Here is a 144,179-nt window from a genome sequence, read left to right on the forward strand (position 1 = left end):
GGGGAAGGTCTGCTAAGGAGAAAGAGCTCTTTCTGGGATTCCTCCTGCTCCTCCTCTGGCTTTTCCTGAGGGCTGCTCTCTGGTTGATTGTGTTGACTGGATATTCGTTTGGCTGAGTATAACAGTATCTCTCTGTTTCAGTCCTACTTATGGGTCTGGTCTCCTTTTTTCCTTATTGGCCTCCTTGGCTGATGGGGGGTGGTTGGGTGATAGTGACTGTTATAGTTTAGCTCTGGTTACAGGCTAAATGTAGGCACATACATATAAATTTATAAGTAAATATATGTATACACACATATATAAAAGACATAGTGAGAGTTTGATTTTTTTTCACCAGTAGTTATATATTTATATTATAAAGAACAGTTGATGTTGAGAAAAGCATAAAGTTGTTCTTCTGAAGAGAGGAAAAGGTTTTATCATGAAAATGATTTTTTTTGAATTTTTTTTTTTTGGAGTTACAGAGTTGTTAGGGATACTAATTAGCAACTTGCTATGTATTTATTAGTTCAAGCAGGATTTGGTTAAAAGGTCAAAAGCACATTTACACTTGAAAACTTAGTTTAGACCCCTAAAAGTACCATAATCACTACTGACCACTTTGGTTCAACCATCTTCGGATACTCTTCTACGATTTTCTGTAGCAGTAATAAGACTGAATGTTACTCAGTAATAACTCGGCAAGTAATTGTATGTTGGTTATGTTATACTTTGGGAGAGATTTTATGTTATAGGAAGGAGGATCAAAGTTGAAAAACCAGAGCAGGATGATCTCTTGTAGTCATTGAAACCTAATGTTTCACAGGGGATGTATATTGAGATAGAGCAGATGGGAACATTTCTAGAAACATCTGTTGTCCATCGTTCTTCTGCACAGCAACTCAGATGCTGTTTACAACTTGTATGTAAATCATGCTGACAATTTGTTCAGTGTCTTTCCTGCTGTGACTGAGATTGTTTTGGTCATACTATCTATCAGATATAGAAGATATTGTGGTCCTGCAAGAGTGGCTCCAACTGTTCTGCTGGCCAGTGAACAATGGTAGTCATTAAACCAGTGAAAAATTTTCTCTACCTGGACTTTATCTCTATCTTACAGAAGGAATTGTTACCTCTGTCCCTGATTGTGTGTGGAAATTAACATTAGGTACTAGATGTTATGCAGACTAGAAAAATGTTAAATTGCTTTCTATGATAGTTTTTAGCTTTTTTCCTTTTTTTTTTTTTTTGGTGACATTGGCAGATATTTCTCTGCCCTTGTGTTTTAAAATTACTTTCATCTCAAGGATGTGACATACAAGGGGGAAACTATGCATCTATTATTGTATAAATGCCAGGCTGCTTAGTGTGCAAATGCTGATATATAAAATCTTTATGTTCATAGGAATTTGATTTATACCCCATATCAGGCTTGAATCTATGTCTTTCTAATTTTGTACCCTAAATGAATCAAAAACATTTTGTTTACATTCTGTTAAGGGTGGGGGAGGAAAGAATGTCTGATACTTCTTTAATTCATAATCTTCTCCAAATAATGAAATAAACCATGGGATTTTAATAGATTAATAAAACCAGTTATACACTGTTTAAAAGTATCCTTTATTGTGAAGAAAAAAATATTTGTGTAGAAAGGTGTCCTATATAAAGACACTGGAATAGTACAGATATGTTATAAGGTGGGTAGTTTCTTATGTGGCAATTAAGAAAATGTTGCAGCTTAGCTATGATTGATTTTAGTATACCAGATATTAACGGACTGGTGGTGGGACTCCCACGGTTGAATGTTAATGAATACAAGTTCCATACCATGGGTAAAATCAGAGAAAGACATTGTATAATGATCTTTGAGTGCTTCCTGAGAAGTAGTGAATATACACCTAAATTTAGGTAACACTTTATCATAGAATCATTTTGGTTGGACAAGACCTTTAAGGTCATTACTCCCAACCATTATCCTAACACTACCAAGCCCACCACTAAACCATGTCACTAAGCACCACATTTATATGTCTTTTGAACACCTCCAGGGCCAGTGACTCCACCACTTCCCTGGGCAGCCTGTTCCAATGTTTGACCACTCTTTCAGTAAAGAAATTTTTCCTAATATCCAATCTAAATCTCCCCTGGCTCAACTTGAAACTGTTGCTTCTCATCTTGTCATTAGTTACTTGGGAGAAGAGACTGACATTGGTCTCACTACAGGCAGTTGTAGAGAGTGATCAGGTCTCCCCTCGGCCTCCTCTTCTCCAGACTAAACAACCCCAGTTCCCTCAACTGCTCCTCGTAAGACCTGTTCTCCAGGCTCCTCACTGGGTTAGTTGCCCTTCTCTGGACATGCTCCAGCACCTCAATGTCTTTTCTACACTGTGGTGTCCAAAACTGGATGCAGTACTCAAGATGTGGTCTCACCAGTGCTGAGTACAGGGGCACAATCGCTTCCCATCATTAATTTATAATGTATAAATATTCTGAGTAACTTAGAAGAACCTATAGAATTAGAAGACCAGAAAAACATTACATAACTGCATAGAAACCAGTGTCTGTATATTGTTAATGGATCTAATCATCTGAGTTCTTCGTTTCAGGTGAATGTATTTCATGTTATTCTGTGTCGTTACCTAGATGACTGCAATGAATGAACTCTCTTTATAATTCAGTTCAATTTCTGTAAATTAAACTATACTTTGGCTAGTTACAATGCTTCCCACTCAATGATATGAACACAAAATAGAAGTTTCTTATGTTGTCAGCAACAAAGACATTCGGAAGGCCAGACAAAATGATCAGAATGGTAACACAGTCCCTAAAACTTCACCCCAACATCTCTACATAATTCCCGCTTATTGGATCATAATATGTTTTAGAAATATGCCCTGTGCTTATATAAAAACTTTATTTACCTTTGTTAATTTTTTTAAAGTTAAAAATTGACTGGTTTTAGTCCAAATTTCACTAGGTGTATATTCCTGTATTTTTTTCTATTACTAAAAATACATTTATTATTATCAACATCAGTTGTACTATTTCTAAATAAATTTTAAACTGTTCTTAATTCATTTTAATAAGAAAGGTAGAAAATAATGATTGAATGCTTATTCTGAAGTGCCACTGTATCATTGCTTTCTACTGTGATTATAAAGGATTTAAAATATCTCTATAGTTATTTTACAAACCAGAAATCAATAATGATTTGGATTCCAGGTTGCAAGCAAGTTAGAGATGAAAAATCAAACAATTTATACTTTGTGACAGGTTTTTCCATAAATTTATCCCTATACTAGAATATTTCACCATCTTCAATTATAATATATATCTGTGATAAGAAAGAGAATATGAATAGCTCTTGAGATGGGAGATTAATGCAGCATTATGCAGCTGACTGATCTATGGCATGTGCCTTATCAGGAAACAGGTATGAGGTCTGTACTCTGCAGACTTTTCTGAAATTAAGAAACCATGATTTCCTATGCTTCCAGCTGCAATTGGACATAACATTTAAATTACAATAGTCATAATCACAATATTTAAATTGCAGAGGAAATTGAAAATAAACTACAGAGCAGTGAACCCACGGACTTATGGTTCATTAGAGCTATGTAAATCATTTTTATTAAATGGTACAGAATCTCAGGTACTAAAACCACTATTCCATTGAAGAAGGTACGAAGTGCAGTAGGCATGTAACACTTCAGGCATTTTCGTGCTGTTAAATTAGTACACTAGCTATGTCTGGGAAGATAAAAAGAACAACATAAAAACAAAAATATGAGTTTATTGGTGTGTGCTTCTGTTTCATGAATGACCCTGAATGATTTTCTGATTAATTCCTTTAATGTTTTATTTTCTGTCCCAAAAGGTTTAGTTCGGTCACTCTTTTGTCTATTGCCACTAATCTGACCTCTTCAAATGACAGTCCTAAAGTATTTTTTACTGTCCTTTTAAGATGCCAACAAGTATTCTACATGTGGACAATTTTTAAGCTATTGTGGGTTCTGTCACTTGTGTTAGGATGTGAATATGTTGAAAGAGTAAAGCATGAAACAAGGAGCTCTACCAAAAGTGTTTTATTCATTTCTGTATTCTGGTCCATGGGTGCCCAACCAATACTATCAACTGCATATCCAACAGCTATAATCCCAGTTGTAAATGGGACAATGTGGACTAAGTAAAACATTGTGATAGTTATCTACCTTCAAATTTTTGTTAACATTTTAATATAAAATGTTACTGTTCCTTAGCCTCTTTTTGTATAATTCTTCTAACCACACAAACTTGTGTAAGTGATAATGTAAAAGTAAGGATTTAATAGTGAATAATGCACATCAGAGGTTATGGATGTTTTTGACAAGCTATTTTTAAAATATACATTAGATGTATTCTTTCTCTCTCTGGTGCTACTTAAGATGTAATCGCAGATATTGAGTGTTCTGTTTTAAACATATTTCTTTTCTGTTACTTTAAATTTATCTCTAATTTCCCAGGTTTACAATTCCAAGGGAAATATCATTGCTAGTATTTTATATCAAGTTGCTGCTGTTTATACTATATTTGTTTGAGTCTGAACATCTTCATTTTTTAAGAATAAACAACCATCACATGCACAATTAAGAAAGTTGAAGAAACTCTTATCTTATGCTAATTTTGGTTGTGTGAAATACTAAGTTTAAATGTGTACATTAGTAATGCAAATGTTTTACACCACTCTTAACATTCTGGCACGTTAATTTCAGTTCAAAGTTACTTTATTTTCTCAGCAATGGTACGTATCTTGAAATTTGCCTAGCTTTTTAAAACATTCACGTGCACTTATCCTCATGTTTCTGCTGTTTTCTTCAACGCTTCTGTCATCTGCATTCAGGCAAACCGCTACAATATACCTTGTATGCTTATTCATACTCCTATTTAATCAGTCATCTGTAAGGGAAGACTGGTGATCAAAATCTTCAGAGGACAAGCTCTCAAAGAGGAAACCAGTATCAATTAAAAATTGAAATTTTTTAGTTTCCTCTCTGGTTTATTATGCTGATATGAACTTCCTGTAGAGATTTGTCTTTTTTGTTGGAAAGATCTGACATAAATCTGTCTGTCATTTTAAAAGGCATACAGCTACTTGGTATCTGCACAGAAGTTTAGAAGTGCATGTAACTTTTATTTGAGAATCATTGGATAAAATGCATAAAAACACTGGGATCAGGGACTAAAATCTATGATGTCCCTAGGCAAGCATCCTCAGCAGTGAGTTAAAAAATAAAATTATTTTTTTTCAAACCACATAAATCTTACATTTCTATCTGCACCGTGATCAAGTTTCACCAGGCAGGGAAGAGAAGGGATCTGACTGTTCCAAAACTCAGTCAAGTCTGGTCTTGTTTCCTAGACAAGCACTGCAATCACAAAAAGGTTGTCTGTTTATCCTCCTCACTTTTAGAAGGCAATGTGATGTTCCAGATCCCATGTGAATACAGGGATTGCTTGTTAAAGCCTGACATAGGTTTCTGTTCAAGCTTATCTGTTTGCCTGATAGTCCTTGTAGGCAACAGTGTGCCATGGTACAACGTAACAGTACTAAATTTTCTTCAGAGCACCTAAGCTTTTATATAGCCAATGAGAAATGGTAAACATATTCCAATTAGACACTGAATCACTCCTTAGGCATATGTCTACTGGCACTGCCTATACACAGAGCTAGAGGCTCCTAGTTTAACAGATCTGAACTACCATGATGAAGCCATGTGTGAAGCCTATGGTTTAAGTACGACAACCCCTGGGTTAGGCAGCTAAATAGATGTCTTGACATGGCTGGTTTGCAGATAGCAATATTGCTAATTATTTTGAAGTGAGTTTTCTATTCCAGATTTAAGAATTTTTTTTGTACTTCTGCTTTTATGACAACTTTATTTTTAAATATATTTTGAGAAAATTGACTCAGTGTTGAGAGCTTGCTATAGTTCTAAGATATACAGTTGCTACTTCTTTATAACAAGGAAGTGAATTGAATTAAAAGCTCAAAAATCAACTAAATTCTGTCTTGGATGTTTCAAATGATGTATTTCAACAATTGTATCTAAATATTGTCCAGTCCTATGGGAATATCTATGCTACCCCCTCAGGGAGACCAAAAGGCTCTGGTAAATACTCAGTTTGGTGTGCACTTGTGGAGCAGGTCAGTCCTCAGGCTGTTTCCAAAATGAACATATGGATCATAAAAGGGAATAATACAAAGCATGAAGCTTAATCTGCATGGCTTCCTAGGCCTCTTAATTTCCTGCCATATTGAAAATATTTTTTTCTAGAAACTGAAAAAAAAGGAAAATTAAAAATGAGAGTATTATTGATTTTCATGGAAAGTAGTGAGATACAATAGGGATATTCTTCCAGATTTCACATACAGATGCTTGTGAAATAGACTTTATTCATGCAGACCATAGAAGGTGTATCATAGGGATAAATGGAATGAAAATACCTTATTTTCATACATAATCTTTCTTACAGATGTCTAACAGTCTTTTTCAAATAACCTACAGGATGGGAAAGCCCTTAGAGAAGTTGGAGCAGAGACGAGCAATTTGCAACGGGTGTTTTGTTGGGACAAAGCTGCTCTGAAAGGTTAGAGGCTGAAGGCTATTAGTGTAGAAAGAACTATACAGTAAACTTCTTAGCGTTGTACCTGTGTGATCTGTTTCTTTGTTTTACTCACAGGGTATATGTATTGAAAATATGGCACTTTCATTCTTGCCTTCTTGTCTCACCTTATATTCACCGTTTTCTTCCCACGATTTTTGGCCGGATTATAGAAGTGCAATGAAAACTTTCTTTTTTTTTTCACCTCAAAAGGCAGGGCGGTTCAATAGAGGAAACTTTCAGACCTACTAATGCTGATGGAAGATAGAATGTCACCAAGCTTCTATAAATATGAGAATAATGTTAGGACTGTACTGCTACAGAACAGTTCCAAATAATTAGTTGGCAACATACATTGTTTCATGAAATTATAAAATACATTCCAGCTCATTTTGGCTCTTCTGGGATTAAGAATCAAAGACTACAAAGGAACAAGCAGTTTGGCCTTTGTTAACAGCATTGACATTGCTGGCATGGTGATTTGCAAAAAAGTTAATTTTATGGCTAGTCTAAATTATCAGAAGCCTCTATGAAATTCAGATATCTTTACTTATTTTAGCCATGTGATGAGTTTTGTTTTACAGTAACAGCTTTATATCTTCGTAGAAACAGTCTGTATTTAAATAAAATAATGCTTTCCTATCTTATAACAATATGAATTCTTCCGTTTGTTTAAAATCCTGAGGTAAATTTTTTGTAGTCTATATGTTTGAAATACAGCATTAGTGCTCTAGATTAGAGGTTAGGTCTTGGGCCTGCAAAAATGCATTCAGTTAATAAGGCATAATCAAAAATAGTAATAAAAATTTTGTTTGCATGGAGTTATTTTTATGTAAATGCTTATAAGTTAAGTATAAATGTCAATTAAACTTTGATTTTGTTCTTACATTCCCTTTCTCAAACATGCTTGCTCTTTAATTTTTTTATCACACACATTTTTCTCCTGTCCTTCTTCACATAAATGCTAGTCAAAATAATAGAGTAAAATTTTGTTATGCAAAATGAATTTGGTCTTTTAACAGATTGCTTATGTCTATGGAGAGATTTTTCACTTCTTTTTTCAGATTGTAGGCCCATGGGTCTTTACTAAACTCTTAAAATTTTGTTTTAAAAATTATTTTAAATAGCATTCATAGAGAAGTCAGGGTAATTTTATACTCTGAAGCTGTAATTTCGTATACTTTGAGGATACTAGTATTAGTTTGTCATGTTCATGATTCATTTCTTCAACGTAGCCTCTGTCAAGGATACTTGTAGGGTGTGAAACATTGCTTGCTTTTTCATTCTTTTATCTTTTGCCCCATCTCTTTATAGTTCTCACTATAATTTGTGAATGCCCTTTAGTAATTTGATTCTATGTCTGGCATAGTAAAACTAGGCTGTAAAAGGAAAAGTACCATAGGGAAAAATGTGTACTTCTTGAAGACTGATGAAATAGGTTACATTTATTTTTTTAAATTTATATTTCACAGCCAGTCTACACTAAAGATTCAGAATATATTCCAGACTTGATTTTGGTATATTATTTCATTTTTTTTTTCTCTATGGTCCTTTACATTTTAAAATATTATTACCATAATACTTTTTAGTGTTTAAAGAATTGGTCTTGCAGCTAAATTTGAACCCAGAGTGCTTCTTATCCTGCAAACGACATATGCCTGGACTTGAATATGATAGGTCTGAATCTGTTTTCTACATTAGTCCATCTCCATTACCTTCAGATTACTTCATATTTCTGCTGTGGCATTAAATTCTTCTCTGTAATGATGCTCATTACTTTGAAACAATTTATAGGAATATCTTTTTCAGTAACATGTTTTTAATTTCAGTAATGCATTTGTCCCTAGATATGAGTGTCAAAATATTTATTTCAGTTTGTTTTACTGTCCCTGTGAAGAAAATAAAAGCACTTGGGAAATCATTAAAAGTAGCCAGACATTTGTTATAACTAGGTGAACAACTTCTCTTCCCAGAAGTTTTGGAGGAATAGGGATATTTTAGACAAATTGTAGGGCATAACAAACATAGGGCTAGTTCTTAAGCAAAAGAGGTAGTAAACAGAAAACTGAGGTAATCTGTTGGTGTTGATGACAACAATAACCAGATTCAAAAAGTTATTACTTTTCCTGCTGTGGAAAATAAATGGAAAAAAAAGAAAAAAAAATGGAAAGAAAAGTAGTATTGATTTAGAGGCTTAAGTCTATTCCTACATTTAGCAGATTCTGCAACATAACTGCTGTCTTCCTATTTCTATTTGATCAGAGGGTTTTTCCTCTGAAAAGTTTGAAAAAAGGGATTCTCCAAATGATCCCCGATCAGATGTTGTCACAGCCATTCCTATGTGCAGTGGAAACAATGTCATGCAGACCTTGCTCTGATTAAACAGGGTTTTTTTTTTCAGAAGTAGCTCTGAAGGTGAGATGCAGAAGTCAAAATGGATGGAAATTCAGGGGCTGATAAGTGCTGTGAGTCTTATTGATAAATACATTAGAGTAAGAAGAACACTGTCAAAGTTCTCTAGAAACAGGATTTTTCCTGTTGCTTTCTCGATTAGGAAGTAAATTCCTGCTGTCAGGGGTCATGAAAATTGAGTGAACCCTCCCACCAACTAAGCCACAAAGTTAAAAGCTCACTTGATAAAGATAACTTTCTTGTCATATTTTACTTAGGAAACCATACTTGTTATTTCTTAAAAGAACGTATAAGGTAGAAGCATGCTCTTTGTGAAATAAATATATTCAGTTTAGTTAATGTAGAAATCATTGTAAGGTATGAGTTATTTGAATAGGTCCTGTTTATCTGTATTCTGTTTAGAACGGTTTCAAATTAATTTTTGGTGGGAGAGCTCTATCATCAGAAGTCTTTAATTTTCTAAAGCAACTAAAATTAAGCGATCAATGTTTGCCTTCTACCTTTCGGTTCCATTGTAGCTTTTGAACTCATGAACAGTTACAACCAAATTCCTCAAAGATGCAGAAGTCTTAGAATTAACTTCATATGAGTTAGAAAGTTGGAAGATAAATAGAAGAGAGGCACCCATACATGACCTCAAGAACAATGCTTGGTGTCTTTTCATCAGGAAAGAAAATATGGGTACTGTGACAAAAATTAGTGGAAAAAAGGTGGAAGAAATAAGGGAATTATGAGTAGAAGGTCTTTGCAAAATGAGGAAGATAACCATAGGTATGTTTGTCATCTCTAGGAGAAAAAGTTTCATTATTTCATTTGCCCTTGGAACAGCTTGTTTATTGTTAGGAAAAAACCCCGACATACTGGAGCTGCTTTGAAATGTGAAGTCTGTCACAATGAAGCTTTAATAACACAGCTAACTTCCTTTTCATGTGAATGATTTTGTGATACTGTGCCTCCAACCAAGATATTCAGCAGTGATTAGTGATGTTACAATTGTTATTATTTTAATAGCCAATACAAACACTGTAAAAGCATGACTTAATTTTCATTTAAAATGTACGATTCTTCTTTTTGAGGGTGAAGCAGGGTGAAGTCAGAGGAAGAAGAATAGAGGAAATGGAGAGATTACAGGTAGAATACTTCTTCCTTTCAGTCATTGTGAGATAATTTATAGGATTGATTACTGTGAAATGAACCATGTTCTGCTGTTATGTTCATTCTACAATTTTCTTGTTTAGCAATTAGGATTCTTTAATTGGTGAATTATTCCCAGGACATATTGTTGTACATTACCTACAGCTACATTTAAGACTTATCCTTAAAAGTTTTCTGATTATTTAATAAAAGAATAGATAATTAAATAGTTCTCAGACTTTCAGCTTAAGTACTTAATAGTGTAAACTAAAAAAAAATACAATCTTGGAGTACTCTTTACAACATAATTGGGAAGAGCAAACAAATTATCTGAGATTTCAATAAATAAAAAAAGAACAAAGGACTGAAAACTTCACTAGGATCATCATAGTAAGTCACTTTATTACCAATCAGTCCATAAAGCTGTATAATACCTTTCATAAATCCCATCAAGAAAAAGCCTAAAACCATATCAGAAGTACTACATTAGCAAATGAAGTGCAGTACAAACAGTACAAGTTTTTTTTTCTTACGAGTACTGGAGGTCTAAGGTTCATAATTACTGTTTTCTAGTGCAGTGCTTTTGTGTCTCTAACAATAAATAATGTGGTAGATTGTTAAAATATACTACTGGGGCCCAGTCTCACCTACCTAGCTTCTCTGAGTGTGATGAAAAGGGCTTGCAGAACTTCAATATTTCTATAGCTTGTGTTTTGTATGTAGTTCTATATTGTATTTCTGTGTATACTCAAATGTTAATACAGAGAGAAGCAAAATGCTGTATGAATAGGTATGAAGGGAAATGAAAAAGTGTAAGAAGCTTAGATTGCTTGTGCTTTTATTAGCTATATAGACTTTGGTCATAATTATGAAGTCAAACTATTCCATGTATATGCTAGTGAAGAAGGCTTATTCATTCATGAGATATTTAAGGAAACTCTGAATATCTCAGTTTTTTTCCCACTCTGATGATTGTGTTTGTTTTAGCTTTCTAATAATTTAATTTTAGTTGTACATTTGCTGGATGTGTGTAATGGGAATAAATGTACTTTCATCAACAATCTGGTTTTCTAAATAATTGCTGGAGAAAAGGCTTCCTTTGGAAGATAGTTTTGAATGGATGACTATGCCCTGAATGCTTGTAAGGGAAGTGCTTTGGCCAACCCAGGTGTGCTTTTATTAGGGGAATATTGCCTCTGTTCTTTCCTTTAGAAAAGGAACCATAGAAAGGAAGCCATGTAGGATGTGCTGTGTTCAAAAGTGTTTGACAAGAAGGCTTATAACTGTATTCACTAGTCAGTCACCTATTTTGCCTTTAGAGGCACAGGAAGAAGGTTCCTACCCATCCATTAGAAAGGACTCTCAAACTATGACACAGTATTACTGTATTTTGCAAAGTAGTATTGCAAAAGGAGTTCCTTCTGGGAACAACAGGACTGCTGAATGCATACCTGGGTTTTTCAGCCTCTCATAGTATCAACCAGCAGAGCCTGGACTTTGGGATAGGTGTGAACCTTAGGCTTCCAATACTTCAGTCTCAAATTTCTCGCAATATTAAGACATATATATCACAGCAGACAAAGTCTGGTAATGCAGGACGGACAGTGTCCCAGCTCTTAGAAGATAGGTACCTAAGGAGGCTGAGCAAAGACTACAGGCTAATTTACAACCTGAAAGTTTTGCAGAAGGCGTGGGGCTGTGAAACTGAAAAAGGGTTTGAAGACCTACAGTTCCTGAAGATTACATCCCTCATTTGGGGATTTCCAATGGGAAGGTATAAGTGGTGTGCTGTTCCTTTGCATTGGACACTGTCTTATTTTTTCTTGTATAATTTTCATGATGCTGAAATAAATCAAGATATGAGATGTCAAATGAAAAAAAAAATCAAAGGACTTGTGTGATCTTTCAGGTATGTTAGATTCCTACCCAAAGGTGGAGGAGCCAATATAAAAGTTCTAAACTGTCTTCCAGAGGGGTATCATTCTCTCCACAAACAACCTCCTAACTTATGCATCTACTTTTGCCGTTCCATCTGAAAATAAAGTCACTGAAACTAAAGCTGTATGAAGCCTTATTGTCCTTTCTACCACATTAATGCATTTGTGTGATTGTAGACTTTGTTATTTAAGACTTTTAGACAGAGAAAGCTAAACAATTATGCAAAATTCAACTGAGAACCTTGAAAAACACGTATTTGTTTAAAGATTTCCATCTTATGTGTTTACCAGCTATATTTTTCAGTCTATACTCTCTTTTTCATAACTACGTCACTGATGAGTTCTGTAGTAGAGTCTGTAGATCTGAAAGAAGCCTTTATAAGCTGCCACATTATACATAACAAATTAGTAAAAAATGACTTCATCTTCTTTCTTGGAAAGCTGGAGTCTGAATATTCCTGAACTATAATAAAATAATAGACTTTATATAACTGGGAAATGTTTCTCAACATTTTAGTTTTGGCTTGCTCTTACTAAATAACTAGAATTTGTAAGATTGTGCTTTTGGTTGCTTCTATTTTTTTCATATTCATTGTTCTCTGTGAGTCTCAAATATCTGCGTTTTTTTTTCCCCGCTCAAAATACTCTATCGTATCATCTCTTCACAGAAACTAATTTAGTGCCAGATTTGAGACTGGACAAAATGTTACAGTACATTATTATGAATAAAGGAAATTATTTTAAAATTAATAAACTATGCTACCTTGTAGTACAAATATTCACCATCTATAAGGACGCTATATAGCTCTCCTTTATTACACATAATCACTGACATCTCTCTGCTGTGCCTTACAGTGTGCAGTGTAACAGCTTATTCTATAGTCAGGAAAGTATTTAATACTCTTCCATCTTATAAATGTATTCTATATATATCTTATTAAAATGCAGTAACCACTGCAGAAATGTTGTATATATCTTATTACAATAGTTTAATGATTATTGCTATATTAATAAAAGTACATAAAGATATCATTTTAATATACAACCCTAGTATCTTACATACACAGTACAACTATTGTAATGAGAGTTTTTCTGAGTCTGGATTTATTTGGGAGAGTCAGAAATTTAATGTGGTTAGGATGATGCTTAGGGTGGAGGATACTATGAATAAGGATGTGATTGTGTTTATTGCTCTTCTCTGGGTTTATACCAGATTTTAAAGATTGGAAGTCAGTTGTATTTAGTATACTAGAAGAGCAAGATCCTCATCAGTAAATAGTCATATAGAGGAATAATCAGATGACGTCTACGAAGTGTCAGTATCATGTTGCTGCTTCGAATCCAAAGTGGTGATTTGATGTGAAATGGAATTTGATTAGTCGGAGAAGGCAGATGGATAGAAATGATGAGCCGATGATTACGTGGAGTCCGTGGAATCCTGTGGCGATGAAGAAGGTAGAGCCTTAGACACTGTCAGTGATTGAGAATGGTGCTTCGTAGTATCCTATTGCTTGAAGTGCTGTGAAGTAAAGTGCTAGTATTACTGTTAGGGTTAGTGCATGGATTGCTTGTTGGCGGTTGGCCTCTGTAATACTGTGGTGAGCTCATGTTACGGTTACACCTGAGGCTAGGAGGATTGCTGTGTTTAGTAGAGGGACTTCTATAGGGTTGAGGAGTTTAATTCCTGTTGGTGGTCATTGACCTCCTAGTTCTGGGGTGGGGGCTAGGCTGGAGTGGAAGAATGCTCAAAAGAATCCTAAAAAGAAGAATGCTTCGGATGTGATGAATAAGATTATTCCGTACCGTAAGCCCTTTTGGACTGTGGGGGGTGTGGTGGCCTTGGAATGTGCTTTCTCGTACAATGTCTCGTCATCATTGTAGTATGACTAGGAGTATGGAGAGTAGGCCTATGGCTAGGAGTTGTGAAGAGTTATAATGAAATCACATGATTAGTCCTGAGGTGGTGAGGAGGGCAGCTGCTGCCCCGAAGATTGGTCATGGGCTTGGGTCTACTATGTGGTAGGAGTGTGCTTGGTGGGCCATTAGGTGTTTTCTTGTAAGTATAGATTTAGTAGGAGTACGAAGATGTAGGCTTGGATTATAGATACTGCTACTTCTAAGATAGTGAGTAGGAGAAGGATTAACGTCGTTAGGATTGATACGGTCGGTATGATGGGTAGTATGGCAGTTGTGGCCGTTAAAATGAGCTGGATGAGTAGGTGCCCGGCTGTGAGGTTTGCTGTGAGGCGGACGCCTAGGGCTAGGGCAAATGAGTAGGCTGGCGGTTTCGATTAGGATTAGGGCGGGGATTAGTGGAGCTGGTGTGCCCTCTGGTCGATAAATACAGCAGACATACATTTTTATGTAATGTGAAGTATAGTTTGAAAGAATTTGTATTATCCAACAAAACCGAAAAATTTTATAAAGAAAGATGCATTCTATACTCTAGGTAAATATACTTCACATCTAGATCAATCAATCGGTGAGAACATTTCCTAGAATCATAGAACTGTTTAGGTTGGAAAAGACCTCTAAGATCATCAGCTCCAACCATAAACGTAACACTGCCAAGTCCACCACTGAACCATGGCCCTAAGCACCACATCTACACATCTTTTAAATACCTCCAGGGATGCTGACTCCACCACTTCCCTGGGCAGCCTGTTCCAATGTTTAACCACTCTTTCAGTAAAGAAATTTTTCCTACTGTCCAATCTAAACCTCCTCTGGTGCAACTTGAGGCTATTTCCTCTTGTCCTATCACTTGGGAGAAGAGACCAACCTCCACCTCACTACAACCTCCTTTCAGGTAGTTGTAGAGAGCGGTAAGGTCTCCCCTCAGCCTCCTCTTCTCCAGGCTAAACAACTCCAGTTCCCTCAGCTGCTCCTCACAAGACCCTTCACCAGCTTTGTTGCCCTTCTCTGGACACGCTCCAGAACCTCAATGTCTTTCTTGTAATGAAGGGCCCAAAACTTCACAGAGGATTCGAGGTGTGGCCTCACCAGTGCCAAGTACAGGGGCACAATCACCTCCCTACTCCTGCTGGCCACACTATTGCTGATACAGGCCAGGATGCTGTTGCCTTTCTTGGCCACTTGGGCACACTGCTGGGTCACGTTCAGCCGGCTGTCAACCAGCACCCCCAGATCCTTTTCTGCCAGGCAGTTTTCCAGCCACTCCTCCCCAAGCCTGTAGCGCTGCATGGGTTTGTTATGACCCAAGTGCGGGAATCAGCACTTGGCCTTGTTAAACATCATAGCATTGGCCTCAGCACATCGATCCAGCCTGTCCGTATCCCTCTGCTGAGCCTTCCTACCCTTGAGCAGATCAATATTCCCACCCAACTAGGCATTGCTTGCAAACTCACTGACGGTGCAGTGGGATAATAAGTTGCTCAATGAGAATGAAAAATCAGTAATAGTAATAACTCATATAACATTTTTCACATATGGATCTTGTCTCTCTTTACACAATATCCTTAGTTTTATGGGAACCATCTGACCAGGAATAAATAATCCACTTTGAATTCACTTTTTGTAGATTACAGTGCAGATTCATCTTTATGATAAATTGTTTTGCTTGAGTAATGTGTATCATATTTCTTTCTAGACAGTGAAGGCTATATATTAATATGTACAACTGTTGAATACTGATCTTTGTCAAAGATGCTGCAGAGCTTGTTTCATTACTCCTCTTCAAAAATATAGTTTTAATTTAGAGATAAACTACAAAGGAAATTATCCATCTTTAACAAACAGGCAGATAATTTACAATGAATAGTGAGAGTCGGTAATTATATTAAAGTTTCCAACAGTGTTATATGTGATTTAATAGCTCTCCATGTTATAGATAATAATAGCTAGCAAAGAGGTGCCATTTTCGATAGACCGAAGCTATCATCAAAGTAATTACTGCATGATTGTAAATAGGGCACTACCAATTCACTTCAATAAGTACACAAACTCCTAGCTTAAGTGATATAGTCTGTGATTAGATATACTTGCTTATATGGTCCCTCAGAATTTCATTTTTTCATTAACTTTTGATAGCACATTTTTATACAGCTGTAACAATAAAATAATTTTCATTGGGGATGCCAAAAAAGTCTAAGCAGAGAACTTATTAGACGTAATATCTCAGACTAAGAAAACTGTATAGCATGCATCCTTCCTTAAAGTGTTTTAAAAGATCTGCCAGCTCCGTTGTGCTCCCTTGTCCCAAAGGACAGTTTCCCAGTGGGTCCCATTGACTAGCTCCTCGAAGAGATGGAATTTTTCTTTACTAAAATTCAGGGTCCTGACTTTACTCTTTGCCTGACCCATATCCCTCAGTACTGTGAACTCCACCAGTGCATAATCACTGCAGCCCAGGCTGTCTCCAATCTTGATGTCACTGATTAGCTTACTTGTGTTGGTGATCATCAGGTCCAGTGTTGCATCCCCTCCGGTAGGACTGTTTATTACCTGGCTTAAGAAGTTATCCTCAATGCATTCCAGGAGTCTTCTGCATTGCCTACAACTCACCATGCTGCTTATCCAGCAGATGTCAGAGTGGGTGAACACCCCCAGCAGGATGAGAGCCTGCGAGTGCAATGCCTCCTGTAGCTGGAGTGAGAAGGCTTTGTCCATAGGCTCCCCTTGATTGGGTGGCCTATAGTAGACACCAACCACAAGTTTCCCTTTGTTGCCTCAGTCTCCAGTTCTTACCCATAAGCTCTCAACCTGCTCGTTGCTATTCTTCAGAGACAGCTCTTCACAGTCTATCCATTTCTTGATGTAGAAGGCAATGCTTCTCCCCCTCCTTCCTTTCCTGTCCCTTCCGAATAGCCTGTAGCCATCAATAGCTGCACTCCAGTCACAGGATTTGTCCTGTAGAGGCAGCTGGGATGTCAGCCATGTCACCTTCTTCGAGGAACACTCTCTACCTCCTTTGATGTATTTCACTAGTGCTACCCTGTTAGTTCCTATTACCTCAGGACGCCTTGGTTCATCTCCATAAGACTTCAAGTGTGCTGCAGCGTACCCAGAATGTCTCAGAGCAACAGGCTGAGGTCCTTGCTAGCACCCTGTCCCTCTAACCTTGGCATGTCGTCCCACAGCATGTCACAGGCAACCCTGATATTGTCCCCCTTCAAGTCTAGATTAAAGCTCTCTCAATGAGCCCCGCTAATGCATGAGCAAAAACTTTCTTCCCCCCCTTGAGAAAGGCGAATCCCATAATGGGATATGCAGTACCCAGAAATGTTTCATAGACATGAAGGAATTGGTAACAATCTGACTTCATAAAATGTAAAGACCTATTACTAAAAACTTTCTAGGTTTTGACAATAAAAGGAAACATGAAACATGGAATGTGAAAAGTGGACAAATAGGATAGGACAGGACGAGACTATTTCAGTTGGAAGGGACCTACAATGATCATGTAGTCCAACTGCCTGAGCAATTCAGTGCTGACCTAAAGTTAAAGCATGTTAAGGGCACTGTCCAAATGCCTCTTAAACACTGACAGGCTTGGAGCATCGACCACCTCTCTAGGAAGCCTGTTCCAGTGTTTGACCACCCTCTCGGTAAAGAAATGCTTCTAATATCCAGTCTGAACCTCCCCTGGTGCATGAACTGTTCCCTTATGTCCTATCACTGAACACCAGGGAGAATTGCTCAGCACCTTCCTCTCCTGTTCCCCTCCTCAGGAAGATGTAGAGAGAAATGAAGTCACCCCTCAGCCTCCATTTCTCCCAACTAGGCAATGTAAAGTCTCTAGTAGAGAGAGACACTCACCCTGCCCACAAATTTTGATGATTGGTGGCAATTTTTACAGATAATGTGCTGTAGTTTAGCAGTTTGAATAGCCAAGATAACAGATAACCTTTGTGAAGCAGTAACTTTGGCCTTGGACAGCCTTTCCTCTTGAAAATGGCTGCTGAGAAGGCTTTGGCACTTGTTCAGTAATCACATAATTACCATAACTTTGGTAGCTGCTATACATCCAAGACCTGCTGTACCAGCAACACCAGGTGATTTTTGCACATAGACAGTGAATTCACTTCCGTGTTAAGTTTTGGAACATACATAGAAGAGAATACACACAGAGGATTAATAAGCAACATTTTGGCCTGACTTCAGATTTCATACTTCTACAGGTTGACAGAATATAAAGAGGTATTGAAAAGCACTTACAGGTAATCGAGAGCTATGTGATAGCACTGCAGAGATTGAGTCAGTGAATGTTTGATTTTCTATCTAAAATACTAATTTTGTGATAATAACGAGGAAACTGTAATCTTCCCACTCATATATTCTGAAATTTGTAAACTATATGAAATATATTTTTGGCAGACAAGAGGTAGTATAAACTCTATACTTAGACAGTTGCAGAAACTACCCTAGAATATAATACATGGAATCTAATTTTAAAGAGATGCTGAGATGATCCTAAGTAAGGTACAAGCTTAGCCTACTTTTTCTATCACATTTTACTTAGAATGCTTTGTGCTAGCTAATCAACTGATATTAGTCATTCAGGTACCATGAAACACATACAAGCCTTAGGGGCAGTACTGTTACATTTATCTTATTTTGACAGAACTGGTGCAGAACCACCTTAAGAAATCTGTATACCTACGGGGTGTATAATGTCACCTGGAGCTACCCCATGAACATATGGCAGACATGTTCAATTCTGTGAGCTTCCTCCTTCTCTATTTGCTGCTGTAGGGAGTGTAGAATGGAGGCTGGAAGAGGAGAAATTATGACAATAAATCTAAAACAAATGTCTCTGGAAGGGTGGAAGAGCACAGAGAACTCCTCCGTTTGTGTTGGGACTGTCATATTTATACCCTATCTCCTAAATGAAAACCTAGTGGCTTTTTTTTTTTTCCCCGCATGGAATGTGATCATTAAGCTGCTCCATATTGTTATCTCTTAGTTTCCTCACTTGATGTCTTCTCATGAAGAGCAGGCATTTGAGAGGGCTTGTATTTGCTCAATGAGGCTGATAGCAAAAGGTTTTCACTACCTGGATAATCCATTTAGTATTTTAATGCATTTTATTTTGACAGCTTTCCCCTCCCTATATATTAAATGGGCTGAAGTGTATGGAATCCACTCCTGAACTACAGTGTGTCAAACCAGAAAACCTAGCTTGAAATAATGCACATGAAAATTTGATTTTAGTGGTGGTTTCGCATTTGGCTTGTTGTCTGTTTGCTTCATTTAAGCATCGTTCACAATTACAACACACAAGTATGCAATGTTTCCCAGGCTTTTGCCAGACTGAAAACTGCAACCTTGTTCATATCAATTCTAGGTTGATTTTATTCTGTTTAGATCCTATCAAGATATTAAGTGATGTAATCTTCATAGGATAGAACTGTGTTCTGACCCCTTGTGAGGGCTGCATGTACATCCTCTATTCTTCTATTATAATTTGGTTTTCCTAAATGTGTTTATTCATAGACACATATGTATTTGAATAGATTTGCCATCTTTTTCAATAGCATTGGAAAACTGAAGATGAATTAATCTGGAGATTGGTTTTAACATTCTTTGTCCTTCTAAATGGGCCTGGAAAATCAGATGTCAAGGACTTTAAGTACTTTCCTTTGTTCTGTAATGTCCTTCTCTTATGTATTATTTCGTTGGTGAGAATAATGTCCACATATTGTAGTCAATTGTGAGCCAACAGACATCTTCAGACTGCCATGGACTGCTAAATCAAACCTATGCATCTTCTATTTTTTCTGAAGATCTAGAAATTTTTTTTTACAGGGATAGAAGAATCTTGATGAAGAAGAAAATTCAGGGCCTAGTTCACAAGAGGGAAACTCAAGTAGAAGTATTTCAGAGGAGTTGACTTCTCTTGCAGCAGGTTGATACTACTAGCTTCAGCAGAATGAATCCTGATATACAATAATGTAAGGGCAAGCAAAATCACATCCTAAGTCTTCAGATATAATCAGCTGATAAAGATATACTCTGGCACACTTAGCTTGAAGCAATTAAAGAACTGGAAACTAAAGTCTCAAATTGCTAAAAAGATTGAGTGTATTTAACAGGGAAATTAAGATTAATACTCAACTAATGTGTAGCAATCAGATGAAAATTCAAAGCTCCTTTGGCTGTTCTAATTAGATATATTGTTCATACTAAGATTAATGCTTCAAGGAAATATTTAGATACTGCTAATTTTAACGTACTGGATTTAAGTGAAAAACTGAAGGTTCTTTGTCATGTAGTAATCTCATGGCTGTTCTTGGATCTACACTGCATATAAAGGAGTGCTGTGGTTTAGTGAAGACCTACAGTCAGTGGAGCAGAAAGGAAAAGGTATTAGACCAGAAAAAGTAGCCTTTAAAGGAATTGTGGCATCAGCACAGAAAGCAAAATATTATATATAGAACACTATTTGAATTTTTCTTGTATGTGTATATATACAAACATATATAAAAAAGATATATTATGCATATATTATACATATAAAAACAGATTTTAAAAATAAAGTATAGCTTTTTATTACATGATAATTAAAATAAATTAAGTCCCAAGCTAACACATACTACTTATCTACATGTCAAAATGAGAATTGTCCTTACCTTACAAGGGGTAATGACTGTTTTCTAGTGCTTGATACAGACACATTCATCATTCAAAAACTTCTCCAGCCTATTCTGGTGAACCTTGCACTAAGTCAGAGCACCCTAATCATGTCTGCCACCTTCTATACTGTCATTCAAATCTCCCTGGTTTCTTTATGCTTAGACATTTCTGCAAACTTTTGTCAAATCTATATGTGGAGAGAAAAATGAAATATTCAAAATTATGAAAAACATATATCAAGCTCGTGACTCATTTTAAGATTCTTCTTGAGAAGCCAGCTTCTCCTAGTGAGTCACGTTCTGACTATTACACGTACGTCAAACACCTACTAGATATTATCATTTTGAACTACTAGCTCACATCCTGAGTTCATCTGAGCAATGTTAATATGACTGTTCTCAGATAAAATCTTGCTGTTACCAAATATTCCCTCCAACAGAAGCAAAGCACATGCTTCTATTGCTTCCTTTGCAATTGCTCTATTGATCCTCATCTTTTTTCTGATCCAATTAGGAAAAAAATATATTTTCGCTAGGTTGCTGAGATTAATTTACTCACTTTTTGGTCAATTCCTCAATAGTCTAAGAAGTGCCAGAGTTGTCATAACATTGCAGAAACTCAGGACATGCACAGGAGAACCTTGTTAAGAAGAAAACCTCTGGTTTTGGTGTCAGCAAGCTACTGAATTGAACCATATGTACTGTTTAGCCATGTCCCTATTTACTAGGCTGCGATTTCAATACCGTTCTATAAATAAACATTTGTGGTGTGGTTCAGGCTTCTTGTTTGTTCAACCTGTGAGTTTAAAAGTCTGTCATAAACACACCTCTGACTTCATTAGACAAAAGAAACCCACCCACCAACTAATTCACTACTTTGCCTTTCTGTCATGATAACATGCGAAGATATCTAAATTTACATCTTGCCTAAGTTCATTACCACTGTCATTCTCCCAAAGGGTTAATATCTCCACAATCTCATTTAGCAAAAAAAAAAAAAGCGTCTTCATCTCCAGCTGTGCAATGATAATGCACCATAATGTACATCAAAGTATAGAGTCTACATTAAAAAAAAAAAACAAACACAAAAAATCCCAAACTGGTTCTTACTGTTTTCCAGAGCTCTGATTTCCATTTGCATCTGACCACCTTGTCCAGAGTGAAATTAAAAGCAGAGGTGTTGAAGGAGAAGGCTGCAGTGAAGGAGAAAGAGGAGCAGAAGCTAGTCCTATTCAAAAACAAGAGTATACTTATAGGGTTTCAGATCTTGTGTAATCTTGGATAGCAATAGTGTTTAAATAGAAGCGGTGGTAAAGTATTTAAGAGAATACTTTGACTGCATGTGGGATCTGGAGCTGTGTGCTATAACGCACCAAGTTAAGGAACAGACACGCTCTTGGCCCAGTTATTCATTCTTAGCTCCAGCTCTCTGCATTCAAAATGATATGACAAAGAATGCATCAAAACAATTGGGTTCATTACCAACCGTGTACAACTGCCTGATGCGGTTGTTTAGTGCAAACATCAAATTGCTAGCTTCTACTTATATGATTGTGCTGTTAACAGACAGTAACTAAATACAAATTGTTATTTTTTTTTTTTTTTAAGATAGCGGTGACTGTGGAGAGAAAATGGAAAAGGTAGCTAATAAAAGTTTGGGCTGTCTCAGAAGTCAGTCAGGTGTCAGTGCTTATCATCCGCACGGCTGTTGTTTAGCACTTTATTGCCAAGTTTAAAACAGCTATTAATTCTTTATTTTGTACTTTCCAGAGACATGTTTCAGGTTATTAAGTTGGAAGTTGGTCAATTTTGAAGAGGCTGCTTGCATGCCTGGTCACATTAAGAGGTAGGCATTTTCCAAACGTAAACAGGAAAGCTGAGAAAGTTAACAACAGAATAAATGTATAATGAGCTGAGAAAATTCAAAGGACATGATTGATCAGGATTTTCTCTAGGAGCCTTGACTAAGATGTTGTTAGCTGAAAATGGGCTAGGACAATTCTGAGACCTGATCCCTGAAGAGATACTGAAGGAGGTTGCAAGTTATCACCATTATTTTTTCAACTTAGGTAAAATGCATGCACAAATTGGCACATGCACAGGAAGTTGCTACAACTAAAAGAAACACCATCACCATATGGTAATTATCCATTACTTCTAGCCTTAAATAGGTAAGTGCAGCTTTATCCATCTCTCCTGAAAGGCTGCTCACATTTGGAAAAGCAGGATGGTTTAAAAACAAGGGCTGGAGAGTGTCTATATTTAGCCTGCACTCAGGGCTAAAACATAACAGTTTATCACCCAACCACCCCTCAGTCACGGAGGAGAATTGGGGAAAAAGGAGATCAGACTCATGGTTAAAAGTGAGAACATATTTTAATGAAACACCACCAACAGAAACATACAGAGTTATACTCAGCTAAATGGATATCCAGTCATTACAATCAACCAGAGCACACTCCTCAGAAAAAGCCAGAGGAGGAATAGGAGGAACACCCACAGGAGTTTCTTCTCCTCAATAAACCTTCCCCCTTTATAATGCCCATGACATTATGGGATGGGCTACACCTGTAGCTCACTCAGGTCAGCTGCCCTGGCTGACTCGAAACTGCTAATGGCCTGTCTGGCATGGCTGGGCTGTGATTCTGTCCCATGAAAATCTGGACAGACAGACAGGACTCACATCTGGAACCTAAACAGTTTGAAGACAACTAAGTTAGACTTGGTCAGTTTAATTACTGAGTTACCTATGTTTCATACTTGTATAGGATGTATTTGTATCAAGAGTGATCAATGACTTTTTATTCAGTAAAAACACAAGAGCAGTCAAGAAAGATGGAGCATTTTCAGTTGTAAACAAAACTGATGTTTTGTTTAACTAGAGTAGAAAAGCACCCAAATATCTATTCCAAATATTGGCAACTGTCAATATTGCAACATATATTTGGTTTGGTTTGGTTTGAACTAAAAACCAAACTAACTACAGTTTAGGGTCTTAGAACATGTATTTTATGCATTAATAATGAGGACACAAATTTCTCATTCCTGGCTGGAAATGCTGTTCCTCCTCACCCCACACACTTGCAACTCAGCCACCACGTGCCCTGCTCTGTTGAACAAGAGTAACAAAAAACCTTGAACCCTACCCAATGACAGATGTGTATGTATGGCCTCTGGTCACCAATGTTCCTTGTCCATCTGTTTGGGTGGCATTGTATTTAATCACAAGTTAAGCAAAGCCTTCCACAAGAGCATTGTGTTTTGGCAAATATAAGTTTGGAAGAAACATTTCATATTAACAATTTATATTTTCCTCTATGCTAGCATTGCATGTTAGTAGATTCCTGCTACATTTGATCACATCTGTTCAGTTCTTAGCCAAATTCTATTAAATAACCAAGAAAAAAAAGGAAAACATTTTATAGACAGTCAAGCCTTGCACAACAACATGCATAGCAGTGGGTGTCTAAGAAAGCCAGAATTCAAGTTTTGACTTTAATGAAGAACTCCTCCCTCACAAGGTGATGCCATTTACTTTATAGGGCAAACCCTCACACATTGCCAGGAAAAAAAAAAAAGAACTGTGAAAAATGTGTGAGATGAGATAAATAATTAGCATGAAAGTAAGGAGCAGTTCTTAGGGTATAGCATCTGCAGAAATATGGTGTGAAACACCCTTTCAAAAGGGTTAAAGGAAATAAGGATCAGTGCTTTTCAGAGAAAACTCTTGGCTATTTTTCCTCAACTAAGAATTTTGGCAACAAAGGATATTTTAAAAAAAAAAATCTCAAGTGTTTATCTGAAAAAAATTGCTACGATTTCATTTTTTCTTGTTAAAATCCAAGGTATCTTCATGGAAATGTACTTACTCTCCTTCAAAATCTGCTTGGAGGAAAATGAGATCAGTTTCAATGCTATAAATGTTATGATGGCAGAAGCTGGATTGGCTAAATCAGGTGTTCTATTGCCATGCTTTAGAAAATCTTTTATCAAATATGAGATGCTATACAAAATTGCATTTTGTTTTGGCATGAAAAATAAGTGTTCCGTAGCCTTCTGCAACAGCTGATCCAGCTTCCTTGGAGAAAGTATTTGGCCTTCTTTTAAGGCCTGTGAATGCCATAAAAAGAGTGTCTCGCATTTAATGAGAAAAGGAATAAGGCTTCAGGAAAGCTTTGAACACCATTGTATTTTCATATCTTGTATCTGAAAAAACAATACAGGACTTTTATACAGTAAGTGAATCTTCCCAATGGTTTTCCGTGGGAAAAATGAATAGTCATAGCCTCAGGCATCAGACTGACCAAGAATGCCTCTCAGAGTCTTAAGCAGGAAGCCATTACCAGTTGAAAAAGAACTAAAACAATGCTGAGACCAACCCAGAAGAGATTCTAGAGAGCACAGTGTGTTGTTATGCTTACAGTCTGCATAAAATATATTGAGAAGTTCTTAATAGAATTTCTCTGAAAGATGCAGTATGGGGTGGACATGAGACCTTTTGTAATAAAGATAATGTTATTTTAATATGAAGAGAACATTTTTTTTAAAAAAAATTCATTCTTACAGATAATTCATTAGTATGCAAAATCACTTAACAAACGTCTGAAGTTTGTCCTTTTTCTAAATCTATCCTTTCTAAATCTTCCTAGTGTTTTATGAACTACATTGAAAATGCTACTATAGGACATCTAGTACTTGAGTATTCTTTAAATAGAAGACTTAAAATAATACAATTGAAACAACAATTATGCCAGCAATCTAATTTTTTATGTGGAATCAATTAATGCCATAGTTATGTGACTGAGCCCAGACATTAAGGTGGAAGTAGTTTGACAGCATTGTTGCATAATATGCCTCTGCTTAAAATATTGGTCCAGTTGAAAAAAAAATATTCGGGGGGATAAGGGGGAATGAAATACCCACAAATCAAAACAGGAGAATTTGAAGCCCATTTTTAAAAGCCTCTTGGTTTCCAAATATAACATTATTTTATGTTGTGATTTTACTTTTCTTTGCTTGGTTTAATCAATTGGCACATCAATTACACTGAAAAAGTCTAGAAATATTTCACCATGTCCTGATTTGTTATGATAAGCTAATAAAAAGTATAATAAGGGTGCTTGGATAAGCACGTTTTTGTCTTGATGTAACTCAGTCTTTTACTACTTGAAACAGTACTGAAGTAAAATGTTGTGGTTGTGAGGTTGCACACTTGGGGATGAAAATTAATTTTCAATGGTTAATTTTGTATTGGTAATTTTTTTTTTCTAGATAAGAGATTTCAAGTATTCTCAAAGTTCCTATGCCGTTTCCTATACCTCTCTTAGTGCTATAATAGTTTGTATGTCTTGTGTGTGTAGACACACAACATGTTTCTTGCAGTACTGGATCTTTGTAAAATCAATATATTTAGTGATATGCTGAAATGTGAGTTAGAAATGCTTTAATATAGAGAGATGATCAGAGCTCTCTATCAGAGAGCGCTGATATACCCATATTGTGGAAATGTTATGACATATACTATTACTTTTGAAATAATTTCTCAGATTCCTGTATACTTTTATAACATGCTATGCAAGAACGTCATAGGGAGTTAATATGAGAATCAGGATTTCAGTTTGATACAAGTTCTTAGCAATATCATAATACTCAACATTTAAGCAACTTTCTTTTTTTTCGTGTTGTAAAAGTATTGTTGCTTATTGAATATTTAGCTTTCTATTTAAGTGTACTCAAGAAAATATAACTGAAATATGCTGAACTTTGCATATTCAGCAAAACAGATGATATTTTGCACAGGGCTCCTCTGAAAGGTGGAAATATTTGGGCATATAGAATGTAATGTAGAGAGTTGTATCTTGAGTCTCTCCTTAGTGGCCTAGGTGATAGTTTTGAAGTATATACATGTTAATAAAAGCACTAACAAAGAAGATCACAATATGGACTGCGGGAGCTGCGTGAGGACACTGACACGATCAATGTGATCTAACAAGTGAACCTTTATTTCTGTGTTTCCAGTGCAATTTATAACCCTCGACCACATCCAATAAATACTGATTGGCTTCATCGCAAATAACGGCCCATAGTCCAACCTGATTGGCCACATTGCGAGTCATGTTCAAGTCACGTTCACAAATGTTCACACCCATCTTCTTCAAGAAATTCAAACTGCATCATTAATGGCGGCTGTCTCTTCTCCTGCACCTGTAAGATGTTCATGCCCCCTGCACTGGAAGTTGTTTATACAACTTTATGTTCAGTTCTGGTTCGTCCCAGCTCAGATTCTCTGGAAAGGCGGGATTGTTCACATGTCCCTTGTTTCGTAGATATCCTTCCACAATGGACCATGTTTGTATAACTCTTGCCATCTTTCATAGGTCTTCTCGTTAAGATAACAGTAACCTGTAAACTAATATATTAAAATAAATTATTAAATGTGGTGTGCTGTCAACATACACGTAACGTATACATATACATCTGATTCTCAAAGAAATTATGAAGTACTAACAGTAACATTTTCCCTGAAATATAGTAATGCCAGGCAGAGATACGGGTCATCTTCAGTCAGTTTTCTGAGAGTAATAAGTAAAGACTCGCTATGCGGCTTCTTGCTGTTTTTATGATTCAGGGCAGGGTCAAAGACTTTGGAGTTCTATTGTCTTTTCCCTAATACTGTTTTTCTCCTTATCCATCTAGGACAGATGCCATTAAACTAATGGTGCTTCTTTTTTTTTGAATTATACCAGGATATAGTAGTAGAATCTACTACGACTTATTTTCAAACTCAGTCCCCCTCATGCCCAGAACACAGATTGACTTATGACCAGCTCTGCTGAAGACGAGAATCCACACTCCACTGTTTTTCTTTTTATAGCTCTGTGACTGTTCTTCTGTATTGAGGAATAAATGAGGGAATGGTAGACTTTCAGAATGAATAAACAAGTTGATTTTTACCTTCTACATACTTGTTTCTCAGAAGCAAAGTATTTCAATAGGTTTTATTTATTTATATATGTTTATCTTTGCATGTTCTCTCCACTTCCTTGACTGTGCATGAGAAAACCCACTATAGTTATGAAAGAGATGACAAACTCAGAAATCATAAAGAGGGTGGTCCTGATTAACTCAAATCGGATGCTGCTGAAATTACAGGAAATTTGTCTCATGATATAAAATCCTCTTAGGACTCTACTTTCTTTAACATCAGCACTGGAGTATCAAGGCACCAAGAGGGACTAGGTTCTAAAAACATGTAATTAGAGTGTGAATGACTTTTCTGCTTAATACAACTGAACTGAACCTCTCAATTCTTTGAGGTACATCCTCTGTTAACACGGAATGAATAAAGCCAAACTGATTATCTTTGCAAATAATACAGCAATATTTCATTGTTACGTAATTTTAATATTGTCCTGTAATAACACAAAAATCAAGGAAACTTATTGTGCAGCTTGCACTATTTTTAAATAAGAGTGAATTGATGTTAATTCATTTGGGTGCTAGACAAAAACTAGAGTGCTTCTCTCTCCTGTCTGACATTTTCCTTTTAAATATAAATTGCTTTTCCCTTAATACCTTATGTAAGATAATTGTTTGTGCATTAAATGGCTTAGAAATTTATAAAGAGCTGACAGTGATCAGGAGTTATTTTCAGTGGGCTTACACAGACTGTATCTGCATATATGAATGTTGATTACTATTGCTTTTACTTATATTAATTAAATTAATGGATGTAATCATACAAACGTTTTGTTTTCATTGAAATGGACAGAGATGACAAAGCTGAAATTTAACTATTCAGATTGTATTTCCTTGTAGCTTTGTGGGTTGTTTTGCTTTTTCTTACAAAACATTTGAGGAAGGTTTCCCCTGTAACAGGTCTTCAAAGTTAGTCTCAAATCTGGTTTTAGGCATCTTCAATAAAGCTTACTGCCATTCATATTAATAGTGTTAAGGCATACATGAGAAATAAATGAGCCTTGTTTTTTTGTAGCACATGCTGTACCTGATGCTGAAAGAATTAGCATTCTTCTGTAACAATGAATAATCTATCAGGTTTATTGCTCTGGTATTTGCAGATTTGAACTTTGAAAGCAGGTACTTTGAGGGTTGTTTGCTTCCTGCCTTAGCTAAAACATACCCTTTCATTTCGCAAGCATGTTTTATACCTGTAAGAATGTTATGTCCTGAACCAACTGCAGAAGGCTACAAGACTTTATGTAAGCAATTTCACATCAGCTTTTTGATGTAGTTCTGACAGTTCTTAAGAGTAGAGGGAAGGCCTATGATATTACTCAAGACATGCCTGTGAAGAAAATGACAACAATATGTCATAGTCTTATTTGGGTATTTCTATAATGTGCTATTGGCAAGGAAAATATATGGCAAAATTGGTAAATATAATTTAATAATACTGTCAATTTATTATTCAACCATGCTTTTACCCTATGCACCTGAATATTAAGGAAATATGTAGAATTTGCTTTTATCTCTCTGTTGATATTAAGGCTTTCCTTTTTTAATGTTTTACTATTTAAAGGATTGGGTTATTTTTTTTTTAATGCTGCTGTACGACAGAAAAGCATTCTGGAGTTGTATTGGGCAGTTTAATAGAAGATTCTGCTTTTTAGGAAACAATAATCTGGTAGAGCCTTATTTACAAGAAAGAAACAAACAAAATAATTTTCCCTGCATTTGAAATAAACTCCAGTTATTAAGAATGCTAAAACTACAACAGGATCTTGGACCACTCATGTTTGAAATATCTACCTATGAAATGGTTTATTACACGTTACAAGACAAGAAAATTTGAACTTCTAAGAAAAATGTGATGACCTTTATCACATAGTAATTGACAAGCTCAAAACCCACATTAGTTAACACTATTAAGTTTGCAAAGGCAACTCAGGAAATGTCATTATTGAGGTTATGTATTGGGTTTGTGTGACAAAATTTTGGTAGTGATGGGTGCTAAAGGGATGGCTTCTGTGAGAAGCTGCTAGAAGCTTCTCCTATGTCTGATATAGCCAATGCCAGGTGGCTCCAAGATGGACCTGCCACTAGCCAAGGCCAAGCCCATCAGCAACAGTGGTAGCACCTCTGGGACAACATATTTAAGAAAGTGAAAAAGTTGCTGCACAACAGCAATTGTGGCAGGAGAGAGCAGTGAGAACATATGAGAGAGACAACTCTGCAGACAGCAAGGTCAGTGAAGAAGGAGAGGGAGGAGATGCTCCAGGTGCCGGAGAAGAGATTCTCCTGTGGCCTGGCATGGAGACCATGGTAAGGCAGGCGTGTCCCATGGAGGTGCACAATGGAGCAGATATCCACCTGCACCCCACAGAGGACCCCACACCAGAGCAGGTGGATGCACCTGAAGGAGGCTGTGACCCTGTGGGAAGCCCACACTGGAGCAGGGTCCTGGCAGGACCTGTGGAGAGAGGATCCCACGCTGGAGCAGGTTTTCTGGCAGGACTTGTGACCCCGTGGGGGACCGACCCTGGAGCAGCCTGTTCCTGAACGACTGCACCCTGTGGAAGGCACCTACGCTGGAGTAGTTTGTGAAGAACTGTAGCCTGTGGCAAGGACTCATGCTGAAGAAGTTCATGAAGGACTGTTTCCTGTGAGAGCGACCTTACGCTGGATCAGGGGAAGAGTGTGAGGAGCCCTCCCCCTGGGGAGGAAGGAGCAACAGAAACAGCGTGTGATGAACTGACACCAATCCCTGTTCCCTGTCTCCCTGCGCTACTGGGAGGGAAGAGGTAGAGAAAATTGGGAGTGAAGTTAAGTCCAGGAAGAAGTGAGGGGGGCAGGAAGGTGGTTTAAGGTTTGGTTTTGTTTCTCATTACCCTACTCTGATTTTGATTGGTAATAAATTAAATTAATTTCTACAAGTTGAGTCTGTTTTGCCTGTGATGATTGCTGAGTGATCTCCCTGTCCTTATCTCAACCCACGAGCCTTTCATTATGCTTTCTCTCCCCTGTCCAGCTGAGAAAGGTGAGTGATAAAGCGGCTTTGGTGGGCACCTGGCATCCAGCCAGGATCAACCCACCACAGACTGTGCTTGTTTCTTTATTTTATGTGTGTTATAAGTTAATTTTAATCATGTGATTTTTTTTTTTTCTGGTTTCTCCTTTACTAAATGAAATCTGGCATGCCCTGCGTGAGTAACTATTGTCCTTGTTCAATGGATGGCCATACATTTCATTTGCCCTGGTCTATTCAAAGGGTACTATCAAGTATTACTTTTTTCTGGCATCCCTACTGCGCTCACCACTATAGAAGCTGAGAGTTTCACAAACAATTTAGTCAGAAATAACCTCATGGCCTAAATTTATTTATGTATTTTATGAATAAGAATATGAGAAATAACTACTAAAGTAAGAAAATGCTTTCCAGCTGAGATATGTAGCTCTGAATTCTTGGTATTATGGACTGATGGTTCTGCATACCAGGAACATTTTTCCACAAGTTTGGAGCTCAGAAATTCAAAACTATACAGATTATGATTGCCAATACTTATTTTAAGACTCTGTAGTAAAAGTAGAAATAGAAAACAGCTTCTCTGGGAAGAGCGCAGTCTTTGTTGGAATATTTGAATTGCAAAATGCCAATCTCTGTATCAAACGAGGCAAATCTCTACACAGTATAGCCATTATACAGTAGCCTCCAATCATTCCCAAAACATGTCTAGCCAGTGTGTAACTGAGGAAAATAGAGCAACATGAACTAACATAGCGGAGAATGTAGTATATGGAAATTTGCAATAATGAATAAGGTTTCTTGCTCTTTCTCTCAACAGTGCACTAGTATAGAAGAAGGCCAGATGAGTCCTTAGCTACAAAGGACAAAGTTTTTTACAAGAACTGGTTTTCTGATGTTATAATTAAAGGTTAGGAGAGAACCTTCATGCTTTTCTTTTTTTCTGTCTTGCAGCTTCATTTATATCAAGGCTGCCCAGGTCACTGTTTTGAGATGACAGTGCAGGAAGTTTTATATATCTTTGGCATAAATGTGCATAGTAGTTGTCTACAGTTTCTCTGCTGGGAGTGCCATCTAGAAAGGTTATTGTGACATTTCCAAAATCGTCTCTTGTTAATATGAATGAAAAGTTTTTGTTTCCCATGTCATGCATATGTATTGTGTACAAGTGTATGTATATTTATCTAGAACATACATACATACACATCCAGAAAACAGCCAAAATCACAAACGTTCATTATTTCTGTGATTCTTGTAATGATGAAATTAATAGAATCAGAGAACCCTAGAGTGATTTGGGTTGGAAGGGACCTTAAAGATCACCTAGTTCCAGCCCCCCTGCTATAAGCAGGAACACCTTTCACCAGACCAGGTTGCTCAAAGCCCCATCCAACCTGGCCTTGAACACTGCCAGAGATGGGCCAGCCGCAACTTCTCCAGGCAACCTGTTCCAGTCTCTCATCACCCTCACAGTGAAGAATTTCTTCCTAATATCTAATCAAAATCTACCCTCTTTCAGTTTGAAACTGTTCCCCCTCGTCCTATCGCTACACACCCTGGTGAAGAGTCCCTCCTCACCTTTCCTGTAGGCCCCCTTTAAGTACTGGAAGGCTCCTGTAAGGCCTCCCCAGAGCCTTCTCTTCTCCAGGCTGAACAACCCCATCTCTCTCAGCCTGCTCTCATAAGGGAGGTGCTCCAGTCCTCTGATCATCTTCACAACCCTCCTCACACTCACTCCAACAGGTCCATCCCACTCGTGAGGTGGGGTCTCATCAGAGTGGAGTAGAGGGGGAGAATCACCTCGCTCGACTTCCTAGTCATGCTCCTTTTGATGCAGCCCAGGATATGGTTGGCAGATTCAGAAAGGAGATGCATACTACAGGTGTGCATTTGTATGGAGACGTTCTTTATGCAGCCTTGCTAAATACACCAAAGTTCCTCTCTAAGTTAATGTTTGTCAACATTGTCATGACTGCCAAAATTTTTCAGGAGTTATTGATCAATTAATTTATTGGATTTGCTGTACTTTTTTTGACTGTACACCTGCAAGTCACACTGCTTTTTCATTCTATAGTCTGTTTGCAACATAAAAGATACTTTCTAAGTTTAACTGTCGGCTTTCCTCTGACATTCTAATTATTATATAATTAGAATTTGTTCTGTTTCCCTCAAAAAGACAGATATAAGAGAAGCTTTCTGAAAGTTTCTACACATAGTACCTGAACATTTCAAAGTACATTTAGAAAATGTTTTCCTTCCATTGCTCAATCAATAATCAAAATATTGTTTTGCAAACAATGGGAATGTTCAGTAGTATTTTGCCAAATAAATGTTCAAAATGTTATCTGATCTCTGGTTTGTAGCCAACAAGTCAAAGAAAGATTATTTGTCATATTTCTTTTCAAAAATACTTTTATTTTTATTTTTAATTGCTTACTGATGTTGACATTAACTTAAAGACAAGGAAGTTTTCTCAAAAGTTAAATGTTTGGTTTGAATATTTTTTTGGAAAAAAAAAAAGAGAAAATTGCATTCAGAAAAAACATTAGTTTAAAAACTGTCATTTTTGATGTCATAGTTGACTATATGCTTTTAAAATTAAAACAAAAATAGCTTTAAAGAAGAGAAAACAAAAGAAAAAATTTTAAAATTTAATTCTATCTGACTTATTCTATTTATTGTTTCCCATGCTATTATTACTGTATTTTGCATCTTCAGTTATGTGGAAAGTGACTTTTCTGCCAGTTCAACCATGTTAGAACAGAGTTTGAAAAACTGGAGAAAAACATAGAGAATCCCATGACATTTTGTTGGGAAAAAAATTATATTCACATGTCTCCTTATATTTGCTATTTATGTAATGTTCTTGGACGTAATAGCTAACACTGTTGAACAAGCAAAATTGTTTTATCTTGAACATCTATTTGCTCATCTTGCTGTGAACAGATTATTGTTGGGTGATTTCTGTGCCGTTCAAGTGAGCTTGATAATGATAACAGAGTTTTTGAAGGCTTCTGGTATCTTCTGTAGTCAGATCTTTAGTTCAGTTATCTGACAAAAAGGAAAGAAGCCTAAACTTTTTTTTTTTTATATGCTTATATCAGATATATGTGACTGACTATTTTCTTAAATAGTTCATAGCTTTTTCTTTTAATTAGTTAGTGATGGAGCAAAAGAAAGTATTTGCTTTTTCCCAAGTGTTGGTTAAACCTAGAGGAACATTATCAAATAATTTGACTTCTGTTAAAATTAAGGCAAACCAATGTGAAACAACTTGAAGCAATGATTTGGTTTAATTGTCTCCACCATTCGTGATTAGCTTAGTCAGGAGCTCTGTAGCCCTTAACAGGTATTTTTGTAGTTACTCCAGTAGAAGCAAATTATAAGAAAAGGTTTGAAGGAGAATGATGAAGCAATTTCAGTTATTTTTCTTCCAAATTTTTGTGATAGGTAGCATAAGAAGAATTTGAAAAAAAAAAACCAGGAAATCTGATTCAAGGGCAATAGAGTCACACTGGAAAATGAGAGCAGAATGCAGGGTAGACTTTTGAGAGAGAGTAATATGATCGATAAATAGTTTGGCCTGGGAATATTATTACATGTGTTCGAGGGACAAATGGTGGAAATGTGACACCTTGTAATAGTGAATGAGTGAAAAGCATCTGCATATACAGATCTGGCAGCTGGTGGATACTGACCTGATGATGTGAAATATGAGGATTTTGTTGATTTAGGTGCTTGGTTTATTCCCTGTATTTTTTTAGTCTGCTTAGACAGTTCTTGCCGTCAACCTTTTCCCTGAAGGTCCTATGAAATATTATTTTTGTTGTTGTTACCATAAGATCTTGTACACACATTTTTTCACCAATTTCTTGTTTAAAAAAAAAAGTAATATCAATTTGTTGCAACAGACTCTAAGAACTCATGGTTTCCTGGGGGTCCAGTGGCTGCAATAGTTTAGATAAGTTTCTGATTTTTTAAACATTCACAAGATCTGTCTTGTAAGACATTTATAGGTTCCATCTGAAATGCAGTATTAGTGTATTTTCCCTTTGTTTAGTGTGGTCCTGTGGCATTTTTGCCATAAGAATGTAAAGAAAATTAATTTGGTCTAAACAATATAAGGGTTTTGTTTACTTCATGTTACATTTGGTAAGTTTCATACAATTTCATGTGGCTAGGCTCAGCAGGTACTACTTGGGATGTGTATCCTATTTTACATTTTCTCCACTTTAAATTGTCTGGGAGTTTCACTTTCCAATTCCTCACTATTGTGAGGGTGTAAGAAAGACACTAGGACAGTGCCCTCAATGCCTTTCTTCTCCGTTTCCATGACAACTGATACTTATGGCTGTTATCTTTTACTATATGGCCTTACATTTGTCTGAGCTGTTATGACTCATCTGCGGCATGTAAGAACATGGAGAAAATTGTGGACTATTCTGTGACTGTGTGTAATATTAAATTGCTTAAATGATCCAGCTCCTAAAGTAATTAGATATGACAATGAATTATGACTTCCTCAATGTTTTTTTCTGATTTGCCTGCACAGGTGACTGCATGTTCCTATGCCCGTTTCCACTAGGCTGAGATATTTGAACAGTAAAATGGTATATATTTGTACAGTGAAATACTATTCGCACAGTAACATCTATAGTGCTGAAATGGATTTTCTTTTTTCCTTTTCCTAAAATGTACTGGGAAGTAAAACTCGAAGTATATGGCAAGGGGTATAACAAATTTTCATTTGTACTATTTATATAATAATTTTAGTAGTATGTTTATATATTGTTATATACTTCCACAGTGTATACTACTATTTTATTTAATAATGCATACAGGATTAAACTTTAAACATTAAGTTCAGATTATGCTGAACAAATATAAAATAACTTCCTTAAACATGGTGATAGACAAATAATTCCACATAATTATATTCAGAAGTAAGTACTGTAATGAAAATCAAAATAATAAGAGACTTATTTTACATTTGCTGATACGTTTAAGCAATGAGGGAGCTGTTTGTGTTTACTTTTTCTTTCTGGAAACACAGATTTTACTGACTTCTATGTAAAAATGTTGGCTGGACCTGTTAACCAAAACCTTGTTTTTAACAATGACATAAAAAAGCAGCTGTATTACAGCCTATTTTATCTTATGTCTTAATAGATACTCAGTTAAGTATGTAGGGTGCCACTGATCTCAATGTTACTGCAGACAGAAAACAGTATTGGAAGATTGCCTTTTGGCTATTTATGTATTTAATGGATGAATTTTGTTTGTTGAGTTACATGCTACTGAAGGACAAATGGAGATTAGGAAGGAAGAAAAAGTTAGATCCATTTCACTAGATAATCATAAAGAAGATCAACTGGTTTTATGGCCTGTAAGACTTCTACAAAGCTTTGTAATGCTGATTATCTAGGATCTTTCTTAATATTCTCAGAATTATTTTCTATTAAGGAATATAAAAATTTCTTAGTTAATGAAAGTATTATTGAGTGAAATGAAGAAAAATCCATAATCTTCACCGTTTCTTAATAGATCAGTTAATTTAACTTGATATAAAGTCCATAAAAATTTGGTCTCCATTGCACCAAAATAGCTTGCATAATGGCACTATGTTCAGCTTTCAACTTCATTGAGTTTAATCACTCCATTAAGGAGAAGAAGTATCTGATCAAATAGGAATGCAGCACTGCACTTTCAAAGGACTAATATAGTTTCAGTGTCTGTTGATTTTATGCCAGTAAGAAGTTTAGAAAGAAAGAGGAGGGATTATCCTTCAGATATATTTCTTCCACAAGAAGTAAATACAGACCCTATAATATTTTGCTTTTGCTCAGAAATTATTTCAGCTTAGTGTTTCAAAATTGCAGTACTCGTTTACTAAATAGATTTGTGTAATCTAAAGATTGAAAGAAAAAAAGAGACATCTTAAAATGTCTTGGGATACCTACTTTGTTTTGTAATAGCTGAAGTATGATTTCTGTTACAGTTGGCTAGTTTCTCAGGTTTCTTTTTACTAGACTTTTCCAAGCTATCAGAAAACTCAGTAAATTTGGTGTGGGGCCTGCTAATTTTACCGACACTTTGTCAGCCTTCAGCCTGACAGCTCCAAAGGAGATTAGGTTACCCTTATATGGTTGCAATACAACATACAGTGGTTTGTCAGCAAATGATTTGTCTTCAGAAAAGGATGGTGCTTAAAAATGATTGTTTAAACATCTTTTTACACTTTATCCATTGCAGTTACAGATCACTTCTGATGATGCAATTATGATTAAAAATGGAGACCTATAGAACAAATAAACTCAGTTTTTGAAACAAATTCTTTGTGTTTGGATGGATTAGTTGTGCTAGTATGTTTTTAGAATAAGGTAATTAAAATTGAGATAAAACAGTAGTTCATCTTTCTAGAATAGAATGTCATTAGTTCAGCTCAAAAATAAAACAAAATTTCTCTTAAACATGACAACTGTAAGAAGTAGCACTTTTGAGCAAGCAAATAGGTCTATAAGTTGATCCTCTGTGAGCACAAGCACTTCAGATTGCATTAAACGTATGAAGAGCACTGCAGCATAAAAGTACTAGCAGTTGGCTGTGCTGTCATCAGAGAAATTTCATGTTCTCTTCAAGCCTGAAATTGATGGCCAGAACAGTCAGGCAAGCATCAACATAATTGTAAAACCTGGTTTATTTCTTAAAAATAAATACAAAAATATAAATATAAAACATTAGCAGATAGAATTTGATGAAATGAAGTTGCACAAACTTTTTTCTTTAAAACAGCTGCATATTACACTTATTAACACCACGTGTACATTTTGTTTTAATGTACAGAACAGAACATACTGGATTTTTTCTTCTTTGCCATCTTAAAAGCTGTACTTGCAAGGATAGGACATGTACCTAACAGAAGCGGTTTGTAAATGAGGTTGCTTAAGGGATTATCACCCTGTTCAAATTTCTGAAGGTAAGGTACTGTTTATTTTGCTTACTAAAATGGACAACACTGACTTTCCACAGCTTTGGCTCTTGGAAGGTGATTAAATAAAATGTTGTATATATTCCAATTGGCAACCTACTAGAAAGAATGAATGACATTAATCAACAAATTAAAAACAAATTTTAAAAGGAAACCATTGTGCTGAGTGGTAGGAAATTTTTCCCGAATGTTAAATACTGTTGAGTGCAGGTGTCTGTAAAATTACTTCCGCTCAAGGAAACAAAAATGTATCCTACTGTAGGTTAAGAAGTGTCTTTGTCACTTTCTCCTCCACCATACATTTCAGCTAGCTTATTAAACCGAGGGCCCCATTCTCGGAGGTAATCATAGTTTTGGTCTCCTTCAGTAGTGCCCGACTCTAAGGAGCTCAAGGATTCAGCTATTGAATCATTTCCTTCATAGGCATAGGTTGCAAGCGAGTCATACGGCGGTGCAGAAGGATCAGTATCGTGCTCTTTTAGCCTTTGGTTAATGAAGTCTCGGACATCTGTGTTATCTGGTGCTGAAGGAGTCCTCCGTGGTACAAATAATGTTTCAGGGATAATGTCTCGTCGAAGCTTCTTATCTTCGATAGCTGCAGGATTCCTCAGTGTGCCAATATCAAAGGCTTGGGTGTCTTCCTCTCCACCGCCTTCATCATTATAACTCACAATATTGTCTCTGATGTCCTCTTTAGAGAGGATCAAAGGCTCCTTCTTCCGTTGCCGCTTTAGAGCAGCAAACAGCACCACTATAACTTAAAGAGAGAAACAAAGAATGGGCACAGATGTTTATTTAACAGTTTCTTAGTAGCAAATCCACCAGATACAAGAGCTTTATTTCAGATATATTTTAGCAATTAATTTCTGTCTGATAAATGGATAAACATCTGTATCAGTATTACAATAGCACAGTAAGGTCTGTATCAAAATGTGCTATTTTGCACACACAATTGTGTGCTCTGCTTTACAGAATCATGAGCTTGCCTACATGCTGGTTCTGTAACTTTAATGAGTTTTAAAATAGCTAGGTATATTCTGAAGATCTTTTCCCTCTTTTATACTCAAAGTATTCTGTTAAAAAATGGTTTTGAGGTGAATTATAAGTCATTAGTGATATTCTGAAAACTGCAAAATGGGGGTTTTACAAAATTCACTTTTTTTTTTTTTAATTACAGCACAGAAATCTCTGAATAGACAGTGCTTTATTATAGTGAATAATACTATTTACTGCCATATTCTGTATGACATGTATACTGCATGTTGACTTTAGGTAGTTATTTAAATAAAAAAGTTCCCTCAAAAAATTTAAAATGAAAGACATGAAAGTGATTTTTGATTGTGTTGTTTCTCCTCTCTGATCTTCTTCTTTGGACAGTGTAACAAAAGGAAAAAAATGAGCTGCTGTTTGCACACTGGTAGTTTTAACAGTCTGGGACTTTAACTCTTATTCACAATGTCCAATTTCCAGACAAATGGGTTTTCCCTTTTTTGTTTGTTTGTTTTAAGTTACAATTGAATTATTGTTGCAAAACCCATGATCATTTATTTTACTAACCTGCATAATTTTGTAAAATGAGTTAGGCGTGAAGCGTTTGCTCATAGAGGGAAAGATGCATTTATTTTTCTTACCTAGCAGGATAATGATGCAGAGGAGAATGGCAACCAGTGCCCCTGTGCTGAGCCCAGCAGGGAGGAGCAAGGCCTCAGCATTGCAGGACTGCATGTTCCCCCGGCTGTCGCAGGCACAAACTCGAATGGTCAGCGTGCCAGTGCTGCTCTGGATCGGGTAGTCATTGTCTGATATCACCACTGGTAGAAGGTAAGTACTTATTTCATGTCGACTAAAGCCATTCCTTCTTGTCAAAATTCTGGCAGTGTTATCTAGATTGATTAAAATATACTGTTGTAGAGTATATGAATATAAAATGTATCATTTATAGTAAATACAAACCATCATATTTTACATTACTGGTAGCATCTTGAAACTGTTCCTGATAGCATAGTGGTATCTCTCTTTTTCTAATGACATTCCCATTTGATTAGAGAGCTATTTATAATTTTTTATGTACATCTGGCCTGCTTCTCTGTGCTTCTGCACCACCTTCAAGTGTGATTTGAAAAGAGGATTTCTCAAAGCTTAAAATGTTTTATAGATTAATGCATGCAGTGTGTGACACAGTTCCAGTTCAGGGCTGAAGCCCTGAAATGAAGTGGCCAACTGAGAAAAAAATAACCTTCCACTTCATGCTGTTCAACAAGCACTCTGTTCTGAAAGATTCTTTCTATGGATCTTCTGTGACAACACCCACAGGAATGCTATCTGTAAACTCAGTGTGAGATTTTCCACACCAGAACACTTTCAACATACTGTAGAGCAATGAATTATGTACCTTAGCACATGGAGTAGAATTTTTGGTTAAAAATTGTCTTAGGAATTCAGAAAATGTGAAAGATGGTAAGTATTTCCACACAGTTTTGACAAGTGAATTTACTAAACTATATTTGTAGCAGACAAATCTTAGTTGCCTGTATACCTCAACATAAAAGCTGTTGACTGAGTGGCCAGAGGGAAGGAAAGGAAGGGAGGGAATGAATTACAGGGGGAGACTATTTCTTTTGTTGTTAGGGCTATAACACTGGAGTGTGTTGTAACTTTCTAGTCCAAAAGAGAGAAAATACAGATTCAGTCTCTGTTAGGAGGAAAATTTAATTTCCATCATACTTGTGGGTCTCTTGAGGTAAGTGGTTAGCTATCTTGCCAGCTAACTTCAGGCTGAATTAAAATAACCCATGTGCAAAAAGAAAGAAAATAATTACAGATAAAGAAATAGCAAGGTCTATACCTCTATACACTCAGGACGTAGCCACCAGGATATAACCTTCTTTAAAATGTTAATTTTTTTTTTTTTTTCATAGTCTCCATGAACACAAATTTTCCTTTATTGCATCCCTTCATTGGTTTTGGGTATTTGTTCGCTATTTCTTTTCACTCAACATCTAAAACTATGTGTCTGACATACCTCTGCTGCTGGGGATTTTAAAAGGTACCCAAACAATTTGATTTTAGTTTTTCACTTTCCCTACTGTTAGAATTTTTTTTCTATCTAACTTAAAATTCTTCATGTTGTTTGCAGCCTATTACTTCCTGAAATCTTCATCAGGGAAAGAGGATTATTCCCATTGCCTTCATGCCTTTAACACATTTGAAAGCTGGTACCATGTCTCCCCTCATTTATTTCTTCTGTAGCCTAGAGCTCTCTCAGTTAGTCATATTGATAATGAAAGCCAAAATGGGTGCATAATCCCCCTTCCCCAACTGAATCTTTCAAAAAGTTCTTCTGATAAAAAAAGATTGATAAAGGATCAAAAGAAAAGCCAAAGTGGCTATACACTCAGAACCATTACTTTCATTAATGGTCAGAAAGAAGCAAAACAGATGACCAGGGGAATCAGAACTATGTTACAGTAAGCTAAAACTAAAAATCTGAACTTGTCAGGTGAATCCATTTTTCAGACATTTTTTTCTGCTTCAGTCAAGCATTTCATCTGGCTACCCACCCCAACCAACACTTTTACCGATTTACTTTATAATTTGTTTTATCACATTTTTGCCATGCTAATTTTTTCCTCCCTTACACAGATAAAAATGTAGAAGTCCTAAACCACAAACATTCAGTTAAAATTATTGTTCTTGCTAGCAGCAGCCCAATGGCTTTGCTACATATTGACAGACATCAAAAGCTAATATATTTCAGGAATGTATGCCAGACAGCAAAGATAAAAATCCTTCCCTGGAACAGGCATGAATTTTACCTTCATTATCCTGCACCGTGAAGTTAGGGTTAACAGCAGCTAAACTGAAGAAAAACTTTTGTCCACCAAGAGGGTCATCTTTGTCTACTGCACTTATGGTTTGAATAAGCTGCAGGGAAAAAGCAAGCAAACAAACAACAAAAAAACCCAAATACACCTAGGTTTTTGATACAGTTGTCTGATTAAGAAGACTAGTTGTTAAGACAACTTCATATTCAAACTATACATATATTGACTTAATCTGTAGAAGATATTTAACTGCATAAATGTTAAACAATCATATCATGTAAGTTTTTCCAACAAGAGCATCCATTCATGTTTCGTGTGTTGGTACACATACATGTATAAAATGTCCAGCTTCTATGTTAATTCTTCTCTATTTCTTTTTTTCAATACATATTCAAATCAACACCTAAGACAGGAATGCAGAAGTTGTTTTTATCTTTTTGTGATAAAAATGGTATTTTATCAAATAGATGTTTCTGATAGGAAAGTTAATATTTCAAATTAAATTTCAAAATAAAAACATATGTTTCTAAAATAAGATTTTCCTATTTATAACAAAATACCCCACTAAGACTCCTGAGATGAAAAATGCCAGTTAGATTATATATATCTTTCAACTCTTGTAAAACATTGTAGCATACTGTACAGAGTGGGATGAGAATCTGGTGTCACAGTTCTCAAAATTGCATCAAGTCAGTTCAGTATTTGGATTGACTGCTTTCTGCAATGCCTACAAAAAAGGTCTGAGTATTTTGTGGGGAAGTAATGGCAAGGCCTTTATCAACATTTGTTTATCTGTTAGGTAAATGAATGTGTTCCTTTTTTGCACTGAAGTTTCTATACCTAAGGACGGCAAAATGTCATTTCCCAGGCAAAATACAATTTTTGACATACCTAGTTCTTTCTTTCAGAGTGGGTTCTTTTATACCATAGCAATAAAAACTGTACCTGTGGCTGAATTTTTGTGCACGCATGTATGAATGTTCAGTTATGTTCTCATTTTTAACATCCAAAAATAGGATAATCTTTAGCCTAGATAATTTTTATTCTTCATTACCCATTTATCATTTTAGATCGCAGTGTTTTTTTCAAGTATGGAATCGCATCTGATTTTTGACACTACTACTTCCTTGTGACTTGTTAAATGCTGTTTGTTTTTCCTCTTTCAGTTCTTCCAAATACAGCTGTTTCACTTCGTATCACAGCTTTTGTCAGGACTGATCATCTTTAATATCAACAATTACAATGTACTCCTGTTTGCCTTAACAAATGCTTCTCTCTTGTCCATCCAGAATACAGCAAAAAATTTCTTCATGAGACAATGACTGAATTTCTTTACAGCAGCTTGCTTGCTTTCTCAACTGGAGTTTTGCCTTTCTCTAAATTTGTTTTCTCACATAAACCTCCAATGACTGGTGAACAAAAGAGGTAATACAAGCATAGAATATTATTTGTTTTTAAAGAATGAAACTTTCAATTATTTAGTGAGTAATTAGGAAATAAATATTTAGAGATTTTTGCAAAATTAAGTCAAGAAAACACTAGTCCATTTTACTTCACAATTGGAGATCACAAATGCAGTCAGTTGTTGGTGTTAGGCTGATGAAAATCTACTTCTCCAATTCTGAGAGTCCATACTCATAGTTTAAAAGGAGTATGTAGAATTTTTTATAGCCTAAAATCTTTTACAATTTACAGGGACTATTAACCTACTACAGCACTACTGACCAGTGTCCATTAACAGAACCACAGACAGCAAGAAAAGATCTCCTATTAATTCCCCCCATTCATCAATTGCTGTAGCAACTAAAGTTCTCTGGGAACTTCTCTGTTCATATGCTGATCATGTCTAACCTTATGATATACTTTACAAGCAAATTCAGCTAATTTGCTTACATTAGGAACAGAAAAACCTTGCTTGTGGGTTTTTTTGTTGCAAGCATCATTTAGATATCAAAATGTAAGCATGATTCAAAAATTCCAGCAAACATTTGGCTAAATCTTATGCAGTTTCAAGTTACTTGCTGATGTTTCTTTAAAAGGCAAAGCTTGAAAGATTATCTTAGTGAAACAATGTGTTTAGATACATTGTCACATTTACAGCATATCAATAATTAAGTTGTAAAATACATCACAAAAAAAAAAGTATTTTTGCTTTGCTATTCTCACTGAGAACCTAAACTTTAAAATTTTTTTTTTTTTTTCTTTGCAAATGAGGATATTACTGGAAATTCACACTGGAAGTGCATTACTAGCTCCTTTCAAATGAGGCCATGTACACATTCCAATAGAGCAAATACTCCTCATCTTCTGTGTGAGCCTGGAAAGTTCTCCGTGCAGTATCACTGGTGCCCTCCAGTTCCTTCTGTATGTCATCACAAAGAACATGCTGTTCGCCAGATTGATTGCTCAGTGTGGATCAAGTTTATTTGGAGTAGGCCTTTGGTCTTTGGAGGGAGCAGCATCTTCCTGTTAACTTTTTGAAGGACTGCATGATCTCTTGTGCTCTTCCAAGGTCTATACACGAAGCAAGATTCAGACAACATACAAATGAGCAAGGGAGAAAGCAGATTTCTCCTGCATTGCTGCGAAGAATGAAAGCACAAATGTAGGCCATAGCCAATGATATAGGTTGTTTTGGTGAGTTCTTTGCTTGCCTACTCCATACCTCTTGCAGACAATTATGGCAGCATCACAGTTTTGGATGTCCTAAATAGGACACATTTGACTTCCTGATGACTTGAGCAAAAAGAGCTATTGCAACTTCTGTTTGAGAGTAGGCTGAGGTCTGGAATCCCTCTTAGCTGCATAGCTCTGTTGTACTTGTTTCCTCCACTGTCCTCTATTTCACCAGTTGTGATCACAATGAATGTGAGGAGACACTGAGAATCCCAGTGTGGCACAAGGAATTTTGCTTTCACAATTTTTTCAGACTAGCCACTTGGACTTTAATGGTTCTGCCTCTACCTTTTGGTCCCTAGTGCAAGCAGTTGCAACATGTGACAGAAAGCGTTTCCTAAGACTGATACACTATATTATCTTCCATACTTTTAGTGTATTGTGCTTGCTGCTCCGTGTCTTATTCCTCCAGCATGCCAGTCCCAGACATCTTGGGGCACCTTATGGAACTCATGAAAGTGGATCTTCGCTCAAATTTTTAAATTATTTTCACAAATCTAACCACTTTAAGCAGACTGTACCACTGTCTGACAGGCAAATCCAATGACTCTACAATCTTTATCTGGTTATTATCCAGCCATTTGTAGTCACAGAACTGATAGGAGTAACTAAGATTGTAACTAACCATAGGAGCTGTGTTGCACAAGCTTTTCCTTTTGCACAGTTGTTGGGCAGCCACTTGCTATACTATCTGTGTTTTAACAAACCTGGACTCTTTCTTGAAGATTGAAGGACCGATAAAGCCTTCAGTATACTAGTTTTTAGACATTCCTTGCTTGCTCTGAACCTCTGAGCAGTACTTCATGGCAGGGTAACTACTCAGTCTCTTAAATATTTGCAAATCCAACTGAAGAAAAAAGAAACATTTCTTACTGGGTACACCTCTTTATTTGTAATCAACATGTACATTAGCATCCTTTTCCCTTTCTCAGTAGCTTTCAAATATACACCTACAATTGAGAGGGACTGAAATGGTACAGAGTAAACTCTGCCTTATATGTCATCTACCAGCCAGTGTTCCATTGTAAATATAGACAATAGGTATTGCAGAATTTCTGCTACTCTTAATGTACATTTTTGTTATTTCTTAGTAAAACTGAATAATATCAATGATTAAACATTTTAGTCCTCAGTTACTTAAATTTGCCTAGACAATTTTATACTCTTTTTTAAAAAATGTAATGAAACAAGCAACAGTTCCTATCCAGGAAAGAAGTATTTAAGTCTTGTAAGAAAATTCTGTTTAGTTATAAGGGACCCTTTGGAGGAGGAAGTAAATATGATTAAGTTCTACTGTCCCCTCACTTTTCTATGAGAAACTGATTTAACAAACTAGACTTTTAGAAAGTGACAGACTACTAGGAAATAGCTATTTGTCTGAAGAAGTTCAGAAGTTATCAATACTATTCCAAAAATGGAAATCTGGGAAATCTTTTGTTTCCCTGGAATTTCCATAGAATTATTCTTCATAGCCTTTACAGCTACAGCAGCTGTATTGGCAATTGTGCTGACACAAATCCGTAGTTATAATCTAAGGAGGTTCTTACATGACATAACATATACTGGTGTGTATATGATATTTACACAAACTTATTTAATGTTGGAGTTTTGACAAGAGGCAAGCCTAATTAGTATTCCATTGCTCCAGGCAATGTGTTCAAATACATAAGTTAGTGTTAGTCCTTCTTTGTTCTGTTTGAATCCCATGGGACAGGGCAGTGGGAGTGCTTTTGGTTTACATTAAAAAAACTTAAATAATCAGAAGTGGAAAACATCATATTTCATGTTTTGCATACTATTTGTTGATGATCTTGATAGCTATATTAATGTGATATATCCTGTTTTACACATGGTTTCATATAGTGTTGTCTTCCTCTTAGACCAATCAATCATGGGATACCCGCATTATACCCACAGTAAGTTCCTTCTTCTTGCTATCAATGCCGCAAAGCAGTAACAACTACAGGGAAGTCAAGGACATTACTCTGAAAACAGACTGGAAAGTAAGGGCCCAAAAGTAATCAAAGAGTGTTATTAGCCACTAAATCTAATCAAACAGCAGAAACGAGTTTGCCATGTAGGTTTCTTATTCCAACACAATTCACCTTTGTGCTTGGTCGGTCCTATTTCAGCATCAGTTTTATTTGCTGTTTAGGTAATTGTTTGCACTATATAGATGCTTATAAATTGTGTACAAAGAACAGTATATAATGTGCTATTAAGAAAGATAACTACAACTATTTAGAAACCCCATTTTGATTTACATTACGTAAACTAACTAACCAGAGTGAAACAAAGTAAAACTTTGAGAGTTTTTTTAAAAAGTAAGAAGAAAATTCTGATACTACTAAAAACACTGGAAGATATAAGAACTATAGAAATATACCGAAGGAACTAAAATAAGAATAAATCAGAAGAGATGGAAAAGGAAGAGAAAAAAAAGAACTAAACTAAACTCACCACAGATTGTAGTATGACAAAAGAAAAAAGGGAGATGCAAACACAAAGGATATAAGGAAGTTCTAGAAAAAACATAATCGAACGAAACAGTAAGGAATTTATTTTTTCAGTAGATATATATTTTAGTTATTTTTTCAATAAAAGGAATAATGATTAGAAAGACCTGGTGAATGTGATAAGGAAACTGCTGGAAATATAAAGATACAAAAAGCTAAGCAAGGTTATGGTGAGAAAAATATAAAGTTTTTTATATGGGTCCAATGTCTTGACAAAACAAAGAGCAATGTAAAAAGAATTAGTTCAAGTAACATAGTGTGTTTATATATAGGAAAAAGTAATAAAGAATTAATAATTCATAATTTTAAATGTCATTGGAAGAGAATCCATGATGATCTAGAGTGAGTTAGATAATACTGGAACACGTGAAAAGGGAGTGGGCATGTATGGGTTGTGTAAAATGAAGGCTAGTAACAGCAAGATCATAACGAGCATGCTTGGAGACCCAAACAGGTGAGAATACAACTTTCCTCTTTACTTTTGAGGCTCTGAAAGCTGCAGGAAACCATGCAGTTTACCTCCTTCCTATCTTAGGCTCAGACAGGTAGTTCTTCAGAGAAAGGACACGATTTTTGAAAGGACCAGAATGCCACTGGGCACCCGTGATGGTATAGGTGTCTTAACATGAAGGCTATGCAATTTGGTATATATTTGTTACTCAATATTTTTAAATTTTATGTATATAACCCCCAAACACACACATATATCTATGTATTACAATGACTACAGTAGGAGATACTGATAAATGGCCAGAGGGAAATAAAAGAAAACTAAGCGGTTTCCCATTTAAACATCACAATATACTTGTACCGGGTGCAGGTGCCTGGGCGCTGGCCATAGGGACTGACCTCTGCTTTCTACACTGATTCCTGTCTTTTACATTACAGAGTCTTTGGAGGCTGGCTGCTGAGCTGCCAGACGTGTGGCAGCTGGGAGGTGACAGAACCAGTGGGAATCCATCTGCCCAGATGCCCAGCTCCTGGCTTTTCTCACTTGGGGTTGGAGGACAGCTGAACTTTGTGCACAGGGCTGCAGCAGTCCAAGCATTTCGTTCCTTTCTTCCCCTCAGCTCCTACTGAGTCACCCTTGTGTAGCTGACATGAATGCCCGTGTCCCCTTTATGCCATCACAACAAGACTGCCACCACTTTTGGGTGAGCCGAAAGAACAACTGTCAAAATGGCATTCTGCCACAGGTGCTTCCTGTTTGCAGCTTGAGCTTTTTGGAACAGGGTATTTCCATTGTTCGGAAGGCCGAGGTACAATCTGACATCAGCAGTAATAGCAAGGAGAACAATCCCAGGCCCTTTGAGTCACTCTGACACCAAAAATCACATTTCATAAAAAGTACTCTCCCTCTCTGTCTTGCTATATATAGGCATATATGTATATGTGTATTTATGTATATACACACATCCATACGTACTATATATAGCGTGTGTGTCTGTATATGTAAATGTGTACATATATTTTTATATATACTTCTATATTAATTAAGTAAATAGACACTTTAAGGAAAATAAAGGAACTGGAAAATGTAATATTCATTAAAAAGTTTGTCAGTAGGAGATAGGAAATGTTTAAATGAATACCACAGAAGTTGTGACTGATGTATCATAATAGTTTCAGTGATCTAATGGAAAATTTAAATTTGATCATGGATCAAATGTAATTATGAAAACCTGAAAGGAAAGAAAATTAGCGTAACTGGGAGGAATCAAACCTAGAGAATGATGTTTATTATGGATTGATTAAATTCAATCCCTCAGGACAGACTGAATTCCAAAATAACAAGTCTTATTTATGATCTACCAGTAAGCAAAAAGAACATAATTCTACCAGTAAGCAAAAAGAACATAATTACATTCAAATAGATCATTCATGTTATTGTGCACTGCATTTTTTCTTTTCCTGTGAATTGTTTCTTTCAAACAATCGTTTGCAACTCAGTTGTTTCTTTTTTTTTAAATATTTATAGCCCTTTAAGTAAACTTGGCACTTTTTCTGACAAAAGAAACACTACTGAGCTCTGTTACAATTTAAATAAACATTTATTGATACGTACACTTATCTGGCTTCTCATTTATTAATCATAACTAATTAGTGTGCCAATTTTAAAACTTTTTAACTGACAGCTTTTTCTGAATGTAAACGGAAAACCAGGGTAATGCAGAAATAGCTTTTATATTTACTTTTAAATTATACTGACCTCAATATTCTAGATAGCTTAGAAAAACAGAGTTCCTCAAAATATCTTTACATGAAAATATAACTGTTCTATTAAGCATTTCCTGTACCCTCTATAGTTAGTAACCTGGACAGAACAGATTCTGACACCTCAAATGAACAAGATCTGTGGATTATTTTAGAATCACAGAATCACACAGTGGTTTGGGTTGGAAGGGACCTTAAAGACCACCTACTTCCAACCCCCCTGCCATAGGCAGGGACACTTTCCCCTAGACCAAGTTGCTCCAAGCCCCATCCAACCTGGCCTTGAACACTGCCAGAGACGAGGCAGCCACAGTTGCTCTGGGCAACCTGTGCCAGTATCTCACCACCCTCACAGTAAAGAATTTCTTCCTAATATCTAATCCAAATCTCCCCTGTTATGGTTTGAAACCATTACCCCTTGTCCTATCACTACCCTCCATGATAAACAGTCCCTCCCCGTTAAACAGTCCCTCCCCACCTTTCCTGTAGGCCCCCTTTAAGTACTGGAAGGCCACTATAAGATCTCCCTGGAGCCTTCTCTTCTCCAGGCTGAACAACCCCAACTCTCTCAGCCTGTCCTCACAGGGGAGGTGCTCCAGCCCCCGGATCATCTTCACGGCCCTCCTGCTGCAGCAGGTCCATGTCTTTCTTGTGCTGGTGGCCCAGAGCTGGACGCAGCACTGCAGGTTGGGTCTCATCAGAGCAGAGTAGAGGGGGAGAATCACCTTCCTTGACCTGCTGGACCCGCTTCTCTTGATGCGGCCCAAGATGTGATGGGTTTTCCGGGCTGCAAGTGGGCATTGCCAGCTCATCTTCAGTTTTTCACCCACCAGCACCCCCACGTCCTTCTCTGCAGGGCTGCTCTCAATCTACTCATCACCCAGCCTGTATTTGTGCTCGGGATTGCCCTGAATCAGGTGCAGGAACTTGCACTTGGCCTTATTGAACTTCATGAGGTTTGCACCGGCCCACCTCTCCAGCCTGACAAAGTCCCTCTGAATGTCAATGCATTTAGATTTATTTTTTTTACCCAGGAATTTTTTTCTGAACCTGGAAGAGGAAAATTCAGTGTTCTACTTTTCCAGTTTTGAATCCATATGTCATATTGAAAATGACTAAAGTACTATTTTAGCATTTATAAGAGGTGCTGCAACTGTCAAAATTCTAGATGTTTAGCCAGTGATTTCAATTTATCTAACACCTTGAATTCTCTTAAAAGTATCCTAGCAGACAAAAGCCCTTGCTCAGTACCTTTAGGTATTTTATGCATTACTAAATTTGGACCTTAAATCCTCTGTTCTAATTTCCAACTGATGTTACTTTAGAAAGAAGAATGGCAACTTGAATGTGAAATTTGTAATATGACCTGACCTGTAGGACTCAAACAGTTAAGACAAGCTGGCACTTCTGCCATGTTCTGTGCAAAGGTGTTAAAATGATTGCACTGATGCAGTACTGCTGCCATTTTAAAGGATTTATTATTGGCTGACTGTGCTCTGGGACATGCTGTGCTGTAATAGGAAAACAGGTTTTTAAACAGTTCTAATAAGCAGTTGCCTATTAGGAACTAGATATTAAGCAGTGCAGTCATTTCACTTAAATTAAGGTACCTATTCTGCAGCCTCTAAGAGACAAAACAAAATACTATGCTACCAGTTCAAATAATGTATGTTTTGCATGTTCTTTTCAAAAGTTTTTGCTGTGATAATAAGGATAAGTCTAACAATTGAAAAAATAAAAAAAAAGGTGTGACACTTATAGATGTCTGTAATCACCATCAGCATGGACTGAAATGTATTTGAATTTTGCTATTTGAGAGTTATTGAAAATATAGATCAAAGTTTTTAGTAGTTATATATAGCATTTTACTTTGTGAAGATAATGGCAAAACTAATTATGACCATGCCTCTTCGACATATCTAGTCAAGATTTAACAGTAGTAGAGGGTTAGGTAAAGAAAAGTGGTAATTCACACACTGATGCTGTTGTAATATACTGAAATTTCACTCTAAGCCTCTCCTACAGAGCTACTTTACTTTTATTTGTAGCCTTTCAAAAGCTATTTTGGACGTGATTTCTCCCAAGCAACAGGCAAGAATGACCTACAGTTGAGTGCTGTAGCAAAACTGGGTAGTGGGCGGTGTTTATCAAAGGCATACCTGTCCAGCTCTTGCATTTTCACAGACAAAAGTATCGTAGAATACAGCAAACTGTGGGGCATTGTCATTAACATCCAAAATTCTTACGTAGACAGGAACACGAGTAGTATCTTTGGGGTTGTCTGACAGAAGAGAGAAGAATAATAAGTTTATGTTCCTACTAAAAGTTTTCTGTTTTCTTCCAAATTTCATGAGCAATATATGTGCAAGATTAGGTATGAAACTGGTAAAAATTTAGTGTACAAACTGATACCAGGTAAGAATCAGGCCTCCTGAAAAATAAGATGTTTTGCTTAGAATAAAAAATAAAGTTTTGGTATCTAGTGAGCAATTAAGATTTTACATGAAAATAAGGGCTGTTAATAATCTATGCAAATACAGTACATGAAAAGTATGCCCACTATTATAATGACAAATTTGATTATTTAGTGGGCTCAAGAGTATTATTCTGCTGTAAGGTGGGTTTTTTTTTTTTTAAATTTTAAAATTGTTTGTGAACTGCTTTGTTTTACACAGGAAAGACATTATTGGCTTTGTACATACATATGTTGAAAATTTTTCAAGCCTTAATTGCCTCTCTTGTGCCTTATTTAGGGAGAAATTCCAACAAAGCCAATGAAAATATCCACCCAAAAATGTGGTAAAGAATAGAGGTTTTGTGTCTAAATTGCCTTAATAAATATGAGTGTAAATTTTCAGACCTTGGATTAAGAAACAAGGATAGTAATCTCACCCTTGCCAAATGCCAAAAACACTAATATCATTTAGAGTACCCTCTCATTACTACAGGTTAATTCAGGAATACAAGTGTCCCTGTTCTCACTTGCTGATCTAGTTGCCATACCAAGAGTCTGAAATAATACCTAGGAGAAAAAAGTGCAGCCATTTCTTGGAATTCTGCTGGATGGTAGCTAAATACCATACAATTTTGTAACTTTAATGGAATGGGATAAGTAACAATAGAGATGATCCAAAACTATTGTGTTGTTTGGGTTTTTTTTTCTCCTTTTAAGCTGTTTTAAATGGTAAATATTTAGGTGTGGCTGGCATTAAGTTCACCTGTTATTCATAACAACTTTGTTAAAGAGTGGATCTTTTTGACATCCTGAATTGATTAAAATGGCAGGTTTAGGGTACTGGTTTTCATAGCCTTTTGCATTTTTATACTAGCTTTCCAGATTAGTTCTATTCTTAACACTGCCTTCCCATTGTGTCATACTTCACAATATTTTTAAAGATTTAAAGACCTAAATCTGCCCCTTCATTTCTTTCTCCTGAGCTACCACAGCTCTTTAGAGAATGCTAACTACTAAAACTGGGTCCAGAATGTAAATTTGCTCCAAGTATCCTGACAAGGAAATAAGTTTAGCACTATGATACAATTATACAAGGATACTATTTTTTTTCATTATATAAATAGTTCTGAAACGTATTCTTACAAGATTAGACAGCACTGTGAAGGATTGTAAACTCAGGCCAATGCATTGCAAGATAAAAAAAAAAAAAAAAAAGTGTGTTAAAAATAAGTATAGCTACCAGGTGTGCTCAGTACAACCAGCCTATTAGTGTGGACTGCAGCAATGGGGACAGGCAGGCTAAGAGTGGTTAACTGGCTGGACATGATGTTTCATTTTTTTCTCTGAAGTCTAGTTCTTGCCAGCCATGTTCCACTGTTGATCAACATTTTTTTTTTTTCTTTTTTTTGACTGATATAGAATTAACCCTAAAAACCCCAGTGTTTTTGAAAGCAAGTGATCCTCATTGGCTGATTTCAAAGATGAGACCTTTGTGCCTTAGAAAATTTTCTATCATCAGGCTATTAGTGTTAATCTCAATAAAGTAGCAGGTTTAGGAGGATCTCTACTTTCCTCTTTGTACTTTTAACATGACAATATGTACAGAAAGCTGTTTTAAGTAGTCCAAGACATGCTACAGCTTAGGAATCAAACTGAACCTAATTTGTAAGATGTATTGATTCCAAGAGCTGTAGGTGTAGATACCATAGGAAGAGGTAATGAAATTATTTCTGAGGAAATGAAGAAAACAACAGAGACAAAAACATAGATTACCACCCTGAACTCTGCTACTTTAACAGCAAAATCATGTCATTGTCCTCAAAGAAAAGGAAGAAAACAGAATTACTCCAGTGTTATTATTTAATTGGGTAACATTTCAGAAGTAAGTTGGACATTAAAGGTGGAAGTAGGTGAGGAAAAAAAGCAATGAGGAGACAGCTGTTGCTAGTTACCCCAACTTATTTCCCAGAATATCTAACAGAAGGAGTCAGGAGGGAAGAAAGGGGTTTTTTTTCCTCATGAGGTCACAGCTGTAACTTTGCAGGCTAAAAAAAACTGAAAGGAAATTGGCTTACTGATCTCAGCTGCTATAACGCTAAGATTGTGCCATTGTGATATCTCACGGTCAAGTGGCTTAGAAGTATAGATGGACCCATTTCCAGAATGAATATTAAATATCCTGTCAAGGTCAGTGTGACGATCCAGAGAAAACCTAAATATGATAAAGAAAAAAAAAGTATTGTCAAAGTGATCGGAAATGGAAGAAAACATACGTTTCGTGACAAGTCAGTATAGCTTTTAGATACTATATGTTACACCGCAAAGGTTAGTTTTGAGAAGACATATTTAATTTCTATAAACACTTATGAAAATTCTCTGTTCCATAGAATGAGAAAAAAAAATTGCAAGAATTTCATACATGTGATATAATTGTGTAATATTTTATCATCTGAGCTTTTATAGACATATGAGAATCATAAAAATAAATCAGAATTTCAATGTAATAGTTAAAGAATTGTTTTAATTCTGAAAGGAAAATTTCTTTGATGTACTGTTCCTTCAGACTGAGACTGACAGCTCATTTATGAGCTTTTCAAGAGTATAGTTATGAGCATAGCTTCTACACTTTAGGATATATTAATTTACTAGAGATCAAGTTTACTAGAGATCAAGTTAAAACGAATCTCTGTAAAATATGCTCACATGCAGAACTTTCACTTTGAATATACTGATGTACAGTACAGTGAAGGACCTTCTTTCTTGCTCTAGTTGCTATACTTCTGCAGACAAAATTTCTACTAACACAATACGGCAGAATGCCAAACTAGAATCATAAAATTGCTCTTTCCTCCATTTTTTCTAATATTTAACACTGCCTTCAAAGTTTGGATTGAACCTTTAACGTGTAATTAATTAAAGGACTTTGCAAAGTACAGGACATTTATGTAACTACCTGGCAGAATTGGGACAAATTAAGAAAAAAGTCTGCTAGTACACTTTCACAGTGCAATACAAAAAATTGTTCATGTTTCTATGAACTTTTATGAGTGATCTAAACAGTCCATCAAGTATATCTTGTTTTGCCTAACTAAATTGAGCCAAGTGAAAAAATGCTGTAATATGAAAATAATGTCTATAATGATTTGGTGGGTTTTGTTTGCTCACTCCACCACACATGATAACATAAATATGTTAACAAACAAACACCCAACAAACTAGCTGACACCACAATGAATAAAAAAACAAAACAAAAGGAAATTAGAACAGCCAAAAATATTTCTGAAAGTGCAGGAAAGACTTGATCAATTTCTTTTTTTTTTTAAATACTAGATGACTGTAATAAACTTTTAGTTAGAATTAAACAAAAATGTGCTATTTTTCAAAGAAATTATGTTTAAGATGTCTGGCTTATATAATAAGCGTTTGATTTTACTTCAGAAATAATGCAACAGGAAGCTATTTGCACTCCATTTATAGGAAGCCTAACTTATATAGAACTTTAATAAACAGAAACTAATATTTTAAAGTAAAGAGATAAACAGAAAAAAAAGTAAAAACTGAATAAATTCTAAAACCTGAAGCTGTAGTATTTTGTTTAATAGCAGTATTAAATTATTACACAAACTGCCCTAATGTCAAAATACTTTAGTTTAAATGTTAGCTGTGCACTTCTGGGTTAAACACATAGTACTTTGTATTTAGTATTGATATTGTAAGAAGTTGTCCTGGTTTTGGCTGAGATAGAGATAATTTTCTTCCTAGTATCTGGTACAGTGCTGTGTTTTGGATTTAGTGTGAGAACAATGTTTATAACACAGGGATGGTTTAGTTGTTGCTAAGCAGTGCTTAACCAAGGCAAGGACTTTTCAGTTTCCCCTGCTCTGCCAGTAAGCAGGTGCACAAGAAGCTGGGAGGGAGCACGGCCAGGACAGCTGACCCGAACTAGCCAAAGAGATATTCCACACCATAGGACGTCATGCTTTGTATATAAACCGGGGGGAGCTGGCCGGGAGGGGCGGGTCGCATCCCTGGGGACTGGCTGAGTCTCGGTCAGCAGGTGGTGAGCAATTGCACCGTGCATGACTTGTCTTGGATTTTGTTTCTCTCTCTTTTTGTTCTCTTCTTTTTTATTACAATTATCATTAATATTATTGTTACTATATTATTACACTTTATTTTATTTTAATTATTACACTGTTCTTAACTCACGAGTTTTACCTTTTTTTTTCTGATTCTCTTCCCCATCCCCCTGTGGCAGGGGAGGAGTGAGCAAGCATCCATATGGTGCTTAGTTGCCAGCAGGGGCTAAACCATAACAGAAGTAAAAGCTTGTAAAAACTTATCCCAGGTAATTACTGTTTGAAAGAATACACAAGGTTGCTTTGGAGGTTGAGGAACAGAGCAAATACTAAAGAAAATTAAAACTACACCACGCAAATTCTTTTAAAGTTGTTGACTTCAACTAGATAGCATTAAATGAAAGCTAAAAGAAATGACTGTACTATGAAGAGGATTATCACAAATATCTTTGATTTTCTTCAAGTGAACTAAATCTAGGTTCAATGGTCCCTTTCAATTTTTCAGAAATTTCTTTGCCCTTATTCCTGTTGGTTTGCTACATCTGCCTCTGCTAAATTATTTTCTATGGGAGAATGAAAGAAACGTAGGAAAATTATATAAATAATCTTTATCTTGTTACTTTGCGTAAATAATAGCGATGAGGGAAATACCTGCCACAGATCTTCAATTCATCAAATTGTGTCAGAAACAAAATGAGCAAAAGCTCCAAGTTTGTTCTTTTCCCAGTCACGATTAAGAAAATATAACTAATAACATCGTCAGTTGTCTCATGCAATTAGAGTTGATAAAGATGTAATTCTAAGTTATTTATATATTCTTAAATTTCAGAGGCTTGGTGCTATCTCCTACGTTTTCAATACGCACGAATCAGTGTAGAGGAAAATTAGGTTCAGTTTCATTTCCTAATCCAGTTTTACCACCTGGGCCTCATTGAGAAGTATGTGGCAATTGATTTCAAAGTCAATAAATAAGGTTCTTTGGCCAGAATGTAATTTTCATACTTTGTTCGATATTTCAGACAACACACATCCAAGTTGGACAACATTGTCTTACCTATTTCTTAAAGCTTATGCTTCACAGAAAACAAACAAACAAACAAAAAAACCCACACCAAAGTACAGTTTACTACATTCCGCTAGATGTGATGTAGCGTATAGAATCTAGTAGAGCACATAGGAAAGATTTTTAAAAATATTGATCTGTCAATGTCTTAATTTCTTGGGGTATTTGAGCACACACAAATAGAAATCTGGCAAGCCTGCAAAGCAGGAGGCAGCAGTCAGAGCAGGTGAGATCAGCACTGCGTCCTTTCCAGGACTGAGCAGAGGAAGCATTAGAAAATTCTGTACACTTCTTGGGCCATAGACTGGTTTGGCACTCTTTCACAGTGTGAAGCAAGAAACAGTCCTGAAAAGCCTACTTGAAATCAATGTCTAATTTTACAAGTTTTCTGAGATTTGAAGTACAATAAAACATTTCCATGTCTCTTCTCTGCAGGTGAATGGCTGTTCCCTGAGGTATTGCGAGGCTTACAGATAGCACCATTCTCAACTCTATCTATCTCTGAGACAATATTAAATAACAGAAAAAAACCCTTTAGCATTTTCTTCCTGTGCACAATGTGTACATGAAAGTTCATGTTATATTACTAATTCTCTTATTTTCTTTAGTAAATGATGTGTTTACAGAGACTGGAGTATTACCTTATTGGACTTGAGGCTGAATCAGGATCCCGTGCCATTACTGTTCCTATTATTGTCCCTAACTCAATATCTTCATGCACCTCAAAAAGGTAAGAAGATCTACTGAAGATCGGAGCTTCATCTACATCTTCTACAGAGATTTTCACAATAGTTGTATCTTTGAAAGGCCCAAGATAATAGAAGCGTGGATCCACATGGGTGTTCTCAGCTTCTACTTTCAAGGTATAAAGTCGCCTTGTCTCATAGTCCAGTGGCTAAAAAAGAAGATGATTAAAAAGTTTATTAAATTACATTACGTATTGACAAATATTGACCTATATACACATAACGGAAACCAAAGAGGACTCAAGCCTTGTCAGATCTTGCCCTGGGCTGGGGGAACCCAAACACAGTTCAAATTTTCCACAGCACAGGGATCACTTTCTCTAGTAAGGAATTTCTATTGTTTTTAGAGGAAGTTTATCTCCTAAATATAACTAGATTTATTGTAACACCAATGAAAAAAATGATTTTCAGTGCAAATTTACCAATTACTCAGTGAATTTTGCAGGCATTTCACAAGACTATGGATTTAAAACAGTCATATAAGCATTTAAAATACTTGAAATACAGACTTGAAATATTGAAATTTCAGAACAAGGTACTTAATACTAATATTTCTCAGGAAATACTAGAAACTCTTGTTTACCCAGGCCATTTTGAGTATCCACATTGTCAAACAAATGTAGCTTTAAATACCAGGAGTGTTTTAGGTTTCTTTTAAGGAGGGGATGTGTGTCAAAGTTCTCTATATCTAGAGAAACACTATGCGCTTAATCTGTCTTCTTTTCACTTAATTTAGTGAATCCAACATCAGAGATTTTTTTTTCAAAATAGATTTGACATTTTTGTCAGCAGTTCCTTTTTAAAATGGAAAGAGGAAGCATTCAGAGTTATAATTAGAAACCATTTTGGATAGAAAAGAACCTCTATTCCTTCAAATTTTTCTAACTATCACAGATGAAAAGTGTTAGCTAATTAATGAAACTGAGGAAATGAGCAAGCTGAGAATTTACCTTTCCAGCACAAAGGCAGCTTCATTAACTCCCCCAAAATCTCAGGGAGGTATCAAACTGGTGCTTTTCATTCATCAAAATGGGTGGTAGAAGACTTGTTTTTTCTATGTAACTTCTTTTAAATACAAATTAATGTTCATGAAAGATGCCAGAGTGACAGTCTAGAAATTTAAATATTCTATTTAAGAGCAGAAATATGCAGTCCAGTGAAAGAACGAGTTTCCCCACTGCCCCAAACTTGTTTTAAAAAAAGTAGTTAGAGCAGAAGGGAGAATTTCTAAGAATATAATTGAGAAATGCAACACAGTGCTATTTAACCTAGATCTGAAACTATTCGTGTGTCTATAAAGTGCAGCATTCTGCTGTTAATGGATGCCGGCTTCAAGCCTAGAACAAAGAAACCATGTTAGTCCTGCTTTATTCTAATTAGCTGGAATAATTTGCCAGAAGGTGCACCATGCAGATGTAGTTAACTTGCTACTAGTACGTTCACATTCAGTTTGGACACCTCTGCAGGCTACAATGCAAAACATGGCTATGAAATGTGTGATTATACAGGTATTCCAACATATCACCAGTAACGAGCAAAACTGTTGCCCAAATATACCAAATTGTGGCAAAGCAATCATTTTGTCTGTAAGAACTTGTATAGAAAAGTTCTTTTGCAGCAGGAATTAAATTCAGACTTAGTAACTTAAGGACTCAGTAAAGGAACACCAGCTATTTGTATTTATTCACAATTGAAAACGGAAATGGCAATCAAAATGGCTAAACAACAGCAAGAGTATTTTCATAAACGAACAAACTGAGCATATCTTCTTCCTTGCTAGTTAATGCTGTTGTCTGTGCTATCCAAATAAACTACCTACTTATCAATATGAGAAAGCATCCCGAAAATTGAAAAATGTGTCAGATTGCTAATTCCAAAATGAGAAGATCTTGTTTGTTAGTATTTATTGGTGACATTTTTGGAGCTGTTGTGTTATAACTTACGAATTTTTTATTCTTGATCCAGCTATGAGACTGTTTTTTCAAGATTCTATTAATTTAATATAATAGCAGTCTGTGTGAAAAATCTGAAGCAAGCAAGAAAGGAGCATCCCAACAGAAGCCTTTGCAAACTTCTAGGAAAAGGAAAAGTATTGGGCCCCAAACTGTGTATTGTTATTCCTTCCCAGATATGCTACAATGCTGACTATGAACAGAGAAGTATATAGAGATTAAAATAGAACACACTCTGATCTTTGTAGAACCTTTCTTTTTCTTGATTGCCATTATCAAGTGATGTGCAGATGTATTTTTACATCAGTGTTTAAGTCATTATTCTATACTTAAGGAGATTTGTTTTAAAAGCGAATATAAACAGCGCTTTATGTTAGAAATGCTGCCTGCACTCTTTAGAAACACATCTCAAAATCCCAAAGACAAGGACTGAGGGACTTATGGAAGGAAAATTGTTGAGGAGCAAGAGAATGGCATTTCTATGTGTGAGATCTCACACCTCTGAAAGTGCTCTGATGTGCAAGACAGAGGGCATAACTAAAGCTAGCTCTGAAACAGGGATGCCATCATTATTCATGGTTCATGTGTTAACCAGCTGACATGTTGGAAACAGGAACAAAACAGTATAGCTTGTGACTCAGCATCTGTGAATGTGTTTATGTTCTGGCATACACTGGTCACCTAAGTTGATGAGAGTCTCCTAGATAAGTCTCTCAGTAGTGAGTGAACTGCATATTGCCTGCTGAAGAAAGTAGGTTACATGAATACTAAAGTCCTCTGTATTTGAAGTAACAGGATAATTAGTACTGACACATCGGGGATTGCCCATTTTTTGCATACTTTGCTGGCAATAATGCTTTAAACCTATGCTGCATCTCAGATATTGTCACTGACAAGGGATGCTTGCAAATGCTAAGCAGTTAGACCATGTCATCACATGATCTAAGCACTTTTTTTTTTTTTTTTGCAATGAACATCTTGTGGCATAACATTGACACTAAAGTCATTTAGTAAATATTGTTAATAGACACCTTTCGCACAGTTATGATGCCTTCCTGTGTGTCCTTCTGTGTCACAATATCAAACATATCAGTGCCATCGCCATCTATAATTCTGTACTCTACTTCTGCATTTTTTCCAGTGTCTGCATCTGTGGCTTTGACACTGCCAATGGCTGTCCCAACTGGGGAGGACTCAGGAATGCGGAGGTGGATGGTACCTGTCAAAGAGACAAAGAGCGACTCAGGAACCCCACAAGCCATTACACATGCATTAAGTAACATTGTGTCACACAATAGCTGATTACATATTTTTGTGTGTCTTTTATTCTAGAGAACTTGCCATTTAATACTGCAAGGATGAGAAAAATGTGAGGCAGAGAATATGCAGAGGAAAACTCTAGGTAGAAGACTGAAAACAAAATCATGGAAAAACAAAATAATAGAAAATTAGGATATCTTAAGATATTATATCTTAAAGGTATCCTTTAAGATATTATATCTTAAAGAAGAATCAGCTATGTCTGTGCTGTTCTTGTCTATGTAATTCCTGAAGTATCATCTGGAAAGACTGCTCTGTGCTCTTTTCAGGCTTCACTCTGCTTTTTACCCCTTAATATCTCAGGTGAATCTTTGGGATCCATTTTACATTTATCTTATCATGGAAGCAATACAAAGAACAGAATCCCCTGACTTCGCTGGCCAATTCTATGCAGCGACTGACATTTCGTCTTTCAAAATTAGATAGTCAGACACAATGTTAAATAAATTTGAATGACATTTTAATGCAGGGATATTTTTTTGAAAATCCACAAGCAAAAGGTGTGCCTATATTTGTGAAAGCAGTTAATTCGTACTTAAATAAGGCTTATGAACATGGCAATTTTGATTTTTTTTACTTTACAGTTGTATCCCTTTGTTGCAGTGTCATATAGTTAATAAAAAACATAGGAATAAAACTGTCATCATTCAGACATGCTGCGATAAATTGAAATAAATATCTTACCATATATTTCAGTATTCTATGTCCTAGCCTTACTGTGAAAACTGTAAATAAGGGTTGAGATCTTTGGTCCCATCTGTCAGAACATATGGTAAGAAAATGTGGGACATATAATGCACTATGAAGAATTCTCAGAAAAAGATTTTAAAATTAATGCAGATACAGCTGTCATTCCAAAGATGAAAGTTAAGTCATCGAAGCTCTGTTGAAAAACATTTTCTTCTGTGGCATTAGTTAAGTATTCCAACATTTGCTGTTTTACTTAAAGATTTCCTAAGGTAAGTAAAGTGAGTTAGACAGATAGTTCAGTTAACATGAACACGAAAGAGGAAGTGGTAAAGGCAAACAACCACAACAGGAAAGAGTTGAACAGGCTACTAAAAAGGCAGCACATATATACTCGTTACAAATAGGAAGTACAGAAAGTCTGTAAAGGGAGTTATTAGTTTTATGCAATCAGAAGAAGAATTGTGAAGAGAGCACAGTCGCAAGGCCGTAGGGGAAACCCGTTGGCAACATGATCTTATCATATCTTCAGGAAAGCACATGTGAGTCATGTGAGGATTATCAGTGTCTCCTAACAGACTATATTACAAGCCAGTTACAGAGGAAGGAACTGTTTTTGGTTTTGGGAGCACTCACTGAAAAAAACCCTGTTATTCATTGGGAAGTTTGAGACTTCTATTAATCAAAACTATTCTTTTTCTGTTCTGTTCTGTTATAGTGTGCCAAATTGGGAAAAAAAAAAAAAGGAACAAAGAAAAAAAAAAAACAAGCCCACATTGACATATAGTTTGTAATTAAATATTGAATGAAAAATATTGACATTTAATTTCTTCATATAATTTTACTTAGGCCGCTTTTGATATGAAACTGGTATACAGCTGCAGAATTAATACTTTATGGCCATATACTCTCCACATTCTATTTATAGGAATTTATTTTTGCTCAGTTATGTTTTGGTGTTTCAGTTGAGTGATTTATCTTGCATTTGCTCTGACATTTTCATTACCTTTCTCTAATACCTAAATCCATGTACTTTGCTACGTTAGTATATAATCTCTCTGTAATCGCCTAGTGGTTAAAAAAAAAACAGAAGAAAAAATAGCCTCTGCTCCCATTTGGTATTTATTCAGCACTATGTAAGACTATGGGGAAAGACCATATTTTCCTCAATTAATATTTACGTTATAATTAGTTTTACGGTCTGTCAATTATTCCCCACATTTTTTTCTGGAGTGTTTAAAACTACATCCCCAAGCTATCCCTTGTGGACACTACCTTGACTTCCACTGCAATAGCCAACTCATTAATTTAGTCTACAAAGTGGTGAGAGCTCATATCTTGAACTGCTAATAAGGTAACGGAAACAGAGAGTGAAAATAACCAGAAACCTATCAAATGAAAGCTAAATTTATACCTAACCTATCCATTTATAGAACTCTCCACCATATTATGAGACATCTAGTTTTATTATTCTTGTCACTGAAGACATTTAATGCATTGACTAAGTATAGGATGCAGTCAAGCTTTAGACTCCATATCAGAACGTAAACAACATCAAACTAGAATTATTCTTGTAAAAGTCTGCTGTCAATCCTTTTTCTCTCACTTTTCTTCCTCAAGGAGAGTAATTTACTGTTTGCATTTGCTCCAGAGTGGTGCTCTTTTGTTTGTCTGTCAGGAATAAAAATGGGAGGATCAAGGAAAGGAAAATATTTCCATATACTAAGGAGAATGGAAACCAGCTGGAAGGCTGAAGCCTACACACTTGTGTCTGGAAATACTTCAGTCTATCATAATGAATCTTATTCACATTTACCCTTCTTCCCATTTACTCTTGAATAGGCACATGATGTAAAGGAAAATATTTTTATAGAGTAATACAGGCTGTACTCTCATAGGAGACATGAGAGGCTGCCATGACTCAGATGCACTGATTTTCAGTCAGACTCAGTCTCCTAAGTCCGTATACTAATTCTTCCATTTATCATTGGTCATCACCATCTCCTTACCTCTGAGTACAATTAGAAATATTACAGTTGAAACAAAGATCCAGTATCTGAGGTCTTTGATTTGCTTTCTTTGCAGAACCTTGGTAATATTTTAAATTTTATCATGTTTCCTCAGAAGAACAGCCACTGCTACCTATATGGTTTTCAGGAGATCTTTAAAAAGAGAAAAATATTCTGAAGAATCCTTGCTCTGTAATCTAAACAACAGAGGAATTAATGGCTCCTCTATATTTTGAGAAAGTATGATAAAATAAAATATGTAGAATTTTCCAGAGTTCTGAGTTTCTTCTGGGAGAAGTTTAATCTCTTATGAAACATTTTATTGTAAACATGTAGCTGTAATATGTCTAGTTCTGTGAAAACATAATGGACCTTTTAATATTTTTCCTGATAATTTATAAATCTGATATGAATATGATTGTCTCATGTACCTAATACACATCTGGTTTTTTTTTTTTATTTATGGAACAGAATAAGAAAAAATTAACATAATCAGTATAAATTCCAATAGTCTCATTGAACTCTATCAAAATTGTGAATTATTATAATGTCTATTTGCATTTTGAGATTAAATATAAAGATTTTTTGAAGAATCAATAGCTATTTTTACTTTCATATATCTAGTAAAATGAGTCAGCTTTATAAATGTTTCAGTTTTCATTTCCAGTGAAACATACATTTATATCTATCAAAGGTATCAGCAGAGAGAAAGTAGGAAGAAAACCAAGCCAAACCAACAACAACTCCCCCCTCGGCTGCCATGAAAGTAAAACTAAAAACTTCTTTAAAGCAAAATTCACATCTGATTTATAGTCTGACTAACATAAAAATGCAGAGATATTTCTGGGATGCTACATGAGATCCTCATCTGACTCAAACATGGTGATGGACTGCCAGATAAGTCATGTGAAAACAGTCTAGAAGTTGATTCCGTCCACTTCTTGAACACACTGTCCAAGAAACAAGAGGAAAAAAAGAAGAGCATAAATATGCACATTTGGTGCTTATATGCTCTCTTAAGTTTAACTGTTGAAATTAACTTTTCTGTAAAACTTTGAACATGACATCTCTTTGAATAGTCTTCCTCAATAGGTCCAGGGAGGAATAATACATCATTCCTCACCTACACAGCACTGGAATAACCACAATCCTCATACAAATGGAAACAAGAAGAACAAAAACCAAAAAGTTGTGGAAATACAAAGGACATAAAATGGCAAATTAACAATAAATTCTGTCCACAACAGGGCCTCTGAGGAAATGTACAAACTGTAAGTGCTCCATTGTTCATAGATTTTCTATTTCGAGTGTGTACATGAAATGACATACTGATAAACACTTTAGCTAAGCACATATATATTAACTACAATATTAAATAGAAAAAAAATATGTATTTGCTTTGTGCCATAAAGAGCATGTTAAAAGGAGGATAATTTGAAACTGATTGTGCTATTTTGAGCCTGAAGGCTGATCGTCCGTAACTACTGGATTCAGTAGTTATACAGAAGAAAAAATGAGTCGTGAGGATACTCTAAATCCTTCGGATATTAAGTATGTCCAAATCATCTTGCAAATATTGCAACTTCAGTATATGCAAAAGGCTACAAATGTATTTAAAATGCTTAATGCTTAACAAGTTTGATATTACATAATTTAGTATTTCCATATTACATAGAGACCAAGAATGGTTTTATATATTAGTTTCAGGATACAAGGTCTTGATAGCTGTACTGTCAAAAGTTAAAAAACATTATAAAAAGCTCAGGTAAATTTAGCCTGTAAAAAAACCACCCCAGTTAAATGCCATTTACTTTAGTTTGTGAAATTTTCTGTTAGGTTTTGTAGCACCGTAACTGGTAAAGTACATATCTGCTTGATTTCTTCAAGTAATCTCTCTTCTACATTCTTCATGATTAAATATTTAAGCAGATACTACAATTCAAACATTTCTGCATATCTAAAATTACTACATGTTTTATTTTCCAGTGGGGGAGTATGTAGGATTTAAGCAATAGGTAAGGGAAAAGAAAAACATTGCCCTAATGCTCTTATGAGTTCTCCTACCACCCCCTCCCATAGTACTGGAAAGTATCCAGGTTTGCTGCAGTTGTATCTGACCATGTAACTGTTTTCCTAACAAATGAATGCTGTAACATTTAATATACTGCTTTAATAACAGTGAATAAATCAGTACATAAGCCTTTTGTTCATGTGTGCTCCATAATCTAGATTTACTCTAAATTAAACCAGATGGTAATTGTTTAACTCTTTAGTTTGAAGCTCTTAACAGTACAAGGCAACTATTAAATGCAGCTTACTCTGAGGGAATCGAGGTGGATTGTCGTTGACATCGGTCAAAGTGATGTTCACGGTGGTGGTCCCTGATAATCCACCCATCTGGCCTCCCATGTCCTTTGCCTGTATAACTACTTGGTACTGCTCCCTGTTCTCTCTGTTCATGTTTGGCAAAGCAGTCCTGATGATGCCTTAAATAAATAAAGAAAAACCAAAAATTGTTAATAATCTCTTTATTTTTGCTGTGCAGCAATCTGCTGCATCTTTTTTTGTATTAGTCTGTGAAATATATTTCTAAAATGTGAATTTTATAGTTTAAAGTACAAATTTCTGCTCACAAGCTTTACAAACAGTCTGCAGAATAGGCTGTCTGTTGAATAAAACCCATTTCTACATCACAGCTCCCTTTCCAGGTGAGGTGGGTGGATCCTGACTGGATGCCAGGTGCCCACCGAAGCTGCTTTATCGCTTCCCTCCTCAGCTGGACAGGGGAGAGAAAATATAATGAAAGGCTCCTGAGTTGAGACAAGGACAGGGAGATCACTCAGCAATTACTGTCACAGGAAAAACAGACTTGACTTGGGGAAATTGATTTAATTTATTAACAATTAAATTAGAGTAGGATAATGAGAAATTAAACAAGAAGTTTAAAACACCTTCCCCCAACCTCTCCGTTCTTCCTGGGCTTCACTCCCAATTTTCTCTACCTCCCTGCCCTGAGTGGCGCAGGGGGACAGGGAATGGGGGCTGTGGTCAGTTCATCACACGCTGTTTCTGCTGCTCCTTCCTCCTCAGGGGGAGGACTCCTCACACTCTTCCCCTGATCCAGCATGGAGTCCCTCTCACAGGAGAGAGTCCTCCATGAACTTCTCCAGCATGAGTCCTTCCCACAGGCTGCAGTTCTTAATGAACTGCTCCAGCACGAGTCCCTTCCGTGGAGTGCAGTCGTTCAGGAACAGGCTGCTCCAGTGTGGGTTCCACAGGGTTTTTTTCTTCCTTCTTACATATGCTATCCCAGAGTCACTACCACCATCGCTGACTGGCTTGGCCTTGGTCAGCGGCGTGTCCATCTTGGAGCCGTCTGGCTTTGGCTTTATTGGAATAGGGGAAACTTCTAACACTTTCTCACAGAAGCCACCCCCATAGCATCCCCTACTACCAAAACCTTACCGTGAAAACCCAATACACCGCTTTACATTTCATGCTAAAAATGACAAGATATTTATGCACAAGGTTTATTAGTAGAAAGAACACCTTTTATTAGTTGAAGTAGAGCCTTTAAGAAAAAAAGAAATTTTTCTAGGACACAAACTTTTATTCTTGCCTTTATCAGAAATATTGTTACTTAGATCCTTAAGCTATCAATAGTGCCAAAATTTACTTGTGCTCCACAGTGTCATCTTTAATAACTCCAAGTTCTTACATTTACTATAAAAATTACAAATTATGAGGGAAAAAAGCAATAAATATTATTTCATTTCAGTTAGCATTTAAAATTAATTTTTAGGTGATATAAGATTTTTAAAATGAAAGAAAAAATCTACAGTTTATGGTAAATGGAAATAATGACAATTTTCCTGACCTGTTTCTGGTTCCACAGAGAAATACGGCTGTCCCTGAAGTATGCTGTAAATTACTCTGGCACTGTTTCCATATGAAGGGTCATCGGCATCAGTAGCTGTAACTTGCACCACAGAAGTACCTGAAACATCCAAAGTCAACTTAGCTTCACAGGGAACTAGGTGGAGGTCCATGAACGTCTTCCATTCAAGCGAAGCCCAAATAAAATTTCAGCTAATGTCAACTGGACTTTTCATTTATGTTTATGATCTTACAGTCAACTTCAGGTTCATGCTTCCCTATTTCAGGAGCTTATTCTACATAGATCGAATCTAAACTTCCCTAATCCTACAAGTGTGATTAAGATCTAATTAGCAAAGGTAAACAATAGCTATGGTTCAGCTAAATTCTTATCCTTACCCAGCTACAATCATTTCATACTTATGTACACGCTGCTTCTTTTCAGAAGACTTGTTCTTATTACAATATATATCTGCTTTCCATTGTTTAGACCAGAATATCTTTTTTTTTTTCTGTCCAGTGATGTCAACATGATATGAAACTACACAGAAAAAGATGATTAAATAGGTCATTAGAACTTGGGAAAAACAAATCATCAGTTCTCCATACCTTCTAAGTGTTAATATAGATAGATATAGATAATATAGATATAATAGATAGATAATATAGATATAATGTAAGCAATAGAAAAAAAAAAAAAACAAACAAACCACCAAGCACACAAATCAGCATGACATTATCCAAGTAAAGTTTAGAAATCCTCCATTTTATATCCTTAAAAACAGAGAACAGCCATCATCAAGGCACCTATCACAACAGCACAATGTATGAACCAGAAAAGTCTACATTGCAGATTCATGAAAGTTGATATTTTGTCTCTATTACATGTAACTGAATTATTTCTTGTTTCTAGTGGTTGCATTTCCTTCATATGTTCAAAATAGCAGTATTTAGTGATAGGTCAATTGTATAAGATTTTTATTTCATTTTAGCTTTTAAAAAAAAGGCAGAATCAACTTTGAAGGATAATTCAGGAGAAAAGTGAAGAAAGTGATTAATACCTTTACACTTATAGAATAAGAAAGAAAATAAATAAATAAATAAATAAATTTTCCATTTGTAATGTAATAGTACGTGTCTAATAGTTATTGCTGCCTTATAGACATGCTCTCTAGGCTTCTGCTGAGTGATCAGTGGTTCCTGTGAAAAGCCTGACAGAAACCATGCAAACAAGTGAACAGGAGGAGTATATCAGTATATCAGTTACGTTGTGCACATCAACTGTCAACCCATCAGCTTGTTTTGCTTTACTTCAGTTCACTGAAGTTACTGAGGACCACTGATGCTTGATACAAATACTACAAATACATTGTTTGGTCTGAAATCTGGACCAGAAAACCAAAGGCACTGAAGAACGATCAGTCACGCTGGGGTTTTAAAACTGCAGTGTGGGTGTGATTTATTCAGCTCTGCTTCATCTGGGCCTCATTGTGTCCTTTACATCGGCACAGATTGCATCTGATGAAGATGGCAAGAGTCTTTGGCCTTCAGAATCTAAAGCCTAATCTGAACTCTATAGGAGTGCATAAAGGAGGCAGTGATAATATACTGGAGAATATTGCATTGCATACGTTATTAATAAAACCTATGAATTCTGTAATTTCCTCCTTGTATACTTGCAAAGTTTATTATATGATAAACTAGAATTATAAAGTAGTGAGCTAGGCCCAGAAATAATTAGCCATTTGTCAGAATATTGTCATTCTCAGAAGGCATATTTTAACACAATTTTAATTATAACGTTTGAATCTCCCTAGGGTCTGGTGCTATAGTACTAATTAATATATTTGGCCCTTTTAATGTGTTCCTTAAAGGAACTTCAAACACCATACAAGTATCAATGACTTTGACCTCACAGTGCATTTACGGTATATTGGACAAGAATCACTGAAGATAATTAACTAGGAGAAACAATCCACAAGATATTCATTGTAGAGCTGAATTAGAAACTTATATTTCCTTTTCCTGACTCCCAACTGAGTTATGTGATATTTAACTAGAGTGAGTACCCTCCATAGTAAATTATCCATACAAATATTACACTGAATTAATAGAAATTTGCTGCTTTTTCTAGTGGAAAAGAGAGGAAATAACTACACATATTCTCCTTTGAAATAAAGTATTTAATGCAGCAGAATAGTAGAGAAGTGGAAACGGCTGCATATTCAGAGAAGTCAATGTCAGAAAGGTCTTTAGCTACATGATACTCCTGTAACTTGGAAAACAATAACCTGCAAACAAGCACGTCAATAGATATTTCCAGTTCTTTTAAGTTGTCCCTTTTAAAGAAAAAAAAAAAATAAATTAAACTTGGGGTTTTTTTTCATTTTGTTTTTGGCTTTTTCCCTTTTTTGTCCTCTCTCCTTATGGTAAGATCCGTGTGGAGTGAAAATGTAATTTGTAAAAAATCTGAACATTTGGGGTTTCAAAATGATATTATGATATTAGTCAGAAGATGCAAAAGGAGTTGGTGAGAGAATAGTAAAAAAAAAAAAAAAAAGATTAAAAAAAGTCTTTGTTAATAGGAAACAAGAAGGAAGTATTATAAGATAAATACTATAGCAGAGAGGACTAAGCATTGGGAATTGGTGAAACAGCACTAATGAGGGAATGTACAAAAAGCCTAGGGAGAGAGCCAATCAATAGTAGCTCTAAATGCTGTTGGAAGATGAAGACAAACAGAAAAAGATAACCACAGGTAGAGATGACAGGCTAACTGTGGGACACCAAAACTGCAGTTCACATATAAACCCAAAGGCAGGTTACGACTTACGAAGCACACATTGATATCCCTAAATAAGAATCAGAAAAGACCAGCTAGGGAACATGACAGTAGAAATAGCACTGAAGATACAGGGTGGAATAAGGTTAAGGAACGATTAGAGAATATATAGGCTACAACAGATGAATAAAATAAATTATGCAATGATAAAAATAAAAGGTCTAAATAGCAGAAGGTTCTGAAAGCTTGTCTAAAACGTATCAATAGGCAAAATCCACAGGAAAAGCTGTATAGACGAAAATAGACTCATTTGCAGTTCTGGAAAAAACCTTCAAATCAGCAGAAAGAGATAGGTAGGTGAAGAATATGATGGACAGAACAGCAGATTGTAGTCAGAACTGTAAGAATATTCTGAGTCATAAACTTTGAAACTAAGGAAAGGAAAAAAGTGAAAGAAGATAATATATCCAGTAACCAGTACAAAGACTTCAGAAGAACAAGATTTCTTCTAGGATACTGACCCTACAGCAAGTCCCTGAAGTTGCCCTATTTATCTCTGCCTTTACTATGATTAAAGAGCAGCGGAAGAAAGATGAACAACACAACAAAGAACTTATGGGCCTTTATCAAGTCGCTGTATTTTATAACAGAAAGAGCCACATTCTCAGGTATCCATCTGGCTAATACCACAGCCTGAGGAAGAAATCAAAACTGCTGTTTCTGGTCTGAAAGAGGGTGGCGTATGGCTACATCATGACTTGATACCTTAAGGATGGGAGCAGAGGGAGTAGATAAAGACTTAACAGTCTTTTTCTTACCTCCTGGCCCGCTTTGTACCTCATAGTAAAGAGCATTTTAGGATGGAGCAAACCCTGCACTCCAAGGGATGCACAGATTTCAGTTGTTTCAAGCTGATGCTTCTTGCATGTTTTTGCTACTTGTGCACTTCTTTTGATGCTTTTGGTGAAGAAATCAGGACATTAGGCAATGTCCAGAAGGATACTTTGAGAGACAGTATCAAAAGCTTTGCTAAAATCCAAAACCACCACATCTACTGGCTTCCTTTGGTCAACTAGATGGATGACCTTGTCATAACTTGGTTAAGCAGGACTTTCCCCTCATAAACCCCTGTTGGCTATGACCAAGAACTGCGTTGTCTCTTAAGTGTTTTTCAGTAACTCCCAGAATAACCTTCTGGGTTTTTTTTGTGCACTGAAGTGAGAGTGACAGGCCTGTAATTACCAGAGTCTTCCTTCTTGCCCTTTTTGAAAATTGGGACAACATTTTCCAGGTTCCAGTTGACTGGGACCTTTCCAGACTCCTAAGACTCTTGAAAAATAACAGAGAGAGGTCCTGTGAAGACACTGGCCAGCACTTTCAGTACCCTGGGATGCATCCTATTGAGCCCCAATGACTTATGCACATGCACCTGAAGCAGCAAGTCTCGAACAAGTTCAGGGTCAGCTGGGAGTTTGTTATTGCCCAACACAGGACTCCAGGGGTCCCAGGACCCATCATCAGTGTTGAAGATAGAGGCAAAGAAGGCATTAAACATCTCTGCTTTGTTTATGTTCCCATTTTTGAGGTGACCGACCTTGTCAAGCAGCAGACCAATGTTATTTCTGATCCTCCTTTTGCTGTTAATACATTTTAAAAAGCACTTTTTTGTTGTCCTTCACAGTGCTGTCCACCTTGAACTCTAATTGAGCTTTGGTCATATGAATTTTCACCACCATCACCTACAGTGGTGGAACAGCATCTTAGTAGTCCTCCCGTGTTGCCTGTCCTTGATTCCAATGCTTGCATACTTTCCTTTTCTGCCTAAGTTCTAGAAGAAGATCCCTGCTTATCCAAGCCAGCCTTCTGCCCCACTAGCTTCACTTCCTACATTTTGGAATTGCATGCTCCTGCACTATTACGAGACAGCTCTTAAAAAGCATTAATGGACCCAAATACCTTCAAAAGCAGATACTCAGTGGCCCTTACTGACTACCTCCTTCAGCAGCATAAAGTCTGCTCTCCTCATATCAAGAGTCAAATTTTTGCTGGCAGTCTTTCTCCTAGTTCCAATGATCTGAAACTCAACTACTTTGTAATCACTGTGTCCAAGACAGCCACCAGTCGCCACTTCACCCACAAGTCCCTCTCTGTTTACAAACAATAAATCTAGGCGGGCACCTTTCCTAGTTGGCTCCCTTAGTACCTGCACCAAAAAATTATCTTCAATGTGCTTCAGAAATTTCCTAGACCTATTTGTGTCTGCTGCCTGGTATTTCCAGTTGATGTCTAGGAAGTTAAAATCACCCATAAGGACAAGGGCAGTTGATCTAGAGATATCCCTTAATTCCTTGCAGAATAATTAATTGGTGTCATAGTCCTGGCTAGGTGGTCAATAGTGGACTCTCATGACAATGTCTGCTTTATTTGCTTTCCCCTTCATCCCTACCCAGAGGCTCTCAACTGTGTTGTTGCCAACTGTAAGCTCCATACAATCCAACCCCTCCTCTACATAGAGCATCACCTGCCTTGCCTGTCCCTCCTGAATAGCCTATAACTGTCCATCGTAGCACATCAACCACAAGACTCTTCCCACCAGGTTTAGCTCATGCCAATGATGACATAGCTCTTGGACTGGGCCAAACTTTCTAGCTCCACTTGCTTGTTCCTTATGCTGCACTCATTAATGTAAAAACATTTCAAATGTGCTCTAGTGTACTTAGCACATCATGGAACAGATTTAAGGACATCGCTAGCACACCATCCCCTAAACACTGGCATGCCGCCCCGAGGCTTATCTTTAGCAAGCCCGTTTTTATCCCCTTCCCCCTTCAAATCTTGTTTAAAGCTCTTTCAATGAGCTGTGCTAACTCATGCAAAGATCCTTTTACCTCTTTGAGACAGTTATACCCTGTCTGTTGCCATAAGGCATCTAGACACCATGATCAAGAACCCCAAAGTTCTGCTGATGACACTAGTCTCAGAGCCAGGCTCTTCCTGTTTCTTCCCTTATCATTCTCTGGAACTGGAAAGATAGAGGAGAACACTACTTGTGCTCCTTATCCCTTAACCAATCATCCCAAGGCCCTGAATTCTCTCTTGATTGCCCTTGGACTTCTTATTGCAATTTCATTGCTGCCTATGTGAAAAATAAATAACGGATAACAATCTGAGTGCTTTACCAGGGTAGGAAGTTTTCTTGTCTCATCTTTAACCTGGGCCCCAGGGAGGCAGTAGATTTCCCTGGGTGGGTCAGGTTGGCATACTGGGCATTCTGTTCACCTCAGGAGAGAGCCTACTATGGCAATGACCCATCTTTTTTTCTTTATGGACACAGTTTTGATGCAGGACATAGACCGACTTAATCTTGGTGGCACCTCCAACCTAGATGAACCACCGTCCTCGTTATAGGTTGGTTCCACTTGCAGAACCATGTATACCTATTATGCAAGGGCACCTGGGAAGGCGGGGTAGTCACAGAGGAGACGTGCCTGCTGTGGCAGGCAGGAACTTGTACCACTGGCCCCTGTCCCTTGAGTCACTATGTTCAGCCAGGTGGAGAGAGGACAGGGAATCCCGCATATCATGTGTCCTGTCTGCCTGTTGGGCCTGTCCCAGGGAAGGCAGGGTCCAGTAAACTATTTTTCTCTGACTCCCGACACAGTGCAATGCTGTACTATGTTGACTGTGCTGGACTAGATAGTGAAAATATTTGAGTCCTGATAGAATAGTACTTTTTACAGAGCAATATAACTCCTATCTACATGCCCAGGTAAGAGCTACAGCAATTTGGCTTTGTAATTTCTCTTTCTGGTACCTATGCCTGAGATAATATTAATATCCTAAACTCTGCTTAATGTTTTCAGACATTTATAGAAAGTTGTATGTTTCTATATGCTCACAGAGGTAAGTATCATAGGAGACAGAATCAATGCAACAATACCGTTACATCCAAGATATTTCTATCTGTGTTCCTTACATCAGAAAGTCTGACATTTTCTTCACCCACTGGGCAAGTAATGAGCTATTTGTAACACTATAACTCAAAAAATCCCCCCAATCTGGAGAGAGCACAATAGAGCAATACAGGAGTTTCTTCCTGTTTTCTTTTTGATGGGGAAGTGCTGTTGTCATAACAAAAATATTTTTTTATGTTTCTTTTTTTTCATAAGTTTATCACACATGTTTTTATACTAAAAATGCTTGAACAGTATGATGTCTGAAAAAAAGACTGATTTAAAGTATTTTAATTAATTATGATATTATATTTAATTATTATACCAATATATGAAGACTTTTTAACATACTAACTTTAAAATTTGTAATTAATTCTATTTGCCTCAGAAGTTTTATGCAGCTTGTTCTTCTAGAACATTTCTCCCCTTCTCCATTCAACTTTTAGTTTGAGATTACAGAGTAGATTTGTTTATATTGGAAAATGAAGTTAGTGTCATGAAGAAATGAATCAACTTTGAGGAATATCTTATAAAATCACATCATCCACTCGTGGTCCACAGATGAACATATGTCTCTAGGGATCGGCCATGAAGCTAAAAGCCATGAAGCTAAAAGCAAATTCTACCTATCAGGTAGTCAGCAGTCTAGCAGCTGAATGACCACATTTATAAAATCCAGGAATATGATAGATTTTAACCTACTTACAATTCTCTAAATTATGCTCATTTTGTTGACAGAATGAAGTCTATTCATTTTAGCACAACTATTAATGCAGGATAAAGTGTTGATACTCTAAATACATCCAAGGTGTTTTTTTTTTTTTTACCCATCAGTGTAGTTTTTTGGATATTTTTCTTATTAGCTTATCTCTTTTACTTGTCATGTTTTAATTTTGTTGTAGTGCAGCAAAATTTTCACTTTCTAAATTTTTATGATCTACATGGCCGTAAGATACACTGGAACCATGCATCCTGAACATTTTAGAATCATTGAAATAATGTCTTGGCTTTTTGAGAACACTTGAGGAAAAGATAGTCTTTATGCAACTGAGACTGACAAAATTAGGAATCAATAGATTATAACTGAATGTTATATAATAGGATAATATTTAATGAAAACACTGAATCATTTTCATAAAACCTTTCCAAGAATATTTTAAGCAATACTTTCTGGAATTTATAGAAAGAACGTGAGAAATAAAGTGGAAACTCTAAAATGTCTTTTTTCAACCCTACTGTAATCTTGCCATGTGCCTCTAGAAAATTCAGCAATGCTCTTTCAAGATGCTCTGCCTATATCTATATACATTTACTGAAATGCATGATTGCAGAGAACTTATCAGTAAATTAATAAATCAGTATTACATTTTGTTCTATTTTGGAACAGTAGACTTTTCAGTTCTCTTTATGTGGACTAGTCTGATGGGATTCTGCTATAGCCCTTTGCAACCATCTGACAGATTTCTTCCTCTTTCTTTTTTTATTTTCCTTTATGCTAAAAAATGTTTGATGAATGTTGGGACTTTTAAAAATGATTCAATCACAAACTAAAAGCATATTGAAATATCTTATTAAGAATACAAAGTTATTAGTATTATGCTTCCAACACGTTGCTGCTCAGCTTTGCTGAGCCCATTCTCTTTCAATAATCATGCATTTTCTTGCTCTTTGAACATTGTCCAATGCACAGGAAAGTAAAACATAAAATATCTCAAAACACTGTATGATCTTGTTCAGGCAGTGGTAGTAATTAAAATAGTAATAATAGCCAAAAAAGGCATTGAAGTTATTGTGCTTTCCGAATATTTAGAAATTAGTATTATATCTACAGCTATAAAATAAGTTAATATTAATTTTTGAAAAGAGACTCTAGATATTTTTAAGCTTTTCAAAATTCTTCTTTAAGAATTGTATGCATTAAATATTAATAGCTCATACTCAAAAATGCTGTTGTTTATGAATCTGACCAGCTGGCACGATCCAGGCCACAACTTTGTAGTTAAGATAGGAACTGAAAATACATTGCAAACAGCAGAAAGATTAACTCAAACAGCTGTTTAAGATTCTTGAAGTTGTATTCATGAGTGAGTTAGGGGAGGCACTGAAAGTACAAGAAGATTTGTCCATATACCAAAAAATTGAAAGCAAAAAGAATGAAGAGGGTGCCTACCTTCAGGCTGTGCATCAACGGCACATGAATAAACATATAACTCTCCTCAGCCACAGAAAGAGTGAAAGTGGAGACAGCTCTCCATTCCCTGCTTATCACCACTGGGGAACTCCAGTGAAAAAGAAAGGAAATATTCGTTGAGCTTTCAACAGTCTAATTTAGTGATCTTACTCTAACAGTTCTTAAGGAGCAGGGTGACGCATCATTAACTACTTCCTATTTATATTTATATTCCAAATCACTGTAAGTTAATATTTTGAATATTCTAAGTAGAAACAGATCGCAAATCACAAACATCTGTTGCTGGATGCAATTCCAATATTTGAATAAACAAACCAAAATGAAAAATACTTAACTCATGAGGCAGAATTCCAAACATGACTGACTTTTCAGAGGATGGGGAAATTATGCATCAAGTAACACAGAGCAGTCTTTTGTGCCTCAGTATAAAGCACTCACCCACTACTGACATTTCAGGAACACTAGCAGTGTAAAATTTTTCTGGAAATGTTGGTTCATTGTCATTGATGTCATGGATTTTGATGACAAACTCAGATTCAGGTTCCACTGGTCTCAGAGTTCTTCTGTTAATAGCTTGGGCACGAAGGGTGTAAAAGGCTTTCTCTTCCCTGTCAATTCTCCGAGTAGCATGAATGTCACCCGTTTTCTCATCAATTATAAAAAGAGTGCCGGCCCCATCTCCTGACAAAATGTATTTGAGGGATCCATCTCCCTTGTCCTGGTCTGAATGAAGCTGAAAAAGAAGAAAAATAAGAACTCAGTTAGAAGTAATAGAAAGGGATGTGGTTTTTTTAAAAAATAAATTATTATATATTAAATCATTCTCCATGCAAGAAATATGTTTAATACCAACAAAGTAAATAATTTTCAGTCACAATTGACTGGCAGTCATAGTGTCATACTGAGGATTTTTTTCCTAACTTAACTCCAAGAATCCTTTCATTTGACTGTTGTGACAGATTTTAGTTTTTGCAGCAATACCTGTTCTCTGCTAAGAAACTTTTGCACCACAATTCTTAAAGAAGATTTTTATGTTAATACTGACCTTTTCCTTCCTCTAAGAGATCCTATTAACAATTCACAACCTGCTGTGTTAGTTGTAAATTCACTAAGCGGATAAAGAACATGGCAAAATACATGACAATTAAGGAAAACCGAAGAACTCGTACCATGTCATACTAAATTTTTTTGAATTTTATTTGATATTATTTACATTTCTCCTAAATTGGAGAACATTTAATTTCAAGTCATTGTATTTTTCACTCAATCAACTAATGTAAATAGCTTAAAGGAAAAAACTCCCAAATTATTAAGCATTCAGTATTGATTTAATACCCATTAAGTAAGTAATAGAAAGCTTAACATCATCTATTAATGACCTTTAGTACTAACTGACTTTAGTACATGCATAACAAAAAATATTATTTAATTATGTTGCTTTCTTCAGCATAGTAATGTGGTTGGCTCGTTTGGATACGCTTGCCATAACTTCTCTCATCAACTTGTTGGAAATTTCCTTCCAATCACATTGATTTCATAAATAACTGAAAGTCTGGCATTCAGATTTATTTTCACCATAAAATGTATAATTTTTTTAATTTGGAGTTCAGTAGAAGCATCAAATCAAGCAGAAGTTCTGATCACAAAAATGAAGCACAAATATAAAGTCTTTTTAAAAAATCACTCAGTAAATACTGTTCAGAAAAATTCAAGGCAAAACTAGTTCATTTTTTCCTTTCTAAAAATAGTTATTTGAACACACATTAACAACATCAATTAGAACTGTGGTAAGGTCATATTTAGTCATGTGTGGGGTTTTTGTTAACTTAAGCTCACATTTCAGATCATGAAAGACATTATACATGTAGCTCAGTATAAATATCCCCCTTGGAATGCAGCCACGGAAATATTTCTCTTTTTTGTCTATGGTGCCCCTGTATTTTCTTCCATAGCATCCATTTTAAGCCAGTTTCAGAGGAAGAATATTCAACTATTAGAATTCTGAATGTGGCTTTCTTTGCCTTTTGTGCTGAAACCAAACATACACAGTGGTCTGGTAGGATAAGCTGAAGTCAAACAGTAAACTTATTTGCCAGGAAACATTTTCAAACACTGAACGTTTCCCACACACTTGCAATATGTAGAAAAGAAGGAGCTCATGTGAAATCTTGAACCAAAGCCTTTATGGTAAAAACTTAGAAAACTGTCATTTTTCTGAACTTTGATTTTCTATATAAAGGTTTTCCTATTTTATTTCCATTCAGAAGTAAATCTGGAGAAACACTGTAAATATTTATCAAAGGATGACAAATTAAATGTTGCTTACATTACATATGTGTATGTTTACTTTATAAAATACACATTTTCTTACTACTTTATTTTTTAAATAATATAATAAATAAATACGAAGCTCCACCAAACATGAGGAGTAGTAATGTAGATAAGAGAAATCTTTTGCAAATAAATCCTATTATTTGTTTTCCTTCAGCTTCACTTGCTGACTTCAAACTGAAGGTTTCAAGTCATTCTCACTCCCCTTTTGGGGAAGGAATTTTTATTGTGAACTTTGATCCCTCATGCTCCTCTTTTGATGGCCCACTAAAGTTGTGATCTTTCATCCTTCTAAGTAACGTTCTTTTTAGGAGACTGGACAGTATCTTTCAGGCTGTGGCCCATTTTATAATGTAATTTAGTGTAACTAGTCCTCAAAAGCTTTTTAAGTGCTTTCTTCTCCAGGTCTTCCTAGGATACTGCCTTATCTTCAAAAACGTTTTGGTGCTAAGGGCTCACTGGTGGTCCATGACAACTAGATAATATTTTCACAACAGAGTGATGAAAAGAAGTTATAGGAGGCTGCTGTTTCTTAGACATATGCATCAGAAAAACAAAATAAAGGCCCATTTGGGGTAAAAAAAAAAAAAAAAAAGTTTAAATAAGTACATTGCAAATTTCCTATATGTTTTCCGTAGTCAGATCTGGTATTGGAAATTCTTACCAAAGTTGACAATAGTATATTGTGGCTGCAATGCCCATTGTTTAACTCGGAAATCAGTTAGCAGTGTCTGGCAAAACCCATTCTGATAAGTTCTCTATCTCCAGAACAGCATAACCCCATACAAACAGTTCCCAGGAATAGTATCTGGCCAAATTTAACTCACAAATCATGCATGGAAATTGTTTTGGAGAGTGATATTTAGCAAAAGCATGCCAGAAACTTGTAAAATAATTTAGCAATCCCAATACCTGCATTCTGGTGCCTGAAAATGTTGCCTGGCATTAGAAGTACAAACACAGTGTAATGAAGAGAATAAACAGAAAATGAAGAAAATGCATACACTACAAAATATGAAGCTTTTGAACAGCTATATTTAGATCCAATTCAGGGTGTAAATATCTTTTAATATATTTGTCTAATATGTAAGGTACTATCAATGTTTTCCATCCCTTCTCCTGTAGCTATGTGTGTGTCAAAAATTCTTACTGTTTTGGAAGTGAAAACCACTGTTCTTACACTACTCACAAAATCTTTAACCTCTTATCTCCACCGAATTTAAACATTACAGGTTTTTTTCCCCATCTTTATTAGCCAATATTAGCCAAAAGACTGGAAAGGGAGTAGAATAGAAGATTTTGATACATCCACAAATAGTTTTTCAGGGAGCCGATAGTTGCACTTCAAAGTAACATAGTGATGATGAATACCAATGTGCATAGTTTAGAAGAACACTTTAAGCTATAACACTTCGCATTTTCTAAAAAATGTTAACAATTTCACTTTGGATTGGTAATCCAATTTAAACTTTATATATACACATAACAGTCCACAATTATCGTACAAAAATTTTAATTTCAGAACGACATTTCAGAAGGTCGTCTTGGACGATCAGGAAACACAAAGATATAGATACAATAGGCAAGGTTTCCAGATGTAATTAAAGGAGTGAAAAATGTGTATTATGTACAAGCAAGGAAGGAGAATACCTCTCATTTCATTAGTTCAATCCAGGTGTTACTAGAACATACAAGATAGCTAAAGACCACCCTATGTGCTTGGCAGCCTTTAACATTGAATCTTTACCCAGCTTGGAAATGCATGAACAATGTGTCAACTAGCACTGCAAAGTTTTGTCATTTTACTCTAGTATTAAAAAAAGTTCTATGAAATATTTCTCTCCTAATTTTAGTATAAAGTGTTCCCTATAGTTATTTTGGCTAATGACATCTGTGATTCATGTCAGCCAAGTTGAAAAATAGAGAGACATCTGTTTCATTTAGCAATTTTATTGCACAAAATGATCAGCTGTGAAGATGTGGTTTTGTTTTCATATCTGTCACTGATATTTTGCAAACTCTGGTTTCAATGAATTTCTTGCTGTTCTTCCACAGAAATACTTCCCTTTTCAGCTGTCAGTGGTATATGTATTTTATACATATTTTTTCTCACTCTATAGAAAATCAGAATGTCTGTTGGTTTTATTTTATATATCCCTGTTTCATCATATAGTATTTGAAAGTACTGTGAAAGACAATTTTGCATACATGGTCATCTATCTAATCCAGTTGAACAAACTTTTAAATTGAGAAAGATTTCATGTATGTAAAAAAGGAAGGTGTTGCTAAACAGAAGATAATATTTAGAGAGGGTAACAAAATGGAGTGTTATGTGAATACTTAAAAAAGAAACTGAATTAGTAATCCAAGACAGAGAGAAAAACAGGTTTTAAAAGATGTATTTCTTTTTTCCTTCAATTACAATAAAAACAGAGTTAAATAATACATACTACCTTGTTTTTCAAGGTAAATGAAACCATAGTTAAAACAAGTTAATGAAAAGATACCACAACCAAATTCAGCACACTGACTTTTTAGATCTGTAAAAGATCTTTGGAAAATATCTTTCAGAAGACTTTAGAAGAACATAATATTTCTGCTTTAAAAATTACTTGAAAATTACAATGTGGGAATTCTATGTTAATTGGCTTCCAATGATTCAAATCAGAACTGGCAATTACAGAAGTGTGGATTTTCTTTCACCCCCTCCTATGAATTCCACCCAAGTCTGAAACCTCCTAATTAAGTACAAAGGTTGTGGAATTTTTTCTAATTGCGTACAAAGTGTTAATCCTACTTTCACCAAAAAACCAGAAGATGCTACTGTGAAAAAAAGAGAGCAGATTGGATTAGCCAGGCCTGTTTTGTTACACAAACTACTTCTGGAATTTGAAATGATTTATGACAATGCCAGATAAAGACTTTAAGATTCGTCACACCTATTTCTATTTGAATTTCAGATTCAGAAGTCCCTCTATGAATTTCCGTTGATTGGTATTCAGATAACTAGAGACTGGAATATGACTTTATTAACAAAGCAGCCTTTAGTTTGAATTCTTACTGTAGGCATTAATACAGTTCAAGTTGTTTTTTAATCTTAATTTAATATGCTGTAATATATAGGAGACTTTCCAACAGAGTTTATAGGTTTTTGTAGTCTTTACCAAATGACAGACTGACTATTCAATATTACCTCACTAACCACATTTTTACTCTCTACTTTATAATATTAATTTTTATTTGAATAATCTAGAAAATGTTTTTTCTACTTTCTTCTGCAATATATTTCTCAACATTTCAATTTAATCCATGTATCACAGTAACAGAGACCTCAGTACACTCCTAAATTACTCTATCTTTATGATTTTATTCAAATAAGTCCTAAATTTCTCCTAATTCTGAGGACAAATTTCAGGGCAAACTGTAGCCTCTTAGCTCCTTTCTAAGTAATCACATTAGCCATGTGACGTCAAAATACACCTGTGGAAGCATCCACAAATTCACTTTCGGTTTTGTAAAGCACATATAATATTAACACCTTCACTGGATACTTTGTAGAATAATAATGATGGTTTCTCTAACGTAATCACATCAGTGGGCTGACTGGACCTGAAGTCAGCAGAGAATAATTGAGGTAGAATTCCCAAAATGAAGATATTTATTTTAAGCATCATGAACTGAACTATTAAGTGGTGCAGTTGTTTAACATTAGCTGCACTTATTCTAAAAGATTTTCACACTAGCCCATGTCCTGTGCAGTACAGTTGCCAGATTTAACTGTCATGGCTTTGAGCCAGATTTTACTCACCAGATTCACTTATTTCAGTTTATCCTTAAGGTAACATTTAAAGCAACTCTCTTCAGTGATGAAAGAATTTGTACTAAGTTTTAATGAGACATGTCAGACATTTAATTTTCTCACTCAGTTATATTGTCAGTTTGCCAGTCTTGTGCTATTTGTGTTATTTAAAAAAAGGAGACAGGTCGAAAGGAAAAAGGCACATTTCAAAAAGAAAATTTTGTGAGACTATGAGAGATAAATGGAGAGCAAACTAAAATGGAAGCATAACAAGAAATGCAAGATCAGGAGCGCTCTGAAATTCTTTTGCTTGCTGAGAAGAAGCAACAAACAGAAATGAAAAACTCCAGCCTGCAGTGCATTTTCAGATTATATTATTTTACTTTAACTTGATTCATTATGCAATGGAAAGATAAAAATCATTGTTACCATTTCTATTAAGAAAGACTACAGTTGTTCCTTGCTGTTCAAGGTTTTTGTTTGTTCCTACCAATGTTTTAAAACGGTAAGAGATAAATTAAAATTAATCATACTTTTAGGATTCCTTTACACATCCCTGGTAAAGCAATGTCGATCATAGGATTAGAAATATTATTTTCCTAGTTCCCTACAATCTTCGCTACCAAGTAATATCACCTGCAAGATTTTCATTTTCCACAAAACTAATCATACAGCAAATGTATTTTTTCATCACTAGATTTGCATCTTTTCCCCATTATTGTAGCTTATTCTAAAAGGAGAATTCACAAACTGGAGAAGGTAGATGGTCCTGTCACTGACCAAATCTCCTAAGATTTCAGCTGAGAAAGGCAGTTTCTGTTTTTACATGTTGTATGAGCAGCAGAGAGTCTTATATAGATGCACTGAGTCAACGTGCCAATAACTAAACTCCCTCCTCAAGCCAAGGTCTTTAGCTGAAGTTCAGAGAGCTAGAACAAGAAAGTTTCAGCTTCATTAGACTGTTGCAGCTTCCACTCCGGAAGACACATAAGCATTGAGCTAACATAAACTAGAGACTAACTGAATTTCATACACCAAATAGTTCTTGCATGAGCCAAGATGCATGTTGTCTTCCAATTTTAATGTAATACTGTCCTTACTTCAGGTAAAGATAGAAAATAGAGAACTGTCATTGAAACTGCAGTGCCTTTACTTTCTGGCAACTTGGCCTAATACTTCCTGTGGATGAGTGGGTATGAATGTTGCAGGGAAAAAATATCCTGATGTATGTCTACTGTTCAGGTTCCCATTCATTAAAAAAAGTGGATTAAATGAAGCAACATTTTTTGGTCCTCCTCCTACTCAGCTTGATGTAGCACAAGCCTATATTCCTGGTTCCATGAGTAGTCTCTGTACACTAACTTATGGTCTCTGGATTGAAATATGTCTGATAAGATTTTCCTCAGACTTGTTTTTTTTTTTTTGACATACATATATTTATGTTTTATGTTGTTTGGCTGATTCTGGACTAAAATAAAAATCCGTGTTAAATATTGTATAAAGGATTAAGTAGTTTCCAGAACAAACTCTATTCCACCAAGGAATGGCCTAGGAAACCTAATATGCTAAAATAACACATACCTTTTGTTTACTGAATTCAGAACAGCTTTTATATATTTGAAAACTTTGGGGTTTGTCTGTTTAGTTTTGCTTTTCTTTTTTAAAGGAAAATCACCAGTAGTCCTCATGCTCTCTATATTAATGACAATAAAGAGGTAATTAAGAAGCAATTTTAGGTAATTTTCTTTGTTAACAAGAATTTTTTTGTTATAGCTTATATATGTTTTCCTATAGTGTCCTAGTTATTAACAAATAACCATTAAAATGGCATTAGTTTTTATACATCCTAATGTACAATTTGCACTATACATAAAAATCATTGCTTTTTTTTTTTTTTAAATGTAGAACACCATTAAGAATAGTGATGCTTAGTTCATTTCACCTACTGCTGGAGGCCATTTAAAAACATGTTAAACAAGATTGTTTCCATCTGAAATAACTGTAACATGTAAATTGGTAAGAGCAAACTAAAATGTGTGCATTTTCTCCTCATGAATATTCTAAACCATATGTATCTTTGGAAGAGGTGTACTTAGGGGCAATGACAAATACACCAGAAAGAACTGAATGACAATGTCTGTCAACCCAGAAAGTGGAAAATGTCAGCTAACATGGATGGTATACATCAGAATTAAGGAATAGAAAATATTAAGCGGATATTTTAATAATCTCTGAAACAGTGATATCCATGATAATATAGTATTACTGTTAAATTTAATCCCAAGGAAGGGAAGAGAGGGAAAGAGAGAAGGAAGACATATTTTTAATGTCTCAGGAAACTACTGATGAATCTGAACTGATGTTATATCTAATATTATAAGATTTCAAACAGTGAGGGACTAAGATATCTTGGATCAATCCTGGCTACATTTATATCACAGTGAGATCAGTGGGGCTATTCATGTAATACATGCATAGTCCAGGAGAGATGTTTTTATATCTAAAATTATATTTATCCCTGGAACCATTCAAGGTCAGGTTGGACGGGGCTCTGAGCAACCTGATCCAGCTAAAGATGTCCCTGTTCACTGCAGGGAGGTTGGACTAGATGATCTTCAAAAGTCCCTTCCAACCCAAACTATTCCATGATTCTGTGATTCTAACACTGATCTTACAGTCCTACAGGGGTAGTCAAGGTCTGTGAGAGAGGTGGAATATGTATGCAACTTTAAATGCAACTCACATTTTTATTTGCCCATCAAATTTCTCTCTCCTTTTAGTATATTATGAAATTCATTATTCTGGAGATAGTATTCTCAAGAAAAGTCATATGTATATATTACCTACTAAGTAAAGAAGTTATAGTTCAAATCATTATATACAATTACATTACAGAATTGTTGAGGTTGGAAGGGACCTCTGGATGTCATCTTGTCCAGCCCAACTCTGCTCAAGCAAGGCCATCTAGCACCAGTTACCCAGGACCATGTCTAGACACCTTTTGAATATCTGGAAGGATGGAGACTCTACAACCTCTCTGCGCAACTTGTCCAAGTGCTCAGTCACCTCCACAGGACAAAAGTGCTTCCTGATGTTCAGAAGAACCTCCTGCATTTCAGTTTGTGCCCTGTCGCTAGGCACCACTGAAAAGAGCCTGGCTCTGTCCTCTCCCTTCAGGTATTTGTGTACATTGATAAGATCCCTGATGAGCCTCTTCTTCTCTAGGTAGAGTCCCATCTCTCCCAGCCTTTCCTCATATGCAAGGTGCTCCAGTCTCTTCATCATCCTTATGGCCCTTTGTTGGACTGTCTCCAGTATGTCCATGTCCTTCCTGTACTGAAGAGCCCAGAACTGGACACAGCACTCCAGGTGTGGCCTCACCAGTGTTGAGTAGAGGGGAAGGAACCCCTCCCTTGACCTGCTAACAATACTTTGCCTAATGTAGCCCAGGATACCATTAGCCACCTTTGCAGCAAGGGCACATTGCTGGCTCATGTTCAGCCTGGTGTCCTGCAGAACCACCAAGTCCTTTTCTGCCAAGCTGCTTTTCAGTTGGTCAGCCCCCAGCATATACTGGTGCCTGGGGGACTCTACACTTCACCTTGCTGAACTTCATGAGGTTCCTCTCAGCCCATCTCTCCAGCCTGTTGAGGTTCCTTTGGATGGCAGTATGGCCCGTCAGCCACTCCTCCTAATTTGGTGTCAGCAGGAACCTGGCTGAGGGTACACTCTGCCCCATCATCCAGGTCACAAAGGTGTTAAACAAGACTGCACCTGAAACTGATCCCTGGGATACAGCACTAGCTAGTGGCCTCCAGCAAGAACTTGTGCTGCTGATCAGCATCCTCTGGACCTGGCCATTGAGCCCATTTTCAGTCCATCTCACAGTCTTCTCATCCATCCTGTGCATCAACAGCTTCTCTATGAAGACCTTATGGGAGACACTCTTAAAGGACTTACTGAAGTCCAGGTAGACAATATCCACTGCTCTCCCTTCATCTTCCAGGCCAGTCACTTCTTCACAGAAGGGTATCAAGTTGGTCAAGTGTGACTTCCCCTTGGTGGCGCCGTGCTGACTACTCTTGGTAATTTTCTCATCCTTAATGTGCTTGGAAATGCTTTCCAGGAATAGCTTTTCCATCACCTTCCCCAGGATTGAGGTGAGGCTGAGTGGTCTGTAGTTCCCCAGGTCCTCCTTCTTGCCGTTCTTGAAGATGGGGGTGACATTTTTTTTCCTTCAGTCTTTGGATACTTCTCTCAGTCACCATGGTCAGTCAAAGATTATTGACAGTGGCATTGCAATGAATCTACTAGCTCCCTCAGCACTGGTGGGTACATCCAATCAGGGACCATGGACTTATGGAGGTCAAGTATTCCTTGGCCTGATCCTCTTCCATGAAGGATACATATTCCTTGCTCCAACATTTCCCTCTCTTCTCTGGGACCTGGGATTCCTGAAGGCTGGTCTTGCTAGTAAAGACTGAGGCAAAGGCGGCATTCAGTAGTTAAATCTTTTCTATGTCATGTGTAGTCAGGTCCCCTGTCTTGTTGAGAAATGGGCCCACATTCCCTTTAGTCTTCCCTTTTTCTCCTGTGTACTTATAGAAGCCCTTCTTCTTGTCTTTGACATCCCTGACCAGCTTCAGTTCCACTGCGGCTTTAGCTTTCCTAGCTTCATCCCTGGATGCTTGGACAATATCTCTGTATTCCTCCCATGCTACCTGCCCTTGCTTCCTTTTTGTAAAGGAGTTTGGCCAGGAACTCCTTGTTCATTTACATGGGCCTCCTGGTATTTTTACCTGACTTCTTATTCACTGGGATGGAGCTCTCTTGAGCTTGCAGAATGTGATCCTTGAATATTAAATAGCTTCTTTTCCCTCTAGGCCCTTATCCCATGGGACTCTTCTGAGCAGATCTCTGAAGAGGCCAAAGTCTGCTCTCCTGAAGTCCAGGGTTGTGAGCTTGCTTTACACCCTGCATCCTCTCCTCAGGATCCTGAACTCCACCATCTCATGGTCACTGCAGCCAAGACTGCCTTTGACCTTCACATCCTCAGCAAGGCTCTTCTTTTTGGTGAGTATGAGGTCCAGCAGAGCACCTCTCCTTATTGACTCCTCAATCACTTGCAGGAAGAAGTTATCATCAATGCACTCTAAGAACCTCCTGGAATGCTTGTGCCCTGCTGTTTCTTGAACAGACACCAAGGTGTTTGAAATCCCCCATGAGGACCAGTGCCTGTGAACGTGAGGCTGTTCCTATCCGTATTTAGAAGGCATCATCCACTTGTTCTTCCCGGTCTGGTGGCCTATAGTAAACACCCACTATAATGTCACTTTTGCCTGTCCTTTCTTTAGTCCTAATCCATAAACTCTCCATGGCTCCTCTTCCAACCCCAAGGAGAGCTCCAGGCACTCTAGCTGCTCTCTTGCATAAAAGGCAACTCCCTCTCCTTGTCTTCCCTTCCTGGCCTTCCTAAAGAGCCTGTATCCATCCATTGCAACACTCCAGTCATGGGAGCCATCTCACCACATCTCTGTAATCCCAACAAAATCACAGCCCTGCAGCTGCATGCAGATCTCTAACTCGTTGTATTTATCATACCATGTGCACCAGTACAGGCATTAAAGACGGGAATCGCAGCATGTTGAGATTCCAGAGAGGGTTTGGAAGATTTATCCACAATGATGCCTTGTAGACACCTTGGGCACCTCAATAACATAGGGAATTACAATTACATAGCAAAATTTAACTGAATTTAATCATGTTGCTATTAAGATTGGGTAAGTAGTTAAAATTTAAAGTAAAACTTCTCCTATGAAAACGGCATATTTTATTCATCTGTCAGAGGACTTAGAAATACCTTTAGCAATCAGCAGGATGTCTTAGGTCATTCAAAAAGGATGATGAGTCTGCTATATAAATAATATCAAAAAAAATATCAAAAGAAACAGATTTGGATATAAATCTTGCCACAAATCAGACAGAGCATTATACATCATGTGTGTATACATACAGGACAGCATCATCGGCCCAGTGTCCTAAACTACTTTTACTGGAGAGAGAAAGCCCATCTTCATCTTCACTGTTTAAAATTAAAAACTGTACTCCATAGTAATTACTTTCCCTTGCAATGTTAATTGCTATTTTCAAAAATGTGTTCTGTGTACTACATCACTGATGAAAAATTATAACTTATGTGAACTCTGGTAATCAGCTGATAGGCCCAGTCAATATTTCCGTAAAGCTTCTATGACATTTGCTGGCATTTGTAAGACATTAGAAGTACTCTTCACTCAATCTCCCTTTTCCTAATTTCCAATAAAATATACTATATTGGTCACGCTTTTGGTGTTTGGGTTTTCTTTGTGGTTTTGTTTGTTTGTTAAATCTCCTTGGTTTGGCATAAATTGCTGCTTTACTATTTATACCAAAACTCTCTTATCTTTTTGTTTTGTCTATGGGACAGAGAGCTTTTCCTTTCTCTTTCTTCCAGAATCAGGCCAGTTTCATGAAGCTTTAGTTCTTGCCTTATGCACTATTAGCTCCCACTATCTTCTTCTGGCAGTAAAAAGAATTCTATGCTATTCCTAGAAAACTTCTTAATTCTCTTTTATGGTACAATGGCACCTGAAATAGTATTCCTTGCTCCTTCAGTGATTTTGTTTTCTATTGCACGTCATTATCGCTTCGTAGCAAAAACATCAGTATTGCTGAAATCTCTATCATTATTCTTAAATGATAAACCTTGATTAATTGCATGCAGCTCTTTTCAGTGTCACACCACTCAGTAGTCCTCTAGCTACTGTATTTATTTTACTTGGCTTTTACTAGACAACATGTCACTCCTGACACATAGAGAATGGTCTGTCACATAACCTGACCTAACTAAAGAGATAATTAAACAAGCAGTTTCCTTATCTTCAAACTATATTATTTATATAGCAGACTCATCATCCTTTTTGAATGACCTAAGACATCCTGCTGATTGCTAAAGGTATTTCTAAGTCCTCTGAGGAATCGTCTGTTGAGCTGGCATGCTCAGTAACACCAATGTGTGAAAATATGGCCATATTCCTGAGCAGTAGTTCTTACAAGTGACAGATATTTCTAAAGTACAAAAGGAGTGGAGAGTTCTGTGAAATTTTGCAAGTAAATAAATTATTATCCATTTACAGGAGTCTTGTATCTTTTCTCCTGGTTCTGTCCCATCATAGATGTATTTATCTGCTATTTGGGTATACACATTTAGCCTCTCCTGAAGATCATATATTCTATTTGTCACATTAATTTAGTATTTCACGAGTAATTCCACTTCATTAAAATTTTTCCTAAATTTTGGTAACATGGCCTGGAACACTGCATTACATATCCATCTCTTCTGTTTCCTTCCTCAAAAGGTTTTTTTTTCATGACATGTCTTTAAATTTCTACCCTTGAAACGTAAATTTATATAAAACTCTCATTTTTTCCTCCCTGTTTACTTCACATACCTCTTACACAATGGCATTAGTAATTTTTCTTGTTGTCAAAATTTAAAATGTCGATGTCATTTTTATCATTTAGTACTAAGCTAGATAATTTATAACCACGATTACCTAGGTAATATTAGTTAATTATTATATTCACTCCAAAATAATATTTCTTAAATGTTTCTACTTACTAAAGATCCCATTTGTAGTGGAATTAGCAATTATAAACACGGAAACTCAGAAATTTTAATTTATGCATATTTTACATCAAATAACATACCCCAAAAAAGGATATGCAAAAGTCCTCACTGGAAGATGGGGTTCTTAATATAGAAGGAAGAAATCTTTATTACTACTTCATGTATCTGCATATCAAGTGAAATTCATTCTACTAGTCGCTCTGTTGTAGCCTATGTACTTCTAAATTACACATAATTACAAAAAAACTTTTTTGTTTTACTATACACAAACTATTAAAACTTTTTACGAAGAAAACCCAGAAGAGCATTTTCATAACATAAACCAGTTTCTAAACTAAATGGGAAGAAAGAGGTTGCTTCTTTACTCAGCTGTTTTTGGATGAGGAAGAGACAAAGTATTCTGCATGATCATCTCTAATGTATCATGTGGCCAATTTACAAAATAGAATAGCAATCTTCCATGTTCTTCTACAAATTAGGGGTTTTGGTTTTGGTTTTGCCACCAGTTTCACCCTAAGTATTTAAAATTATCAAGTCCAGCCTCTATTTCTGACCTTGTTATCTTAATAAATGTCATTTGCTTGAGAATTATTAAGAAAGCACCACCGTTCTTTGGGCAATGAAAATAAATCAGAAATCACCAAAATATTGGCAATGAAGGACAACACGATTACTCTGAATTTTACATCAGAATGAAACTTAATACGTTCATGCTACCCACCACTGCTTTGAGATATATATGTAGGCAAATTGAAAGGAAAAACAGGCTTGAAGGAATACAATTTTAGAAGCAGAGAGAGCACCTACACTTCTGCCTAAATAAAAAAGACCCAAGAAAAGTTAATTCACTGTGGATCTGCATTGTGTGTAAAACAATAATGTAAATTCAGGTAGAATAACTGGACTAGAGACCATAGATGTAGGAAATAGAAGAAAGGCAGTATGAAGGAGCAAGGCTTTTCTACAACTAGGAAAAGGGGAACAGAAAAGATGAACAGAATTGCAATTGAGCACTGAAGTTTTCTTCCATTTTTACATATCCTTGGAAATATCCAGAATCTCTTCCCACAGAAATTTTCTGTGCCCAGCCATCTCAATCTTACAGTGCAAGCAGTAATCTTTGCAACTAAATAGTTTTCAAAAGTGCAATGTAATGAGTATCCCAGAACTTAATGTTCCTTCTTTCAGCTCGTACTTTCCATTAGATGCTTGCATTCAGTCTGTTTGGGTGTGGCTTTTAGCATGCCAAACCACCTAATTATTCATTAGTGCTTTTCTAAATTATTAGGTGTGTTCAGACATGTAAGGTACCTTGCACCTGCAACTGGATGGTCTGAGAATTGGATTGTTGAAATGAAAACAAGACAGCTTCTGTTCTTAGACTTGAAAAGTGTACAAACTCATCTATGGTTGCACATTTAAAATTGCTACAGACCAAAATATTGCCGAATTAGAGGGCAACTTTTCCCTTAGTGGTCCAGTCCTCCTTTAATACTCTCAAGTAAAGAGCTGTTAAAAGACTCAGGAAACAGAAATAATTTAGTTTGAGGAAGTAGCACCATGTTAGACATTGTTGGACAATGATATTTGTTTGCTCCTGCAAACAAATCCTACTCTGTCTGCCAGGGACTTCAGATACATTGACTGTATAGATACTTACTACCTCAAAAGAGAAGACATTGAAGGGTTTGAATAAACATTACAGCAGTTTTGGTTTAGCTTATTTTTAATTATCTTCAAAGACAAAAGCACTCATAAGAAAATTCTTCCAGCAGGAAGACGTTTTAAAAGCGTAAACAGCAACTTTAAACGTATTAGAACTCTCTCCCTCATGAGTATTTTGTTGCAATGCACCAATTTTCCCACAGTATTACCCCCAGCTCTTCCTTGCTCTCTGAGTATATAGCATATTTAAAAGGTCATCTGCATCTGACTTAAAAAAAAAATCAAGAGAGCAAAAAAAAGCCCCTAAAGCATCAGGCTTTGAACTGATGTTGAAACTATAGGCTATTTATACATTTATAATTTTAAACAAAGTGTAGGTCAAACATTTCTAAAGCTTCCTTTTCTATTATGTTTTTTTTTTTTTTAGTTCCTTGAGTGAATGAATGTACTGTGATGAAGTGGACTCTACTTTTCTTGAGTTACGTCTTTGAATATAAATGCTTTCAGTTTTATCAGTTCTTTCCTTTTTGGAATATCATTTTGTGACAAGCAGATACAGTTTTAAAATTGAGAGAGAAATTTGACTGGAAGGAATGGGAGAGCTCAGAGTAACTACTTCCTTGTTTCTTATACTATTTTGAAGGATGATGCCATTTTAAGTGCAATGCGTAATCAGGTACAAACTCTGAGTTTGGAAACCACCCAAGAGAGCTATAACTTTTCTCTGTGAAGGCAGCAAAATGCATCTTACTGGTGATTTTACATCTGCTGAAAAGTTGCCCATAACTTAAGAAGACCTTCCCTCTAAATCTTCCCTGCAACTGATTGACGCTATCGCACTTTGTGCTTGCACAGAGAGGAACTGTCTCTTTTAGAAATTAGTTTCAAAATGGCAGATCACTGCTATTGGGATTATTAGGGAAAATTTTTAAAAAGTTAAACATTTTAAAATAGTTTTCTCAGAGACTGACAAAGGCAGTGCCAGCAAACCTGCCCCAGTGACTGGTAGGACCATACTGACCACTCAGTCTCATTATCACTTCTCATCAAATTGATAAATGGCTTGCACTAAAATATCAATATGTGAAAAAAGTAAAATGGAGAAGTCAAATAATTTTCTTTCCCTTTGTATCAAAACTAGCAAGTGTTCATGAAACCATTCATACATTCCCAGTGGCTTGCATTTACCATACTACCTTGTACAACTGAACACCATTAGATGCAGCTTCCAGTTACTTGACAGAAAAACAGGAAACAATATTCAGCTACTAGTCCCTACTCATATTTGCATCAATTTCTGAGTAGACTTGATAAGTATTTTTATAAGGGGTAAGCACATGAAAGCCATTAGACTGATGTAGAAAATAATGAAGTGAAACCCCCATACTGTTTTGAAAGTGTTATTAGTGAAGCACTCAAAGAAGCTTAAAATTAAGTGTGAGCATAGGGTATGATTCTCCAATACTGAGATCTACTGACACTTTAAAGAATGTTCCTTCACTCATCATGGCTGGAAGAAAATTAAGTAACACCACTCACACTTTATGATTTGGGATCATAAATATTCAAAAGTAATGCAATTAAAAAAAGTAATCAGTAGGTTTCTGAAGAAGCCTAAATAATTTGAAAATCAAGGTGCCCTGCAAAGCTATTTATTTCTAGGGACTTCCAGGAGCGATACACTCCCAAATACAAGCATGGTGTTTTGCTACAGTGACACTTATTTTGAGAGCAAAGCCAATTTTCATAAGCTATCAGTCTGGCCTGGACTGTGGAACTGACCTAGATACTTCGGGACACTTGGGAGGCATGACTTTACATTTGATAAGTGTATGAAATAAATATAGGGACTATTTACAAGGCTCTCAACATGCTTTGGAAATGGCTATATCATTCAAGTGCAGGTGCTAAAATCACAAACTCAAAGCAACAAATAAAAAGTGGAAACAAAAAGGCACTTTACTGCTTCTTAAGCCTGCACTCTTAAATTTATACTTGGTATTTAAATTTCATAAATTTTAATAAGCATTTCCTTTCTCAAATCCCCCAACATTCTTAATTCTTTCAAGAAACATTTTGTGACATAATAATCCCATGCACTAGTACACGCTTGGGACCAACTGGCTAGAAAGCAGTTTTGCAGAGGGACCTTTGGGTCCTTGTGGACAGCAAGCTGACCATGAGCCAACAATGTGCCCCTGCAGCAAGAAAGGTCAACAGCACCCTGGGCACCATTAAGAAAAGCATCACCAGCGGATGAAGAGAGATGATCCTTCCTCTCTGCTCTGCCCTGCTGAGACACAACTGGAGCTCTGTGTTGAGTTCTGGGCCCCCCAGGAGAAGAGAAATATGGAACTGCCAGAGAGAGTCCAGCAAAAGGCCACTAAGTTGATTAAGGGACTGGAGTATTTTTCATATGAGGAGAAGCTGAGACTGTTCAGCCTGGAGAAGAGAAGGCTCAGCAGGGACCTTATTAATGTATATATATACCTGATGGGAACGAGTGAGGGAGACAGACCCAGTCTCTTTTCAGTGGTGCCCAGTGACAGGACAAGAGGCAACAGGCACAAACTGAAATACAGGAAATTCTCTTCAAATATAGGAACAAACTTTTTACTGAGTGGGTGGTCAAACACTTGAATAGGTTGCCCAGAGAGATTGTGGAGTCTCCACCTTTGGACATATTTAAAATCTGACTGGACATAGTCCTGAGCAAGCTCTAGCTGACCTGGTTTTGAGCAGGGGGATTGAGCTAGAAGATCTCCAGGTGTGCCTTACAAGCTCAGCTTTTCTGTGATTCTGTGATTTTCAACAAGTCAGTATTTCTCTGTAGTACTTCACGAGTTCAAAACCATGTAAAAAATGAAAATGTGGATTATAGAAAATGACAATTCTGTGTTTATCACTGACCATTGGTGCTAATTGGCACCGATTACTGCTGACAGTAACTTCCACTTTCAAGCAAATGACCATTTTGAATTAATTCCTTGTACCTCTTTGAATATCATTGTGGTATTATATGTTACATATTTTTCAATAAATCACATGGCAAAATGTGTCAACTGAAAATAATTTAAAGGACACTTCCAGTGTCCTTTATGTATGCATCTAGTATGCTACGCAGTCATATGTGCAGTTCTGTTGACTTCTGTTGTAGTTCGCTTCCTAAACACCTCATTTCTATAACATGTCTGTTAATGAATTTTACTCACTGCAGTTTATTGAAAAATCAGGGAGAGTTTAAGAGCAGAATATTTTTTCTTCAAAATAGGTTGCATTCTTCAAACGTAAGTGCAGAAAAAGAATACATTATCGTATATGAAACATGAAATATTCAAAGAGAAACTTGAAAAAATGTATAATGAAATATAAAGTATGTTTTGATACAGAAGAGATGCTGAGCGAACTGCTGGTAAGAACGATGTGCTAAATCAAATAAATTTATCAAAGATGTCTTCATTTGTTTCATTCAAATATTTCTGAATAACTTTAACTAGCAACATTAATTTAGTGATTCTAGCAGGAATACATCGCCTGGAAATCTGCTTCTTACACATTAGAATAAAACATAGAAACTAAGATTCTGTAGAAAAATAAGTAAACTTGACAACTATAGAAAAATCTTAATGAGACACCTACCTTGCCTACATACTGATAATCAGATCCTGTGTATTCCTCTAAAAGAAAAAACTGGTTCCACATCCATCCTCGCTTCTGACGGTGAATTGCTTTTCCATCACTCCCTGATGCACGTCCTCCAAAGCTTTTGGGTCTGAGATCAGGAGTCCTTCTGAACAGCATTTCTGGATGACAAGGATGTGGCAGCCACATCCAGAGCAGCAGAAGTAATAGAACTTGCTGTATTGTCATAGTTCTCCACTGCTGGTGCTCTTAAAGCCGGTCAGGGATGGACTGTACAGTTTTGTTTTCCTTGACTTGCTTTTTATGTGTCTAGTTGCTGACGTGGCCAAGCAGTTTCCAGCAACTCATCTCTGAGCTGTACATAGTAAACAAATTCTGAAAATAAACAGAGAAGAGAAATGTAAATTGAAATACATTCACTCCCTAGTGTCCAACATCTCTGCTACTGTACCCTGCAGATACAAACATTATGACATAGAAAGCGACCTGGCTAGGAATAAAAAGGTTATCAAGATAGGGAGAACACTGTGATATGTTATGTAGCTGCTGTCAAAACACTTCCTAAGAAAGAGTAAGAGTGCCCTGAGATTGTCAACTATTTCCCCATTAAAACCTTTCAATTTAGAAACTTCTAAGAGTGTTCTTCATGTAGACTGGGGGATTAATATTGCTGAAACTTACACATTAAATACTGCTGCCTTTGCTTCAAATGTTTTCCACCCGATTTGTTTGACAAGAATTCCAGTCTTTTATTAATCTTACTATCAAGAGAACTGAAAAGCCAACACAAAGTAGTTTCAGAAATGAGGAAATGGTAAAACACCAGTTCTCCAGGGTGTTTTAAATGGTAAAAGAGAACATCACATGCATCAGAAGAAATACAACATGACAAGAAGCGAACTTTTAAATAGAAAAAGTTCTTGAGATGATCTCGGAATGTGGAGTGATGCAAACTTAGCCTTAAAACGCAGGAAGTGTGTGAAAAATGAGGGCCTGTTTTGCAAGTAGCCTGAATAATTTTGGAAAGTACTGAAATTAATCTCCTTGTGGGAAGTAATATTGCAGAGAGAAGGAAACCTCTTCTAACTCATCTTTGTTTTGCCTCCATATCTTTTGCTTTGTTTTGTTCTGCTTTGCTTTGTTTTCTTTTAGTTTTTCCTTCTGACGAAACCATAAGATGCTATTTCAGTAAGACCAATTTAGCCAGGTTCTCTTCACTTTACTTCTGTCCTGGCATTTAAAAAGTAACAGTTTTTGCTAGTTGAGGTCATTTGGTAATGTTTTCCTTCAGTAAATCATGAAAACCTATGATTTGTCTTCTTAATAGGATATAGTTTCTGCAAATGTCCGTCAGGGTGGGTTTTATTTTTTTTTAGCATACCCACAAAAACCAAAATGTGTGGATGGTTGTTGCAGTTCCTTGTATATTCTTCCATGTGTGACACAAAAGCAGTAAATATCTCATGTTGTTTTTTCTCCTCTTTTCTGGTTTTAATTGATAAGAAACATTGCACACAGCAATCCCATGCATCTTCTGATTTCAATAAATTTGTATTATAGCTCACTATCATCTTAAATATTTTTAATTTTTCAAAGTAGTGCTAGGTATAACTTTCAGAAATTCTTTCTGTGTTTCAGTTTGATATTTATGTGCTACTTCAGGTATTTCCTGTAAGCCTGTATTGATTAAAACAGTCTGCAATAAAACATCAGGGGTTTAGAGTGGAAAGCCTGTTAAAAGGCTTCATACAGTTAAAAGTTTCTGTGTGTGTGACTGCATGTATGTGTGTATTAATAAGAGTAGGTTCAGTTCAGAAACCAGCTATTATCTTCCAAGTTAAATTCTCTCAGGAGAATGTTTTCTCCTCTCCTCCAACATCTGGAAGACTGAAGAACTTCTCAAAGCCACTGCTTTCAAGGACTTTAGCCCCAAGACTGTTCCCAGTAACTCACAGGTGTTCCTTTCCATTTGTCTTAATAAGCAAGAGGTTATGTATCATTTCATTTACTTCTTCCTTTCTCCTAAAACTTTGACACTTAATTGATTTGTGAACTTTGAGTAGTACCCATAACAACCTTTTCTAATATAATCCACTAATAACATATGCTGAATTGTATCAGCATGTACAAACTGGAGATATGGTCCTCCACCTTGGAAATCATTTATCACAACTCATATTTATGTTCTTTTGGAAAAAAAGGTATACTGAGCAAGAGAGGAGGACTATGATTTATTCTCAGATACTTAGAAATGTTTCTTCTCAAAGACCATAGAAATTTCAAACTTGAAATTAGCTCTTCAAGATATTATTAGTTTCTGTAAAGATTGGAAAGCTATTGGGATTTTCTTGAAAAGGAGACATAGTATTTTCTCTCTTTTTTTTTGGTGTGGTTTTTTTTGTTGTTCTTTTATTTTTTTTTTTCTGCTTTCTTGTTGCCATCAGTATATATATTCCATTATTCAGACATTATTATTTGATGTACAAGTGTTGTTAAATTCCTCTTGGGAAATAATGCTTCAATATTAGGGGTTGTTATTGAATTTCCTTCTTGTTAAATTAGGTCAGCAGAATGAAAGCTCAGATGAAATTTGTGAAAGTTATAAAAGTAGCTAATGCACATGGACTTGGCAAGCATGGCTGCTTAATGGATGTATGTACCAGCAATGTCTTTTCCCTCCTTTGAGATTTCTTTTCGAGTTCAGCTTCCTGCTTTAAATGTAGTGAGTTTGGTAGTAATCTACACTAAGGCAGTAACATTTACCTTTAAAAATAAGCTAGCAAACAAGAAAAAATAGACTGAACTAATAACAACTAAATAAAAAGCACTGAATAAACGAAATGTGTGAAGAGAACTAGATGAAGGAAACCTTTAATGTATAAATACAGAAAATAGAAGTCCTAGTTCTGTTATACATTGTGTATTTGTGTTCCGTGCTACCCTAGCCAGAGCTGGAACAGTCAATAGAGGAAGGTAAATTTATCTGGGTTTTTTTTTTTTTTAATCCCTGGAAAATTAATTGGAGAAATGTCTTCATTTTGGTGAAAATCTTATCTTAGAAGAGGGTCTGAGAACTCAAAAGAACTGTGATAGTTTTGACAGCCTCACTAAATATTTTTTTAAAGAACTGGCATAATTTTAAGTAGCTTTAATAGTTTTAAATGAAACTATTTCACCAGTCTTTCTCCTCAAATTTCTCTCTAACTCTTCTTCCAGATGATGACTTCTCAACTTTTTCCCACAATAGAAATAAAACAAAGAAAAAAAAATTAAAAAAATATTAGAGCTTTCTAAAAAATATCAAATACATGCAAGGTTCCATATTTCTGGGTATTATCCTTCTAAATTACATTAAACTTACTACAGGGGAATATTGTGCCCAAGTCTGCTCTTGTTTATATAGGTTTTTGTTTTGGAATTATTTTTAATGAGTTTTCTTGGAACGCTCTCTGGTATGGAGGAGATGGATTAATCATCACTGAAGCAATTAATCATTTCACCATTAGCTTTCAGCTAACAATTTTAAAACAATTAGGCAGTTCTCACTTTCCTCAGGTTAATCACTTCTATATCTCTGAGAACTTAGAAGAAAACATTTTAATGCAATTCCAACTATATTCAAGTGATTTTTTGCAAAATTTGGAAAATATTATACCTTGCTTGCTCAGTCATGCAATCCCCTTAATAATACTAAAACATGCTTCATGCCATTTGAAACTCATGAGATTTAACAGACACGTAAGATGGGCCATGAATACCTTTAACTGGTGCACTTCTCACACTTCCATTTATTGCTTGCTCCAGGAGGTTAATCTTTTACAGCTGAGATTTTTTTCTTTAGTAAATTATCTCCTCTTTTTGACTGTCTTTGTGCATAATGTATAGATGCTTTTGGAAGTCAGCAAGAATTAAATTGAAAGTAAAAACTGTAATATGGATCAAAATCTTGTATGTTTTTTTTTAATCCAGAAATTTTAGTAAACCTCTCTCTCCTGTGAAAAGCAAATTTGAGCAGCAAAACATTTTACTTGGGATAACTGCCATTTACGATTTTTATTCTGTATTTAACCTTTGTTAAACTTGAACTGATTTTTAATTTTATAACATTTTAAAAAGTTGGTTTAAAGAAAGATATTTCTGCAATGCCATTTCTGGTTTTGCCTTTTCTGTTTCTGTTGGGAGACATTATTTATTCACATCTCAAATCTTGTTTTTCTGTTCTTTTTTGCTATGTTTGTAAAAAGAGAGATATTTTTGGAACTGAAGGTGCAGAGGTGACACCAATAAAGCTATTCGTATATACAGCTACAGGGAGAAATGTCTCCTATTTTCTTCTACATTTCTCCAACTCTTTGGTCCCCCTCCAGCCACCAGTATAGAGCTACCACCACACACTACAGACCCTCTTTCAAAGTGGCTACAGCCATCAGCCATGAGACACAATTGCTACAATTTTAGTTTCCTCCCTGAAGCAGGTAACTTGGTAAGGTGCCTCTCTGTTTCACTAGAACTCTGACTCCTGACTTATGAAGTCACGAACTAAATTCAAAACTCTGGCTAGGTTTTGAAATAGTAGGAACTATTTAACAAGCTGGTGAAAATGGAAGAAGGAAGGCAGTTAAGTGCAGAAAAAGCTGCATTTTCAATGAGCCTTGGGAGAACTTCCAGCTCAGCTGATTTAGTTGTTCTAACTTACTTGACACCTCTATCAAAACCAGGAATAACGTTCTAATGCTTTCTAGCACATTATGATGTAGCAGGTACTTTAAACAGACACCTTTGCAAGAGATTCTTATTCAAAACACAACAAAATATTTCCGTCTGTAAGTGTAACTTACAGATGTAAGTTATCCCTAAGGGAAAAGAAGACAATACTTTTTAGAAAGGTTTTGAAGAGTACTTAGAGTAAACAAATGAGCTCTTCCAAATGATCAGTTCTTAATGGGTTCTAGTCTCATAGTTCCTTTTTTTACAGATTTATGTTCCTTGCTTTATCTATTATATCCCAATGAAGTTGCCTAATGTATTTGTCTAGTTCTGAAATAAGGAGATAATTGGTAAATTATCAATAAGCTGCTTATTTCATAGCCTCCAGCAGAACAGTTACACACCACAGTGACCACACTTTGAGTTATTAAATTACAACATGAATTTGCAAAGTAGTCAGCTATACCTTTGAACTTTAGAACTCAATCATCTTTATGAAGTCCTGCAACACTTGATCCATTTAGGAATCTGAATTGAGTATGCATAGTTTGATGCTAAACTAAAAAAAAGGCAACGAACACTTCAGAAATTATGTATTTTAATTAGTATTAGCAATTATATTTCAAAACTACTTCACTCAAATGAGAGTTTTTCATATTTTCATAGTTCGTGGGAAGACTGAAAAAAGCAGAAGGAACAAAGGAAAAGGAAAAACCAAGCATTATAACTTTTGCTATAAGAGTTAAGTAACATTTTAGGCAACAGAGAGATGACATAAAAGCATACTTTATTTCTTATTTTTACACATGTTTATATAGTACAAATCCTAACTTATTAAAAAAATAAGTAAACATGTACTATACTGATTTCAAATTGGAAGGTTAAAGATTCAGTCTGCCTTCCACTGGTAGTTCAGTAAATGTGATATCGAAAAAATGGATAAAATAGCCCCAAGCAGACAGTAAATTGAGGAGGAAGAAAGCATTAACACCTCACTCATCCCAGTTCCTGGGCTGGGGTGAACATTGTCATCCTCCCTGTAAAGGTCTTCAAAGGCCTCATTGCAACCCTTCCCTGTTCTTAAGGAAGACTGAAACCCTCAGTCTTAAGATACAGTGGGACGTTGATAGGGTGAGCAGAACATCAGAGAAAAGACAGAAGATATTAACAAGTTATCTTGCATAACAAGTTTGTCTTGTTAATGAGGCTTTTCTGTATTAATTATGCTTTGCTTGGGTAAAAACACTGGCTGGACAGCCGGACCCAGAGAGTGGTGGTCAATGGAATTAAATCCAGCTGGCTGCCGGTCACAAGTGGTGTTCCTCAGGGGTCAGTACTAGGGCCAATTCTGTTTAACATATTTATCAATGATCTTAACAAAGGGATAGAATGCACCTTTAGTAAGCTTGCAGACAACACCAAGTTAGGTGGGAGTGTTGATCTGTTTGAGGATAGGAAGGCTCTACAGAGGGACTTGGACAGGCTGGATTGATGGGCCGAGGCCAATTGTATAAGCTTCAACAAGGTAAAGTGCCGGGTCCTGCACTTGGGTCACAACAGCCCCATGCAATGCTATAGGCTTGGGGATTAGTGGCTAGGTTGCCCAGCAGAAAAGGGGGTATTGTTTGGCAAGCGGCTGAATATGAGTCAGCAGTATGCCCAGGTGGCCAAAAAAGCCAATGGCATCCTGGTTTGTATCAGGAATAGTGTGGCCAGCAGGAGTAGGGAGGTGATCATCCTCCTCTACTCGGCATTGGTGAGGCCGCACCTCAAGTACGGTGTTCGGTTTTGCACACCTCAGTACCAGAAAGACATTGAGGTGCTGGAGAGAGTGCAGAGAAGGGCAACAAAGCTGGTGAAAGGCCTAGAGACTAAGTCTTATGAAAAGTGGCTGAGGGAAATGGGGCTATTTAGTCTTAAGAAAAGAAGGCTGAGGGGAGACCTTACTGCTCTCTACAACTACCTGAGAGGACATTGTAGAGATGTAGGTGCTGGTCTCTTCTCACAGGTAATTTATGATAGAATAAGTGGGAACGGACTCAAGGTGCACCAGGGTAGGTTTAGGCTAGACATTAGGAAAATTTTTTTCACTGAAAGGGTTGTCAGGTATTAGAATAGGCTGCCCAGGGAGGTGGTTGAGTCGCCATAGATTAATGTGTTTAAAAGTCATTTAGATGTGGTGTTTGGAGACATGGTTTAGGGGTGTACTTGGTAGAGTAATGGTTGGACTTGATGATCTCAAAGGTCTTTTCCAACCTGAATGATTCTATGATTCTATGATTCTAATTAGATTACTTGGATACCTAACAATAATTCTTAGCTCTCTATATGTGGTGAATTCACTTTTTCTCACAGCAAGACATCGAGAGTAGTGCATTATTATGGTAATTCTCTACTTAAACATTTTACTTTTGTCCCTAACATTTTGGGAGAGAAGTTAAGCATGCAGCAGTGACAAAGTGGTAAGTGACTTGTGGACATGAAAAGTTATTTAAATCTTTATCATTTCTGTACCCTGTGAGGTCCCCATCGAATTTCATTCCTTGCTGCATCCTGTTCTCCTTTCTAGATGACTCTTTCCTGTCTGATCATATATACTGAGTTAACTTTCATAGGTCTTTCTAGCTACCCAGTATTTTTCACCATAATTTGGATGAACAATTAGGGAGTTAATATATTAAATTTATAGAGTGCAAAAAAAACCCAACATCAGAATTAAAAAAAAAAAAGTAGGTGCTGGTGCTGTCTCCAGGTTTGAACATCACAGTACCAACATGTAAATAATCAGAAATCAGGCTAGAAACAAAACATTTAGGTAAAAAGTGTTATTTTTGAGGAAAGAACTATTTGTCTAGCTTACAGGAAGAAAAAAAAGATGAAGAAGATGGTAAGACTGTAGTTTTCAGAAACACTGTTGAAAATAAGAAATTATTCTCAATGCACACCAGAGATAGTATAAGCAACTGACTTCAATCACGACAATGGTGGTTTAGGTTAAGCATTAAGAAAATCTTCTTATATATTTTCAGGGGTAGTCAGCAGTTGAAATGAGATATGACTGAAGGTTTGGAAGAAAAGTCTGAGCAAACTGCTTTCAGAAATGAGCTGCCTGCAGCTGGTGTGACCAGAGGATTTCTCAAGATCTTTGTGGAACTCTATCCCATCTTTTTCCATGTCATTATTTCTCCTCATTATGTCTTCCTATGTCTGGTGCCACTGTTACCAGTGGCCACCCTATTCTCCTGTATATGAATATATATTATTCATCCTGCTCAACCCCATCCTTTTCCACTTATCTGATTTCATCTCAAAAGCAGCTGTAGATTTACTGTTGTGGGTTGAAAGCAACTTAAATTCTCTTGCTTGCCAGCCAGTATAGCATGCTTTTCCACATCAAATGATACAGTCCTAGCCACATGGCTCCTTCCTATTTAGATAAGGTCTGTGCCAGTCCTCTGAGTCTCCCTCCGTAAAATTTTGGAGTTGAAATTATTCCATCAATTGTCTGCTACATTCTCCCAGATAGAAAGTGAATTTAGGTCTTTCCTGTTGCACTCTGAATTTATCCCATGTACTCCTTCCTAAATTATTATCCCTTTTCTCTTTAGCTCATGGCTACATGTTCTAAAACATCCACATCCCATTATTAGCAGACTTTTTTTTTCCTTTTGTAAAGAAAGTAATCTTATACTTCATCTATTAAAAAACAAACCCACAACCAGTTATAGCTTTTAGTATTCGATTATATTTTCTTTTTTCCTCCTTTCTTTCTTTGGTTTTTTAATTAAAAAACCCCACAACAATAATAAAAAACACCCCACCTCTAACAATTTTTAAAAAATTGCATGCTAGGAGAAGGGGGGAAGAGTGTGATGGTGGAGAGGAGGACAATGACCCATTCTGATGGAAAGCAGCAAACAACAAGTTCCAGGATGTTGTTTTCTTCTCTGAAGAAGTGTAGAGTAGTGATTTATCAGAGAAAGTGAATCTATTTGCATCACTATAACATTGTAATTTAGACAGAAGAGCATTTATAAAGAGATTTTTTTAACACCTCATTTTCTTATTCATTGCATTCCATCTTTGATAGACCATGACTTTTCTGGAAATGAAAAGATCAGAAAATTCTGTCTGGATGTTGCCAAGAGTCAAAACTGAGAGATCATTGAATACCTAGACCTGAGGACATAATATTCTTCCTCCCTGTACTGAAGAGTTTTCCTGAACAGGGTGAACTGTAATGAATAATGCTGAATAGTTACAAAAAAGGCATTCTTTTCCTTCAGGGCAGGTGGAATTTTAGATCTCCTAGTCTTTGCTATCCAGTGCTTTCACCTGCCAGCAAACTCTAAGCCTTATTAGAGAAACAGAATAAGCACAGAAGCGTGCCAAGTATCTAAAAACTCACCATAATCTCATCAGGAGTTTATATCTTCAGCTCAGACTGAAACCTTACAGCTTCAGCGAGCAAAGTCAGTTCACTAAAGCATAAAGAATTGGGGCATTGAGAGACTGTGCCTGCTTAGAAAACTGTGTAATTTAATAAACTGTTCATTGGTGTCTACACAGCAGCTCCTCAAACTTGTGTTAGTGCCCCTGCCTGCAGCATGGATAGTCCCATTCCTGCTAATTAGATGATAGCAGAAGGATTACATTCTTTCTTAGTGGACAGGAAGGAATGGAAATAACCATTTCTCATGAAAGCTGACAGTTGAAATGTAAGAGACAATCACATTTTAAGAAAGTTTGTTAAAGCATATGATTGTCTCTCACATTTATTAGAATAAAAGTGTGAGTATTGAAAAATGCACTTTATTATTCACAAATCCCATAAATGTTATATTTGGCATTAAAAAAATAAATCTTGGATGACAAGAAGATATATCTGCAAAACATTTGTAATTTTTTACTATAAATGTTTTCTTAAAATGCCTTTCAATTCCTTTATAATTATTTTAGCATATTAAAAAGTCCTGCTGTGGCTATTTGCATTGTTCTCCATTTATCCCTTTATGGGGTGACTGCACTCTGTTGGGCCAGTATGACCTGAAATTATGGCGGGAAAAAAAAAAAAAAGGAATCATAATATCATTTATTATACTAGTTTGCTATGGTTGGATAATATGATCATAATCTTTTCACCTTTAGTGCATGTGAATTACAGAGCCTCCTTTGTAATGTTAAACCATAATGAGAAACTTCTTAAGAGTATATCACATGTATGTACAGTGTATAATAATCTGTAGCCTTTTGTGCCTAATATTATACCATCTACTGTGCATTACAACAAGATGAAGTATTGTACATCAGGTGTTCAATTTAGGCAGTATTTGATATTGCATATGCAATGTGATGTATGCATGATGATAAGAGCTAATTTGAAGATCACATCCTACTCTTTGCCAAATGGTACTTGCTTTAAAACTGTACACAGCAGTCTGCAACTGACAGCTTTGCAAAATTAGTTTTATACCAGGACTAAATATAAAGACCTGCAATTCACATAATAAAAATTCACTTGCTTTGCATACCTCAGCAATGAAAAAGATGTGTCTTGACCAGTTTTGAAAAGAGGTATCTGCTCTTCCGTAGCACATCACCCTTACAATAAAGTATCACATATGGGTATGATAAACTGCTGATGAACATAAGTCAATTAGAAATTTTGGAGGTAAAGAAATTTTCTCTTAAGAATGCTTCTGTGTACTGTAGAACTCCACCAGCACTGTAATTATACTGACACTCAGAGAGCTCTTCACACTTGGTAAATGTCTTTTACACATATACTAGCACTTTTGTGTAAGAACATAGAGGTAGACATTGATCAGACAAATTAAATTATGCTTATTCTGACCCTGGAATCTACATTTGTATCAAGACTGTCCTGAATGCCTCCTGCAATATTTATATAGTTCTATGCTTTATACAATCTCTGTACTGTCTCAGTCCTCAAGGTAAGAGAGATTAGGCCAACACAATAGATTCTGTTGGACTAGCAAGGTCAGCTGGAAAAGTCAGATAAATTTATCAATTTCAGAAATATTCTCTGAGAAAATCTGATTATATTTGAGAATATGTTTGTGTAATACAACTTTTTTTGACATATCTTTCATGGTTGCGGGTTATACAGAGATGTATATGTTGGTTTGCTGGTTTTCTATATGCTGTAGTCTAATGGTTATATGAGTTGAAGTTGATCATAGTATCTGAGAAAATGGTAGTAATATGGGACTATTACAGAGACAGTCTGAAGACAGTTACTGCATTGGTTGTGAAAGCTCATAAGGAAGTGTCTACTTTTCCCATCCAGATGTCTCTATGTAGAACACTATTTGACAAATAAATACTTAAAAATTATTATTTCAGGAGAAAAATCAATGTGCGAAAAACACTTGTAATACCCACCTCAATAATGAGAAGAGGAACTCCGCAACAAGAACACTCCTCTGGAGAAATATATCACTGAATTCTACATGTGGTTCTTCCCATAATGTAACATGTTTCACACACTGTGCTGTACACTTTTCCTGTAAATACATGGGTGGAAATCAGCAAGCACTGGAATGAAATTGCACAGGTAATTGGTGAAAGACTACACCCAGCTGCCACAGAAGATACATTTTTTTTTCAAAACAGTCATTCCATCTCTGATCTTTCACTCTTGATTTTCGAAGGAAATCAACGAAACACCTTTCAAAGATAAACCTGGAACAGAACTTCAAAACTCAGCTGGAAGCGAAAAACAATGGACTCAAATTTGAGTTTCTGATTTTATTGAACTTTCTAACCTCTGTATGTCCGCAGGTTATAAACTACCTAACTCTCTCTTTCCTTTGAGAGCTAAATAGTTGTTTTTTTTCTCTTCAGCACACTTCTCGTACCAGTCTATTTCCTTGGTTGCGACTATATATATATATATATGCATATATCTTTTTCTTTACAGAGTTCATGTAATTTATAGCTATCTAATTAAAAATAGAGAAACTGTCCTCAACTTTTTTAATCTTTAAGTCCACTTTTTCTATTTCAGATCTGAAAAAGGGCCTCTATGCCTGAAAGAATGTGATTTTTTTCCAAACACAGCCAGACAGGCTAGTGAAATATTTGGACTTCATTAAAAAAGCTATAGGTGATCTTAAGTCCTTGGATCATCACACTTACAACAAGACTAGCGGTCTTTATGGCATTCATTACAGCTTCGTCCAAGATGTAGAGAAGGAATATACTCTTTTCTATTACTCTACTAAACACGATAATAAAATATGCTATTATTCTAGTCTGTTATTCTAGACTGTATGAATAAGAAATTCAGGCAAAGACAAATTGGTCACCTGAGATTGCAGAGCAAGTATGTGACAGGCAAGGAGCAAAATTGCATCTTGTGAAGTCTCAAGATACAATACTCAGTGGTCTTTCATTTATCGTCTTCTGAGAGGCTTCTGTTCTGTATCCTGTATTTATGAACCCCATTTCAAGCCTGTTTGATGAGATCATCAAGTTTATGAATAGTAATGGACTTACTATTAGTCAAGTGGAATCATTCAGCTCCTCAGTGAGGCAGGGGTGTGGTAGACAAGAAAAAATAGTAAGCTCCTACTTGTAGGATAAAGCTATGCTCTGAAGAGCTATAAATACACTGAAATGATTATAAGTGTATAACTCAAGTAATAGAGCATTTACATAATTTAGTGTGGAATGATGAACAACCAGAAAATGGAATAACAAACAGAATCTCCTTAGTCTATAGGAAGTCTAACAATGCTTTACAGAAGTTATCTATGCTATTATGTGAGAGGATGTGCAGACCAAGAAGTGCCCATCTGTCACTTTCAAATATGAATAAAATTAATTTAAAACTTGGTGCTGGCTGTCATTAAAGTTTGTGAGACTACATATGAAAAGAAAAAGTTGGTAATGTATTAAAGCATAAATGCCAAGGACTGATAAATAATATGAGAATGAATCATATGATGTATAAGAAACTGCTAGAGAAATATACAGGAGAGCCATTGTTCTCCAGAAAGAAGTTGTTGAAAACTGAAATCACTAAAATAATAAACCCTTCCTATGTACAGGTGACCAAAACCTATCTGCTTTACTGTCCCCAATGAAGAAACCTACATGTCTGATGAACTATTGAGTGAAGTTGTGTGGGTAAGCATAAGCAGGCCTTGTCTTCAAAAGATGTGAGATATGAGGCAAATTCATATTGGCAAACAGGACAAAGTGGAGAGTGAGAGGGAAAAAAAAGACTGTAGAGAATCAGTACTCTCCATCTCTTAATCTCCTCTCCCACTCCCAAACCTTGCTTAGCAGCAAGTAATAAAGTAGCAATGTCCATGGTGTACAGCATGAAGCTATTCCAGAGTAACGACGTTTGCAAGGAGAGGGATCAGGTAGCAAACAAGAAAGTAGCTCTGACTCATGGTACAAATTAAAGGGAATTATTATCTCATATTGGTATGTGTGCATATTTATTTGTTTCCGCTTGGGAAGTAAAGATCTTTCAGTGTAAATGAAACTGAGCTGTCACAGTGATGAGATTTATGAAAGCCTGGAATAATACCATGTAATTATAGATAAACTTGAAAGCTGTAAAAGGAAGAAAACAAGGGAACGTCTGGGAAATTTTGCAGACCTTGGCATTCATCTGAAATGTTTTCTTGTGGTCTGCACAAACTGCCTGAAGGAGGAAAGATGGCAGACAGATTCTTAAGAAAAGTCCATTGGATCTGAGGTTTTGGACTTAAGTTTTGAATTTATTGCCATGACCAAGAGTGCATTAAAAAGAAGTTTCACTTACAGTTGTGGTATTAAATTTTCTTTCCCCCCAGTTTGTCCTGTATCAAGGCATTAAGCCCATTAGGTGTTATGTGTAGGTTAAACATTCTAAAATACAAACTTTAAAAATTGTTAATACAAGAAAGGAGGATTTATTCAAAAGGTAGGGGATTTTTTGTGGTTTTCCCCCAGCATATTTTCTCTCCAAAGTGTGAGTTCATTAATTCCAAAATAATTTGCAAATTCACTACAGATTGCAGCTAATCAGGCAGAGATGTTAACTGAAGCCGTTCCTCTCCAGAAGACTGTTCTGATCACCAGGTCTTAGGATCTCTCACAGCCCCTCTCACTGAAATCATTCAAAACTGTAGACTTTTTCATAGTTGACAAAACATAGAAAAAAAGTATGAGAGAATGACAGCTGCCCGGTAGTCATGCCATTCAAGAAGGCCTCAGAGGAAGAAAAATCAAAGCCAGTCAGAATATTATATTACAGTTGTTGCTAATTTGCATTCTGGCAATCTCTCACTGCTCTTGCTTTCTGCTTGTAACACCAATTAGTACTGCCAGGAACCACACAAAAAACCTGAATAAAACACTGCTTTCATCAGTAATTTCCAAGGTGCTAACACATTTTGAAAACAGAGACTTGCAAGACAATTTTTCATGTAGCAATCACAAAAAGCTCCAATAACCCATGAATTTCAGGCCAACCTCATTGTTCTATTTAGGGACATAAAGTGCTCTAAACTTGTGGACACCTGAACAGGTTGGTCATGATCCTTCTAACAGAAAAGATTGTCCTCCTTTTCCCCCTCCCTAATGACCACTAGCATTGCTCTGAAGCAATCATGCAACAGACTGTATTAAACTGTTTGACAGTACCTAACAAAATATAACCTGCATTGGATACCATTTTTAAGGTTTTAGTTTCGTTTTGGTTTTGTGGTTGGTTTTTTTTTTTGGTGACAGAATGGTGTAGAGTACCATCTGCACAGTAAACTAATATTATTTTGTAATATTCTGTATTTAAAGAATGAGGTATCAATATAACTTCCAGATAATTCAAGAAATCTCATACACATTTTCTTTACTATAGACAATTCAGACCATAAAAGGAATTTTCTACTGTTACTGTAGTCTTTTGGTATTTATAAAAAAAAATGATTGGAAGGTAAGAACTTAGGTAAAGATTACTATTGTTAGAGGTGTTACCTTTTTGTTCTTACAACAGTTTTTGGCCAACCAGACTTCTAAGTTGGAATGTTGGAATATGGTGAATTGGCAACTGGCAAGTAATACAGCATTTACAGTGCCTGTTAATTTATTATCTAAAACTGGCATCTGCTGGAGAGTTTTCATCCTTTTCACTGAAAGGAAGGAAGAAATTATCCTTTTGGACAAAAACTAAGATCTAAGGAAAGAAAGAAAATAGTCATATAAGCGATGCAATAGTTTGTAATTTTTAATTGTAATTTTTTAAAATCATCAGGAACTAGGAATAACATAAGAAGGTCAAAATGAAAATAAACCTGGAGAAGTACAGATACAGTTAGGTTTTTTTGATAGGTTTTAGGGTTATGCTGGTTTATTTCGCAGCTGAATTCTGTGAGATAATTTCATGAAAGGCTTTGGAATCAGGATCACAAAACTGGAGCTCTTCAGATAGTAATGCGAAGTGCTATCTGAGAGGTGGTTGGATGGCTGATAAAGTTTTAAGTTATCCAGTTCTGGATGAGTTACTTGTTTGTTTTGTTTCTATGTGTGTACATATGTGTGAATGTATAAACTTTGCAGACATAGGAATACTTATCCAGCAAAGTATATAGTAGTGGGAATATTGTATGAAGACAGAAAAATACCTGTTCTGAAGGGAAACTAAGAGAAAACTAAAAACATTCAAGACTTTGTTTTGCTTTATAATTATTATTAATTGTTTGATATTCTGTTTCAAGTAAACCTGGTTCTATTCTGTTTCTCTGATATGTCCCTTCTGATCAACTGTGCTTCATTTGTTCTTCCGGTTCTTTTTTTTTCCCCCTCGTTTTTTTTCCCCCATATTACTTTAGTCACAGATTTCTTTTACATGGCTGTTAGACATTTGTGAAGCAGCAACCCATATTAACTCTTCAACCAATAATGACCAGCTCTCCATGGCCCTTGTGTCATGTGTAGAGAGATTACCTTTTGCCTAACAGCTCTCTATAATCCAAACTGAAAATGCAAAACTTCAAGGGCCTCTTTTATGTATGTATGTAGAATCTTTGCCTGTCCACACCATATCCAAAGTGACAAAGAATCTTGCCTGTTTACTCAAATGATTCTCCATCTGCACCAACAACAGCCAAGGAGACTGCAGAATCTACAACCCACAAACACAAGGAGACTGCAGAAATATAATTCTCTAATTCCAAGAGTCAATAGTGTACTTAAACAAAATGTCTGCTCAGTGATAAACAGACTTCCATCCCATCCTATCCTCATAAGTGAAAAAATAGTGATGTAAATAGCACCTAGCTCCCTGAGAAAACTGCCTTGAACAAAGGTGTTACCCTTCAGACAACAGGAATTTGATAACTCTTCCATATTTAAAGGCAAAACCCTGCATATGTGAAATATATATATATATATATATGGCATATAACCAAGTCATTTTACAGAGAATTTCTTGACACCATAAACTAATAGCCTGGACAGACACAAATTATTTCTGTAAAACAATTAATACTTCAAAATATTTGCCCATTTATGGCAAAAAGCAAAGAAATCTCACCACTTAATCCCACTAGATGCATAACAACAACAAACTAGAATTCCTCAATTAATTTCCCCATTGTATTGATTTTGGCTGGGATAATTTCCTTCACAGTAGCTGGTATGGTGCTGTGTTTTGGATTTGTGCTGAAAACAGAGTTGATAACACAGGGATGTTTTAGCCATTGCAGAGCAGTGCTGACACAGAGCCAAGGCCTTTGCTGCTTCTCACACCGCCCCATCACTGAGGAGGCTGGGGGTGCGCATGAAGTTGGGAGAGGACACAGCCAGGAGTGCTGACCCCAGCCGACCAAACGGATATTCCAGACCATAACGACACCGTGCTCAGCAATAAAAAATGGGGAAAGAAAGAGGAATGGGGGACATTCAAAATTATGGCATTTGTCTTCCCAAGTCACTGTTACACGTGATGGAGCCCTGCTGTCCTGGAAACGGTTCAACATCTGCCTGCCAATGTGAAGTACTGAATGAATTCCTTATTTTGCTTTGCTTGTGTGTGTAGCTTTTGCTTTCCCTAATAAGCTGTCTTTATGAGTTTTCTCACTTTTATCCTTCCCTTTCTCTGCCCCATCCCACTGCAGGGGGAGTCAGGGAGAAGCAGGGTGGTGTTTAGCTGCCTTGTATGGTTAACCCACAACATCCACCCTTTTATTTTTTTTTCTCACAGAAAGCTAATAAATAAAATAAAGGTAAAGCAAGCAATTACAAGAAGTTTCAGACTTTAGACAAACGTAGAAGGAAGGTTACTTGAGGTCCTCCATCTATACATTAAGGTCCAAAAGAACAACAGTTCCAAACTGGAAGTAAAAGTCATTCTTAATAAGCTGTAAAGGTCACATAAATTACGTAGTAATACATTCCATTGACTATTTTTTTTCTTATGACTCCTGTTCACTTTTGCATTTTCCATCCAGTGTCATTCAAGAGTTACTTGCTCTAGCCAGCATTTTGAATTTGGATTTTCATTGGCATGTTGACAGCTATCCCTTCTTTTTCTAACATGTTAGTTTTATCCCTGTTACTTCTTTTAGCCCTTTTCCAAACACTTGTTTGAGAAAGGCAGGCTAGTATAAGAATCCAATGTCAGTGAAAAAGCACATTCCAGTGCAACTCTAAGAAAGCCAGCTGTATGATAGTGAAGAAAAAAAACAAAACCACAATGAATACACCAGCTCTAGAAGACAGAGAGGTGTTTAAAAAATGGCCATACACTGAATATGGTATAAAGTCATATTCACACTGTTGAAAGTTTAGCACCTTTCTGGCAACTTGTGAGGTAAGACATCAAACACCACCTGACAGACAGTGAGGTCAGTAAGAAGTCATGTCACAGAGCAACTAGATCACAGTAACAGCGCTGCTGCTGTCATTTCCATCCTCAATCCTGACAGGTTGCTGCATGTGTGTCCCTTCTGGTCTGCAACTGGACAGCCACCTCTTCAAAGCCTCTGTGCCTCAGTGTTTTTCCAAATCCTGTTCCACAATTTTTTCCAATTAATTCGGAAACTTTCTCCTCCGAAAGCTCTATTTATGCAAGCTGTTGTTGTCTGTTACAAATTAAAATCATATAATAAGCACAATAGAGAGCTGGTGAAGTATCCCATAGGACTGGAAGATTACTTTCTGTGGTAAAGACAGGAAGACCAAAAGAAGAGGTAGTTTTTGGAAGAAAATACATCACAGAATGGTGATCTATGGCACAAACCAAAGGTTTTCTAGTATAAAAGTGGGATAGGAAACACAGTAAAGAACAGATTTTGGCTAAGCCACTGTCATTTCATTCAAAACATAAGGAAGCAAGCATGTCAAAAGTATAAACCATATTGGATTGCTGAATATAAGTATAAAGGAGTAACAGGCAAAAAAGGAGGTAAAGTGGACAAAGCTGAAGCACAAAATGAGAAGTCAGAGACATCTAGGATGAAATAATTCTGTAAGAACACTAACAACAGGAGCAAGAATAAAAACTTTGGCTCAATAATCGATGCAGAAATAGTGTTTTTACAGATAGAATGAAGAAAGATGGAGAATGCAGTGTCTTTTCAGAAACATTGTTTCTAAAAGTAAATTTAGGGCAGGTAGTTAATACAATTAATATTGGCAGCAAGATTTTATTATTTCAATATTAAACTACTAGAATAGAACATCTGTTGGCTGAGCCATTTTCAGAATGTATTTTCCACTCCAATTTCACTCTAAATTCTTTCTATGATTGATTAATTATCATGCCTTGTAGACAGAGAAAAATCAGCAAATGTCAATCATCTTAATGTTAGAGAGGCAAATAGATCACTGAATATGATTTAACAGCATCATCTGGATCCAAAAAAAGAAATAGATATATAAGGAGGATTACTACCTATAAGAAAACTAAAGTGTATCTTTACTCAGGCAACAATGGGAAAGGCTCAGCTAAACTAATAAATCCATTTTTGAACATCATGCCTTAAGAGAGGTGTGGAGAAGTCAGGATAAAAGAGGAATTGTCAGGACTATCCTGGTACAAGTGAACAAACTGGTGCCACTAGGTTGCAACAGAAAAGCATGTGAGAGGGGAGAACAAGTTACAACTTTCAAATATGTAAGACTTCTGTAAAAGAGACAATGGATAATCTGTTATCCTTATCTACTGAACATGACAAGAAGTAATGGTTGAGATGATTTGTAGCTAGGAAAAAAACCCACAGAACCCAGCCCAGTCAATGAATTTTTTTTGTAACTTTAATGATAATTACATCTACAGACAGAACTAGCACACATTTACATAGTACAATTCATCTCTTAAGACTGCCTTGGAGATTAACTTCACTTTCCACCTCTATCCATCCTTAATCTTCTAAGTGCTATACCCAGAAGACCAATCCTGAACTTTAGCTTATTTACACTGAAAAAAGTAATAAAAAGCTATTATATAATATATACTTTCAGATATCTTTCACTTCCACACAGTAACTGAGCAAAGTAGGAGAACTAAACTTTTTGAGCCCACCTTAATCATACAGACCTTATTTTATTAAATAAAAAATAATGAAAAAAGTCTGTTAGCCTAGATTCAACATTAAGTAAGTAATATTTGCAGGCTGGCTTCCACAGGCCTCTAGGGATTTAATATAATTTGAAAAACTAAATGCCTACTCATATTTTGTTTAGTAGTAGTTCACCCTACATTTCCTTTCTTAGAGTTGTCACTTTAGACTACTGGGTTTTCAGAAGTACCTTTTAACATCACTGGAAACAGGAAACATAGCCCAAGGGCCTGAACACACAATGGTTAATGCTCATATACCCGCTGTGTCTTCAAGGAGAGAAAGATGGAATGACTCCAAGTATGCAGAACAAATGTTGTCTGAAAGAGAAAAAATAGTATAAAAACTGTAATCACATTGCTATTAAGGATGATCTGTATCCAATATAATGTTTGATTATTTCAGATATTTCAGCCATTTCAAATCACACTTAGCTCTAATGGGATATGTCAATTACCACCAAACATAAAACGTTGTTTCCAAAAAGATTTTGGTGGGAAGAAGCAGAGAAAACAAATCAATATTTTTAATTTAGAGAAAAAAAATCTAAAAAATATTTTTTTTTTTTTTTAAATTCCACATTTTGTTAAATTGGAAAACTACTTCTTCATCAGCCTTGAAAGGTCCCAGGAAGTTATCTTCCTTTATGCACATTTATTTTATTATGTTTCTTCATTGTTTTTTACTTAAGCATATGATACATAGCCAGTTGACAAGGACGAACCTGAGAGACAGAGTTTCTATTTCTCAGTCTTCAAGCAACGTGAAGTGTGAGTTAGGCAAGCTATTTCAAACCTCTGTGAGCTATTCCCCACCTCCTAGCCTTTTCCAGTCTTGTCTACTTAGTTTATAAACGCCTTGTATCTGTGACAGTCTCTAGCATGCCACAACATTTCTGTACAGAGTTTCATATAAATACTTGCAAAGGCGCAAGAAAATTCAAGCATCTAGACTAGACAGTTTACACAGGTCTTGCTTAATGCTGGAAGTTCTTGCATACTACAGTAAGATGGTTTTGTTTGCTTTTCACTCCTGTGTAGTGTTAAATGGGTAAATCTTTAGAGAATCGTATGACCCTCTACACATTATGTGTAGCTGGGCTACGTATTTCACCTCCCAGTAAATAGCTCAGACTTCCTGGTTCTTCTTGCCCTCATAAACACTTTTTTCTCAATCTTTCCACAAGTGAGTGTCACAGCACAGGACTCCAAGTCAGACAGAAGGTTTTTATATAGGATAACCAAGTCCCGCTGGGGTGGGTGTCTTTACAAAGAAAGGGCCCCAGTGATTATATGTAAAGCAGCCCAATTAGTAGGACAAATTCCCAAGATGAAACAGAGATAGAATGCGGTTCTCAACATTTATACACTCATAACTGTATTATATATTATTTGATAATCCCAAATAATCAGGAAGACTGTCCCGAATAATCAGGAAGACTTGATTTTAAGCTTTACTTGGTATACAGTGTTAACAGCAATGATCCTTCTCTAAATCGAATACTGATTGTTAGTTCAGTTTGGATTTGAAGCAAAAAACATCAGTTATGGAATTATGAGTTATTTCGTATTTCACTAAATAAACTTTGTATGCTGCTTAACCATCTGTATAACTCAGAAAATTTCTGGGAGTTGACAGGACTACAGACTGAGTGGGTATATTTTGCAGGGGTTTTTGTGTTCATTAATTATAATGTATTACATGGACAAAAATAAGGCCTAAAGCTCTTCACCGACACTGAAGCCCTTGCTGTTCTTCAAACAACCAGGCAGTGCTCAAATAGATAAGAAGACAGTGCCTAAGCACAAACGCTGTTGCAACTCAAAATATCCCAGAGCTTCACATACCTATTAATATCTAATAAGTGATACATGATAAAAACAGACTTTTCTTTATCATTGATTAAATCTTCATAAATAATATCCATTATATACTGAAAATTATCCAGGAACTACAGCTGTACAGCATGAACACTGTTGATAGCACTAAATATTCTTACAAGGTCCCAAGTATACCATAAAATCCATGTTTAAGAATGAGTAAGAGACTGAAGAAACATAAAGAAAAAAAATATTTGAAGGATATGCAAAATAACATAGAGTATCCAAGTAGTGACTGGATGTATGTACCAATACCTAGAGATAGTCTATTTTTATGGACAGTTGTGAAGGGACTTATCACATGACTGTTTATGTCTGAACAATTTTTTAGTGTTTCTCCTCACTAGTGTGCCACATTGTCTCTTATGTGGAATGTTTCTTCAGGGCACTGCTACTCAAGTTAGGTCTATCAAAGTTTAACAAATTTTTGTGGGTCCTGTTAATACGGCCCAGGAAAAACACACCTGACACAGTATTTTGCTACCAATTGGAACAGAAATTTTATATGCCCAGCCAGAATTCATGTATTTTTATTTTAAAAAAAAAAAAGTTCTATGTTTCAGCTACGTAATACAATTTCTCACCGAGGACTTCAAGCTGCTTTTAGCCAATCACAGTGAACCCTAGTCTTGTTCACAAGAAATGGTATTTCAAAGTATTTAAGTTTTATTTTGCTATACTGCATCATGTAGATGAAAGTCAAACACCCGTGTTGGCAGGAAATATGAAGTGAGAAGCAATGAACATAAGAAGTATGTCCTAAGCAAATAACACGATGCATAAAAGGAACATCAAAATACGAGCGCCTGCACAGCACAAAAAGAAAGCAGGTGATAACTTCTGAGTAACAGTTGGGCAACATTAGGATGTAAGAAACGTTACAAAAATACTGCTTATATTTTTGGAAAGTTTATGAATAGGAACACATAAAGGATAACATGACAAACATTAAAATTTTAGGAGTAAAATATGTGTGTTTTAAAAAGCACAGAAATGAAAGCTTGCAGTTTTTATTTCCCCTATGATTGTATGTCATAGTCTTACATTGAAGATGTAATAATTCTAAAATATTTGGCAGTATTTGACTTATAACACTAGCCACTTTAGTGAGATAACATGTTGACATTTTATTAAATATATAATTCTATCTATTGTTTTGGATGTGAAAAACTCTGCTTAATGCACCCTGAAGCAAAAGTGCAATTAAGCGCTTCCTAGGTAATAAGAATGGTCAGCTCAGCATGGGTTCTTATTCTGCACTTCTCTTCCAGGACAAGCTCTGATCATATGTATTCTACATATAATACATTCATTCCAACTGTCCTCTGCATTTCATTACTAAAGCAGAATGCTCATCTTGGTCTTTAAATCAACTACTTGACAAATAGTTATTGGAGATCATTAAAATAGTATGAACAAAATCACTGCCTTCTAAGAATTAGGTAAGGGATGAAAATTACTCATTTATTAAAATGTAGGCGGAAACCAATAAAATGTCTGAGAAAATTAGAAGTCCTGAGCATGATACTGCTAAGCATAAATGGAGTCAAAGACAAAAAATGTTGATGCTTAATATCCAGTTAATCTCAGAAATTCAGAGTAATTTTATTCTTTTTTTTTTTTCCTGCTAGCAAATTAAAGTCTCAGAACAAGGCACAGCTTTGATTAAGGATTAAGTTGGCCGAAGCACATGAGCATGTACACAGCTGCACAGTGTTAAAAATAATTTAAATGTGCTAAAATTTGTATATATGATCAAATCCTCTCAACCGTAATGGAAATTAAACATAAGCTTAAGTCATTTACAAAATGCTGAGGTCTCCCAAGGAAAAAAGCACATTAATTTAACAACATACCATGACCCTCAAACTTCTGCAGTTTAGTACACCCTTCAAGATTGCAAGACATAGTAGGAGGCAGCTTTCAATCCTCCCTGCAAGAACACTCTTTCCTTCTAATTGGGAAGAGGGCATCAGAAATCCATCAACAATGAGAAACTTCTGCAGCGCTGTCCAGCCCTGCATCTTCTGGTTCTGCAAATGCATGGCTCTTACGCGTGAACAAGTACACAATATTTCAAGCATGGCCTAATAGACAAGAGCACCTGACTGCTGCTGTTAACCAAAATGCCTTTCAGAGAAAGTACCAAAACACACAGAAAGAGGCAGTGTGCGTTAACTCTTACTTACTCTCCTTTAAGATTTTATTTTTTAAATGAGGAGCAAGAAAGACTCTAGTATGATCTTTCCAGAGTGCAAAAACTGTAGAGTTCTTGTGGGTAGCAATGTGGACGAACAAAGAGAAGGAAGAAGAGCTGATCATGTAACCATTCCTTTCTCATGTAAATCAGCTGTCACAAACTCTTAGGAGCTAGAAAAGAGCTGTAGCCTGGTCTAAGACTACCATGAGACTACTGGAATATCTGGAGATTTTTTTTTTTTCCTTTGGCTGAGGAGAACTGGATTGAATGTCGTTGAAGATAGACAGTTCTAGAGACACAAGTTTTAGTTTCTCTGAATTTTTTTCTTTCCTGCAGAAGACATTGCACAGCTATTGCCAAATTATTGTTAAATCAGGGGAAAAAAATGTTTGAAATTTTGTTAAGGCAGAACTTTTTGCTCCCATTTTAAAGGAACTAAATTTCTTTTGTGTTTTGTTTCCTGAATTCTATTTACAATACCTAAAAGTGACAGCTATCTCCATGTCATGGAGAGCAATGTTTCATGGTTTTCTCTGCGTCAAAGGAGATGGATATAAATCAATTGCAGGAAAATAGTTTTATTTCTGAGGCACGTAGACTTCATTACATCCGTCCAATAAAATAAAATTTTAGTTTTTATCTATTTGTATATTCAAACCTCAAAGACACTTTAAATTATTTTTACACTGTAAAAGGTAGGGAAGGAATAAAGTGTTTCACTTGTGGCTAATGTATACATAGGCTTCTCTGTCCATCTTCATGAGAGAACAATTAAGTTCACTTCGGCAAAGGAAAGATCTTTTAACCTAATGCCAAAAAGTACATAACCTGAAACACCAGCGTCCCTACTCTTATTTTAGCAGTTCTCTTTTTAATTTAAATAACACTTCCAGGTTTGTCCTAAATATTGTAATCTCCAAAGCACAAAGCCATAGCAACAAACTCATTCAGACTGTTTCTGCAGGTGTCTGAAAAGACGGTACATCTATGTCTTGTATGTAAGAAGAGCACCCATGGTTGTTGGCATCCTGTGTTTTTGTGACGTCTATATGTTGTTCAGAATTTCTCTAGGTGTTCAGGCGTTGAAACACGTTGGTTATTTGTTACTACAGTTGTACAGCAGGATGAATTTTCTCCTTTCGCTGACACAGCCTAGGTGCGTGTTGCTTAGACTGGCTGGTAGTCACACTAGACACAAATAATTTTGACAGTCAGGAGAACACACTAAATATACAAGTTCCCCAGATCAGCAATCAATCTTATCCAATGGACTAACCCCAGAAACAGTTTTAAAAAACATTTTTTCCTTTTGATCGTCTAGACAAATTTGTGACACACTTTTCAGTCTCCCCTTCACATACATGATCTAACAGTTTCCAGCATAAACAATATATTTACTTACCTACCTAAAATACTAACTAAATTAAGCACACTGGGATTGAAAGAGAAAAATCTATTATTCAACAGGTGTAATTTGCAGAGCAGGCATACAAGAAATTTGGCAACTGAGATGAAGAAATTCTAGCAATTCCACTTCTTTCAAAAACATATTCTGCAATGGTACTATACAGTTTTTTCTTTTCACCTCCAGAAGCCCCACAAATAGGAATAATCACTTTAATTGACTGTGTTTCCTCTTCCCTCTCTAACTTTAATGGAGACAGCAATACTTTGGATTACTTTGTCTTTACAAGACATTTTCCTAACTATCTACGTTGTCTTTTGTGTTGGGTTTGTGTCTGAGGGCATTTCGGTAGTGTGGGAGGCATCTACAGAGGTGGCTCCTGTAAGAGACTTGTAGAAGCTCCCCCAACTCAATTCGTACTCGCCTCTGGCCAAGGCCAGGCCAATCAGCACCTCTGCAAATAACTATTTAAGAGGGGAAAAACCTGTTGGGAAGGTTCTTCGTTTGTGAGTTTTTGTTGGTGAGTGGAGGAGAGGAGGGAAGAGAGAAATAGCCCTGGGGACACCCAGGTCAGTGAGGCAGGAGAGGGGAAGCTGTGCCAGAGCAGAGGTCCCCCTGTGGCCCGCGGTGGGGTGGCGGCTGAGCCCCTGGAGCCCAGCGGTGGCCCAGAGGTCGCTCTGCACCCGGGCCCGAAGCAGCCATGGCTCCAAGGCAGCCCGCGCTGGAGCCACCCGTCAGTGGGAGGGCAGCAGCCCCGGCAGGGACCCTCGCTGGAGGGTTCTGGGGAGCTGCGGCCCCGCGGGAAGGACTCGCGTTGGGGCAGTGCGTGGAGGAATGTCTGCCGTGAGAGGGACCCCGCGGTGGGGCAGGGGAGGGCTGCGAGCGCCCCTCCCCCTGAGGAGGAAGGAGCAGCGGAGGCACCTTGTGCTGGAAGGACTATGACCCCCATTCCCTGCCCCTGCGCTGCTGGGGGGGAAGAGGGAGCAGAGCTGAGCCCGAGAAGAAGGCGGGGGTGGGGGGAATGTGGTTTTGAGACCTGGTTGTACTTCTCATTATCCTTGGTGGTGGTGGTGGCTGTTCATTAAATTGATGTTGTTATCCCCTGGTTGAGTCTGTTTTTGCCTATGACCATAACTGGTGAGTGAGCCCTCCCTGTCCTTTGTCTTAATCCTTGGGCCTCTTGGTTGTATTTTCTCCTTCCCATCCCACCGAGGAGGGGGTAGGAGTAAGCAAGTGGCTGAGTGGTGCTTTGTTGCCGGCTGGGTGGGCTTAAACTGTGATATCTTTTTAACCCTTAAATTTATTTTGCATCCCTCTTATCCACATAACACTGTCTGTAAATTCTCTTAATCTCACGTAAACATTATTTCTGTTCAAATCCTTGGCCAAACCATTATTTTTTCTAACACTGAAGATCATGCTTCTTTTGCATATGGCCTCTTTCTTCATTTTTTGAAGGCTGGTGCAGTGTGTTCTCATGTGAATTAAGAGATGCAACCTTCACAACGCTTTCTCTCAAAATTTCAGAACTCTTCTTTTCAAATAAGCATTCCCTTAAGTTCCTGAAGTGCTTCAGATGTGCATATCAATCAGTTCAAGAAAATCTGTCTGTTCCTCCACAACATCCATTAACTTATCACAGTTACATTTCTGGTTTTTGCACAGCATAAACACAACCACTTCCCACTGGAGACTTTCTCTTTCTTAACTTACAACATGCTACATCATCTTTCTGTATCTGTGCTTGATTTGCTGCCTGTCTTGTTCCATGTTTTGGGTGAAGCATGCTGCCTGCCTTACCTGCAGTTTTTATAAGTAAATACACCCCAAAACCCCCATAAACCAAATAAACACCACCACCCCCCCTTTGATATATATAATAGAATTCTACTTTTCCTCTGTTGAATATTCTTTAAAATATTCTGTACTCAGTTTGCATTAAATATAACCACATGAAAATTACAGTGCCATGCATACATGAACGTGTATTCATCCAGAATGAGATGTTAAGATGATACAGTTTTGATAAATAACTTTCTAGAAAGCTTTTTAAGGTTTAAATTTTTATAGAAAATTCACAGGTTACCTTGAACTGACCGAAAATACTGTTTATTGACTAAATACTGAATATATTTTTTGATGTAAATAAATGTAAACTCTCCAGGCCTAGAAATTGTAGTTATAGAAAATGTCTCTACGAGGCCTAGACAGCAAATCATAGAACTATATAGAAACTGATCTTATATGGATTGTAAAAGTACAAATTATATTTTGGATTTCAATGTAATTACTAGCATATTATGTATGTCATACAATTGTAACTTTATTTATACAAATATTTAGAGTCATGCCTTAAGTTTCACACCTTTCTATGAAAAAGACTGACACATATTTAGGTTTGTCTTCCTTATAAGGGAATTCACACCATGTAAATTAACCAGAATGAGCAATTGCAATTCTTACTTTAGTTAATTCACCTGCCACTTTAATCTTACAGGGAAAATATGCTATAGAAGGCACCAAAAGATACCGAAAGAGAGAGAAGCATTCAAATGTATTAATTGTCAAAAGAATTTTACTGGGATCAGGAGAAAAAATTCTAACAAACACATCATCACATACATGTACAAAATTATTCAAGTTCTATATCTTATTGCATTACTATTATGATTCTTCTCTCCGTTTCGGCTGATAGGCCACATAGTTTTATCTCTAGCTAATCCAGATAACCCTAATCAGAGAAATCATACAATCTCTAACTGTCCAAAAGGACCACTTCAGCTGTTGACTGACCTATCATGTTCACGAGCTGGCGCAGCATGCAACTGTACCTCAGCTAGTGATTGTTTATTAAAAATCACATTCTAGTAACCAGAATTTTAATATATACCATGTAATTGCTAGAAAGCATATCTTGTATTAACATCCTTACCATATTTTTATTTTCTGTATAAGTTTAGAAAGCATATAATACACAACGAGGAAGTATTGACCACGTGTACAGAGAGCGATGGAAGTATCCGACATTGCAAGAATATCCCATTGAAATACTACTTCCATTTCAAAGGTGAGATCTTAAACAGTGTTCTCATTTGATACTCATTTTGATTGATAGTATTTCTTCCTTCAGCTGGGAGGATATGCTATCAAAAATACTGTATTTTTTTACTTTTTTTTTTGTGGCTATAGTACTGGAATGAAGTTCAAAATTTCAGTCTGTTTTTTAGCCCTGATGTACAAAAATCTTTAGATCTTTATATGCTTTCATACCCCTTATCTGAAAAACATGTATTATAATAACTCACAAAGTTATAATTTGCAATTGCAATTGATCTTGAATGACTACAGGATACTTGGATGTTATTTGGACCAGACTATAATAAATGTCTTTAAAAAAAAAAAAAAAGTAAAAAAGAAAACCTGACATCTTTATTTTCTTTCCAGCTATTGACAGGGATTAATGTTTTTGCATCTAGAAACTTTCAGCATGACTGGAAGTCAGAGATAAATAAGTAAGCAAATATGGACTATCACATAGAAAACTCCTTAGGAAATTGAGCGAGAATGTGATCTGTACTGATTGCAGACATCTACAAGCACTATCTTAAAAAAAAACAGGTATTAAGCTAGTATTCATTTAGCACAGGACCAAAACTACTCATCTTGCTGAATCCCAATGAAAATATCAGGAAAATAAACATCATTCCTATGCTGTTATTGCTTTTTTTGGATGCAGGCTGGTATGAATTTTCCCAAGCCAAAACCAGAAAAGAAAATGAAAAACAAGAATGCTAGCACAGACTTTGGCTTTCTGTTAAACGTTACAGGATGCTGAAGTCAACATTGCCTTGAACTAGCAAAGTATTAAAGTACTCTACAGAGATCTAATGCACTAATACAATAAAACCTACTGACAATTGCCTTGAACCAGTTGAGTATTTAATTGTTCTACAGAGATCTAATGCATTACAGACTAAAAATCTATTTCTATGTGGTAATTATAGTAACTTTTTTTGAGGTTTCTCAAATCAGTGTTTATAGTAATGCACTTGAAAAGATAAAAAAAAAAAAAAAAAAAAAAAAGCAACCAAAGAGAACTTTGTCCTGAGTATGACTTGGTTTGCTATTTTACAGTCACTATAAAAATTATATAAAATATAATTTAATTTATATATATTATTTATATATTATTATATTATTATATATAATATATATTATTGTAATGTATTATATTATTATATTAATTATATATTAATTATTAAATTATATAATATTATATATATAATTTAAAACAATATAAAATACACATTTATCACCAAAGCAAAATATTTTGCTGGTAAGCATAGAAACTGTGGGCTAGAAGAGCACCTCGTGGTTTCATATAATTATTCTCTTGCCACAAGATGGCACCAAAAGATTAAAAATATCTGCATTCCTAAGGTTCCAGCCGAAAAAGTGAAGAAACTTTTCAGGGAATTGCATAAGAGATGTCATCAATATTTGACTTTCGATTTGGTTAGCAAGTTGTAAACATCATTCTGCCTACTTTGACAAACTGCTGAAATGGGGAGACTTACCATGAAGTTAATTAATATGGAGGAAAAAGTATTTTACTAAAGCTCACATTTCCTACAAATTGCAAAGAACAAGAAGTGAACATTTAGGACTATATATTTCCCTTTTAGGACAGGGAAGTGAGAACATATGTAAACGTATGAATAAAAACAAAACAGACACAAGAAAAAAATAACTCCAACTCATCAAAAATTTATAGTCTCCCCCAAAGGAAAACTTATGAAAGTAAAGTTCAACAACTTATACATTAAGAATTGTTCTTTCACTCTACTCAATTTTCCTTCCCAATTGCAGTTAAAAGAAAAGTTGATCTCAAATTTTGTGAACTTTTAAAAGAGCTGTGGGTATATATAATGTGGGAAATACTGAAGAAACTGTATTTCTAGCTCATAGGATATCTCATTGTCAAATGAACTCTCTTCAAGTCCCACAGAAAAACCTCATCCTTCACAAAGACTAGTGTTATAGGATAGGAACAGATCAGAGTGCACTAACTGCATAAAGCCAAAACAAAACAAAAACCCAGAGCCGTATGGGTGACAAAAAATTTCAAATCATAATTACCTCACAGGCAATTATTTCATGTAGTACATTTAATTTATCTATTAAAAAAAGTCCAACAAAATAATTATTAAAAAAGTGTTCATAGCCTTCAGCCAGAAAGAAACCAAGGGTCTCAGAACATAAAACTACTAATTTACTGGCAAATTTCTTTAGGTCACTATAATTGTTTCCTTTAAAGAGAAAAGACCCTGAACAGTGTAAAGATTAGAAAAGAATTACTTTTCTGTCAGTGTTATCCTGATCTTCATTGACAGTCTTCCTGATCGTACAGAAATATATTGAGCTACCTTCTAATATTTTTTTTCTGTACATCACTTATTTTAGCTCATATATTTTAAAGCACTAATGGATTACCCTTGAGAAGCCAGTGCTTGATTACACGTTAGAATCATCGAGATGAATTCTGTTTACTTAAATAGAATTTAATTCAGTACTTTAAAATACTCTCTTTTTTTGCAGTCATCATGCCATCATGACACCTAGTTTTTTTGTGTTATTGTCCCAATAACAATAATCCAGTTTTAATCCACTTTAATAATAACCAAATAGTTGCTAAACTAGTCCAGATATCTATTTTTCTAGTGCTGAAGTATCATGATTTTACTTGTGTGCCCTTTTTCAGTGAAAAAGGATTTTAATATGCTAGAGCTAGAAATGGACTCCAGCAACCTACTCAAAGCAACAAGGTACCAGTCACATAAAATGACCCCATAGTATGTATAACTGTAAGACAAGACTGTCTGGGTGATTTTCCAGAGGTTGAGCTGGAACCATTTAACTGGGAGCTGTGAGATTGATTTACCTACTCTGCTTTTATCCTATTAGACCTGACTTTCAAAGGCTGTCCAAGTGGCGAAACACCTCCAACCCTATGGACATAAGCATTTACTGGTTGGATCTTTATGGCTGCAGCCATGGAGAAAGGAAAAGGTGGATACTTCCTCTCCTGAATGTACATAACCCAAAATTTAGCAAGAACTTGCTGCTGTGTTAACCGAGGTTTTTTTGGTACTGTAGTTTAGAAGGCTGAACTACTTTGAGCTTTACCGTTTGTGTTTAACTCCAGCTAAGTGGGTGTTGTTAGAAATGAAAACCTGTAAGCTCATTTGTAGATGGCTATTTGTTAAGTTCTATTCTAAAACGCTAGCATAACAAGTATAATTCAAACCCCTGAATGTAATGAATTGTAATTATACTGTTACTTTTTTTAAAAGTTTGCATTTCAGAGCTTAAATCACTGATTTCTTCTTCTGTGTCACAAACTTTTAGTATCCAACTTAAAATAGTTCAAGCCCAGTGACCTTTCTTACTCATATTATAGATTCCTAAATACTCTTGAAAATTTATGCTTATCAAAACTTTAATGGGATTATTACTACAATACATTCTGTCTTACGTATGTCTTTCTTTTCTAATTCTCATTATTCCGACTTCAAATACAAAGCTAGAGGAAACCAAACCACAATAAGGATATATTTGCAAACAGCATATGTGTTTCAGGGTAGGTTCAGATGACTTGCTAGTGAAGGATTGAAAGAAGAAGAAATATATGATTTTGTCTTAATTTTCCATTCTGTACGTGTGTTCCACACACATACTTAAATTGTAGAAATTAGATCAGTTTCTTCTGATAATGATTAATGACTGTAAATAATATAAATAAATAATACATTTCCACCTTAAGAAAGATTTTCTCAAATTAAGTAGTCAAATCAGCATACTACATCTGAAACCACTTGAGAAATTTAAAGGGATTGTGTAAACAAGGAAAAATAAATATTTTATAAAAGAATAATGTTACAGAGGAAACTTCATTATCTGTATCTGTACACCTGCCATTCAGATGTAACTACCAGAAAAAGTAGATCTGGTAGGCATAACACATAATGCTTTTAAGTTCTTTATCATGCTCCCAAGTATTAAGTCATGGAGAGAACCAAATGTACCTAACATGCCTGGGGCTCGGTTAACCCATTTTAATCAAAATGTCAGCTTCAGTGGTATCTTGACCATGAGCGCCATACTCCTACTCAAGGGAAAATGCAAACCTCAGTACATTAATGAAGAAAAAAACCTGTCCAACAGAGGGGGAAAAAAAAAAAAAAATCACACTTCCCTAAAATGTTACTCATAATAGTGTTCTATCTTACTGTTTTATGGACACTACAGATTTCTGCCCGTGGAAAGTATCCCAAAGGGAAAAAAAAAAACAGGAGACAAAAAGACTACTTAAAACTTGGTCTTGGGAAGTGGGATACAGTACAATAACTATGGAACTTGGATGTAATATGCTTAAGTACATCTTAAACTGTCTTTTGTGTCATAATGAAATGTCTTGCTTCCCTAATCTTAGAAATGAGCACATTTTTTCATATAGCTGCAAAGTGACTGGGTGTACCCCAGTAACTCATTCATAAATTGAGATCTACACTATTACCATTTAATACAGGACTAGTGTGATTAAAGACTCCTGATTAAATGATTGCTGTCGATCTCTGCTGAAACTCCTCTTATTATGTGGCAGTGATTTTTATAGATTCTGATGTTTATAGATTCTGATGATTTCTTATTTTAAACTACGTGTTTTACTGTAATACACTACTAGATGACCCAAGGGTCAGTTACTGTGAATAACTAGTTTTGTTTTGATTTGTTTAGCAGAAAGTCATGAAGACAGGCTAGTGACTCTACATAGCTTACTTTGCAGGATCAAGATTATAATCAAAGAAAAATATAATATAACATGCAAGAGTACTGACATGCAAAAATCCTCTTCCTACTAAATTAAATAGAAAAAATTAAAGACATCTACACTGATAATGAAAATACAGTTCATAGCATGATGTAAAATTTTTGTGAAAGGTTATTTGTATAATTTTTAATTAATTTTTTTTCTTACAGGTGGAAAGAAAATAAGTGCTGAAATAGTAATTCTTCTGCTTCAATTCATCATGCTTTGGATTTTTTTTGTTTTAAACACATTCTGCCTTTTTTTTTTTTTTTTGTATTCTTTCTGGTTTTCTTTGGTTTTGTTTTGTAATTATTTCTAACAACTGACAATCTGCTACTGAAAATCCAGGTCATATTCTGAGTAGCCTTATCATTAATTAAACAAACAAACACCCCCCATTATTTTAAGAATTAAAACTTATCCATCTAATTAGCACATGTACACTTCTAGTGAATGTATTACTTAGAACCTTCATGATGTAGAGAAATCAGTGACATTTAAGTCTGCTTTTAACTGATTTGCTGGTGACACACAGATGAAATTGATCTATGGGTCTTCAAGGAATATTCTTAAGTACCACAAAACAGAGAGGGACTCAAATAGAAATTTTTAGGTTCGTACCTTGTCTGATATGTTCAAGCTCAGATAATCCTCTAACAAAGAATGAAAGATGAAAACATGATTGCAAGGGCATATATTTATAAAAAATAGAGAAAACAACCTGAGGATTTCAAGAGCCATTTTTTAAACTTCAAATTAAGTACAGTAATACTATTCACGGTTTTCAGTCAGGACTACAAGAAGGTTAGGTACATGTTTCTCTCCTTTTCCTCTCTGCCAAAGGTGTAGAAAGACACTTGGAGAAAAGATGACAATCCTTCCCTCAAAAAAATAGGAACCTGTAGATAAAACACACTACAGTCCGGATTCATAATTGAAGCCCAGATGCCTGTCAAGACCATATCTGATAGTATTGTTAAAAGAACATTATGAGAATGATAACCATATCAAGAAAAAAAGTTTACAGTATGCCTATTAAACTATGTGGACAGAATCAGGAAAATCTCAATGCTGTGCGAGACAAAGGGGTCTCTCTTTTCCCATCTGTCATCACCTATTTTCAAACGGGTGTCCAGATCTAGTTTTAGACTTCATCTGTGGCAGCAGTACCAGTACAAAGACCTTTTCAGGGTTACAGGAGCCTTGGCCCTGGAGATTCCACTGCCCCAAGACAATGGCAAGATTGCTAATGCTCTGCGCACAGCAACATTACTGATACTGAGTCTTGCATCTTGGACATTACATACATTTATGGTCCCAGTTCTACTCACCATAGAAGAGGTATCAAGAAAATGGCAGGTGACTATTTGTAAGAGGAAGGAATTTATACATTTAAGGGATATTTTTTCTTAGAAATCTTAGAAGTAGGATAAACTTGACAATTCTCCCTGTGTCCTGAGAATTATCTTTAAATAATTACAAATACTTTGTGTTCCTATCTCTTTTCTCACCCTCATTTAAAAGATTTTGTCCATGTATTTTGATTTACATATAAGATATGAAACATATCTAAGATAATCTACTTACAAAACACTCTTGATTCCAGTGGAAGCAGAAATCAGCTGTACACTTGTGATACTTAGAGGAACCAATGACAGAAGGCACAGCATTAAGTTTCCTAGACATAGGCATTTTTATTTGTGCTAAATATTAGGATGGCATGACAATTAACAAGATAATCTTTTAATTCATTAAACAGGTGTAAATATCATGTGGACTACTGAAGTGTGGTAGACACAAGCACACAGTTCAGTTATACATATTTTTGGTTTATGTTAATTTGGGGTAAAAAGATTAACAGTCCTGTTGGACATTGCATTTTGAGCCTTGTAAGTTACATTGGTATCCATTCTTTATGTCTTAAAAATCTAGATATAGCATTGCAGAGTTCACAAAGATTGCATTCATTTTTAAAGATCGTGATCTGATCAGGCTAAGTGATGGCACGTCATGTTTTTATGCTGTAATGCAAAGCACCGAGATAGCATAATACAATAAATACGATCTGTCATGTAACAGGTGATGTAATAGTAACGGTAAAAACTTAAAACATATACCCACATACATCACATAATATACAGTTCTTCATGAGAAAATATTTTTGAGAGGTTTTTTATTTTTGTAAAACTCAGAACATCACAGTTCTAGCTTCTGAGCAACAGAATTCTGGAAACATCTATTTTCAATTCCTTTTTTGAATCGTTACCTTTACATAAACACACACACACACTCCCTTGTTTATATGATTTCCTACTGTTTGAAATACGATTCAGAGTTCACTTTGACTTACAATTAAGAGATGTCATAATAAAGTTAGAAATAAAAAAAAAAAATTTGTGTGAAGAATGATGTGCATGTGGGAAGAAAGAAAGGAGACCTGCCATGTTGGTTTGCACTATATCTAGTTAGCTTCCTAAGTGTATTCCCCTGATGCAGCCTGTTGGTACAGACGTAGTACTACACACTTCCAACTAGCAGACTGGAGTTTATATCCCGGATCAGATGCCTTGTGACAGTACAAGTTGGGGAGTACCTCTAGGATACTGCTAGAGCTTTATACCTCCTGCTGGACATGCTTCTTTATCAAAAAAGTGATAAATGTTATTTATTTCATGTAAGCTAGTCGAGGCAAGAACGAGTAGCAGAAGCTTAGAGAGAAAGTGAAGTAACAAAAACATGATATAAATTAAAAAGCTGATACAAATTAAGAAAGATATTGTACAGTATTCTGCTTGCTAGAGTGCAAGCCCTGTACAAGACAAAGGTTTTCCCAGGTTTGTCTCTACTGTACAGACACACACAGACACACTTGAGGTAACTGGCTCTCATGTTTAATAATCAGGAAGACTGCATGTAAAGAGAGACGTGTATAAAGCTTTAACTGGCAGATCCTCCACATACTAAAAATTAGACTGATAAGCCAGCAAGGAGACAACAGCTCTTTGGTTTGGTGGTGCTCTGTCTTCCCATCAGATGAAAACAGAACAAAGAAAAAAACAGTGTTTAGGTCTAGTTGATTCTTCCTGCGTGCAGTAATGCAGCCCAAGAACGGCAACATACTCAGCTCCCCACAGATGAGGATTATTTTCTATTGCTCTATTGTAGAGCTGCAAGCCCACAGAAACAGGCAAATTAGGGTAGCTGCCATGCGAGGGTCTCAAAGCTGAAGAGCTGTAAATCCAGGGAGAGAAAAGCAAGCAACATTCAACACAGGAGTTCCTCCTGGCCTGAAGAGAGATTTGGCGAACATTTTGTTCAAGATAGAATTCAGAATATCATTGTTTCTTGCTTTCAAGTTTTTACAGAAGTTGGACGGTAGAGGAAGTATGTATTTTTCAAAAAGCAAGTGTCCACATTAGTAGATTTGAGGGTGCAGGATGTGCAGTATGTGTGTTGCACAGTCAATCAAGGTTTCAGTGAACTGTACTTTTAGTTTGTGTGATCTTTCATTGACAGTTGCATACTATTCAGAACCATTGAAAATGTGCCATGGTATGGCATCCTTATGTGCAGTGAAGTCACCCTTAATAATGTTTTACTTTGGCACACTTAAACTGCTCATAAGAAAAGAAGTTTTATTTCTGAATCTCAATTTTCCTCCTTTTTGATAAATGATACTTCAGTTAGTATGCTATTAAAAAGCCATAGCAAATACAGCAGTAATACAGTACATATATTTATGTGGTTCATTTAAGACACAAAATGTTTCTTAAACCCTTCTATTGTGCCCAGATAATCAGTGTTTTCCTTCCATTTCTGTCTATCACATAACATCAAAGAATTAACTGTATAGCAGACTTTTCCACATCTATGGACAAGGACATATTGTGAAGTCCAATTAAGATGCCTTGGTGTTTAAAAACTTGGTTTCAAGGGATAATACTGAATTAATTAAAAATAATATTAGGATAACAGGCAGAAACTTCACCCCATTGCTACCATTCAACAATATTTCAATCTTAATTTGCCCCCCTGCACTAGTGCTGCAACCTAGTGGTGTAATAAAGTATAAAATCATACCACTTTGACCTGCAACCTGGCTGTAAATATGGTTAACAAACATAAAAACTAAGTCACCTGCACATAATTACTCAAATGAGACAGGCTCTGTTTCATTCACATGTTTCCTTGGGAAATCACGTTATGATCAGGGAATTACTTTCTCAGAATCAGAGGTAGATATTGTTTTCAAATTAATCTTTTCTGCCTTTTACATTTAATTATTTGTCAATGAAAAAATAGCTTATATTCCTTAGCTGAAATTGTACTAGTGTGCATGTATAGATGTGTATATTACAAATATCTTTCTACATTTAATAAATGATGAGCTCATTTGCTTTGACAAATAAAGTTATTTTTATGCATTTTTCAACTACAGCTAGGCACAGAAAAAACAGTAACCACAGTGTCTACTGTGAGCACATTTCAGTGTTTCATCAGTTTCTTCACAGATCCTTTGTCTATTGAGAACGTGCAAGTACAAAGTTTTAGTATATCTGCAGTCATTTAGTCTAATGCAAAGCCAACAAGAGCACATAAGAATATATAAGGTCCTACATACAGTCCCTTTAAGATATATTTTGCTATTTTATTTTCCATGAACAGTTACAAAGCATTATGAATATAAACCATTGTCAAAGCAAGCAACCAAGGCATATTTTCCAATCCTACTCAAAGCAACAAAATAATCAAATCATCAGCAGCAGTTTCAAGTTTAAATACCTGTATTATAATCAACACTCCTCAGACATTACAAAGATCCTATTTAAGTGTAAAAAAACGATCTTGACACCACACAAAGAAAACATGGACATAAAGCTAAACTAAAATTAATAGAAACTGATATAGAAATGATCTCTTCGTTTATATTTTTATTTAACAAAGTACATAAAATCATGGGAAGACTCCCTCAGGCACAAACTAGGTTACCAGTTTATAACGTAAGATGTATTCCTCTCTTGATGTAAGCCCATATTGAGTCTAAATAGCTGTCTTCAACTCTTGAGAAAGACAGCTTATCTTTTCTACTTGCCTATTCAGTTCCCTAAGTTCATTCTTTCATCTCCTCTTCTAAAATAGCACAGACTACTATTACATTCAAAAAGTAATCAATTAATATAAAAGTTTGAGTAACTGGAAAATCACAAAGAATGCTTGTACCAGACTCATAATATTCCTAGTAAATGGCATATTTAAAAAGGATTTAGAGATTCAAAAGTGTGTTCCAGTCTCCCACTCCCTGCTTTCCCCTCCAGTAATATCGTCATGTAAATTTAAAGCCTACTAGCATAAGAAAAAAAAAAAAAAAAAGACACATAGTTTTTTACAAACCTGCTTTCTCACACCTTGCACACACTATACACGCATATGTAGATGCATACACAACAAGTTGTATAATTCAAAAAATACCTTAAAAGCAATGGGTATGCAGTTGGGGTAATACAGAGGCTTTTACTGAAATGAAAGATGAAGATTATAGGCAACAGCTCCATTTGTGCAGAATCAACAGAGATGATAGGTCAGTCTTAAAATGCTGGTTGCTATTTGTCACTGATTACATGTACAGACTCATTCTCTTAAGCTGAAGGACTGTTAGATTTTTACAGCTGCAACTAGCATCATGCACAGTATTAGACTATTGCAAATTTCTAATGCAGCTGACAATGACAACAACAGTTAGCGGTTGGGAACATGGATTTAGACTTGCATTGTGCTGCATTAATTTAACACCAGATCAAATATGGATTTTGTTGCAGCAGTGACAATCAATGCTCACACAGGTGCAGACTAAATTTTTCCTCCCTACACCTTTTCCTTCTCCCCCCCACCTCCCTCTTTACTGAAATGTCAAACCTTGCAATATTTTCCTCATTTGTGAGTATATAGCTCTGTACAGACACTTGAAATATTGCCTGTATCCACCCTGCTATCCCTTTCCACAGCGATTTCCTTCATAAGAAGCATTTGCTCTGAGTAAGTAAAATTATTATGAAATTCAATTCAGGGCAGCACGAATAGCAGTGAAAGCTGTAACAGACTTGCAGTGGTATAAAGAAAGTGAGAGCACATACATGTATGTTTCATGCCATGTTCATAACAGTTACACTATGAAACATTGTGCTTTTTTCAATTCAAGTAGTATTGTTCCCCCAACTGAATTTGCAAGAACTGAATACAGATGGAAACTATTGCTCAAAAGATAGCCTGCTTACTAGGAGAAAACAAAAAAAAAAATTATAAAATGCTTAGTGTTTCAGTGATGAATAAATATGGTATCAGTTTACTTTGAGGAGAGAATACAGAGCAGTTAATTCCTTTCCCTATCTCATTACTCCTGAAGCATATTTATAAAATGTAAAAAGTTGTGTAGAGTAGAACAATTCTATACACTGCATTAAACACCATACTATTCATGTTATAATAATAATAATAACAACAACTACAAAGAGCTTAAGGAAATAAAAACAAGAAAGGCTCCTACCTTTTATTCTGCTTCTGAGAAAGTGAAGTAGTGTCCACCCCAACCAAACTGAAAAACGAGCTACTAGAGTCCTTTTTTTGTTTGTTTTCTCCTGTTATTTTCTAAGACTGATCCTACTTGGGTCTAACTCAGGCTTTTGCTCCCAGCATCACTTAACTCTGGACAGCCGGGAACCAAAGCTAAGGGGGAGCTCTCCCTCTGACTGGCTTTCATTCAGAGCTCCTGTTTAAAAAAAAAAAAAAAAAACAAAAAAAAAAAAAAAAAAAAAAAACACCACCACACACACGCAACATCCACAGACACGCACACACTCACTCTCCCTCCGAGGACGAGAGCGGGAGAGAGGCGCTGCTGCTGGAGCCGCAGCACTTACCCTGGGAAGGCTGGAGACTAAGGAAGCGCAGGCTTTTCCAGGCACACAGTGATTTGCAAGTGAATGCGGTGGGAGGGTACAGCAAACGGAGAGCTTTTTTGTTAAAGCCTGTCGCCCTCCCTTCGCTGACAGAATGGTTCTCTGTTTTTGAAGCCTAAGGTAATCAGCCTCATCTGCTTAGCTTGTCCTAATAATACACACTGAAAACACCAGCACTTTCTGTGGTGTATTTTTCTTGATTATATATAACCAATTTACTATACCACCAGCGATTTTAAAGCAATGTTTATAAAATTTATATATATTTTAAAAAATAGCATGGTGCTATTCTAAAGTTAAATTGCAACCTCAGAGGGCTCAGATGAAACCACAGAAAGCAGTCATTTTCTTCATTCAAATGCTTATGCTATCAGATTAGAAACATTTTCCCTCGTGCTTCACCAGTTTTATGATAAATATGAAACAAGACAGGTTCATACAATATTAGGTATTTTCATATTTCCAGAGGTTATTAGAAAAAAAAGTCAGCATCACTACTAATCCCCCATTAATATTTTTTCCTCAGTTGATACTTGCGATGCTTGCTTTTATTTTATTTCAGTCACTGTATTTGGACACCACATTTCACAATGTGTTGCTTTTCATCAAGTTAATCTGTGTTGGTTTCATGTTTCTAATACAGCAAATTGGACTTAGCACAATCCTCCTTGGATCATATCAAGTCCAATCCTTTCATTGTGATACTGTAGAGGGTTATGTGTACATTAGTTAGGAGAGATTTAACAAATAGTCACATAAGATTAAACCAATGGATGTCAGTATTGCTCTATCTAAAAAGCGTCATAAGGGACTTTCTCTGGTTGTAAAAAAAGTCTTCCTAAAACAAAGAAAAAAGCCAAATTCTCTTAAAACAGGAGCTGAAAAATGTTGTATTTGGAAGTAAGGAAGAAAGTAACAATGAAAATTATTTCATTATTAGAAAATCTAATACAGGAGTAGGTAGATCACTGGCTGTTGTTAGGTTGCTCAGTGGTAAGTATCCTGATTGTTTTCAGCTGCTATCATTCAAAAAGACAATAACAAAAGAAAGGCAAGATCCTTACTGTGCCTAGTATCACTTCCTAATGTAATGAAGTGCTGTCATTTCCCCATATCCGCAACCACCAGTAGGAACAGAAATGACCCACCACCTGAGCACAACCTTTTGGCAGATAAGCAAGTTAGCATTTAAGTAATGTGCTATACTAGCATATGAATGCGTCATCTGGAGATAGAAAGAAGCAAAGGAGCAAAATGCCAGCAGGTGGGGTGGGGGGAATCTCTTTTCATTCATGAAATGGTTTGGCTTTGAAAAATATATCTACCATGATAGATTTTTAATCTTTCAAGCAACAACAATGAAATTCATTGGCTTTGGCTACAGTACGGGACATAAATACACAGTGCAATGGATAATGCATCTGCAAAAAAAATTCTATTGCTTTTCTTCTTCTTTTCCCATTGGTGAATCAATACAAAAACTAGAATTGCCATATGTCCGTCTCTCCTAGTTTCCAAAGACTTTCATTCCAAAGTCCTTTCAGGACAGGAAGGTAGGAGATTGCAAAAACTAACTCAAGCTTCCTAATCTCTGACACCATTTGACAGTACACTATGTAGTTCCCAGCTATCCACGTGGAACTGACGATATTGAGACATCTGTGTTGTCTTCCAAGTTTACCCATATACATGTGCAAAACTGAAAGCATAGGATTCTGTTATTTTGGGCAAATCTCTTCACACTGATCTTAAGGTAAAGTTCATGGAACTTTCTTTTCTGGCAGTACCAACTGTGCTTCTGCTTCCTAAAATACTAGATTTAGGCTTGGGCCCTACAGTAGAAAGCTAAAAGTTATCTTAAAGTTGCGTTTTCAATTTGGTAATAAATACAAATTAAATTATAATGAAAGGAGACAGAAATATGTGGAAATGTACATACATGGTTAGCAAGCTCTTTAAAGCTGGACTGTTTTTTGGATGATGCACAAAATCTTAAGTGTTGAAAATTAAGTTAAATGCTTCGGTTCCTTTCAACGTTTTTGTCTTGTGTTATTTAAGTTGCAACCACGAAGTGGGAATTAAATGACAATTTGTGTATATATACGAAAGTTTATTCTACACATGCACACACACTTACACACGCACACACACAGAGAGCTAGGCCAAATTCTGAAGTCAAAGAAAATAGATGATCTGGTGGAACTATTCAGGAACAAGAACTTCAGAGTCACTGAATGTGTGCTTACTTCCTTTTCTGCACAGTATTTTGATATATTTCTGCTAGGGTTTTATTTGGCTAGAATGAACCAATCTTATCCTAAAGATATACTAATTTATTCAGGCATAGTTACTTCAAGTCAAACTTGCACCCTTAAATTGAACTAACTTTGGGAGTAAAGGTTTAACTCTAGAAAAGCCATACTTTGTCACTATCTCTTATTTCTGTTGGTATAGCGAACTATTTAAAACCCAGTATTTCTTTATACTGATAGCATATGGATATCTAAGGCAAAACAGTTGTTCAACCATATACTTATTCACAGACATGACAGTAGCTTTAAAACAAGGTGGCATCATAACCTATTTTTAACACTGCCTAATACTTCCCATTAGAAGAGTCCTTTTATTGTTGCTTATAAATTTACCAAACAAATTATTTAGGATTAAATTTTCTATACTGATGGGCTGCCTCAGGGAGAAATCATTTAAAAACCTTTCAGCCAAAATAATACTGAGATTTCAGAGAACGAGGAAAAATTATACAGCTGGAATTTTCTCACAGGAGTAAAACAACCTTCATGCTTTGAAGGCAGAATGTGAAACTCCACAGGGTACAGCTAGCCTTTTGAGTCAGAGAAGCTTACCGATGGGGACAGACTAGGTCAAGGAGCATTAAAATAAAGGAAGAGTAGTAGGAACAGAAGGAATGGAGGCTGGAGGATGTATTCTTCTTGGCCAGCAAAAAAAAAAAAGAAGACATATTCTGATAAAGAAGCAAGAAGAAACAAACAGTGGCAGAATAGGGGTAAAGACAAAAATTCATGGAGACTGAACAAGGAAACCTGGGGTGAAGGGGTGGGAAGAAAAGGAAAAAAAATAATAGAAAAAAGAACACAAGCTCAAAAGTCAGAAAGAGATACAGACCTTACCAGGGACCGTGGGGTTGCTTTTTGCCACCTCTGTCTTCAAGGTAGGCAGCTTTATCATCTGAAATGATAGGTCTAGTACGATACCTACTCAGACTACAGCAGAGATGCGTTCCTTGTTCTTCATTTCTGGTTACAAACTTGGCAGAGATCCCAGAAGCCAACAGTTGTATTTGTAGGAAGATGACGAGGTGTAAAAAGGATGAAAAGAAAAAAAAACCCTGGAATTACACCCCATTTTCCTAAGGATCACTATTGGTGAATGTCTGTAAAACCTACTGGAATTCTCTCCACTCAGTGTTGGCCCACATGTAGCAAGAAAGCAAATTAGTTGCTTCATGAGCTCATGAAATGGTGATTAATGTGATGTTTTTAAAGACTTCAAATCTACCAATGACCTGTATGGAACCTGACGATCCCATTTCTCTGTATTTTTATTCCATGTTTGATACATTTTTGACCTCTCTAAAACTGTATGCTGAAGCCTAACAATAAAACCCAAGTACTCCAAAATTAAGAAAGGACAGAATTTTGTATCTATGTATAATGCAAACTAAAAAAAAATAAATTATACTACATATACGATGACAATTTATTACATATGTCTCTTAATTAGTTTCCACCTCCCTTGATACAATCCCAGAAGTACCCTTCCTCGTTGTACAAGATGGACTGGTACACGGGCAAGTCACAGTGCAGCAACAGTTGTCTAGAAAAGATTGTCTTTTATGGTGTAGAAGCCAGAAAATTTTAGTGAATGAAGCTGAATGGAGGGGAAAATAGAAGTTTTTCACCGTGAAAATATTCTCCTTTGAACTAGACTGTATCTAATCCTCTGCCACCTATGCCTGTATGATGTGAACATGTCACTTGAACCATATTTCTTTCATGGGTGTTTTCCTGTTATGTCCTATTATTTCTAAATTTCTGACTGAAGACCTAATATAAAGAGGTGCTGAACATTCAGAGTTTCAGCACACATTGTACCATAATAAGAGGAAAAATACAAAAATGAAGTCTGGTTCTTTGTGTCTTGTCACTAAGTCAGCTTGTACTTCTAACCATGGTCTCCCTCTATGCCTGAAATTCTATTTTGTGGGAAAGAGTAAATATCATGGCCCCACATCAGACACTTACTAAGAAGATAAGCTAATAATTGGAAAATATTCAGCTATTATAATGTTAAGCACTACAGAAGACCTTAAGAAAGTAATGCAAAAGCAGGATTTGAAAAGTGTACCTCAAACAAAGCCGTAAACTACATTGAATAAAGACACTGAAAGCAGAATTGTTGTTAATTAATAAATATATAACTTCAATACAATAATATAGAAAAATAACATGATTCTTATGCAGCACAACACGTTAGCTGCACGATAAGCACGTAATTTTAGCATTCACTAAGTTCTGCAAGCTTGAATCCAAAATCTTAGTAGTGTTCTTTTACAATGACTGAATGCATGTCAGTACTTTAAATTTTTATTATTTATTCATTAAGTGACCATGAATCTACTAGGCACCTAGGTACAAAGTCTAGTTGGAGCCCACTAGCTAGCGGTATATCCCAGGGATCAGTTTCAGGTGCAGTCTTGTTTAACACCTTTGTGATCTGGATGATGGGGTAGAGTGTACCCTCAGCCAGTTTGCTGCTGACACCAAATTGGGTGGAGTGGCTGATGGGCCATACTGCCATCCAAAGGAACCTCAACAGGCTGGAGAGATGGGCTGAGAGGAACCTCATGAAGTTCAGCAAGGTGAAGTGTGGAGTCCCCCAGGCACCAGTATATGCTGGGGGCTGACCAACTGAAAAGCAGCTTGGCAGAAAAGGACTTGGTGGTTCTGCAGGACACCAGGCTGAACATGAGCCAGCAATGTGCCCTTGCTGCAAAGGTGGCTAATGGTATCCTGGGCTGCATTAGGCAAAGTATTGTTAGCAAGTCAAGGGAGGGGTTCCTTCCCCTCTACTCAACACTGGTGAGGCCACACCTGGAGTGCTGTGTCCAGTTCTGGGCTCTTCAGTACAGGAAGGACATGGACATACTGGAGACAGTCCAACAAAGGGCCATAAGGATGATGAAGAGACTAGAGCACCTCGCATATGAGGAAAGGCTGAGAGAGCTGGGACTCTTTACCTAGAGAAGAAGAGGCTCATCAGGGATCTTATCAATGTACACAAATACCTGAAGGGAGAGGACAGAGCCAGGCTCTTTTCAGTGGTGCCTAGCGACAGGGCACAAACTGAAATGCAGGAGGTTCTTCTGAACATCAGGAAGCACTTTTGTCCTGTGGAGGTGACTGAGCACTTGGACAAGTTGCGCAGAGAGGTTGTAGAGTCTCCATCCTTCCAGATATTCAAAAGGTGTCTAGACATGGTCCTGGGCAACTGGTGCTAGATGACCTTGCTTGAGCAGAGTTGGGCTGGACAAGATGACCTTCCAATCTCAACAATTTTGTCATTCTGTGAGACCACACAGAAAAAATACAACAACAGATCCTACACAGAGGGATTTTTTCCAAAAAGACAACATGAAAGGATGGACAACATAAAATGGTGTCTAAGTAAACCAAACCAAACCAAACCAAACCAACAAATCAAAACAACAGGAAAAGAATAGCGATAAACTGTAGAGAGAGGTGGTGGTAATAAAGAAGCGAAGGTCAAACAGCCTAGGTGCTGTGAAGGAACACATACATAGTGCTAGTAACAAAAGGCTGTTCATGAAGAAAAAGCAAAATATTTCTCAGTTATATGCATTAAGAAAATGACATTCAACAGAGCAGTACCCAGTCCAAAACTTTACTTTTCTAAAAGTAAACCTCCATTCCATTCAGTAATGTTCATACCAGCTGCAGCTCCTGCTCTGGCAATAACACCATTTACTCTAATTCTCCATGCAGTCTCAGCAATGCCTTGCAGTGCCCTGACTGCTGTTATAAACTTCTTTGATCTATTGTGATGGAAAAAACTCAAGGAAGTTGTTTGAGTTCTTTGAGTTTCTGCCATCTCGTTTTAACCCCAACACATATTCTTTTCCAGCTATTGAAAGCTGTAAGCACATAGCTGTCTCCAGAGAATCAACTACCCATTCTTTCATTCATTGCAGTTACTCCAGAGCACACACATTCTGGTATCTACTAAAACTGTATTGTTTTTATAAATTATCTGCCCTCCTACTTCTCTACGTGAGCATTCTGTTCTGATGCTACAAGTGAATTTTAGTACAGTAAACTAGAAAAGCTTATAGTTACCTAGAAAACATCCATAAACATAGTATTTAGAACGCAACTTATACAGAAGACTACACATGCAAACAATGAAATTACTAAGAAGGACATCAGTAAAATATCTATATTGTATACAAACCTGTCTGTGGTTTATCTATTTTTTAATGAAAAAAAATAAAATAACCACAAAGACAAGTCTTTATGGATTATTGGTAGCATTCTTCAAATCACCTGTCATGTTTTTAGCAGTGTGGGCAGGGTGCTTTTTGGAAATAATTCTGTATTAATACAACAAAGCAGAAGCCTTTTAATGGAACAGATAACCTCTGATTTGGACAAAACACATTATTTCTGTATAATACTATGAAAATAAATATAACAGGAAAGATCTTTGTTTCACTAACACTATTCTATGGGTTTCCAAAGTCAGTCGGTTGTTATTTTTCTGTTAGTACTGGCTTAAACATTGTTACAGTTTACTTGCAGGTATAAGTCATTACACTGTGTAAACACAACGCTGCTATGCAAGATGTCCATTGCAATAGTAATGTGAAAGTTAACCAGGTCTCTCTTTTCCTTTTTTAGTTTTAGTGCCATCCTATTACACTTAAATAAAAATGTGCATGTATATGCAATTGCAAATGAATGAACAAATACACAAGAAATCTCCCCTCCCTTGATAACATATCTGAAAGAACACAGACCAAATGTATCGATTTTGCATTTGGGAAATGTAATGGTGATATGTTAAGAACAGTTAAACTGCTAAACAGCTTTGGATCAGTTACTCATACCTGAAAGGAGCTATATTTCTGCAGAGAGCAACATCAAATTAAGCATATTTTTTCAGTCTTAATAATACCAGGAATTACATTTGTAGACAAAAGCAGATAGTAAAGCATAACCCTACTCAGAAAAAAGAAGAGAAAAATACAAAGAAATGCTACATTTCAGCACGTGTATAACATTATAGATATATAGATATATCACATTTGGATTCAGAGAGACTTAGGGATATTTTAAGCTTCATTGAAGTGTTCATATACAATTAGCAAGATGCACATTGACTCTCTTTTCAGCTTTAGCAGACCATGAGAAGTGCTACTCTTGTGCTATTTTCTTATTTATCAAGAGGTAGACCCTAAAGTTAGGGTAACAGAAGTGAAATAAAGGAAGGGCCTGATCTTTCTTATGCTGTCCGTGATATGAGTCAAGCTTCCAATGTGCTAAGCACTTGAGAAAATTTTTTTTTCCAATTAACCTCTCTCACAGAGAGTCACATTAACAGGGCACAAGCCAGATGATGAAATAATAAAATAAAACAACAAAAACAATCCCCCCATCCCCAATTTTTTCCTAACAGATCTTAAATGATTTGCAGTTACCAAGTCCAGCTGCAACAGATCTGGAAGTCCCATTAGTAGTCTTTTCTATTCCTTCTAAGTTTTCACCTATAAATTCTCCTAATAGGAATCAGCCCTCTTCTTGTGCTCCACCTTTATTCTGAAACACCTCCTTAGTAGAGCTTGAACTAGGGACTGGATAAGAATTCATGTTCTGGCTGAGAATACAAAACTATGGAACGGAAATGTTGCAAAATATTTTTTCTTTTCCTATTAGCACTAAGTCAGTTATCAGTTCCCTAGGTTTGCAAACCTGAGCATTTTCACAGCCTTTTCTTTGATATCTGTAGTTGCGCAAGGATAAACTACACAATTAGAGAGAGGGAAGTTGTCTAACAACAGAAAAGAGATATGGCTTTTAATGTTTGGTGTCCTACCAAAAATAACGGTAATGGTAAGTCCTCTGAAAGGGTACAAGATTAGCCTGGGCTCTGGTTCCAAATAATTCAGGCAATATTTCTGTCTATTCTAGAGAATCTGGGCAATAATTCAATCTACTTTTGACAACAGGTAGAGGGAGACCTTCACTGTACAATTTCTTACTCTGTACCATGAGTAAGACATTTCAAAGAAAAATCCATGATTGTCAGATCGTACACTTAAATACATGCATTTAAATGCTACAGAAGCAAGACGACCAAAATTATTTTTGAAAAAATATTTTACTTAAGTACATGAAAATGACATGCACATCTCTTAGAGCATAATATGACAGTAGTAATTGTGCACATGTAGTCTTATTGTCAGTGCCAGAATTCTCCTGGACCTCACAGGATCTGATCCACTTCATAAACAAAAGGGTTAAAAAGAAGGAGGAAAGATTACTGCATTCTTTTTTTCTTCAGTGCAAAATCAGATTCTAACTGAGAAATGTGATATTCAGAATATGGAAGCAGTCAGGATGCGCAGTAAGAGTGGTTTTCAATGGAATGCGTAATTATTACTAGAAATTTTTTATCTCTGTGCTTAAAGCATTCATTTGGGAGGCAAAAAGTATCAGTAACAATTGATTTTTTATGTTTCAATTATGTCAAAGCCAAACAAGCTAATATAAGTATATTGTAGACTTGTGTTTCTCTTCTCCTACTGGAAGACAAATACAGGTTTTATATCTTTGACTCCATTAAACTCCAAAATTCTGTCACATTAAAAACTATTTCTTGGTCTGATCTTGTAGCCATCCCTCATTAGAATGCTTGGAGCAGATCTTCCATCTCCATCCCACAAAATGTTCCCACTTTGGCCTATTCTGTCTTAATACAATGCCTTTCCCAGACAGGACAGTATCTTCAGTGTTTCCTCATTTAACCATCAGAAGCTTTCAAGTTGCTTAATTTTTGACAGGGACTTCAAGAAGCTAGTACACCATTGTGTGAGACCTCAAATATAGTTGGATAGTCTGCAAAGAAACAAGACAGACAGTGGGTGAATAAGAAAAAATGTAAAAACTGTTCCATGATAGAACTGGCAATAAAAATTAAATTTTCTGTTGCCTAGGCTGATGCACTTTGGCAATACCATCACTTCCTTCTAATCTAAAAGGCTACAATTGTCTTCTTCCTTTCTGTTTAGTCTGTTAGGTGATCTGACTTTTTCACAGGTAATGTTGACTTTCTCTTCTCAGAAGGATATCCTTAAGGCCCTCACTGTCCCTGTTGGCTTTCAAGAAAATGAAGCACCAAGAGATACTA

At 36.2% G+C, this 144,179-nt stretch overlaps 1 protein-coding gene across 1 annotated transcript; it reads right to left on the minus strand.

Moving 5' to 3' along the window:
• Positions 1–37,931: 37,931 nt before the first annotated feature.
• Positions 37,932–95,345, minus strand: LOC104344699 (cadherin-10). Its single transcript, XM_009948902.2, has 11 exons — positions 95,115–95,345; positions 76,450–76,744; positions 67,087–67,206; positions 65,528–65,695; positions 60,225–60,412; positions 57,137–57,390; positions 53,429–53,565; positions 51,058–51,179; positions 41,484–41,592; positions 39,300–39,551; positions 37,932–38,425 (listed from the first exon to the last, which is right to left on the minus strand). The coding sequence occupies exons 1-11, from the start codon at positions 95,343–95,345 to the stop codon at positions 37,932–37,934; spliced, it is 2,370 nt and encodes a 789-aa protein (XP_009947204.1).
• Positions 95,346–144,179: the final 48,834 nt, after the last annotated feature.

The sequence above is a fragment of the Leptosomus discolor genome, chromosome 8 (genome assembly GCF_034619465.1).
Source record: "Leptosomus discolor isolate bLepDis1 chromosome 8, bLepDis1.hap2, whole genome shotgun sequence".
NCBI classification, from domain to species: domain Eukaryota; kingdom Metazoa; phylum Chordata; class Aves; order Leptosomiformes; family Leptosomidae; genus Leptosomus; species Leptosomus discolor.

Coding starts and splice junctions, on each gene's coding strand:
- LOC104344699 (XM_009948902.2), bottom strand. CDS start 95,345: ATGACAATACAGCAAGTTCTATTACTTCTGCTGCTCTGGATGTGGCTG. Junction 41,593..51,057: donor AAAATGCAAGAGCTGGACAG/GTATGCCTTTGA, acceptor TTTTCCCTGCAG/CTTATTCAAACCATAAGTGC. Junction 39,552..41,483: donor CACGGTGCAGGATAATGAAG/GTAAAATTCATG, acceptor TAATCAATCTAG/ATAACACTGCCAGAATTTTG.